The 144,179-nt window shown below is 45.7% G+C and overlaps 2 protein-coding genes across 2 annotated transcripts; both read left to right on the top strand.

The window, feature by feature from the left end:
- Nucleotides 1–82,976: 82,976 nt before the first annotated feature.
- Nucleotides 82,977–100,110, top strand: MEDAG (mesenteric estrogen dependent adipogenesis). Its single transcript, XM_046665014.1, has 5 exons — nucleotides 82,977–83,503; nucleotides 93,402–93,511; nucleotides 96,328–96,440; nucleotides 96,880–97,165; nucleotides 98,910–100,110. The coding sequence occupies exons 1-5, from the start codon at nucleotides 83,226–83,228 to the stop codon at nucleotides 99,032–99,034; spliced, it is 912 nt and encodes a 303-aa protein (XP_046520970.1). The 5' UTR covers nucleotides 82,977–83,225; the 3' UTR covers nucleotides 99,035–100,110.
- A 5,551-nt stretch (nucleotides 100,111–105,661) lies between these two features.
- TEX26 (testis expressed 26) lies at nucleotides 105,662–135,603 on the top strand. Its single transcript, XM_046665195.1, has 7 exons — nucleotides 105,662–105,766; nucleotides 110,998–111,082; nucleotides 116,592–116,757; nucleotides 120,053–120,209; nucleotides 127,667–127,843; nucleotides 129,545–129,706; nucleotides 135,064–135,603. Exons 1-7 carry the CDS (start codon nucleotides 105,706–105,708, stop codon nucleotides 135,135–135,137), a joined length of 882 nt encoding a protein of 293 aa, XP_046521151.1. The 5' UTR covers nucleotides 105,662–105,705; the 3' UTR covers nucleotides 135,138–135,603.
- The last annotated feature ends 8,576 nt before the right edge of the window (nucleotides 135,604–144,179 follow it).

The following is a 144,179-nucleotide window of genomic DNA, read 5'->3' as shown; positions in this document are numbered from 1 at the left end:
TTAGCCTATCTGTAAAGGGGATGAGAATAAGGAGCAAAATCTAATGCAGTGACCGCTGACTCAGTCATTCATTTATGCAGTGAACATTTAGTGAGCACGTGCTACATCCAGGCTCTGTCCCAGGGGCTGGGTGTACCACGGGAAGTAACTCAGACAGGACCTGTCCTGAAGGAAATGATGAGCTAGCTGTGGGAGATAGAGACAAAAATGAATATGAAAAATGATAAGTGAGACAACTGCAAGTTGTATCAGGGGCTAGGAAGAAGTCAAAAATAGGACTGAGACAGAACAGTCTGAGGGAGTAGAGGTGGGGGAGCTCTCCCCCAGGGCCTAAGGGAAGAGGAGGGGTGGCCTACAGGCAGAGCAAAGTGGAGGTCAGGACTGGGAGAGAGCAGAGGGTGGAGAAGGGGAGCATGAAGCATTCCAGGCAGAGGGGACAACATGTGCAAAGGCCCTGAGGCTATAAGACATATTTGGGCTCCTGAATAAAGACCAACGTGAGGTAATGTATGGAGAGAAGGAAAGTGGCACAAAACGAGGTAGAGAGAAAGGCAGAGGCTGGATCACATGGGGCCTGGGTCATGAATTTTGGGTTTTATTCTCATTTTAGTCTCTCACTGCTTCCTGGACTGTTTGTTTAAATGAGCCCACCTCCACCTTCACCCAAGCACTCTGGAATTTTTACAGACAGGCTTGTCCTGAGTAGGTGGCTGTCTGCTCGAGGGCGAGTGCAGCCCAGTGGGGCTACAATTCCTGCCCGAGGGAGGCCAGCACCAGACTGAGCACATGGCTTCCTGACACACTGAAAGCAGGCGATGGGCTTGTTGGGTAACTGGACTCTTCATCACTGCTGGAGTTCTCCATCCTCATTCTCCAAGGAGCCCAGACAGTAAGTAGCTGCGGGGAACCTCCACACCCCATGCTTTTGGCATCAGGGAGACACGCGCACACACCAGGCCATCCTCCCAGAGCCGCCTTGAAGCCAGCATCAGTGGGGAGTAAGCTACTGAGAAAAACCATCTAAGTGATTCCCTGGGCGCACCGGGGTCCAGTATGAAACCTCCTGCCTAGGGCGTGGTGCCAGGCCAGCAGGCCCTGCCAGAGGGGTGGCAGAGGCCACACAAGGCATGACCAGGGCCTGCCTGACATTCTCTCTGACACCAGCTGGATGCTGCCAAGTTCTGCCCTGAGCACTCATACAGCAGTCCAAACCATAAGCTGTCACACAAGGCACACTGCTGGTGATAGGCGGCTGCAGCAGAGTGAGCGCCAGCTACAGGCAGGTGTGGAGGGCTCCATCCGGAGGCTCTTGTCTGAAGGCATGCCATTTCTGCCATTTCTCTTCCCGTCCCAATTAACTTCCAGAAACCTCCCCCAAAGGGCCAGATTTGTCATGAGAACTGACAACACAGGATTTGTGGAGCGGCTGCCGCAGAGCGGAGCCAAGGCCGGAATCCGAGGCACTGTTTCCTGGCGGGTCGTTTGCACCGTTTGCCTGACTTCAGCAGAAACGCCGGCAGACAGCCCAGAGCAGGGCAGGCACCTGCGGCGGGAGAATTCCGAATCACAAGTAATGGGTCTAAATTGGCGGCTTTCGTGAAAGTCCCACCAATCTTCCAGTGCACAGCTGCCACGGGTCACAAAAGTGTACGTAGCTTTAATATACAGTTTCGTTTGCTTGAGTATCAGCCTGGTGCAGATAATCAAAGAATGGCTCCCGGTGGAGAATTTAATATGAGAATCCAGCCTGGGCTGCCAAGCCATATATGTGCTAATGTTGCAATTTCAACCCCGGACTTAGGGTCAAGATTAATTTAGTGAAAAATATCATTTCACAATGGAATAGGCACCTTGTGAATTGGATAACAGGAGGGACCCAGGAGGACAGATGAGGCATGGGGTGTGTTTTGCCAAATGGCAAAAGTGGGGAGCTCTTTGAGAAGCGGTTCAGTGGAGAGCATTATTTTTCCTTGCCTCGACTACTCAACTCTGCGTCTCTAGCAGAACAGCAGCTGGAGACAGCGCGGGAATGAGCATCGCCATGTTCTTGGGGAACTTTGTCTGTGGACGCTAACAGTTGAATTTCGTATAGTTTTCACATATTATGAAATAGTCTTCTTTTTATTTTTTTCTACCATTGAAAAATGTAAAGATCGTTCTTTGCTCATTAGCAGTGCAAAAATAGGTGGCAGGCTGCTTTGGGCCACAGGCCCTTGTTTTCTCACCCCTGAAATAGTACAAGGATTCCTGAGACCTGTCACCCAGTTTCAAAACAAGTCAACTCGTGGTCGATCTTGCTTCATCTACTCCTCTATCCCTTTTCCCGCCTCCTGCTTCTTGGAGGCAAACTCTAGCCAACAAATTATTTCATCCATATTCATATTTCAGTATTTATCTCCAAAAGAGGACTCTAATTTTAAACATAAAACTACAATACCATTATCATGTCTAAAAATATTAATAATTCTTAATATCATAAAATACCCGAGTATTCCATTTTTCCAACTATCTCACAAATGTTTATTATTACAGGTTTTGGATTCTTTTTTCCTCCTAAAGTTTGTTTCCTTGAATTGAGAGCTAAGTAAGATCCATATATTGCAAATGCTTGATAGCCTTCCTCAATCTCCTTGAATCCATGATTTCCCTTTCTATCTCTATTTTGTTTTGCTTTACAAATTATTTGTTGAAGAAACTGTGTTTTGCTCAGTAGGGTTTCCTGGAGTCTGCATTTTGCTGATTGCACCCCGGTGCTGTTGTAGGACGTGTTGCTTTGTTCTCTGTATTTTCTGCAATACAAGGAGATTTGCTGCCAATTGGAAGTTAGAGCTGAAGGCTTGATGAGGTGCATGTTTTCTTTTGTTTTTGGTTTGTTTTTTGGTAAGATTACTCTATGGATGGTATTGCCATCAGGAGGCACATAACGTGGAGTTGTTTCTCTTTTTATATGCTAGCAGCCATTGGTGATTACTGCCTCGATCAATTCCCTCTTTAAAAATAAGCAGACTTTATTTTTTTTAGATCAGTTTTAGATTTACAGAAAAACTGAGCACATAGTACACAGAGTTCCCATAACCCCCTCACTGGCCCCCCAAATTTTCCCCTATTGTTAACATCTTGGGTTAGTGTGGCACATTTGTTACAACTGATGAGCCAACGTTGATACATTATTATTTAGTCCATAGGTTACATTAAAGTCACTCTTTGTTTTGTACAATTCTATGGTTTTGACAAATGTTTAATGATATGTGTCCACCATTACAGGATCAAGCAGAATAGCTTCTCAGCACCCTAAAAATCCTCTGTGCTCCACCTATCCACCCACCCCAGCACCTCTGAACCGCTGACAACCGCTGATCTTTTCACTGTCTCCACAGTTTTGCCTTTTCCAGAATGTCATAGAGCTAGAATCATACAGTATGTAGCCTTCTCAGGTTGGCTTCTTTCACTTAGCAATATGCGTTTAAGGTTCCTCTGTGTCTTTTGGTGGCCTGATAGTTCATTTCTTTTTACTGCTGAATAATACTCCATTGTCTGGACACACCACAATTTTTTTATACAGTTATCTACTAAAGGACATCTTGGTTGGTTCCAGTTTCTGGCAATTATGAATAAAATTGCTATAAATGTTTGTGTGCAGGTTTTTGTAAAGATGTAACTTTTCAACTCATTGGGTAAATACCAAGGAGCATGATTGCTGGTTCATGGTAAGAATATATTTAGCTTTTGAGAAACTGCCCAACTGTCTTCCAAAGTGGTTGTAGCATTTTGCATTCCCGTCAGCAGTGAATGAGAGTTTCTGTTGTCCCACATCCTTGTCAGCTTTTGATTTTGTCAGTTTTCTGGATTTTGGCCATTCTAATGGGTGTGTAGTAGAATCTCATTGTTGTTTCAGTTTGCAGTTCTCCATTGACATGATGTTGAGCATCTTTGCGTATCCTTATTTGACATCTGTCTATATTCTTTGGTGAAGTGTCTGTTCAGATCTTTTGCCCATTTTTGTTATTTTATTTTATTTTGCTGAGGAAGATTCTCCCTGAGCTAACATCTGTTGCCAATCTTCCTCTTTTTGTACATGAGCTGCCACCACAGCATGGCCACTGACAGGGGAGTGGTGTAGGTCTGCACCCAGGAACCAAACCTCAGCCGCTGAAGCAGACAATGCCGAACTTAACCACTAGGCCCCTGGGGCTGGCCTTTGCCCACTTTTAAATTGGGCTCTTTGTTTCCTTATTGTTGAGTTTTAAGAGTTCTTTATGTATTTTACATACTAGTCCTTTATCAGATACATGTTTTACAAATATTTCCTCCAAGTGTGTGGCTTGTCTTTCCATTCTCTTAACATTGTCTTTCACAGAGCGGAAGTTTTTAATTTAATAAAGCCCAGCTTATTGATTTTTTTCTTTCCTGGATCATGCTTTTAGCATTGTATTTAAAAACTCATTACCAAACCCAAGGTCATTCAGATTTTCTCCTCCATCATCTCCCAGGAGTCTTATAATTTTGCATTTTGCCCTTAAGTCTGTGATTCATTTTGAGTTAGTTTGTGTGAAAGGTGTAAGGTCTGTGTCTAGATTCATTCTTTTACATGTGGACGTCCAATTGTTTGAGTATCATTTGTTGAAAAGATAATCCTTTCTTTGTTCAATTGCCTATGCTCTTTTGTCAAAGATCTGACTGTATTTGTGTGGGTCTGTTTCTGGGCTCTCTGTCCTGTTCAGTTGATCTACTTGTCTGTTCTCTCACCAGTACCACACTGTCTTGATTACCGTAGCTCTGTGGTGAGGACCAAAGTCAGGCAGTATTAGTCTTCTCTCTTTGTTCCTCTCCAATTTTGTTGGCTGTTCTGGGTCTTTTGCCTTTCTATAAAAACTTAAGAATCAGTTTGTCAATATCCACAAAATAACTTGCTGGGATTTTGATTGGGGTTGCACCGAATTTATAGATCAGTTTGGGAAGAATTGACTTAGTAATATTGTCTTCTTATCCGTGAACATGAATATCTTTCCATTTATTCAGATTTCCTTTGATTTCTTTCATCAGAGTTTGTAGTTTTCCTCATATAGATCCTGTGCATATTATGTTAGATTTATACCTATTACATTTTTTTTGGTGTTAATGTAAGTGGTATTGTGTTTTTAACTTTAGATGCCAATTATTCATGCTAGTGCAGAGCCATTCATTTTTTAGAATGGTGATATTCTACTTTTCCTTTTTCATTTATTAGCTGACATGCTTCTATATAAAAAAATTCCCGAGCCAGCCCTGATTGCCCAGTGGTTAAAGTTCAGCGCGCTCTGCTTCGGCAGCCTGGGTTTGGTTCCTGGGTGTGGAATTATACCACTCGTCTGTCAGTAGCCATGCTGTGGCAGCAGCTCACATAGAAGAACCAGAAGAACTTACAGCTGTACACAACTGTGCACTGCGGCTTTGGGGGCTGGTGGTGGGGGAGAAGATTGGCAAAAGATACTAGCATAGGGCAAGTCTTCTCCCTCACCTCTTTGGTTATTCAGAGGTGTGGGTCATTTAGGAAAGAAAGGATAAATGCTTGATTCTTTCACCTGATTTACCAACTTTTCAAAAGTATTGGATTGGTTCCCTAACACCTCCAATGTTGACCAATGAGTTTTTCAAAGTATTAGTATGAAAAATATTTTACGTGTTTCAATCTATTGCATTTAGTATCCTTACCGGTTCTCAAACTGTCCCCTTAGTAACTGGGCCCTTTTCAATTGACAGGTGACGTGACCTCACGGCCTTTGATAATTTCCTTATCTCCTTATGTGACAAGATAGTCCAGGCTCATCTTGTACGTGTCTGTCTTCCAACGCGTTACCAGCCATTTCTCCAAGGAGCCCAGGTTTCTTTTAGTAGGAAATGGTGTTTAGAAGCCACTAAGATATACATTTCTGTCTTTTCAGTAGTCAGAGCTGGGAATTATGCATTTTATTTGTTGAGGATAAAATATATCATGAGTTTATACTGAGACATTCAATTTAGCACTATGAGGTTTTTACTTATTTCCATTGCTTTTGTAAATGTTTTTCCTTTCTTTAGTGCTGAAATTGCTTTATTCCACAATACACAACGGTCTCAGAATAACAACGCCAATGTTACCACCAACACTTTGTGTATTGAGAACAGCTCTGTTGTTTTTGTCTTTTCCAGTCCTTGCCCTTAGGGCATATCCCATCAGAGACAGATAGCAAAATAAGGCTGTTTCACGGTTTCCTGGTGTAGTCCCTGTTTGTGTGTCTCTGCCACCAAGAGGATATGGAGTTAAGTTTGTTTGTTTCAATTTGGTTTTGTTTTTTAAAAATTTAGGCATTTAAAAATAGTCACATGCATTTGTCTTTCATATTTCTTTCCATATTTTTGCTGCTTTATCTTTGGAAGGAATTTTTAGAGGTGGGATTTCTGCTTCAAAGGGCAAATACATATGTAATTTTCTAGATACTGTAAAATTCCCCTCTGCAGGGGCTGGACCATTTTATATTTTATTGGCAAAAAGAGCCTGATTCACTACATGGAAAGGTACATCTCTTATGTTGGTAAAGCGTGTTAGGGTGTGTTAAGTGTTTTCTTATATTTTGTTTTATCTTGGCAATAACTCTGGCAGTGAGTTGTTATTCTCACCCTGACTTTACAGATGGGGAGACTGAGGCTCACAAGAGCTGAAATGTCCTGCCCACAATAGGAAAGGAACTGATGTAGCCCCAGTTCCATGCTTAGCCACAAAGGACCCTTGGGCCAGACACGACGTCCTGCCTCTCGTGCTGCATAGCTCTCTGCTTGCCTGCCTCGAGTTTTCTTTGAAGTCGCCGACATTTGCCAGGTGTCTTTCAGTGCAGTTCAGAAGTGTAGGATACTTAACGTGCCCTGGGGCGTCCTTCAACCAGTGGGAACAGGGCCCTCCATCCTTCAGAGGCACATTTCTGAGACCCATCTACATTATTTCTCAGGGGGCCTCCACTGAGAGGAGCCAATATCACAGCAGGAACCTGCTCCATCCCTCACCTTTTAGTGGCTTTCCCTTCCTTTCTGTCTCCCTCTCCTGGCTCCCTCCCTTCTTCCTGGATCTCCTTCCAATTAAGGGAACTGAACCCACACCCTGATGGAGGCTTTGTTTCTGGGGAAACCCAAACTAGGCTAACAGTAACAGCATCTGTCTGGCTCTGAGCCATGCTGAGCTATGCTTCTGGCATCTTCCCTGGGATGCAGCACCCCCACTCCTGTGGGGCCACCCCATAGCCAATCCCTGGCTCTCTCCCCTGTAACCACGTCACCACACTCTTGGAAGAGATGTGGCAGGAAGTTCGGTGCTACAGAGGCCCTCGCTGCAGTGTTCGCTCTGGAGGTTCTCCACCCTTCCCCCCACCCCCACCTGCCCCAAACCACTGCTTCATATGAGCTGAAAGGCCCCGTCTGAAGTTGGACCCACTGTAGGCTCTTCGTCACTGGTGTAGAGAGGGTAGGTATAGGGCCATGACTGGGGGCTGGCCTCAGTGCTCCTTGGTTAAGAAGGCACTTGCTCATGATGCTGTGGTCTTTCCTTGGTGTCTGGAAGGGTCTTCCAGATGCAAAGCCTGGGGAAGGGGAGGAAGACCCCAATGCCTGCTGGCAATGCCAATGCAGTTCCCAGGTGACTTTGATTGTCCAGACGCCTTCTGCAGAGCTCTGTGACCCAGGAGGTAGGCACTTGGAATCGTCCAGCTTAACTCAAAGAGGGACCACTTCTCAGAGGTACGGTCACATTCTCATCTTACCTGGCCTAGCTTGGTTGGTTCCCTTTGGGGCCACATACTTAGGACCCTTCATGCTTATGGGACAACCCCTCACCTGGGCCTCATGGAACATTTTTCCATCCTCCCACCCCCTCCCCATGTAAACCATTAATGCAAAGACCAAAGTGCCCTCTGGAGGGTTCCAAACTCAGTCCCCTCTACAACTTTAGCAAGAAAAGGAGAGAAATGGGTTAGATGAGGTGCAGGATTTGCACTCAATAAACAGCTCTGGGTGTTTCTTTGTTTTGTTTTCAGCCGGGTTCTCCTCTCCCACACAGAGTCTGAGGGTGAGGGCATGGCCCCGGCAGGGTCCCTTGGCTACTTCATTCATTCATTCATTCATTTAACAAATGGCCCTAAGCAAGAAATATATGACACTGAAGACAATGCTCACGCAGGTGTGTGGGCTGACCCGGAGCTTTCTGCCTAGAGGGGGACACGCTTAAAGAAGTTGACATTTACCATGGAGTGTGTTAGGATGAGGGAGGGGAGGGCGCTATGGAAACAATGTGGGAGGAGCTTTCAAGAATCAGAGAGAGCAGGAGAGGTTTCCTGGAAAAAGTGACAGCTGAGCTGAGGCCTGAAGGGTAGGTAAGATTTAGACACACCGAGAGGAAGGACAGGGGAAAAGAGGACCCTGGACTGAAAAATCTAGAGGCAAGAGAGGGAACATGGGCCACTGAAGACATTGAAAGTCTTTCTGAAGGACAGTAAATTTTAGGCTGTGAGAGTATAGTTAACGCGATTGTCGTTGGGTTCCTTAGAAGGCCCACAGCAGTCCCTGGGCTCCTAGGTTTTGGAAATCCAATCTGTGATGTGCTCGTGGACATCTGAGGTCCTGCCACCTTCTGTGTGTGGCGTTAGCTGCCGGAACACTCCAACATAAAGCAGAAGTATGTGTCTCCCCAGGGACTTGTCTTCACGCCTTTTCCTCTCCCAGCCTGGCATGCGCCACTATGGCCCAAATTTTGCTAGTGACCGGTGTACTAGGCAATTCTGAATGCTAGCCTACCGGTTAAAAGCAACATAAAAATATGCAGATTAAACATGTTTAAATCAGAACATGATTTGATTATAGAAAACCGTATCTGGGAAGAGAGAGGAAGGAAGAAATGTTTTTCAAGACTGTTCAAAAATCTGAATTTGCATTTATTTACTAGAACAGAAAGTTTGCTGGTGAGTTAATGGACTGATAATTACACTGTACCTCAGCCAACATGTTCTCAGGGGGCTGATAAAGAAAAATAAAGATCTTTGCCCCAAGATTAAGTATAGCCTGGACCTGCTTGATAGAGGTTAATAAAATTAGTGAGCAAGATAAATGAGCAGAGAGACTGGAGCAAGCTTCTTTGATTTTGTATGAGAGAGCCATGAAAATAAAACTTCTCGGGCCCATTCCATCTTCATCACAGCAGACACTGAGCCTGCCTCCCACTTTGCTGCGTCAGCCTATCTCTCCAAATGGTCCAGGGCACATGTAAGCATATTTGACTGAAACTTTGTGATAAATAACTTTTTGAAAATTGGAGTTCTGTGTTTTGGTAATCTGCCCTAAGCCTTTTTCCTAAGGTTTCTCCTATGTAGAAATAACAATGACCCTTTAATTCAGCTATGACAGTCACAGATGGGTTGCATGGAACAATGAATCAGCGTGGATATGAAATTTAGGAAGCTTGATTTGAAGTTACATGACTCACATCATCTCCACATTTCAGAATCATTTTCTAGAAACCCGAGGTTCATTCTGTTCTGTCTCTTGTTCATTCATGCTCATGACATCATGACCACCTAGATAACGGTCTGTTTGTATCTCTGGCCTACGTCTCTTGTCCACGTGTCTCAACATGGCTGCTCGTCATCACCACTTGGATGTGTCACTCCCGCCCCAGCGTGCAAATGTGGTCCACTTCTGGTGAACAACGCCACATTCATCAAGATAGGAAGGTCAAAAGTGTGGGAGTCCTTATTCCCAGAAATCTGTTTCTTCCCAATGCCTGTTTCTTTTACCTTGTATATAACTCTTGCATTGAACCCCTTATTCCCAACTGCCCTCCACCCATTTTCCAAGTCTCAGTACCAACTGCTCATGGCTGAGCTCGCTTCCTAACTCGTCCCTCTGCCTTCCTCTGGTTTTGCACGCCTCCAATCTGTCCTCCACATTGCCACCTAAATGTCTTTTCCCTGTGTGAATCTGATTACGGCACCCCTTCTTAAAACCTGTGATGGGTTCCGGTCGCCTTTAGGCTGAAGACCGGGTTCTTGAAGGGAGCTCCCAGGGCTCCATCACATTGGGTCCCCATCTGCACCTCTCCTGGCTCTGCCTGCTCAGACCACGCCTGTCTCCTTTGCACAGCTCTTCACAGGCCGTATCCCTACCCCGCCAGCTCTTTGCACATGCCACTCCTGTGGGCTTCCTGACCTCGCTCATCCCTCAGTCTCAGGTCATGCACATCCCTCTCTTGGCAGCACCTTCCCTGACCCTTGGCCTAAGCCAAGTGTCTTGCCAGCTGCTCTCAGAGAGCCCAGCTTGTGATTATACATTTGTTTGTGTCATTACTCGATCCCCCTGTGTCTCCCTCGCTAGCCGAGGGCTTCATGAGATGAGAAACTGGTCTGTTTTTACCACTGTACCCTCAGCCACTTGCACGGTGTCTGGCACAATGTGACTGCCTGATACATGCTCATCGAGTGAATACAGAGACTGAATCACCTCCAGAGAGCCTTTGATGTCTGTGCCAACTCATCAGAATAACCTAAAATAGGCAGCTGTGGAAAAAAAGTATATATTTGATGCCGAAAAGAAGAATTCTGACAGAAAAGAATGCTCTGCACCCTCTAAGGCAGGTCTACTGGGGAGCTGGGATGAATAGCTCGCCAGTTTAGAGGTGAGTTTGATGGTCCCTATCCTGGAGGATTCTGACTAAGGTAACGTGACTGTGGATAGAATTAGCCCTGGTGTTCGTGCCTTACCTTTTGCACTTAGTTTTCGTGGAAGTAAATCCTGAATCCTAAACTATCGTTGAAGTGGATGCTGAAACTCCAATGACGTCACAGCAATAACTATGTGAGAGATTTACGGCCGAGCTTTTCAGTATATGCGCTTGTACTGCTTCCCCTGTTCGGTGTTACTATAACCGAACGATAATTATTGGCCTGGTTATTTGTTAAAACAATATAGACACAAATTCCAGCAGAGAGTTAGATGCCATCGCATGATTACCTGCTCTAAGCAGAGAATGATGAATATGTTGAGATTCGCTCTCAGTGATTCAGAGCTAATCCTGAACGAATAATAAACTAGGTCATACGGTAAGGTCTGTAGAGAATAAGTGCATCCTGTGAGCCATTAAGACCTCTGAAACCGGTACTGCTTCCGAATGGGAGAAACTGGTTAATTTCTACATACTGTGATGACCTCAGGGGAAGCTCAGTCAGATTTTAGAAATGTCACAAATAAATTGAATGCTGGCGTCCTGGATTGAGCAAAGGTCAAGAACATGGTGGGAAGGGGAGGAGCGTGTGTGGTGTGCCTATACGTGTGTGGGCCAAGAAAGAATTTACAGGTATACTTTAAGCCTTCAATTTGAGCACACAACTCCTGTTGACAGGAATAGAAACTGAACGCCTGGACAAACAGAGAAAAATGAAGGCTTGTCCTCAGTGCACAGTAGAAATTACGTAAAAGAAAATGGAACCAGGGGCCGGCCCGGTGGTCCAGAGGTTAAGTGCGCACGTTCCACTTCTCAGCAGCCCGGGGTTCACTGGTTCGGATCCCGGGTGCGGACATGGCACGGCTTGGCACGCCATGCTGTGGTAGGCATCCCACATATAAGGTAGAGGAAGATGGACACGGATGTTAGCTCAGGGCCAGGCTTCCTCAAAAAAAAAAGAGAAAGAAAGAAAAGAAAATGGAACCAGAGATTTGCTAGGTGAGTCTAAGAGGAGGAAAATATCTTAAACATTAATAAGCATCATCTGTTAAAAACAGGAGAGACTGAGAAATGGAACATAGTACTCAGGGGTCCAAAACCATCCTCTCAACCCTCTTAAAGCTGATGGATGTGGCATTATTATTCCCCAAGCGGTGTGTGTGACCAAAGAAATATGCTGTTCTTGAGTTTTATGCTTGGAACATCTTATATACAGATGGACATTTTTCTGGAATTAGAGACACAAACTGACATAGCTAAATAAGGAAAGTTAGGACGTGAATCTCGTTTAGCTCCACTTCACTAACAGCTTCATCTTGCTAATATTTTAAATAAAAATAAATCTCATTTTCATTCCTCAGGCTGTACCTATGCCATAAAGGCAAAATTTAATTCATTTTGGCTGAATTTCCACCGTTTAGACTCATTTAGGAGGTCAAGGAGTTACAACGTGTTAGATTGATTTCTCTCCCCTGTGGGTTCTCCAGGTGGCCCATCACAGGGGTCTGTAGGCAGGAGTCAGACCTGCTTCAGTGGCTATTGTATGCCTTTCCTTTCGTCCTAATCTCAGAAAGGACTGTCTTTGGAATAAATCTAAGAGAGTAGTTCCCAAACCAAGCTGATTAATAGCATCACCTGGGGAGCTTTCAAAGCATACAGAATGCTGGACCCCATCCCAGATCCACTGAATCAGCAACTCTGGTGGTAGATCCAGGAAAAAAGTTAACCACAAGATTCTGGTGCTGTGTGCCTGGGCCAGCCACTGGAAGGAGCTTCAGCTTCTCTCGCAAGAGTGTTGCCTGAAGGAGATAACCTCAGGGTTACATTCCAGCATTTTAGAGGAAGGAAAATTCATCTTTGTGGCGGCAACTGGACATTATCTCCAAGTCCACTTCAAACTCTTCTAAGTCCTCAGAGCTTTTTCAGGTTCTTTACTTGGGAGCAGGTCTGGTCCAGTGTATCTCTGGGCACTCAAGGCTGTGGTTGTCCTTGGATGGCTCTGAGTAGCTACCTCCTGAAAGGAACGTTCTGCTGTAGCCGCTCTCTCTGCGGTCCCAAATCCAGAGCATCCTTCAAGGCCCAGCCAAAGATCCACCTCTTCCAGGGAAGCAGCAATGATGACATTAGCTGCTTCTCCCTCTGAGAATCCCCTGGGCGAATCGGAGGCATATAATTTAACACTTAATTGTTTTCTAATTGCTTCTGATCTGTTCTGTTCCCTCACCCTATTATAAGCAGCTCAAGGGTGGGAACCATGGTTCTCTCACAGAGTCTTGAACGAGGCTGGTTGCCCGCCTGGCTCACCATTGTGGCCCCAGAGCCCCAGACTGGCACGAAGGTGGCTCTCCATGAATATTTGTTGAATTACTGAATTTAGTGACAATGATTGTTGGAACATTTAGTCAGAAAACCATGGCCTCAAAAACAAATTACCCTGTAACACACTCCATTCTATTTCACTGAACCAACTTTTAGTATATAGGTACCAAATGCCTGTGTGTGCCAGGCACTGTCCCAGATGCTGGGGCTCAGCAATGAATGTCCTCTATCATGCACTAGTGCTAACTCTTAAAGGAGGGTAAATTAAAAGCTTTTGAGGATCAAATTGCTCTTCCAGGTCCTGGAAACTGAAAAACAGGGCAGAGATCCATTCAATAATAAACGTAACTCAGAGGAACATAGGTGACAATCTGGTGCCTGTAATTGGGTTTTACCATATTATAGTTCAAAGTAGCCCAATGTGCTACATGGAGCCACAGCGAGGACTGGTTTTCTTTCCTTTCAGAGCCTTCCACACCACCTTTTCAGAGTGATACAGGCTTCTACAAAGTAGGCATTGTTACTCATTTTAAGTTTGATATAGTTTATGTTAAAAATTTAACCCTTTGGCTGCCTGAGCCAGACAAGGCCAAGTCCTACCCATTGGTCATTGGTGTCCTCTGATATCTTCTCCTTGTGTGACAGAATTCTAGAGCCAAGATGTCAAGACCTCATTCTAGTGAAGCTGATCTAAACCCACCCAACACTTGGCAATTTGGTCTAAAGGAATAAAAATACTACTTTTGCAGAAACTAATTTGCTTTTTCTGTTCAAAGTGACTTTGGTTTTTAAAATGTGGGTAATCTGTCAGTCTTTCCCGCTCCGTATTTCAGCTGTAAGTGTTATCTTTCTGCGCACACACTGAAGTCAGCCGCAGGCCTTTCAGCCTGACCCAATGCCACCCTTTTTTTTTTTTTTTAGCACGTGGCTTCAGCTGCTCTGGCTTGTGGTAATTACTGAATGAACTGACTGTGGGAGAAGCAGCCCACAGAGATTTCTACTGCCAAGTAATTAGGCCCAGAGAAGTTCCACAGACCATTAGTGTCACTTTGGGAACAGGGTTTTACAAACAGTGTGGCAGGCACTTGATTTGAAGTCCCATGTCTTTTCAAATAGGAATGAATATCAGAAAAATTGAGAAAGGGAGGGAGACATGAATGAGAAAACAGAGGGAGAGAAATTAATCCAAATAAAGGAGGAAAGGTAGAAACAGAGACGACCTGAGGTTTGAGTAATTTTCCAAGCATCAAAGACGACAACCAATGTGTGCATTTAAAGGATCAATCAGTTGTTTTGACTCTGTAGCTGTCCCTGAATGAAAGGGTGGTTGTCACACAGGAAGATGAGTTTTGCTAGGTAAATTACTATCCAAATGGCACCACCAGTGTGTCTCACATCGGCTTTTCTGTATTGGGAGCCATTTGCTCTAATGCTGATCCTGGAGTCCCTGGCATGGGACTTCAGATACTGGAGTCCCCTGGTGCTTCATCTGAGACACCTTCCTCAGGGTCCAAGTCATTCTTCCCAGCAAAGGTATCTTGGTGAAGTTTTGGTAATTATTTTGAGCCGTTAGTAAAATGGATTCAGTTTCAACAAATAGTCCTACCTATGATGGAGGGGTGATATAAGGCTGGGAGAGGCTGGGAAATGACTTGTTTTCCACTATCAGGCTCAAAATATATTAGAATATGTCGATTTTCTGGCGTGGATTTCTGATCACCTGTGCACCTGGAATTTCCTGATTTGATTCAATATTGATTCAATATTTCTAGTAAGAGCAATTATTATACGGAAAATAACCAAGACTTCATTTTTATTTCTTTGTAAAACCTGATGATAAAGTGAATCAGAAAAATAAAATGATGGCAATCTGTGCTGAGACTTTTGTTTTAAAAACTGGGTCACTCCAAGAGACCCCCAAAATCTTGGGCTTTGTACCCTCAGCTGGGCTAGCTGACTAGCTAACTTTCTTTTGTTCATTTCTTTTCTTTTTCTTTCTTTCTTTCTTTCTCTTTCTCTCTTTCTTTTTCTGTCTTTCTCTCTCATTCTTTCATCTCTCTATTAATCTAATCTATGCGAATTGGTATCTATCTGTCTCTGATCTATTTATCTATCATCTGTCTATATCTGATCTATCAACGATCAATCACGTATCTCTAATCTATCTATATCTACTCTATCGATTCTAATTTATCATCTGTATCTATCTCTAATCTATTTATCTATGGTGTATCTATCTCTAATCCTGCTGTCAATCATCTATCTCTCTATCTATTCTAATTTATCATTACCCCTCTATCTCCTGTGTGTCTGTTTATCTACCTTTGTAGCATTTGTTTCCTCCCAGCAAGCTGTCTCCCTGGGTTCTGGGAGATTCTGCATAATGTCCTCATATCACATCTCAAGAGTCCAGCCTCAGCCTGTGATCCTTACCATTATTCCTCCGGACCGTGGGCTTGTTCCTCAGTGTTCAGGCCTCCTGACAATGCTGAAAGCTGAGGCCCAGCTGATCAACACCTCAGTGGGGCTGCCTTAGAACTGGTAGACATAACTTGTCTCGGGAACAACCTGTTAGTTCCCCAGCTTGAAAATGTTTCCACTTGCAAAGTTCCTGCCAATACGCTCTTCTCTCACACAATGCCCACAGCAACCAGCAAATGACCTCCGGGGGCCAGAGGCGGCTCTGTAGGATGAGGCCAGGCCCTGGGACCACAAGCATCGGAGCAGGGGCCAGGCCCTGCGCATGCTAATGGGTCACACTCTGAGTTCACCTGGCCGGTGCCTGTGTCTTCAGAGCTCCCGTCTCCCACCGCCTTTTCTGAAAGCTCTCCAACTGCCTGAGGCACAGGTCTCTCCCTGGCGCCCCCTTGACGCTTTGTACTTGGGTCTCCAATTGTACTTGCTGAGCGGCCACGTGTTTACAGCCCTGTCACCTCACTAGACTGTGGGCTCCCGCATGACGGAGGCTGTGTTGATTCATCCTTGTTTTTTAAAGACTAGAACAACACTCAGGTCAGGCTGCATGGCTTATTTCGTGTTTGTTGCATGAACAAATGGAGGCAGGACTGAATGAGAGGATGGGGGACGGTGGCATGGGCCCCTCCTTGACAGTCCGCACAGCTGATTCTCGTTTTCCTCTTTCTCTCCCTGTCTCTGACCAGCCCCCACCGAGTGCATATGGACTCCATTCTTACCTTTTATGTCTCTCCTATTCCTTCTCAGTCCCTGAGAGAATGTGACAGGGGCCAGGTGAGAGGACAAATGGCACACTCCTTGTCAGTGAGGATAGACCAGATTATGCTGTGATATCAAATAACTCCCCAATCTCAGTGTTGAAAACAGCAAGGTTTTTTTTAATTACTCATGTTAAATGCTTTTCACCCATCGGCTGGGCCTATGCTCCATGTAGCCCTCTCTCTGGGACCTGAGTGATGGAGAAGCTTCCATCTGGGATGTTACCCACCAGTGGACAGGGGTGAAAATCCTGTAGTAGATTGCTCCCTGGCTCTTGAAATTTTCTCACAGAAGTGACACTGTCACTGTGCACATTTCACTATTCAACAAGTCACAGTCACACATGATTTCAAGAGGGTTAGGAAATGCAGGTCTGCCACGTGTCTAGGAGGAGAACCAAAAGTATTTGGTAGAGGGTATTACTGACGACCACAGCTCAAAAACGGGGTGTGTGTGTGTGTATACACAGTGAGAGAGAATGAGACTTACTGCCACACCTTCTATTTTGCTGTATTCCATCTTACCAGGCCGGGGGCTCCTTCTCTTCAGCTTTACTACCCCCCTTTAACACCTCCTGCTCCAAAAGGAACCCCAGAGAGAAGGCAACACCTGGGATACTGCATGTACTCTGACCAAATGCTCAGACAGACCCTGAGAACCATCTTCTGTGAGGGACTATCCCCAACCTTACTTTATCAATTATATTTGTCAACCCCGCCCCCAGGTCCAGTGAGTGGTGGAGGCAGGGAGCAGGAGGTGCTCATAGCCTGTGGCTGTGGGAAGGCGAGCAGGCTGCGCTGAGGCCCGTCAGTGGAGGAGCTGGGCCGGTGCTTTAAGACTCAGGCCCTTCTTGCAAACGGTCTGCTGCTCCCTCCCGTCCTGTGAGCTGAAGCCTCAGCCCTCCCCTGTATCTCTGTCTCCCTGTGGCTTCAGCCACTCCGTGTGGGTCTCCTGTGTTCTGGATCCAGCCAGTTCTCTTTTGGCTTACCTCTCAGTTTCCGACCCCAGACGGATCCCCTGCCCCATTCCAGGTACAGCTCCCAGAGGTGGCTTAACCTCCGTCTCCTCCATCAACTCTATCCTTCACCACCAAACCTCCCCAAATAAAATACAATCTAAATAAGCACAGTGCACCTGCTGAGAAGTCAAGACTTCAAGGCAGGCTTCTAGACCCCCATTCCCAAGTTCTCGTTTCTAAGCCCCTCCTATAAGTAAATTGCACGGCTGCATCTGCTCCAGGATTCAGTTACATCACACTTTGGTTTGATGATCCGACAGAGCTGTGACCTGACCCCAACCAACCCGGCAAGGATAGGTCTGCAATAGTCCGGGTCCTACAGCTGTGACGGGTCCGTGGGAGCCTCTTGTCTTATTGGAGAGGGCCAGGTCCAGAGAAGTGCAAATCACAGGATGACTCTTTCTTGGTAAGTGGGAGTGAGGTGGGAGGAGAGTGTATCTCTTAAAGCAAAGGTTCTCAAAGTGTGGTCCCTGGACCAGCGGCTCATCACCAGCTGTGAAATTGTTGGACATGCAAATTCTTGGACCTGCCCCAGACCTACTGAAAACGCTGTGGGGAGAAGGGGGCAGCGATCTGTGCTTTAACAAGCCCTCTGGGAGGTCCTGATGCACCCTGACCTCTGAGAACCACTGGCTTCAGCGGAGGCGGGTCTGCAGCCCTGCTGTGTGTGAAGCCTGTTAAAACTCACACGTTGAGGTCACCCCCAGACCTGCCAGATCTGAGTTGCTGAGATCCTCCCGAGAATTTGCATTTTAATAAATGCCCCTGAGGATTCCGTGGTCATTCAAGTGTGCAGAAAACACTGGTAAAAAGGCCGAGGGCGTCCGGGCCTGGAAGGGTGGGCATTCTGGGTTTGAGAGGCTTAGGAAAGTCAGAGTTGTTCTGACGGCAGGAAACCAGGACAAAAAGAACTGGGAAGTCTTGAGCAGCCAAGGAGAACTAATGTGGACAATTTTTTATTATGCAGTGGGAGGATTTATGGGCCCTCTTACTCCTGTGTGTTCCCATTTAACCTCAGTTATGACATCACAAGTCTTTCTGGCTGGACGCTGGCACCTCTCCCGACATGCCCCTCACCTCCTTCTCCTGAGAGCTGCCGCGCTTCCTCTGTGCACTGGGGAGGGGTCTCAGGGCCTCCGCTCTGTTTTCCCATCCTGTCGCCACGCTGCCACCTGCTTCTGAGGCCACTTATGGGCCTACAGTTCCATGGCACAGCTGTTCTACTCTGACCACAGATTGGGGAGGGGACACTGCCCTCCTGGATGTAGCACAGGTCTTCGCAGAGCAGAGACCAGACTGGAATTGTAAAGAAGGCTCTAGAAGGTTCAGAGATAGATGGAGGGGAAGCACCCCACAGAGAATACGATCGTTGTCTTACTGACCTAGACCCACCCTGACACTCTTTCCTGGCCAGGCCTCCTGCTTTCTTCCAAACTTGGCTCCAAGAAGCCATTGTAAATGTCCCCAAATCTCTGGGCCTCAGAATCAGGGCCAACGTCGGCCTCCAGCTTCGAAGTGAGGAGGACATTTCCTTCACCACAGCCTCCTTTCCTGGCTCGGGGTTGGCTGCTTCCCAGCATGGCTGACCGTGGGGATGTTAATTCCTTTCAACGGAAGGTCTGCTTCCACCCTTGATCAGTTCAGGTCTTCCGAGAAGCAGATACCAGGACAGGATGAGAGGTGCTTCATTCTCTGATGCATATCCAGTAAAACAAAAGACTGTCAGGATCTAAGACCCGATGTCTGCCCCCTCAGAGATCAGATGGATGCCCCCACCCAGAGACCAAATGCCTCCCCAACCTGGAGACCAGCCCCGTATACAACTGGTCTGTAGTCTTTGTTCTGTAAGATGGTTCTTTTGGACACTAGTTGGCCATCTTCCCCGTTGCTAGTAAGCTGTAATAAAAAGTCCTTTCTCTTCTACCACCTTGCTTCTTGACTATTGGCATGTCTTGAGGCAGACAGATGACATCCCCTTGGGCAGTAACAGGAGGGCAAGGCCTTCAGACAGGGAGGCAGATCTGATACCTCTGGAAGGAGAAGGAAGGTGGATTGGATGGGAAGAACCTGTGACTGCTGCGCAGTTTTGAGAATCTCTGGGGAGACCTCAAGCAAAGGATGCCTGTGGGAAGAGTCCTAGGATGAGCAGCAATGGCCTGGCCCTCGTATCCACTGTGCTTAATCATTGGCTGGAAGCATCTCTGGGGAAATGAAGGTCCTGGGGAATCCAAAGATCCAGCAGCTGGCAGCTGGCAGTCAGCCATGCTCCCTGTGGCAAGGAGCTGAACAGTGCACTCCACAGCTGCCACGGTCCAGCCCTTGTGTCAGACCAATTTACTTCTCCAAGCAGGTTTGGGGAATGTAGTTCCTGTGGGTCTTTCTTCCTAAGGAGACATTTAGGAGGGGGAGGTTATTGGGAAGAAATACCTCCTCTATCAGGCAGTGGGTCTTGCAACACTGTAACTGGTATTCACTGGTTTTTTTCTTTGCTCTTCATTCTAACGTCCCCTCTCCCTCAGCTGTCACCTCGACAGATCTTGGAGGCTCTCCTGGTGGTGTGGCCCATACCCTCATTCCTGAGGTTCTGAGCTCTTGGTGACCATCCCCTTCTCAGGCCAGAAAGGATGCTGCCTGTGTCCATCCACAGTTGCCATTGGGCAAGGGTGCACTAAGAGACACCCTAGGGGATCCCCTGGGCTCCACACATATTCCTGCTGCCGCTGTTGAAGAAAGGCAGCCCATCGCCTCTTGCTGATCGGAAGCAATAGTCCCTGCCAAGATGTAACTCGTACTTCAAAGGGACCGTCCTTCGTGGTGTCCCCTTGTAAGAGTGCATCCCCTTTGGGGACCAGGATCTCTAACATTGCAGAGCCCAGAGTTGTAAGGACAGGAAGCACAAAGTTCCCCCTATGGCCTGAATGTGTTCCCTCAAAATTCACATGTTGAAATATGCTAGGGAAAAACGTACTCCTGTGCGTCTGCTCTGCTCTCAACACTCCACTGCAGCGCTGCTTCCCTTTCGACACCGACGTGGGGGCTTCCCACACAGCGAGCAATTCTGTGACACCAGCTGAGCGTCCTATGATTTAACTCAGTTCTGACCCTGTTTACCTGGAGATAGCATCAGGTACCATAGATTACGGGCTCAGTCCTACAAGAGACTGCACCCGGCCCCCTCCCCACCCCCCCCCCCCCCCCCCGCCCCCGAGTTCAGAGGCCAATTGCAAGTCCGGGTTGTCCCTGGGCTTCCGACCAACCAGCTATAAATCGGAGGTTTCCAGGAATCTCTCCCTGGGTTTGACTGATTTGCTAGAGTGGCTCACAGATCACAGAAAAACAGTTTACTTACAAGATTACTGATTTATTACAAAGAATATTAGAGGATACCAATGAACAGCCAGATGAAGAGATACCTGGGGTGAGGTCCAGAAGGGTCCTGAGCACAGGAGCTTCTGTCCCTGTGGAGTTTGGGGGTGCCACCCTCCTGGCATGTGAATGCATTCTCTTTGACCAATCTAGAAGCTCTCTGAACCCCTTCTCTTGTTTTTTTATGGAGGCTTCGTTACACAGGCTCGATTGATTAAGGCATTGGCCATTGCTGATTGAACTCAAGCTCCAGCCTGTTTCCCCTCCCTGGAGGTGGAGTCAGCGGGGAGGTGCTGAAAGTTTCAACCCTCTAATCATGTGGTTGGTTCCCCTGGCAACCACCCCCCTCCTCAGGGGCTTTCCAAAGTTACTTCATTAAGATAAACTCGGGTGGTTGACAGGGGCTTGTTATGAATCACATAAGGCCCCTATTTCACCTTTATCACGCTAGAGCTGGTTGGGGAGCTGGGAACAAAAGATGCCCCTATAGCTCTTATCACTTAGCAAATTACAAAGGTTTTAGGAGCAATGTGCCAGGAACCAGGGAAGAAGACCAAATACCTATTTTTTATTATAATATCACAAAATCCTAATGCCCAAGGTTGCTGTTAGCAGGTGGGGCCTTGGAGAGGTGATGAGGTCAAGACTGTGGAGCCCTCATGAATGAGATTAGTGCCGTTATGACAGAGGCTCTAGAGAGATCCTCACTCCCTTCCCCACGTGAAGATTCAACAAGAAGCCTGTGATCTGGAAGAGGGCCCTCCCCTGACCGTGCTGGCGCCCTTCTCTTGGGCTTCCAGCCTCCAGAACTGTGAGAAAAACGTTTCTGCTTATAAGCCACCCAGTTTCTAGTATTTTCTTATAGCAGCTAAACAGACTGTCAGTCCCCAGGTGGGTCACTGAGAGTAATGGTGAGTGGGTTTTCTATTTTCTGTGACAAATTACTAAAAACTTCGTGGCTTAAAACAACACAAATTTATTATCTTTCAGTTCTGTAAATTAGAAGTCTGGTCTAGGTCTTGCTGGGCTAAGGTCGAGATATTGGCAAGGCGACAACCCTTTCTGGAGGCACGAGGGGAGAATCTGTTTTCTTGCCTTTTTCAAAGTTGAGAGGTCACCCACATTCCCTGGCTCATGGCCGCTTCCTCCATCTTCAAAGCCAGCAATGTTGCGTCCCCCAGACCATTCTTTCACAGGCACACCTCCCTCTGATCATAGACGGGAATGGTTGTCTGATTTTAAGGACCCATGTGACGATGCTATGACAGTGGGCCCACCTGGATAATTTAGGATGAGTCCCCCACCTCAAGGCCCTTCACCTAATCACAGCTGCAAAGTCCCCTTGTCATTTAAGGTAACATATTCACTGGTTCTGGAGACTGGGACCCAGACAACTTGGAGGGGCCTTTTCTCCACCTACCACAGTGGGGGGCAGGAGAGGCCCCTGCAATATCTTGCCGCATGAAGGAAGTGCGAGTTCTTACTATGGAGCGGGGAGCCACCTCTGCAGGCTCTGAGCATTCAGGGGGTCTGCAGAGCCAGAATCCTAGAGGACATCCACTCAGATGTCTCCATCCCAACTTTCAAGATCCCAGATTTTTCCAAGCATGGCCCTGAAATTAGCATAACAGATTGCCTTGGCTGCGCATTTAAGTGTCTGGAGCTCTGTGACTCTCGTATCAAATTCTGAGTTGGCTCCTCGACTGAGAAGTCTCCTTTTCCCATACAGGGGATAAGGATCTCTTTGTAAGCCACAAAAGAGGCCCCCTGATTCTCACACTTGGTCTTGAATTGTTTGTCCACTGCCCTCAGTAGCTCAGCCTCCCTCTGCAGAGTGTCCCCTCAATCGGGTGACAACAGGTCCACCCCCCTGGCCCCAGAGGCATTATTTCGCCATGCATTTCCCCTCGGCCCAGGACAGTTTCACAGGGCGCAGCCTATGAAACCTTCAGCACTTGGGCAGCCACTTTGTGCCAGGGACTCTCCCGGCCCCACACTGCACTCCAGATGGGGCCTGACTTTTCAGTTGGGCAGTAAGTGAGCCAGTCTCCAGTCACATCTTATGATCTCTTTCCATACTCACTCCCGGTTCCACCTGGTCAGTTCGGGTTCTCTGAGAAGCTAGGCCAAGGGAGATTAGGCAAACAGATTTATTTGGGGAAATGCCTGTGAAAAATAAAGAAGGGGAGCAGGGTGAGGTAGGGAGGGCCCCCAGAGACTGAGGCAGGTCTGACACCTGAGAAGGGAGAGAGGGAAGAAGGATGGAAGAATTGAGTAGGAGGAGCCTCAGATTGCAGCACAGTTCTGAGAAAGTCTCGGCCAGGCCAGTTGAGTGACCCAAGCAAAGGGTGTCCCTTGGCAGAGTCCCATGCTGGGCAGCAACAGCCCGGCTCTGGAACCTCTGCTCTGCTCATCTTTGGCTGGGAGCAGCCCAGGTGAAACGTGGGTCACTGTGAAGGCCATAGGGATCCAGAGGCTGTCAGTCAACCACACTCCCACAGACCACAGAATTTTGGTCCACAACCTCACGGCCCAAGAAGACATTTACACTGTCCTGCCCCCTCCGTCACTTTCCCGGTGCTGGGTCACTGAGTCTTCAGTGGCCTCACTGTGGCACAGGCAGCAGCAGCAGGCCGAGGGGGCTGGGCTCAGTAAGGTCAGGGCGGCTCCTTTAGCCTCTCCTCCTCCAGGGCTCCAAAATGCTCAGGACCTGCTCTCACTCAGACACAACTCGTTTTCTGATAAGGAGCTGAACTGAAAAAGGAGTGGGAATCGGTTGGCATTTTTTAAAGCTAAATGCAACATCAGGGAATTGTGTTTTGGTCCTCTGCCTCCCTGTCCATCAGTCGTGGCCCCTACAGGAAACAAAAGGCTCCCTCATATCAGAGCAGTTTGTTGAGGGTTCACTCACAAAGGAGTGGGCAGGACGCAGGAAAGCCGCAGTGGGTAGGGCCGCGGCCTGGGTTAGTAACAGCGAAGGTCTCACCATCTCTCGGTGCTGGCAGGATGGAGGGACAAGGGGAGGGAGTGGTTTCCAGAACCTGGGAAGACACAGTCACGGAGAGGAGACCATCTGGAGAAGAGCAGTGACCTCTGGATACAGGACACAGAGAGTCTGAGGCAACCACCCAGGGAGTGAGCACGGAGGTTAGGACCTGCCCCACTCTCTGTCCTCCTCGGACCTGCTTCGCTCCCCTTGGCCACACCCAACCAGAGACCACGGGGTGAGGGAGCCCCTGATGTGGCAGACAGGTGAGCTTCCCAGGGCAGAGAGTGGGGTGCTGAGTGGACTGGCGTGGGGGACAACAGCCAGCACAGCCCCTAAGTGTGCAAGGGAAGTGCAGCCCAAGGTCGCACATGGCTGAATAAAAAAGATAAGCATCAATTCACTCTTTATTCATCAACTAAGCAAATATTTTTTTGGAGTTAGCACAATGCTAGGTGCTGGAGATCCAAAGACGAGCAAGTAGTAACTTTGTTCCTCTTGGCATTGTGAGGAGTGAAAGCCATTGACTGAAATGGGGTTTGGGGTCTGCCACAGGTTTATTTGCCTGTGTTGTCCTGGCCTTCAATTGCTGACAGATGGCTGACCGATAATTGAGATGGAAGACATAGTTGCTATCTGGAGTAAGACCCTGTCTACGTGTAACAAATGAGAAATGCTGGGGGTGGGGGTGGGGGCTCTACTGACCCACTGAGGCCTGAATTCCATAATGCGAGTTCAGAATTGGGTCTTAAGGGACTGTTGCTTTTAAGCGTCCACTATGAATATGGAACCCTTGTCGTCGCTCTGGCCCCATCGCCGTAATTCCTTCAGTCTTGGGCTCTCAACCCCGGCTGCTCTTGGGAATCCCCAGGAGAGCCTTTAAGAACACAGACACCCAGGCCACTCCCGAGATCCTGTTTCTTTGGCCCGTGGGGCCCAGGTGGCTGTGCATTTAGCTTCTCCGGTACAGCGGGGGCTGAGAGCTACGAGTGCTCCTGCCTGAAACCTTCACTGGTGAGTCTGCTCACAGCCAGCCAGCCCTGAGCAGGACTGGTGCAGGGGTGGATGCAGACGTTAGGACTGAGAGGGGAGACTGGGAGGCCAAAGGTAGCCACAGTTTTGTCCAGTGCTGGCCACGCTGGGGTGGAGAAGGTTCGGAACCCGCTGCAGGTCTTGTTGTAATCCAACTGGCGTGGGAGGCAGGCTCAGGGAATCCTTGTCTGTTGGGATGAGGATGGTTTGGAGGATGCATCCCAAGGGTGCGCTTGCCCCACCCGGGAGGGAGCCGCCCCCCTGGGCAGGGCTAGTCTAGGGAAGGGTGAGGGAGGGCTCACCCCCAGGTTGCACAAATGTAGGCTGGATTCTGTCTCTATTTACAGTTTTGATATTTTGTTCATCATGGATGTTTTGCATTAATTTCAATTTTGTTTTTGTTTTTTTGAGGAAGATCAGACCTGAGCTAACATCTGCTGCCAATCCTCCTCTTTTTTGCTGAGGAAGACTGGCCCTGAGCTAACATCTGTCCCATCTTCCTCTACTTTGTATATTGGACGCCTCATGGCCTCAGGAGCAGTGCATATGTCCACACCTGGGATCCGAACTGGTGAACCCCAGGGCCACTGAAGAAGAACTGGGAACTTAACCGCTGCGCCACTGGGCCAGCTCTAATTTCAATTTTTAAAAATACTGCATTGAAATATTATTTACCACAACTGATGAATTTTTTGGTGCTCCATTCAATTTTGCATCAGAAGCTCGTGAGACTCGCCTCCCTCTCCTCCTGGCCCTGCTCCCAGAAGGGAAGGGGTGTTTATTGCAGCCCTGTGGGTGCAGCTTCTGGTTATGGGAACAGGCTTTGGGATGGCACAGACTTGGATCTGAATCTCAGTCTCAGCTGTGTGACCCCGGACAGGGCGCTAACCTCTCTGAGCCTCGGGTTTCAGATAATAAATCCCTGTTGGTAGGGTTTGCTGTGAGGGCGAAATTAACCAGCATGATGTAAATACAGTGGGGAACTCAGCGCCTCCTACAGGATGAGTGTTCAGTAAAGGGCTGCTGTTTCATGACGCCCCCTCCGGGCACAGTGCCAGGCACATTTGCAAAGGGCATCAGGCTCAGAGCAGACAGGCAGGGCTGCCCCGCCAGGGCCCCACCCCGGGCCTTTTGTTCCCTGCGGGTTTGGTTCTGCTTCTCTTTCCAGGTGTGAATGGTCCCTGGCAGCCAAGGACTGCTCCAGTTTCCCCTTCCAGCCGCTGTGCGGGCCGGCTGGGGCGGGGAAGCCGCCTCCCGGCTGTGCTGCCCCGGCTCCCCGGCACCGCTGCCTGGCCCCCATGGCATTCCTGTCCCCACGGCGCACAGAAGGCCCCTTTGTCTCGGGCCGCACTTGACTCGGCACAGCGGGGGTGGCGACCGCGCCGCTGGCGCGCGGCCAGGGCACTTTCCGCAATAACAGCGTTAGTCACGCCGCTGCCAGAAATCGCCTTGTAAACCGTTCCTGGGTCTGCGTGGCCCTGGGCGGGTGTTTTTCATTTCCTTTCCATGTTGATATTTAAATGCAGGCTGCTTTTTGGTGCGAAACAGAGACTCTGGGTCAGTCTTGCGCCTGCTCCCTGATGCTCTGGCGCAAGGGGACGGTCATCTCGTTGGCCCCCTGCAGAGCTGAGCACTGAGCTGCCGGCCGCCAGCCCAGGGGCTGAAGGCTCCAGCAAGGACGCACGCCTCGGGGTCTCCCCTTGCCACTTAGGAGAATCACGCTGAAGCCGACCCTTCTGTTCCCAGAGCGGGGTGCTGCCCATCAGCGGCGCCGGCGTCTCTCTCCAGGGGCGAGGCTGCTCAGTGCTGTTGGTTTGCTGCATCATGCGCGGCTCCCATCAGCAGGGAGACAGGGGCGGGGTTGCATTTGGAACAGGCACAAGGGAGTAATACCGCCTGACCGGCACGTCAGGATGTGCCAGCCGTGAACTAGACGGCGTGCTTCTCCAGAAACTCTGGGGCACGGCACTGGGGGGTCCTGGCACTGGGGGCTCCTGGCATTGAGGGTGTCCTGGCATTGGGAGTTCTCTGGTATCGGGAGTCCTGGCACTGCGGGACCCCTGGCACTGGGGAGCCCCGGCACTAGATTTGAAGCCAGATCGTTGGAGCAGCTGACAATCAGAGCGTGTTCTTCAGGATTGCTCACAGAAATTTGTGTTTCTCTCTCCTCCCAGGTATGTGGTAGGATGGCATTTTCTTGTCTTGAACTCAGGCATTTGTGTGGAAATGACTGTGCCACTTCTGAGTGTCAGTTTTAAAAGCCTATGCCTTGCTTTGCAACATCCTTTCTCTTTACCATGGTAACTGGCAATGGCCTAGAGAGTGGCCTCTCCCTCCTGCTCTCCCCCCATCAGCCTGGGTCCTGGAGCGAGGGCAGGATGGCTGATGCTGGGGTCGTTTGCTCCCTCAGCGTGACCCAGCCCATCAGGACTGCTGCACTGACACACCCCTCCCAGCTCCTTGTAGGCCACAGTGGCAGGAAGGAGAAATAAAATTTCCTGTCCCTTTATAAACCTGCAGGTTTCTCTTTGTGAGTGAGCAGAGGCGCATCCTCTGCTCTCCCTGTGCCCACGTGCCACCCAGCTTTAAGAGAAAATAGAGTAAATAGGTTTAGCACATAAAAACCCAGGACACACAGTTAAATTTGCATTTCAGATAAACAGTGCTAAACAATGCATAATTGTTTAGTATAAGTATATCCCAAGCAATATTTGTGACATACTTACACTTGAAAATTATGCATTGCTATCTGAAATGCAAATTAAACTGGGCATCATGCATTTTATCTGGCAACCCTATCTATAAACATTTCTTTCCTCTAAACTACATGGCATTTAGCGCATTTATCACTTTCTACCTGGTTTTGTAGTAATCATGGCCCCATTTCATCTGTCCTATTGGACTTGGCGATTCTTGAGGGCACTTCCCTATCTGATGTACCTCTGTATCTCCCACAGCACCCAACCCAGACTCCCCACACAGCACAAGTACTAATTCAATGAAGAAGTTGGTTTTGATGTGGCAAAAGGCTTTGGAGGTATTCAAAGAAAAAAAATCAAAAGTATAAGGAGTTAGTCATTTGTGTCCTTTTCCGTTTTCCTGCTTCCTTCCAAATGTGAGCAGGCTCAAGCATTTGACGTCCTGCCGTGACCGTGCAGTGAAAAGCCTAACTTTTTTAGGCTGTGGTTGTCATTTCCCAGCAGACCCTGTGCAGGAAACAGGCTAGTTCCTCCAGGGCCGGGGCTGGGCGGCACACTGTCTGGGAGAGCGAGCATTTCATAGAGTCAAACGCCCTGGGGCCTTCCTGAGCCTCCAGCAGGCATGCTGACCCCCCAAGGCACCTCTGCTGATGCGGGTTCGTCTCCAGAACTTGGGAATGAAGCTGTGGATGACCGCAATGGGAGGCTGCTGGGCTGAGGTTCCTGCAGGGCTCCTTCGGAACAGCAGTGCCTTTAGGGGGGCACACTACCCCCCTTTCAACCTTGCAAACCCTGCTGGAGTCATGAAGGTTCCTGCAGGTTGGACTTCTACCAGCATCTGCCTTTTAGCCCTTCGAGAAGTGTCAACAGCCCGAGACCAGATGTCCCCCGCTCTCCCTGCCAAGACAGGCTGAATGTTTCTCTCTCTCTCCCTCTCTCCCTCTCTCTCTCTCTCTCTCTCTCTCTCTCTCTCTCTCTCTCTCTCTCGCCTCCCGGGATGAGGAAGTGCTTGCCTCTCCCAAGCCGCATCTGACTATCCTCCAGTCCCAGAGGCTTTAACCAGTCCTGAGCCTCTCCCTGCCCTTGCCCTGCTAGCCAGGCCTCCCCACGGTTCCCAGGATGTGGTGGGGATGGGGGAAACAAACCCGATTTTCAGAATCTTATGAAACTTTAGACTCCTACTCCTGCCGGTAGTGGCCAGTAGACCTCAAACCCAACTCAGAGGAGGAAACTTTCACAAAAGTTTATGCAGCCAATGAATTTCTCTGCATTGCAATATTTCCCCCAGATTCATTCCATTTCAACACTTCTCCATCTCCATAACAACCTATATCCCAGAATAATCAGAGAGAGCCATGGTCAACAGAACTGGAAGGAGCGTGTTCTTGTATTTCTTCGTGGGTTTTTTTTTTCTCTTCTTCTTATAGGCCCTTGAGGTATGGCACTTACATTGAGCCAAAAATGAGCCTAAATGGATCTAGGGGCCTGCAAGATTCTTGGCACTTAGGTCCATATGAATGTTCCCCAACAGCCAATGTCCGCATGTCATGAACCCACGAGGCAGACAGGAGAATACCCAGCCCTACAAACAGAGCATGGAGGGAGGGGAACTTAGTTCTGATTATCCACTTACGCATTAGTTTCTTCTCTCTCTCTCTCACCGCCCCATCCCCCACATTCATAAAAGGTAAAAAGCAGTGACAACATCACGTTATCTAGTAGAATTAGCATAGTCACTTCCCAAAGGAACCGAAGGGACTATTCAAATGGGCCTCAGGTAGCTTCCTCCTGTGGTGTAGCCAACAGCCCCTCTGCACAAAGACCCAGGGGAAGGGGCTCAGGGAGCTCTGCCCCTCACAGCAGGGAGAAGTGGGAAGCAGAGACCCTCCCCAAGGCAAGGTGCGCATGGCACCGAGGAGGGCCGTGCCGCTTTGGGGTGCCTAGATCTCCGCTGACTCTGGTTCCCAGTTTCTTCTGAACTTCCATTTTCCTCTCTGCATCTTACAACTGTCCCTCGGTCTCTGCCCCAGGGTCAGCGCGAGCATGGGACGGAGCCATCCCTCTTGATTTCCCTGCAGCACCCACCCCTCCCCCAGCCCCATTATCAGATACACAAAGAATTTCTACTGGAAATTGAAGGGTAGAGGCAAAAAATCCCACATTATAGCACCACACATCAGATAATTGAAACACAAATATTAAGCTTTCTGTGCTTAAAAAGTCTCTTGGCCATTTCTACCAACTCCTGCTCTGACTTTCACCATGTTGCTCTATCTCCCTGCTCCTGTGTCCTCTCCTTCAATTTCTCCCACCCCAAACTCTTGCTCACATGAGTTGTGACCAGGAGGAGAGCATGAGGGGAGGGATCCTGAGATGCTGACCATGTTCTATGTCTTGGCTTCGGTGATGACTATTTGCTTTATAATTGTCTTTTAAAGTGAACACATATGACTCTCTCACTCTTCCATGTGTAAAATATATCTTACATTTAAAAAAGAAGAAAAAAATTCCTGTTCATTTCTTATGTGGTGTGGTTCAGCTATCTCTTGTTTATTTCCTTCTAACCATGTCTTAGAGCCTTATCTTCTATTCCAAAGCAGTTTATCTAGGTATTTTGCTAAGCATAGGCAGTTCTCCCCTGAAGAGGAATGTCTTAACATAAGATAAGATAAAATTTATTAGCAGGATGGGCACCACGTGGTTTTGAAAACTGGCAGGGTCCAGTATGGTTAGAATGTTGGGTATGGAGGGCAAGAGGCAAGAGAGAAAGATGGAAAGGTCAGCTGGGCCCAGCTGAAGGGCCCTATAGGCCAGGCTATGGCGTGCGCATCTCATCTTGGAGGCAGAGGAGCCATGGATCTAAGCGGAGGTATGTGCAGTCAGGAGGGATCAGAGGTTACGATGGGGTGAGCGCAGGGCCCGAGAGCCCCGTTAGGAGGGCATGCAATGAGTTCAGGTGAGAGTAGGCATGAGCTGGGGCGATGGGGGTGGAGAGAAAGGGATGGAGAGGAGATGTGCTTTGGGGATAGAGAGCACAGGACTTAATGACAGATTGCATGTGGCATGAAAGGGGGAGAGAAGTCCGAGATACTGTCAGGTTTCCAGACTGAGCGTTGTGTGGATGGTCCTGTCACTCTCTGAGACGGAGAAGGTGGAGGGAAGCAGGCTACCGGTGGGTTGTGCCCGTGTGGGCGCCCACATGCAGAATGAAGAGAAAACTGAGAGAGGAGATGTCTTCAGGGTCCCTGCTCAGAAAACAGTGAAAACAGACTTCTAGCTGTTTTCTTTTTTCACCCATCCAGGGATCAAGAATTTACTTCTTGGTTCATTAAAATGGCAAGTAGGCTATGCCAACCCCTGGTCTCTATGGCCAGGGTGAGCAAACTCCTTGGGTGTGAGCATCACCATGCTAGGCAGGGATAAAAGTTGATAAAAGATGAGGAAGAGAAGAGGGGAAAGAAAGGATGGAGAGAGCAAAGGCAGAGGAAGGAGAGAGAATGATCAAAGAGAAGGAGGGAGAGAGGGGAGGATGGACGTGGGGTGGTGGAATGGATGCCAACCGCTTTGGCTGCCATAGGTAGTAACCTTTTCTTCAGAGTATTCCTTTATTCATTCATTCAAGAAGTATTGTTTGAGTGCCTACTCTGTGCAGTCTCTGTGCACAGGCTCAGTGGAGGGTCCCTGATAAACGAATCAGACATAGTTCCTGCCCAGGTGGAGTTGACAATCTGGTGGGTGAGGCAAATAATGAACAAACAGGTGAAAATTAAATATACAGTTACAAATTTTGATAAGGGCTATGAAGGAAGAGTAAAGACGGCTGTGAGAGGCTACCAAGGGGGACTGCAGTTAGGGGGTGTGTGTGCGTGTGTGTGTGTGTCTGATTCTGAAAGGCAGAATCGGGAAAGGCTGCTTTATGGGAGGATGAAAATCTCCCAGCCAGGCTGTGGTAGTCAGTGGGTAGAAACAACCAACCCACAAATCTCTTATGGCTTAACATCAAAATTTTACCTTTCCCTCACATTCAATCTGCTGAGGGTCTGGGCAATTCCTCAGGGCAGCTGCCTTCCACATGTGGCTCAGCGGCCCGGGAGGCTTTGATCTGACGGCACCTCCACGTTAGCTCGTCTCCCAGAGCACTGCGGTGGGGAGCAGAACGTGGAGGAATGCATTCCAGCTCCTAATGTTTCTGCTGGGAAGTGACACACATCACCTCCACTGAACTTTCGCTGGCCAGAGCAAATCTCATGGCCGTGCCTAGTTTCAAGGGGACCTGAGCCCAGACGGAGAGAGAACCAGAAATCTTGGTGAGTGTTAATAATGTCTACCAGACAGGCCAAGAATGGGGAGAAGGGCCTTCCAGGTGGGCAAAGAGCTCAGGAGACGTAGGGTGGACGGAGTGCAGCGAGCAAAGGTGAAGAGGCGAGAGCTCGCTGAAGAGGTGGTCGTGGCTCGGATTCACACACGAAGCGTTACGTATTCTACTCTAAGTACAACGGAAGGTGTTAAATAAGGCAGGGGAGTCGGGGTTTGTGATTTACTGTTTAAAAAGGTGTTGGGGTTGTTGTACGGAGAAATGGATGGAGAGGCTACTGAAATAGCCTGGGCTAGAAATGATAGTGGCTTGGAGTAAGGTGGTAGAGATGGAGAGAAATGGTACAACTGAGAGAAACCTTGGCAGTAGAACCGATGGGGTTTAGGGGGTAGATAGGAATGGAGGGGGAAGGGGCGAGGATGATAGCAGATTTTTTGGCTTAAATGACTTAACGGATGGAGATGCCATGTATGGAGGGAGGAGAGTTAGAGGGGGAATAGACTGTGTGTGTGTGTGTGTGCGTGCGCGCGCTCTGGGGTTCAGTGTTGTACAGTGCACGTAGAGATACCTGTGGAACACCCCCGTGCAGTGGGGATGTCAGACAGGCAGCTGAATACAGTGCTTGACTCTCTGGGGTATCAATATGAGATGAGCGAAGGCCCCACTGCTGCACTTGCAGAGAAGCGGGGGACTCTAACCTCATAATGCTGGATCCTCTCTCCTCTCACCCAAAGGCCTTTCCCCAAGTGCAAATGTTACTGCCTGTTTTAAAATATAGTGTATTAATAGGAAATTTGAGGCACAGGAAGGCCAACAGGTCAGGAGATGACTGCCATTGAAAAGAAAATTTGTGACTCACAGTTCCCAGAAAGAGGGGGCGTGCCCGCCATGCCCTGCAGGGTCACATGGGGAAGCACCAGGGCTGGTCAGGAGGCAGAGGGTAGAGGGAGAACTTGGGGGCAAGTGGCTTTTTCGTAGTTTCCATGGAAAGGGATGATGAGGCAGGGCAGGCAGGTTTAGGATCAGCTTGTCTGAGTCATTTCAGAGGGCTCTAGGGCATAGGGCTGTCCCTAGTTGTCTGGGACCTGGCCCTGGGGTGATTAGGGCAGGTGGGTAGTGGCCCAGAGTGTGAGAGCCAATAGTGGAGGTGGTGGGAGTATGGGCTCTGGATTAGTTGGTTCACATTCAAAAGGCATGCTCCTGGGCTGCTTACTAGACCTTCCAGAGTCAGCAAAGCCATGCAGGTCAAAGCATCAGAATATAGAAAATAAAAGACATGGTTAATGAACTGCTACCTTGTGTAACAAATTCCCACACTGTGCACCTCAAGATGACCGACCGTCCAACCACGCTGAGAGGAGAAATGTATAATGACATTTTAAAAAGCATTTGTGAGCTGTGTTGCTGAGACATATTCTAGCACACTTACTACCCAACACATTTGTTAGTCATTTGCTCTAAGAGCTACTGTAACAATAGGGTATATAACACCCCCCCCCCGCCACAACACACACACAGACACACACACTGCCACGAAATAAATACCTTTCTTGGCCTCAGTGACTCTGTAAATGAAGTTGGCATAGGCTAAACACACAAGAATGATGGAAAAGCTTTGGTTTTATATTTAATTCTAATTTGCTCTTCTGAGAAGTGTTATGTTTTCCTGAGAGAGGTGGGTTGCCTGGGAGATATGGTTCTCAGGCCAGAATTTCAGTTGTTTGCAAAGTAACATGGGTATTATTTAAAAAGTTATCATTCAATGGAATGATTGGAGAAGAGACTGCTGGAATTGATGATGGTGTTGGAGAGGCAGTCACAGGGCGTGAGCAACCCCCCACGTTCTTGTGGTACATGCCAGACTGCAGGGTTTGTCCATCCCTTGATGCTGAACAGTTTCTGAGTGAGTCACACGGACACTTAAGTAGGTCGAGGTGCCCACAGCGTGACTACCGTATAATTGCTCACTCCCCAGGAGGAGGGGATACAGCTTGTTAGATGTTTGCTACAATGTTTGCTGCTCACTCAAAAAGTGCAGGCTCTTGACCCTGGGTTCCTCAGCTGCTGTGCAACCCATTGAGTGCACAGCACCCACCTGGGCCCATCGTGTCGTTCTGTGGACTTGGGGCAGGAGAACCAGTGCAAATATGTTGACACTTTGTGAAGTGAGACTGCTGTGAAGAACAAGGTTTTTCATCTCTGATCCAGGAGTCTTGTGTCTTCTGTCAGTGTCCGTGAACCTTCTTGGCTTGCCGATGAGGTAAAATCTCAGACTCTCCTTATGGCTTGACATAAGATTGCAGCTATTGTTTTCAAGTATAACTAGTGTGTGTTACAAAGCAGCCTTCAGGCCACTGAACAAGGGAACTTGTGCTCAGGTGAGAAAGACACCTGGTGATGAACACGGATGGCTATTTTAACAAAGGAGGCCAGCTTCCATTTAACTTGGATCTTAGGCTGTTGGGCATAAGATGACATTAATTTAAAAGAAAGAATCAAAAGAACACTCCTCCTTTTAGCATTTCTTACGATTAAAATATTCCCAGCAAATTAATGATGCTTTGTTTTAAAAATAAAAACTCCTATGGCAAGAGAGGGAAGTCACTGGAAAAAGGAAGAGCTTAAGCTTAGTAGTGACCTTGGGGTGATTTTCCTGAGATGAAAGCACATTTTGACAGGTGGCTGTCTTCGTGGTGAGCTCCATTTGAACCTGAGGAGGACAGCTCCTCACAGTCAGTCCCCATGGAAGGGCCTGTCCCTCACTCATCTGGGCAGGATGTTGGAAGGGGCAATGGTAATGGGTGGATGGTAGGCTCACCCAGAGCTGCTCTGCACCCTTCCTGTCTGAAGTGGCTGTCGGTTAACAGTGATGTTGTCCCTCCAGTACCAGGGAGTATAGACAAGTCCCTGTTAACTATAATGAGCAGGACATGCACGACTCCTCATCTCCTTATGTCTCTTTCCAGCACATCTCCATTGCACCTGTGTTCAATTTTAGCCTTAACATCTGTCCTTAGCCACAAGTTCCTCACGTCTCTGTGGGAGTTTAGTGATTATGAAAGGAAGATAAGCCCATGCAAAGGGATGATTCCCACCCTTTCCCTTGAGAATCTTAGTCTTAAACCTGCCAGTGAGTGAGTCTTGACATGCCTAGTCTTTCCCAAGCGCAGAGTGGGGGTGGCCAGGTAGACGTCAGTCCATTTGGGCTGCCACGACAAAGTACCATGGACTGGGTGGCTTATAAACAACAGAAATTTATTTCTCACGGTTCTGGAGTCTGGATGTCTGAAATCAGGGTACCAACAAAGTCAGATGAGGACTTCCAGGTTGCAGACTCCTGGTTGTATTCTCACGTGGTTACAACAGCTAGGGAGCTAGGGAGCTCTCTGGAACCTCCTTTATAAGGGCACTAATCCCATTCCAGAAGGCTCCACCCTCATGACTTAAGCACCTCCCAAAGACCTCGCTCCCTAATGCCATCACCTTTGGGGGTTAGGACTTCAGCATGTGAATTTTAGGGGCACACAAACCTTCAGACCACAGCAGTAGGAGACTGAATATTTGTCAGATGCAGTCATTTAAATATCTTTGCTAGGAAAACAAAAAGAACAACAAAAAAGCCCCAAACCCCTGTGCCGTGTACTGCAGCCCTTCTTGACCTAATTGTTAGGGAGACCAGAGCTGCAAAATGCAAAGAAGACAAGTATTGCAGCTCTAGTAGGACTTCCAAGGCATGACAAAGCCATGCACCATGGGAAAGGCCTTGTTAGGTAGGACTGGAATGGGAAGCGTGTCTCCCTGGCAGAAGGCCCCCTCGACGTGGTCTGTCTGGCCGCTGCATCATCCTTCTTCTATCTCCCTGGGGTTTGTGTCCCCATCCTGGGTCATCCACCGGCTCTGTTGCTCAGGGCATGTTTTCTCTGATTCTTTCTTAGTCACAGCTCCAATTTCTATGGCTCCATTTCCGTCCTTTTGGTCTTTCTATCTCTTTTTATGATCTGGTTTGAGTTCTTTCTGCACCCTTGTATAGGTGTGAAACATAAGTTAAAAAACTTTTTAATACAATGCAGTGGGCAAAACCCCCAAAGTAGCTTAAAGACAGACAACTAGCCTCTGCCCATGGCTTCAGATTCAGTATCTTCCCCAATCCTGCAGTAATCTTATAGAGTGTTAATACACCCGTTTTACAGATGAGGAACTGAGGCTCACAGAGGTGAGCACATTGCCCAGGGTCCACAGGTCGAGGGCTGTGGAGCTGTGGCTAGCTCCCATGCTCACATTCTCCATCCCTTTAGAGTGACGCCTGGCTGAGGGTGGTGGAAGGGATGTGACCAGTGAGCAGCGGGAAGAGCGTGGACTTTGGGGCTAGAACACTCTGTGTGTGTCTGGACCCCTCACGTACTAGGTCGGTGACTTATCCTGTCTGGGATTAACAATCGTGGATCCCAGAGCTGCATTGCAAGGATTAAATGAGATAGTGGAGATAAAGCTACCACCGCTGGCACCCAGTGTCTGCTCAGTAAATGCAGCTCGGCCCGAAACCTTGGGGTCATCCTTAAGTCTGCTCTTTCTCACACACCCCACATCCAATCCATCAGTGAGTCCTGTCAGCTCTACCTTCAAATCCATCCAAATCTGATCACTTATAAAAAATTATTGTGGTAAGAACACAGGACACGAGATCTACCCTCCTAACAAATTTTTAAGTGCACAATATAGTATTGTTAACTATAGGCACAATGTGCACAGCACATCTCTACAACGTCATCATCTTTTCCCCACCGAACAGCACCTCCACATTTCCCTCTCCCCCAGCCCCTGGAAACCACTGTTCTACGCTCTATTTCTATGAATCAGACTATTTTAATCACCGTATTTAAGTGGAATCATGCAGTATTTGTTCTTCTGTGAGTGGCTTATTCCACTTAGCATAATGTCTTCTATGTCCACCCATGTTGTTGCATGTGCCAGGATTTTCTTCTTTTTTAAGGCTGAAAGTATTCCATTGTATGTCCATGCAACATTTTCTTTGTTCGTTCATCTGTCAGTGGTCATTTAGGCTGTTTTCAAGTCTTGGCTATTGTGAGTAATGCTCAATGAACATGCGAGTGCAGATAGCTCTTTGAGATCCTGATTTCGATTCTTTGGACGTATACCCAGAAGGAAGATAGCTGGATCATATGGTAGTTCTATGTTTAATGTTTTGGGGAAACTCCATGCTTTCCAGAGCAGCTGTACCATTTTACATTCTCACTAACAGTGCATGGGGACTCCACTTCCTCCACATCCTCACCAGTACTTATCTCACTATTATTATTTTTAATAATAACCATCCTAACAAGTGTGCAGTGATATCCCACTGTGGTTTGGATTTGCATTCCCTGACGGTTAGAGATGTTGAGTACTTTTTCATGTACCTGTTGGCCATTTTTATGTTGATTTGTAGAAATGTCCAATTAAACCCTTTGCCCATGTTTTAATCAGTTATTTTTGTTTTTGCTATTGAGTTGCAGGAGTGAATCTGATCCCTTCTTACCACCTCTCTAAATCTCGGTCATCATCATCTTTTGCCTGGTGACTAAGACTTCCAACTGGTCTCCTGGTTCCCATTCTTGTCCCCTTCAATTTATTCTCTTCACACCCAGGGTGATCCTGCTAAAATGTAAGTCAGATGATGTTCCACCGATGTTTGGGACCCTCCAATGGTATCTGACTTACTGCTCAAAGTAAATAACACATGCCTAACAGTGGGCCTCCCAGACTCTACCTCAGTACTTCTCAACTTTAATGTGCACACAAGCCACTGAGGAGCTGGTGGCTTGGTGGGTCTCAGGTAGGGCCCAAGTTCTGCATTTCTATCAAGATTGCGGATGCTGCTGATGCTGCTGGTCCAAGATCCCGGTATTGAATAGCCTGCCCAACATGATCTGCACCCTGCCTCCACCTTATCTCCTCTGTTCTCCCTCTTGCTAAGCCCACCTACCTTTGTCGGCCTCCTTGTGCCTTAATACAGCAAGTGAGCTCTACCTGGGGGCCTTTGCCTGTCCTGTTTCTCTATCTGGGACCTTCTTTCCTAGATACACAACTGGCTCACTCTCTCGCTTCCTTTGAGTCCTTACTCAAATATCACCCTCTTGGCAAAGGGTTCCCTGACCTCTGTTCCTAAAATTGCCGGCCCCCCCGTAGCTGCACTCTCAGTCTCCATCCTCTGCTTTATTTGGTCCATAGGATATACGACTGTCTAACTTCATACATATTATGCTTATTTTGTTTTTCATCAATCTTTCTCAGCTAGCAAGTAAACTTTATGAGGTCACACAATTTTGTCTTTTTGTCTTCAGCTCTTAGATCATCATAGACACTCTAAATATTTGTGAAGTAAATTAGTATCATTGTTATTATTCTTCTTGCTGTCTGGGTTATGCTGGATCAAGACCCCTCAAAACCAGAAACATCTCTTCGGGGGTTGGCAGGTCCTCAGCCATCTCACAGGGGTTCAGCAACTTCTTTGTAATCGGAATTTCAGTAATTTCATGCATTCACTTTCTTCTCTCTGAGATATTTCTGTGGTGTGTGGTGGGTCAATTGTTTAGCATCCTAGAGCTATTCTGAAGCAGAAGCTGGAAATCTGGAGTGCAGACTGTGAATTAGAAGGCAAATTACAAGGTACTGCTGGATTGCCTGCCTCGGCTGCCTTGGTCTGGCACACGCAACATGTTTTAACGCTGTCTCTGGTTTCTCTCCTTTGTTCTACCCTTGAGTTCATGCCTCAGCCCACGGCTGAGCCCCTGATTACTTAGCTTGGCTGCTCAGGAGGAAGCTTAGACCTGACTGTTTTCTCTGGGTCTCTGTCCTGAGTTTGGACCAGATTGTTCTCAGGGCAGCTTTGACCTCCTGAGAAATAACATTCTCTGGTCTTCCACTCATAGGCATATCCCCAAATTAAGGCCTTTCCTAGATTCTTTCTAGCCGTTTGGTGACGACTTTGGATTGCAAGCATGTCTAACCACCTGTTCTAAATATTTCTAATTAACGACGTGGTTTCCCTATTGCCAATCAGATCGTCTTCATTTTTGAGTTTCACTTTGGTGAACCAGCGTCCTCGTTTCCTTTTATTTGTGTCCCATATGAAGTACATATATATATTGGGACAGCATTTTGGCATAGAACTCCCCTAGATAACGTGCGTAGGATTCTTCCTACCTTCACTTCTTTTGGGAGGTATCTCCCCTCCTACAATGTTCTAACCATATGGTCCAACCACAGGGCTGTCTTTCCGTGACTGCGGTAGATGGGCTTTCTGTTCTCCCACAGGCGCCACCCCTCCGGCAGAAGGATTGTGCATTTTCTCTCTTTTGCTCTCAGGCTTGGCCATGAAACTTGGAAGCAAGAGTGACAGGTGCCACGTTTTTGAGCAGCAGCTTTAAGCAGTATTGAGTGTCCACTGCTCTCCCTTTTCTCTTTGCTCTGGCGATGACAGACTGCTCCCTTAGCCTGGGTTGGGGGGTGAAGACGGAGTGGCACAGGGCCACAGCCGAAAGATGGTGAGCATGTAGCATGAAAGAGAGAAAAAGCCTGTATTTTGATCATTGAGAACAACCTCCAGAGAAAGGCAGAGATGAAGGAGGGCGAGAACATCCTGGGGGCCCTCAACATCCAACTTCTAGTCTTCCCTGAGGTTCCTGGGGTTGCGCTGGCTCGTGCCTTCCTAAAGCCTAATTCCTTGATTCTATAAAGTAACCTATTGTTTTTCTAATAAATTTTCTGTTTTCTTTAAGTTTGCTTGAATTGGATTCTACCTTTTTGAGAAGAGTAATAAAAATAAGAACACCAAAATTGAATTAAACTAAACGTCCACTATGTGTCAGCTACTTCCTATTCAGATAACTCTTATTCCTGCAGTAACCCACTCTACAGATGAAGAGACTGAGGCACAAAGAGAGACGTTAAGTAATTTGCCCAAGTCACTCAGCCAGGATTTGAACTTGAATTCTGACCGCAGGTCTGCACCTTTAACCATAAGGATGTAGGGCCTCTCTCCAAAAGGATCATGATGTTCCTCTTGTGAGCAGCCTGTCAGTGTCCCTCATTTAGCACAGACTTTCTCGGCTCTATAATTTGTATTTGGCTTATATTTGGTCTGATCTTAACCACACAGGAAACATACAGAACAGGGCAGACATCATTTGTTCCCAAAGAATATCTTTGGGTTCTAGATCAAAACATGGGAAAAAAGAGAAGAAATTCCATGAAAAGGACTTGTAGCCACCATTATTTTGCTTATTTTTTCAGATGCCTACATTTTTTGGGTGATATGATGTGGTCTCCCTCCAAGTTCTATGACAGGCAAATCCTTAAGCAAAATAACTAACTGTATTCCGGTTTCATGTACATCTGCTTCTCCCGTCCTCACCCCTCCTCCACCAGCCAAAAGTCTTTGTAGCATTGAAAATAGAAGGAGAAAAGGAATTTCGCTAGACAGGAAGAAATGAGATTCAGCTGTCCTTTAAAGTATTGGAGAATTACGTCCAGTGAGAATGCTAATAAAGGTCTTGGTTAAAAATAAAAGCATTAATATTGGTTTCGTTATACAGAGAGACGTGGGCCTGGGCTCACCTGAGTCCGAATGAAGATAAGAAATCTCGGGCAGCAGCTCCAGAGGACTGTGTTGGCAGCTTTTGGTGGCAGCAAAATGCGTGATGAAGAGACGCCCTCTGGCCAGCACAGAGACAGGCTTTCAGAGAAACAAGTGGTCAGGGGCTGGCTCAGGGGGGACCAGGGTATTGAGACCCCAAGATCAAACTAGGTGGTGTTTGGGTGTGCTGTTAATCTCTCTCGCAACCAGCGAGGAATTAGATGTATTTTTCTCGGTCATAGCAGGGGCCCCAATATTTTTGAATAAATTAAAAATAAGAACCACTTCAATATATTGAGCACTGTCTGTGGCCAGGCCTGGGCTGAGTGTTACCCTTATATGCCTCATTTTAATCCTTCTGTGATGGTTAGTTTTATGTGTCAACTTGGCTAGGCTACCGTACCCAGTTATTTAATTAAAGACGAGTCTAGGTCTTGCTGTGAAGGTATTTCACAGATGTGGCTGACATCTGCCATCAGTTGATTTTTAAGTAAAGGAGATTCCCCTCCACAGTATGGGTGGGCTTCATCTAATCAGTTGAAAGGCCTTATGAGCAAAAACTAAGGATTCCTGGAGAAGAAGAAATTCTGCGCCAAGACTGCAATGTCATCTCCTGCCTGAGTTTCCAGCCAGCTCTGTGGTTTCCGACTTGCTAGCCCTGCAAATCATGTAAGCAAATTCCCTAAAATAAATCTCTTACTGTTTGTGAAGAAGATAGAGATATGTTGATAGACGGATAGGTAGGTAGGTAGGTAGATAGATAGACAGAGAGACAAATAGACAGATAAATTCTGTTCTGGAGAACTCTGACTGGTACACCTTCTAACAACCCTGTGATTATCTCTGTTTTGCAGCTGAGGAATTTGAGTGTCAGAGACGTCGATATTAGTGAACTTGCTCAAAGTCACACAGCTAGTAAGAGGCAAGGCTGGGTCTGTCTGTTTCCAAAACGCTTACTTTTAAATGCCACACTCCATGGCCTCCCCAGGGTGGCTGAGAGAAAAACAGCCCAGCCAGGGAGTTCTGGAGCGATGAATGCTGAAGTATGTGTCAGCTCTGTAGTCGTTCGCCAAAGGCCTTCCAGGAGTCTGGGTTGAAGAACGGCTCTTGATTCTCAGAGAACCAGCTTCTTCCCAGCCTTAACACTGCTAACAAGCCAAGTTCTGGTCCCTGTGATGGCACCCTCAGCTTTTCCCCACAAAGCTGACCTGTGTGTGTTCTCACCAGGCTGGGCCCCCTGCCCCTCTGCAAGTAGCTGGCTGCCTGCTTCCTCGACACGGCTGCTTGACACTCTGTCATAACTGCTGACTTGTCTGTCTTCCCCCCATTCTGTCTTGCGGGCAGGACGTGTGTTAATCTTTCTCACCAGTGAACTCCAGGCGTGCAACTCAGTGCCCAGCACATAGTTCTACTAAGTGGGTACGTGTGGAAGGAAGTCAGGAAAGGCTGCCGTGAATGTTTCCGCTTTGCTGGGTGATCTGAACTTGTCTCCATCTCCATCTTTTGGAGAGTGCTGGAGAGGGGCCAAGAGCCCGTGACCTGAAGTCGTTGTAGACAGAGACCTCAGATCTCAGTGTTGGATTAGCTGCCCCTTACAGTGAAGGCCTTGCCCCTGCCTTCACTGCCCAGGAAGGCACAGCCAGAGAACATCACTCCTGCTCCTGGGTGGTCTTCACACAGGAAATCCGTGCTCGCTGCGTGTTCCCGGGGCATGCAGTCAGAATCAATAAGCCAGGGATGGGTTTGCAAAGCTCTTTCATTGAATATATAATGAGAACAAACCTTTAGAAAACGAGCATTCCATCAGTATGCTGACTCAGTAAACATCTGCAGGACAGGCAGAAACTGGTACTCAGGATGGAGTGAGTGGGGCCAGGAAGGGGTGAGGAGAGCTGGGTGTTTGTCATGTGACTGTCGGGCTGTCCCCCAGAGTTGGCGGGGGATTTTCAGAGCTCTGTGTAGCATGTGAAATCGTGATATGTTGAAAAGGGCACTAGCTTGGGAATTCTGTGATCTCCTTGAACCCTCCAGGCTTTAATTTCATCATTGGGGTAAGTGGTCACCAGGGGCTGCCCTGGATTTTAGGATAGGATTGCCCCAAACCTCCATGTGGACAGCTTGAAAGTCCAACGTCCTTGCTGAGCTTGTGCAAAGCCCTGGGACCTCCGCTCTCAGTTCTCTCCCTCTCTCCCTTCCTGTGGGGGCTGCCTCCCTTTCGCCAGGCACCAGCCTGGACCCCAAGCTTAGCTCTTTGGTTGTCTCCCTGAGTACTGCACTCTTGCAAAAATCTCAGACCGTGAGGTGGTGAGCATGTGGGATTCACAGCTGTGTCCCTTTTCTCCCTGTCCGGTTGTTGGAACTATGGAGGCCTCCAGGCATGGCCGCAGCGTCCGTGAGGGCAGGAGCCTCACAGTGATGCCATCTCCGCCTCCACCCATAGCCAGCCCCGCACCTAAGATCCTGCAACGCCCCACGTGCCAAAGCTGCCTGGTGCTCTCCCTTGTGTATTACACCCTGGATGGGGTACAGGGGCCCCCAAGCATCTTCCAGAGTGTTTGACTAAACAGTCAGTCCTCCGATATGTTGGCCTAGGAGACAAATCTGGTGTCCACTGCCACGTGCAGGGCCACACTTCCCTCTGACCACACAGCTGTGGGGCCCGTCTGGCTCCTTCTTCTCCCACAGTGGATTCTTTGATGCCTCGGTGAAAATGGTTGTGTTTATGATCGTGTTCTCCCAGCATGTTGGATGGTCCTGAGGTGGATGCAGCTCAAGGTCAAGCTGGGTCTCCACTGCAAAGAACAGGTAACTATCTGCTTGGGTGTCAGGAAACCTGATTCCAATGCAAGTTCCAGAACAGACCAGCTGTGTGACATTAGGCAAGTCTCTGACTTCTCTGAGCCTCGGTTGCCACTTCAAATGATAATAAAGTCATGTTTTCCATTTCTTCCACAGGTTGTATGAGGCTCAAATGAGCTAACATATGTGAAAGAACACACTTTATAAAACACACAATTTTGATATAAGATGTTAGAAAAACACAAAACATACAGAGGGAGCTTTTCTCTAAATTTTCAGATTTAGGGGTCTCCCCCCTCTCTGCCTGGAGTGGAGACGTGTTGGAGATGAGCTCAAATTTGCCATTTCTATTGAGGGGAAACTTAGAATAAAGTTTCAAAATTGCTCACATAAGGGGGAAGCTAAAAGTATTTCTCAAGATAGTTAATAATCAGATTCCCATCTTAAAAAGTGTTTAAAGAGTGCGACCGAGTTTTAGGTGGTTTTTTTTGAGATGTTCAAATGATGTGCACCTGGTATCAAGCTTCTGTGGTTTTTATCACAGTGGCAATGGTGTTCTTCCTACTCAGCTCAGGCTGCTGCATGGCCACCGGACAGTGGCCATGTAGACAGCCTCAAATTTAACCACTTCAACCAATCCTTGTGACTTAGCTGGATAATCAGCTGGAGGATTGACTGAGTTTTCCCCTGGGCCCCTGCCTTGTCTTCTGACTCACACACATGCTGCTTCCCTCGGGGAGATTTCTCCGACAGGTCAGTTGCCTGCACCCTCGTGTTTCCCTCAACACTGTCCACAGGACGGCGGCTCTACCCATGTCTGTGTTTCTTTACCTTTGGCATGATGTTCTGTTCTCTCTCCTCTTAGGATAGGAAATTGAGAGTTGGTTTAACAGTGTTAAATGTGAGATGTCCTTTCAACATTCAAGTAGAGAAGGCAGTTAGATATTGTATTAGTTATCTATTGTTGTGTAACAAATCACCCCAAACTTGACGGCTTAAAGCAACAAACATTCAGTATCTCATGGTTTCCGTGGGTCAGGCGTCTGGGTGTGGCTTGGCTTGGTCCTCTGGCTCAGGGGCTGCAATCAAGGAGCTGTGGTCTTATCTGAAGATTCTGCTGGGGAGGACCTGTTTCTAAGCTCACTCATGTGGCTGTTGGCAGGATTTGGTTCTTCACAGGCTGTTGGACTGAGGGCCTCAGGTCCTCACCAGCTTTGGCCAGAGGCAGCTCTCAGTTCCTTGCCATGTGGGCTTCTCCAGAGGGCAGCTCAAAGCACGGCAGCTGGCCTCCTTCAGAATGACAAGGGAGACAGCAAGAGAGGGCCAGCAAGATGGAAGCCTAACCTCGGAAGCAACATCCCATGACCTTGGCCGCATCCTATTTGTAAGAAGCAAGTCACTAGGTCCAGCTACACTCAGGACGAGGCGTGAACACCACGCTGTGAGGCTCACTGGGGTCATCCTCGAGGCTGCCCACCACAGGGTGCAAGCCTGGTGTCTGGGGAGAGGGCTGGGCTCCACGTAGACACGTGGGAGCTGTTAGGCTGCTTCGAGATGAGGCATCAGGGAGTGAATGTCTAGACTAGAGAAGAGCTCTGAGGCCTGAGCCCTGGGCCTTCAGCCTCCAGGACTCAGAATCTGGGAAGGAACAAACAAAGGAGCAAGAGAAGGAGGACCAGTGAGGTCTGATAGGCAGTGTGGGCTGAAAGTGACTAGAAATGAACACTAAGAAATGGAAATGGAAGGGAAAGATCAAGAATTGATATCGACACACTGATGAAGAGGTGAGGAGGGAGGGGGGCAAGACACAATACCTACATTACTCTCCCAGTGTTTTGTTCTTAAAGAGGTGGTTACTAAGCAGAGGAGCACTTTCCCAATCCTCGAGCTCAGCAAACCTCTCCCCACACCCAACAGATGGGACAATGGAACACTGAGCTGCCGTCATGTCCTCGCAGGGCTCCTCCTAGCTCAGGCTGGCAGGGCAGTCCCGAGCCCCCGGGAGCTGGGGAAGAACTGAGAAGCAGAGGGCAGGCAGTACAAACCAGACCGCATCTGCATAGAGAGAAAGGTTAGCCCTTCCCCGGGACTGTGATCAGTGTTCAGGCCTCCGCAGGCAGGGCTGGCTGAGTCAGCACCAGCAAGCTGCGGGAGCAAACAGTTTGACTTTGCTCCAAGTCCCCCTAGAGCTGAATTCCCAGCCAGGCAGTCAAATGAGAAAAGGTGCAATTAAGCAAATAGAAACAAAGAAGGGGAAGAACGACAAGTAGGCAGTGAATTAGCTGTAGTGTGTCGAAGACTGCTTCCTGCCTTCCAGGGCATTCCCCGAGCTTAGTATACTAGGCGTCCATTCATTCATTCATTCGTTCATTCAGCAAATATTTATTGAGCACCTTCTATGCCTCAAGTCCAGTGCAGGTACTGGGATACAGAAGCTGACAATGGCCTTGACCTCAAGGAGCTTACAGTGTAGAAGAGGAGACAGATATGAATGACATGGCCACACAGATCTGTAAAAACTAGAGTGGTGGTAACTGACAAAAACTCTCTCCGTGACCCAAATTTAGCCAGGCTCCTCTGAGTCCTCTTCTCGACTAGGCCTCGACTGTAGCCCCTGTCCTTTCCTTGCTGGGCCTGCATCATCCAGTCTTAGCAAGAATCCTGCTAAGACAGTTTAGCAAGAATCCCCTCTACCCTCGATATCTGATCGAATTCCTTGTCCTCTACCCTTGATACCTGATCACCCTGGCCAGCCTGCAGCAAGAATCCTGTCTAGTCGATTGAGCAAGAATCCTCCTGCCCTTGATGTCTTGTCTTAATAACTGTCCATCCACTGCGCCCCTCACTCTGCTCACTGGCTGTCAATCCGCATTCATCCTTGTATTGGGAGTTGAGTCTGACCTCTCCTCCCTATCACAATGGTCTTGACATCCAGTGCAGTTGCCCTGAATGAGGTCTTCCTCACTGTTTTAACAAGCGTCAGAGTATTTTTTCTTCAACCTAGCTGGTGTGAAGGTGAAATACTCGATGCCATGGAAGCAAATGAGTAGGGGGATGTGACCTTGTTAGGGAAGTCAAGGAAGGCTCGTCTGTGGAAATGATGCTTGAGCTGAGATCTAAGGTCTTAAGGCAAGATGGAAGGTGGGTGTGTAAAATTGTCCACAACTTGGAAATAGAGCAAGAGGACGACTGCGTGACCTGTCAGTGCTGAACTGGAACATTGTTGATAAGGCCCGTGCAAGAACCATCTAGTTCTCTAGAGGAATATACCTAGTTTGACCTACCATTAATAGGATTAGGGCCCAAGCTGTGTGAAGTTAGAAGTTAACTTGCAGACAATTGCTAAGTTGCAGATGAGTTTTTTGTCTAGTAGAGATGCAAGCATTTCTGTCCAGTTGAAGAGATAACCTAAAAGATTACAGTTGTATTTCCCTGTGGGACGTTAACTTGTTTTGTATCTGGCTCAGCAAACTTGTTTCAACATTCCTTTCCTGAGAGAGCGCATCAATGTCTGTCCCACTAACACTCTTTGAACCAGTTTTACCATCCTGCTGGTCTCCTAATTGGTGAATAAAAAACCTCTTCATCAGGTGCTCAGTATATATTTGTATGACAGTAATGCTTTTAATGATTTTTAATCATTAAAAAATCACTTGGACAGGGGTGGGTGGAGGAAATGAGAGCAGTGTGGTTGGTAATTATTTACTAGGGACCCAGAACCTAGACTTTGAGGGCTCTGAGAAAACTGAGAGGAATCTAGGAATGCGTTAGATGTGTTCACGGAGTTACTAGGCTCATGAATGAAAAAGTAAGTTACTAATTTGTCTACTCAGCAAGGTGTCTCTTGCTCAGACCACACTGCCTCTTACTTAGCAACAGTTGGGGGCTTTCAGCGCCCATCACCTGGCAAAGTTTATGCATCTCAACGAGTTCCCCTCATATCTGTTCCCTTTTCGTACTGTGTTGTTCTTGTCAGCGAGGCATTTTCTCTCCACCCTCCAGGTTCAAAGCCTCAGTGTTGTCCTTGGGGCGTCCTTCTCTCTCTAGTTCCTTGGCTGGGCAGTTACTAAGTTCCATCAGGGCTTCCTTCAGCCCATCTCTGGGAACTGCTCCTCTCTCTGTCCCCATGGTCTCTACCCACTCCAGGTGCCTGGACCGATGAGGACCTATTATAGGATCCTCATGATTCCTCCAGTTTCTAGGCTCTTCCCTCTCCAATCCATTCCCATATGTTTTTGCTAGATTACTCTTCCTTATAAAAATGCTACTTTCTCTTGTTACCACCCAGTTTAAAATTCTTGGGCTCATCTACAGTTGTAACTCAGATTCATTTCTGGCCTTTCAGAGCTTCATAGAGGAAAAGCCAAGTGAGGTGCAGGCTGGTTGTATTTTCTCCTTCTGGGAATCCTCAGGGTGTCTCTCCGCACCCTCCAGATCTCTCCAGCCAGTTGGCTCTAAGCATAACTTGCCAAGCCATGAGACCCACTAATAAATTTGTTAGCCCGTGAATGGGCACTTGTTCATGGGCAACCTACATGGGTGGCCTGGCATAAAGATCTGTCCAACAGGAACAGCTGGTGCTGGATGGAGGCCACTGGGCTGATCCAATCCTCTTCTGGGAGTCTAACTCCAGACAGGGCGGTAGAGGAGAAGCAACAAGGGGCTGAGGATGAGTCATCCCATCTGGAGCACTGGAGTGGCAGCCATAGGGACAGCAAGATGGCAGCACTGCCACAGCCAAACTGTGTCCTGAATGGTCTCTTGGTGTATTAACTGTGCCTGTCTTTTATTTTCTGTGTTCTGCTGCTTTCACATCTGCGGCCTTGCGGGCCCTGCAGGGACTGACCGCCTGCAGGGTTAGCCAAGCCCTACAGCTAGTAAACAACTCACCCAGGAACCTGCCTTTCAAATGGAAGCCAGCTGATGCAGCTTCCACATCCCACCACCTCCTCTGTTGGTTCTCATAGTCAGGGCCACGATTCCCCTTGCAAAGCCACCCCAGGGCCAGGAACCAGAGAAGTAGGGACAGCCCTTATGCCCCAGAGCCCACTGAAATTATTCAAGCAAGCCAATTCTAAACCTGCTTACCTGCCTCGCCCGTTCCTTTCTGCACACACCACAGTAAAGCTCCTGCCTGCAGGTGCCCCCTCCTCCCTCACCTCCTGACCAGCCCTGGTGCTGCCCCATGTGGCCCTGTGAGGCATGGCATGCCCCCTTCTCTTGGGAATTGTGAGTGACAAATTATCTTTTCAATGGCAATTATCTTCTGATCTGTTGGCTTTACTATGCCTCACATTTTCTATTAATACACTATATTTTCAAACACTCAGTTCCCACATCACATTCCTGTTTCTATGGAGCGTGGCAGTGTGGCTGTCCTTGCCTTTCTCAGAGGCAGGGCCCTCTGCTCTTCCTTCCTTACTCCTCATGTCTGAGCTCCAGCACCCTTCACTTAAGGTAAATTGAGTGGCTCTATTTCTTGCAACCCAAACAAGCCAAGCACAGGGATTCCATTTCTACCTGCACCTACTTTTCCCTCCCTTTCTCCTGCTGCGCTTCTCAGACCCTTCAGCTTTAAGCACACGGGTATTTTTATTCCTGAATGTTCCTGTTTCCCACACCTTGTTATTCCAAGGTCTCCTTCAGGAATGCCCTCCCTCCTTCCCTCTGTTGGCTAAATCTACTCTTCCTTCAAGGCCCAACTGGAGTCTCACCTCTCCTTTGAGGTTTCCATGGCTTTGCCATCACAGCGACTGCCTGGGACATTTAGAGGGCAGCCTAGGCCCCCTTACATTATCAGTATTCATCTCTCAATGTCAGGAGCTATCTCCCCCAAAGGATTTACATTCTCTTGGTTCAGGGGCCAAATGTTTGATTTTGTGTAATGACAGGAAGCATTTGGTCCAAATACATCCTCAACATCTTCCTTCTCATTGAGTTGGGGTATAAAATCCCAGATGTGGCAACAGTTATTGCCTTATCGAACCAGGGTCTTGCCAGGTGGGAAAGCCAGGGGCCTGCCCATCTCTCTGTCTAGGCTTAACCCATCCGGAAGGTGAGGTCTGCCTGCTTCCAGCTTTCCTGAATGGAGATCCTGCATTTGTTTCCGATACTCAGGAAGATTCCACTTTCTTTAGTTCCCTGTCAGGCCTGGGAGGGAAGGCGTAGTGCAACTGAAAGAAATGAGAGAGGAGCCTGGCTACTGGGTGGACATTGAGAGGACTATTTCCTGTGTGGAGGCTGGCGCTGGGGTGGGACGCTTGGAAATCAAACGGGTGCTTCATAGCTTGGTGTTGGGCTGACTTGTTTGTAATAAAAACATTTGGTTTGACTTCCACAGAGCCCAACTCATGATGTAAATGCTGAAGCGTTTCGGGCCGCATTCCTTTTAGTCCCCAGAGAAGTTCTTTTCAGAAAGTATGAGGGGTGGAAACAAGTAGTTCCTGGGATGGTCTCCAGTCCGAGAGCTTGCATTTAGAGATTGAGCCATGCAAATAATTCAGATACTAAAATTCAAGCCCTAAATATACCTTTTAAATGACAAATGAATTATTTGTGTCCAAGTAGACAGACAGTGTCTCTTTAAATGTTCTTTCCATTCCTTATGCATGTTGTAATCAGCAGATGGCCCTACCTTCCTCTGCCGCCCCCCTTCACACAGACCCTTCTAATAGCTAATATCCTGCAGTGACCAGAGCCGTTAAAGGGATTAGGCCATTACCATCCCGTCCAGCAAACACACAATGCTCACGAGGATTGCCTTTTTTCCCTTTGGTTGTTGTTTTTATGGATGAACCAGGGCCCAATGACTGGTTGAGAAATCCAAACGGGGAGGGCACAGGGTTATGGTCATTCTTTTCAAGGACACCTCCCAAACAGCCTTAGGATTTGAGATTCCTTTGTGAGAATGATGGCAGATGTCAGCTTTGTGGCTAGAGCAAGCTCTGAAAGTGCACAGACGGTCCGCAGACCTCTGTCCCTCCTTGCCATATATCTAATACTCGATTTCCGGAGCGCCACAGCCAGTCTCCCTGTGCTCAGCCTGTTCACACAGCCCTGTTTGTGCTCCAAGAGAAACCACCAGCCCAGCCCAAAGCCACGTTGCAGGGCTCAGGAATGCTCTGAAACACTGCCACCCAGTGGCCATTCTGAGGCATGACAGTACACAGCCGGGGAGCTCCCTGGGCACAGGGAGCAGGTAGTCCAGAATCATGCAGCTGAGCTGCAGAAAAGCACGCTTCACAGTACAAAAAGGCAGGTAGCTAGTTCGGAGCTGGCTAAATAGGGCAGGTGACAAACGTGGAGAAAGGCGGCTGGAATATAAAGCAAAGAATAAAGAGGTAATGACACGGTACATCTGAGCAGTCTTTTCCTAATGAAAGAAATACACACTGCCTCTAAGTGAGAGCTGGGGAAAGGCGACGGGAGGATGAGTCAGTGAACTCTTTGCAGAGTCGCCTCAATTTGGATGACTCAGTCTCTCACATGTCTGGGTTCTTAAGGATCCTTGGGCTCTAGTGGTTTGGGGGAACCGAAGGGGCTGAACTAGACCTCTAAATCTCCTTTCAGCCCTAACATGTGTGGCTTTGTTATCTGAGACACCGAGCGAACAAGCACTGCACAAATCCAGGCGATGTAAGCCGTGGGCAGTCCTTAAATCATCTGTGTTTGACTCCTAGATGCTGCGCGGGAGAACATAAAAGATGCCTCCGTTTTCACCTCTGTGCTTCAGTGCTGAGACAGCGCTTGGAAGGTAGCCCCACAGGATGTGGGTGATTCTCTGAAAGAACCCGCTGCCTCACCTCCCAGCATCAGCAGAGGAGGGCCAGATCCCTGAGATCCAGAACCTTCCAGCACTTTCTAAGCCTATGGGGGAGGGGTTGAGAGGGAATCAGCACCCAAGGGAGGCTGAGCTAAACCAGCAGCTAATGGGTTAGTAATTTAATAGGCCATCCTTTTCAGTAGTATTTTCATTTTTTTTTAACAGGAGAAAATCAAACTAATAACATGTGTACATGGGAGAAACCCAGGAAAACTGGATAGCTCGCCAAAATGGCTGAAGTCACCACCTTAAATATTTTCATTTTTAAAAGAAAACTTCAGTTAGAGGGCAAGTTATTCCAAAGCAGTTAGATTCTGCTGGTCGAAAGGTAATGATCCAGGCAGGTGGGAGGGAAATGCGTTCCTGGGCCCCTTCAGTCTTATCTGATAGGTCCCATCCTGCCTCAGCCATCAGCATTTCTTGGGAAAAAGCATATGGGATCACGACTTTAAAGACCGTTAGAATCACTTTCCTAGCCAAGGTCTGAAGGAAGATTTGGGTTCCGGCTCCATTTGAAGAAACGCAGGTCGGACTTCCCCTGGCGTTTGTGGGGAGCCCGTTTCTGCTTATCTAACGTGCTCACATTGCAAATACGAGCAGTAGAGCTGGGGATTTAAATTCTGTCTTGATGGGAATTTGAACTGAAATACTCTGCCCACTGCCACTTTATAAGCCAGGAATCATCAAGCTCACGACAAATACCTCGAGGGGTCCTTGCAGTTGCTCAACATAAATCAGCAAAATGACAGGCGATTGACTTTGAAGACAGCTCTCACATGCCTGAGTGGCTGGAACTGCTGGAAGCAGACGAGGGCATTTTCCTGTAAACATGATTGTGATTAGCACCCGAGTAAACAGCTGATCGGGCTCTATCTGTCGGGCTCCAGCCGGCTCTGGAGTTTTCATTAGGTAGAAATCCACATATGACTCAAAGCTGCAAAGTTGGTCATTCTGAGAAATAAGTTTGTACTCCAACAGCTGGTGAATACTTCTGATTTCCCCACAAGGTGAGCAAGAAAAGAACTTGATTTGACCATGTTTTCATGGAGAAATAAAATAGGAGTGTGGGAATGAGACCCTTCAGCGCAAAAGCCATTGGGCTTGTAGTCCATGCTCCAATGCTGTCTAACAAAGTCTGGTCCATCTCAGGTTTTGGCTACATGGAAAGGTGCACGTTTGAAAGGCTTACCTTACTAGTGTCATCTGAGGTCACCAACTCACATGCCCCAAGAGGCCAGGAAGGTAACATCAGTAGCTAAGCTGGCTGGAGGGGCTGAGGCCAACTGGTGTGTAAGGCCATGTCTAAGGAGCCAGGCTGACCCTGCTCCAGCGGGGTTGTTGCCAACTGGGACGGAGAGCCCGGGGCTGTCATATCAACTGACTTTGTGAAAGAAGCCAGAAATCAGGATTTTCATGAAACACTGTGTGCACCAAATCAAATGCATCTCCAGGCCAAAAGCCACCTCTGCTGTGGAGTGGAGGATTCCAGCAAACTCGTTCCAGCTATGCCAGGTCTTGGAGCCACCTAAGGAGTTCCAGACAGGGAGAGAGGGAGCAAAAGCCTGCGTAGACTCCTTCAGCAAGAGAGTGCGAAATCTACCGGCTCTCCAGATCTGGAAGGGTTTTTAAAAATTTCGAACTTAGATCTTTCATGGTGCAACTTAAGCCACTTCTGTTTATTCTCAATCAATAGACATTCAGAACAGCTGCCCCTCATTGCTGGAGTAATCCTAACTCACACGAGAATTTTAAACTCAATCGGCGTTTAACAGAAGGAAGCGCGATTGAATGGTCTGGAGCCCCATTGCCTCAGACGCAGCGTGTGCCGTGGAGGAACGGGAAGAGTGGTAGTTTCCGTGGGCCTATGGCAGGTCACCAATTGCCTCGAACCCCAGTTTTTTCCTTTACACCATCACCTCTGTCGCCCACGGGGTCCTCTGGTGTGAAGAGCAGGCGATGGCCGGTGCGGGAAGATGTGTGCCTGCCCTCTGCGTTCAGCCCCTCTGAGTGATCTCAGCGCCGCCACTTATACTTGTGTGTTCTGGGGCAAGTTTCTTAACCTTTCTAAATCTTGGTGTCTTCCTCTTTAAGACGGGGGTTAAGATAATGCTCACTACACAGTATGTGGTGAGGAGTAAATGAAATGCTCTGGGTGCTCAGCTCAGGTCCTGGCCTGTGGTGAGATTAGAAGGGACAACTTAGGTGGCGGGCCAGGCACAGTGGTGACGACGGGGAGGGAGCACTCCAGGGAGGTTCCAGGTTCCGGGTGACTGGGTGGAGAGTGGAGCAGTTAATCAAGACAGGCGATACTGGGGAAAGAACAGGTTAGGAGACAGGTGATTGGTTTAATTCACAACACGCTGAGTTTCTGTCTCCTCAGAACTTTGAGGTAGAGAGGTCCAGCCAGAAGTCGAGACGTGGGTTTGGATTCCTGGCTGGAGACAGGCTCAGCTTGGAAGCAGCACTGGGTGAGGTTGCCAGAGAGAGTGGAGCTTCAGGGGAGAAGGGCCCCCAAGAGGACTGAGACCCCAAAGCAGAGGTGTTGAACCAGGGATGAAATAGTAAGATGATCCAGGGAAGGAAACTGGGATGGTGCATTCAGAGAGGGGGAAGGAAGAACCCTCAACCAGGAGTTTCATTCTAGAAAGGAGACGATGCTATTAGGTACCCCTTGGGTTGTGGGGAAGGATGCTCTATGAGGTCATGTAGGGGAGGCCCTTTGGGAACAGGGAAACAGTGGCAGCAGAGGTCTGGGGAATCCACATGGCTTAGGAGCCCCCACTGGAGTGAGCTGGTGGGCTCTGCGGGGCTCTGCGGGCCGGAGTCGGGGGCTTGCCTTTGTCCCTGGCAAGTGCGCCCCAGGATGGCATCCGCTGGCTCACTGCTGAGCGTTCTGGGGCCAGCAGTGGGAAGCAAAGGCTCCAGGCTGCTGTCTCCCGGGGAGGCAACGGCCTCTCTCTGCCTGCTTAGTGCTGACAGCATATGCTACAGAGAGTGGAGAAGGCGGGAGGAGGTGCTCAAGCACTGGGAGGAGAGCCGGCCTTTGCCATCACTGCCTGGTGCTCCTTGAATGTGAGGGGACCAGAGAAAGGGGCTGTGAGGCAGAGGGGTGGTGGATGCTAAGGGAGCCTGGCATATGGATGGAGGAATGCAGAGAGGGATGGAAAATCCCAGAAAATGACAAGAGAGTGATGTTTCAGAGGGAAAACATCACTGTGTCATAGGAGGCTGAGAGGGAAAGGAACCCACTAGATAGTACCAGAGGCTGCAGATGGGTCCCTGAGGGCCGTGAGCATGTGCCTGCAGCCCCCAGACTGCCCCGCCTGTGCCCTTCCCTCTGGGGGAGGCGGGGGGGCCGGGGGGGGGGGGCAGGACCAGCCCTGCCTCCCTCGGGAAGCAGCCAGAGGGCACCACGCTGTCCAGAAGATCCAGGTGCTTATTTGTGGGCTTGGCCCTGAGCATGGGGATGGGGACGTGCAACAACATGGAACAGAGCCACACAGCAGGAACCTGACCGTGCCAGGGGCAGCCCGGCCCAGGGAGGCCTCCGCTAGGCATGCTTCAGAACCGGCGTCTGTTCCTCCCTCCCTGTGGCTCCCTTTGAACTCAACCCTGCAAAGCTGAGCAACAGTGAGACGGTGGAGGAAACAGGGGCTGCTGCAAAGGGTGGGGGAGAGGCCACGGCTCTCCCGGGCACCTGAACCTCGGAGCTGCCGCCTTTGTTTCTGCGCCTTCCATCTCCCTTTTCCCATAAAACTGCTCAGGGCCCACGTCAGCTCCAAGTTCCAGCATGGAAAATATAGCAGCACACAATATGTTGTTTTGGCAGAAAGCTATGAATTTTAGTATGGAATGTCTGTCACGGGGGCCCATCCAATTAACTCACTTGTCGAGAAATCAGAATAAATAGTTGAGGGGAGGCGACTGCGGCTTTCGCTCAGACTCTATTTCTTGCTTGTTTTCCTGGTTAAGCTGGTCTGTAGTCAGCAGGATGCAGATTTAGGGTGGAGGAGGAAAGAATATACCTCTCTCCCTTGGTTCTCCCCTTTGATGGAAGAGGAGGTTTCCAGGCATTTTGGTCTCTGGAATCCTGGTGAACTTCTGTTCTGGAAAGTGTTGTGGAGGTGAACCTGGCAAATTCCCTTATTGTTTTTGTTCAGTCTGAGACAAGGCCTGGGCCTGATCTGAGAATTTTCTCTCCCTCCTGAGGTTTCCACTGTGGCTGGTGGACTTGGCTGCGCCCACGGAGTGGGTGGACAGCCCAGCTGGACACCTCTGCCCGTGGGAGCGTGAGGCCTGGAACAGGCGCCGTGATGGAAGGGCGCAGGTACTGGCGTGGCCCCAAGGGTACACCTTGTGCCCAGGATCCAGAGGACCCTGCTACATTGGTGAGGCGCTTGAGAAAGCAGCACCCTGGATATGTGGCAAGGGGGCTTCCTTAAGAAGGCACTGGTCATGCTGGTGTTTCTTTGCGTGGATTCCCAGGGGCAGGTGCACATCGCAGCCCTGGGCCGGGTGCTTTTCTCAGCACCACTCATTGCCCCTGATGATTTTAGAGGCATTCAGCAGATAAAACTCCGGGCGGAGAAGACTGCTTACTTCGAGCTTCTTCCTGTGGCTCTCTGTGTTTACAGCCTTGCTAAGCTGGATGTGAAACCCAAGGCCGCTTTACCGGGGAGCTGCATTCCTAAGATCTGAAGGAAGCTAACCTGAGCAAGTTTCTTGAAGCCAGAGGGGCAGCCAGGACAACAAGTCTCAATTGCCCAAGAGAAGTCTTGGCCCACGGCTCCCACACACCTTTTCCCAGCTCAGTGCTTCTGAAAACCACCCTTGCTGGCATCTGGGGGCCCCCCACCAGGCTCCCCAGCCTCTGGGTATCGGGTACCACAGCCTCCCTTTTCAATCGTTCCCACTCTCGGGTCTTACATCAATATTTCTCCAGTAGTGGTGGAAAAGTTCCATCCAAGGCAAAAGCGTTTTCTGACCTTTGCTCTTGCGAGCAAGTGCCCTAAACAGCAAGGGCCTGGAAGAAGGAAAGGGGTTCCCCGCAGCGCGCAGCCCAACTTGCACATCCCCGCGGGTCAGGAGTCAAGGTTCCTGCTTCAAGGGCTGCAAGCGAAGTTGGTCTTTGTGCTGTGGCGCTGCTTCCATTTCAAAGGCCTCGCCAGCGAATCGCGTGAGTCATTCCGGGAACCTTCAGGAGTCTCCATGGTGACGGCGGAGGGGCCTCGAGCCAGCCTGCACTCCTCTCCCGACAAGTTCCTCTTTTCTGATTTTTTCTCTTTTTCAATAGAGACTAGGGCTGAGGCTTTAGCTTTTTTGTTTTTTTTCAACAAATCACAAAATAGGAGCTCCCTAAGCTCCTTTTCCATTTTACCAAAAAAAATTCTCTCTCTCTCTATTCTAGTCTTTACCTGCCTCTGTTGAGACTGTAAAAAACAACTATGCATTTGCCTTTTTTTTTTTTTTTGCGAGTATTTTAAGAAATGATCTGATTTTCTTGTTTACTTCGGTGAAAAGGCTCTGGGTAAACTGTTGTGGTCTGGAGCAGAGACGCCAGCGGCAACAGCTCCAGAGGGTAGGCGGCCCTGCTCGCCTGCCATCGCCCACGGCCCCGTCTGCCAGGGGTCTGAAACACCGTCCCATCAGGCTGGCAGCACCGTGTGTGTTCTCATGTCCCCCGTGCTCCCCACGTGCACAGAGCCCTCCGCCACCCCGACGCTCGGGGAAAGCCCGGCCCTCAGAGCACGTGAGGGAGCGAGCCTTGTTCTCCTTACCGTTTTGGTCGCAAGAATCTGAGCAGGAATCCAGGGAATTTTCTCAAATGGGACTAAGTACTAAAATTTGTCACCAGGGTGAGGAGAATTGATTGATAGACGTAAATGTATTTATATAGTGTTTTAGGGGTGGAAATCCTGTGTCATACCGGATGTTCCTGGGTCCATGGGTGGAAATGAGTTAGGGAAGCATTGCAACCTGAGTTCTGCTGACCCCGTTGTCCCCTCCAGGCTGTGGCAGGAATTCAGCCTCCTGAAGCTCCACTCCAGATTCCTGGGTGTCTCCAGGGCTGCCATGTGGGCTGTGCCCTGGGGGTGCAGCCATTCTTCATGCGGGGCTCCTGAAGACGCTGGGTGGGCCGAGGGGTGGAGAACGGCCTTCTGTGCTGTGTCAGTCCCGCTGGGGCCTCCATGTCCCAGCCTTTCCGTGTTGCTCATGGTCTTCCCCTTTTCCCTCAGACTAGTCTCGTCCCGGGCTCCAGGAGCCCCCTCGAGGAAAGGCCGCATCTCTGTATCCAGAATGCCTGCTTTTTCTGACACTTGAGGCTTCCCTAATGGATTGTGCTCACTGAGTCTTCCTCTGGATTCTTAGGACACGGTTTCTTAACTTTTCGGGGTGGGGGTGGGGTCACAGAGCCTTCGGAAAAGGCAATAAAAGCCCTGAAGCCTCGCTCAGAAAAGCACATGCGCACAGGCAGCGTTTCACAGACACACTCCGCAGTTTATGGGCCTTGGAAGCTGATGCTGGGCCTCCGGGTAAGACTCCTGCTTAGGGAGGAATTTTCTCCAAGAACTTTCTTAGCACTGCTTCCATCTTCAGCCCCGTCCAGTTCACCTGTGTGCCGGACACACCGGGTATGGCTGAACCCGCCCCGGGTGTAGCCGAGGCCCAATGGAGGCTAGTACAGCACGCACATTAGCATTCAGGTCCCTTCTTCCACACGAGCTGTGTACAAAGAAGCTGTGAAAGGAAGGCGCCCCTACTCAAGCCTGCTTGTCAGGGCTTCTGGTGAAGACAAGTCCAGCTCCGTTGGGAAAGTCAGGGTGCCGAGGCTGTGTGCCAAACCCCAGACAGCCGGGACTCCCGCGCTTGGGGTTGGCGGCTCCAAGGATGCTCGTGGGAGTCCTCATCTAACCTGAATTTTTTAAAAATCACACATACATTAAATTTCTCTAATTTTCTGCTTATTGTTTTCTGTGTTGTGGAGAAGTTCCTTATAAGGTAAATTTTGTCTGATTTGCCCTGCCCTGCATATTGTCCTTAAGCTCCTGGATGTTGGGGTGGTATCTGTGTTAGGTTCCTAGGGCTGCTGGAACAAGTTACCAGACTCTTGGTGGCTTAAAACAACAGAATTTGTTCTCTCACGGTTCTAGAGCCAGATGTCTGAAGTGAAGGTGTGGCAGGGCCACGCTCTAGGGGAAAATCCTTTCTGGTTTCTTCCAACTTCTGGTGGCTCCAGATGTTCCTTGACTTGTGGCTGCCTCATTCCAACCTCTGCCTCCATCTTTACATGGCTTTCTCCTTCTCCCTGTGTGCCTCTCTTCCGTGTGCCTCTTATAAAGACACTTGTCAGTGGATTTAGGGACCACCTGGCTAACCCAGGATGATCTCATTTAAAGATCCTTGACTTAGTTACATCTGCAAAGACCCCTTTTCCAGATGAGGTCACACTCACAGTTTGCACATTAGGGTGTGGATGTATCTTTTTGGGCACGACCGCTCAACCTTCTAGAGCATTGCTCATTTATATCCCCAGCATCTCTACGTGCCTGGCACACGGTCAGAGTTCAGTGGGCGTTTATGTATTTTGTTTGATAGTTTGGAATTGAACCTTGCACGCAGGTGCTCTATCTGCTGGCTTCTGAATAAACGTGGTATGTGTTTGGAATAAGCTCACGTCTTCAGCATTCCTAGATGGTGAAAATAGCTACCAGACTAATTAGAGTAAATAGTTTCTTGCTTTCCCTTAGGGATTTCTGTTCGAGTATTTTATGCCATTGTTTCAATTTACCACATTTTAACTGTGCAGGAATTATCTAGGAAGAAAGCACACATGTTTGAAGATCTTTTTTCTCCCCTAAAGTGAGGTCCCCTCAGCATCTGAAAATGTTAGATTTTATTTATGAGATCATCTTTTGTGTATACATTTCATAATATTTATTAGGATAATAAGATACTCACTTATAAGAGTGCAGCTCCATATTTTCATGTAAATGATCTTATTTCTGTCATGTGGCATTTATTTTGTTGACGCCTCAGATCGACTTCCAAGTGTTCATTTAGCTGATACACGTAGAAAGGAAGTGACGTGCTTTTCTTTCTTTAAAAATATAGCTGAGTGTGATGCCCCTGACAGAGTAAATGAACATAATAAGATTTTACCTACTCTGGAGTGCAAATTTTAAGCTTTCATATTGAAATGTACCGTGAAGTCTCTCCAGCCTCTCTATCTGGAATGGTTTTCTTTGACAGGGTTAAAAGTGGCAGTGAGAAATGTGGCTTGGCCAGCAGGAACTTTTTAAAACAACCTCTCCCTGTGTGCGTAATTCACACTGCACGTCCCTTGCAATTGCATGCAGCTAGTCATATTTTAGTTATGAAACATTTGGAATCTGGAATCTAAAATTAGGGAAGGTCCTAATTCTTTGTTGCCTACTCATAGTGTAAATTAGTTCAAGGTTATTAATAATAAACGGGAGAGCTCGTTAATAATTTTTATCATCGTTTATCCATTTTCCAATAAGCAAGCAGCAGAAGCATCACAAGAGAGCCAGAGAAAATGTGGGTTCCCCATTTGCAATGCTCAGAGGAGACCATGTGCATTGGGTAATGGGAGAAACGAACACACACGTGAGACTTCCAATCAAGTAACACGCACTGCTCAGCACAGTCAGATTCAAGTGGGAGTGCACATGGCGAGTCTTGAAGTTTAAGATGCGTTAACATCAGGCCTTTCAACTTCACATTGTACTAAAACCCAGCAGCAACACAGCATCAATCAACTAAGTAAGACTTCACTGGAAGACAGAGCCTGCACATGGCCCCAGAGGGAGCCCCGCAGACAGATTCCACGTCCAAGTTGAAAGGCGGGTTAGAACTGCCTCCTCCTTTTCGTGCTCTCTGTTGTGCCAACACTTTGCAATTTTCTTTCTTTCCTGAGAGTATGTTAGCCCATATACAAATAGGCTGGCTCTTCTGCAAAAACTAGCTGACTTGTCTGCCACAGAGTTAGTAAGCTTATTGTTTCAAAGTACTTTGTATTTGACTTTTAAACTCTGTGACAACTCTGTGTTTTTAATTAACTTCTTTGAATTCAGCCGTTTTGAACTCAAAGTGTTCCTGGATAAAAACCAGCTTTATCAGTTTGTGTCAGTGTGTGTTTTGAACCCGTGTTGCTTTTTCCTTGCCATCCACTGGCTGCAGATACACACGGGACTATTTAGTTATCAAAGGGCTGGCTTTTCCTGCACATCTTTGCGATAATATTGGCTGGGGTTACTTTTTATAAAATTGGGCCCAGACCAAATAGCGGGGCCGGGGAAGAACAACTGACTCTGACTTTCAAACTTTTCAAACAACTGACTGTGGTTGCAATTGGGCGCTTATGTCAGACTCCATCTCCTGTATAACACTTGGCTAGCATTGGGATACAGGCTTTTAAAAGCACGACTTCTTAAGCACCTTCAGTACCTAAGTGTTGGGCCCTACCTGTTGGTTCTTTCAATTTGCCAGAAACACACAAGGCAGCCGTGAAGTTTACTGTCCATGCAAGGACCCACTTGAGAGCGGATGGCCGTGCCAACCAGATGGAACGCCCGGACAGCAGGTGTAAACCAGGACATCCTGGCAAACAGGTCGGTTGGGTCCCCCAAGACAGATGGAACTCTTCTGTGCCCAAGGCCACTACCAAGGGCTTTTGAAGGCCCCATGTGTGCTGGAAATATTACTAAATCTCACAAAAACCCAGGGTGATTTCTTCCTGAAATCATCCATTACTTCCTCCTTGGTCCATCTGTTCTCAGTAACTTACTATTTCTGGACCCCAGGACACTTCCACCACGAAGTCTTTTCTCTACTTACAATGCTCCTGTCCGTCTTTCCCGTCTCCATCCATGGAGATCCCAGTGATTCTTCGAGACCTAACTCAGCAGTGCCTCTTGTGTGAAGAAAGGGTGGGTTGGGGACCTTTTTGTTACCTAAGCTCCTGCAGAGCCGCATCTGTATCCTTTTGGGTCATTTGCCTCCTTCCATTTTGTTACGTTTCTGGGTGGAATCATGTCCACTGCTGAGCTGAGAGGAGGGACCAAGCCCAAAGCCTGGAGTCCCCAGAACCCCGGGGCCACCGAAGCCGGACGTGCGCACTTAACTGCTGAGCCAACGGGCCGGCCCCGCCACTACTTCTGATGCTAATGGTCACTCTTGTATCCGTATCAACCTGATCATTCTTGCAGGTGTTGCTGCTGGCCTTCCTGCACTGGATGCTCACAGAGAGAGGAGAGGTGTTTCTAACAAAAAGAGGGTGCCCTGTATTCTCAGTTTGTTGTCAAATTTCCCCCGATGGAGCTCACCACAAGTTTCTGCACAGTTGAAAGAAATACGAGGGCACCTTCCCTAGGACACCCAACATACTTCTCTGGACAGCAAATGCCCCGTGTTCCAGCAAAGGTGCTATGAACACAACAAATCTATGCCTTTTTATATGTACTTTTTATACACTAGACACTATGCTAAATGCTCTATATATGTTGTCTCATTTGATCTTACTTTATCGAGTTAGGTACTACCATTGTTCCTATTCCACAGATGAGGACACAGATGTGCAGAGACCCAGCACCTCGACCCTCTGATCTCAAGGTGAGAGGGTGGAGGCAGCTCACTCTGCTCTTCAGATTTAACAGGACTTTTCACTACATTGCAGTCACCAACCCTGACTGTTGTCCTCCAGTCTCGTCAAGTGCCCACTGGGTCATCCAGGCAATCATTCTCCAGCAGAAATCACTCCTGTGCCTGATGTGTAGGTGGACATTAGGCCTCACTGAATCACATGGGCTGATGGCGCTCAGTTTTCTTTTAGTTACAATGCAATTCAAAATGTGAATAAAGGCTCAAGAAATAGGAAATGCGCTCTGAACAATAACGAAAGCTAAGATATTGAGTAATATCGCCATGCTCTGTTCTGTGAGGACTCGGTCCTCATAACAACCCCAAGAGGTAGGGACTATTATTATTCGCATTTTATAGGCGCAGACAGGTTAAGTAACTTGCACAAGATTGCACAGCTCATAAGTGGAGAAGCCAGCATTTGAATCCAGCAATAGGGTAGGTCTGTTTCTCGCAAATGCCAAATACAGCAAGACTTTCAATCTTCTTGTATGCTTCTTTCTTATCGCACTTTAGAAAAGAATTCACCAAAAATACCAGAATTGAAATCAGGCACGAGCAGTAGTTCAAATGAGAGGTTCACATCCAATGAGTTCTACTCGCAGGCAGAGGGGAAAGGAAAAACTAAAAAGACTGAAAATATAAACAAGAGAAAGGAAAGTGCTGGGGCCGGCCCCACGGTGCAGTGTTAAGTATGCACGTTCCGCTTCGGCAGCCCGGGGTTTGGCGGTTTGGATCCCGGGTGTGGACATGGCACTGCTTGGCATGCTGGGTTGTGGTAGACGTCCCACATATAAAGTAGAGGAAGATGGGCATGGATGTTAGCTCAGGGCCAGTCTTCCTCAGCAAAAAGAGGAGGATTGGCAGCAGTTAGCTCAGGGCTAATCTTCCTCAAAAAAAACAAAAGAAGTAGTGGCAAATTAAGCCCATTAAGTCACAGGCTGTGAAGACACAAGGAATCTTTATTAATCACCAGCAGAGGACATGACCTAGGAGACTCTGCCAGGAGAAAGGCAGTCAGAGCACCCACGGTTCTCCGGGTGGGGGCTCGGAGCCAGTGGGTTTGCACTAGCGTGGTTACTGCATCCTGCACTCCTAGAATGACTCACACAGACCATGGCGCCCTCGAGAACTAGGGGTTACAGACAGTACAGAATCACAGTCCCGGGGAAAGGAGTTTGTCCATTTCCACACACATCTGCACCTGACCCATACGTCTATCTCGTCCAAGGATCCCCAAGGGAGGGCATCCCACCAACTTTCCTTGCCATTCTATGCCAACAATCACCATTTTTTTCTTTATGTTTGTCCTTATTAGTGTCCATTCCTTCTTCGGCTCTGTTTGTGGAGAGATAGCTAAGGTGGTTTGCATTTTCCTGCGGCAAGCACATCTCAGAAAGTCCAAACGGCACAGTTTCCCTCCGTTAATTTTCACTTAGATCTTAACCTTCTCAGTTTATTTCACTTGGACTCTGGATAGCCAAGGAGAAATAATGCTTGGCGGCCTTTGGGCAGGACACCGGCTGCTTCTCCACCCCTTCTCCTGTGGTTTAGTGAACCACACAGTCCGGTTCTGCAATATCCTTGTTTCTGGACTTCTAACCTCCTTCCCAGCAGGGAGATGATTCATGCTAAAAGCCACGTCTTACACCAAGGCTTACTGGGCACACCAAATACTCATTCAAATGGCAACATCTGTCCTTGGAACCCAAGGTTAAATTTAGTTAAAGACGTCCCAACTCTGCCCCCAGCCCTCTTCAGTTCCATCCGCTTTACTTCCCTGAAGATGTGACGAGAAAGATTTCAGAAGTGAGCACGACGGTGCGTTCCAGTTCTCTGGGCAGAGCTGCACCCGGCGCTGGGACTCTATGATGCTCTGAAGGAGGCATGACCGTGCAGTGGGCTTACAACAAACTCACCGTTGGCAGAAGCTTCCATGTCACCACTTTGGCCCTGGTAAAAGCAGATTTCACGGCAGCACAGGGACGGGCTACAGTGGGAGGTGAGGAGGCAGTAAGGAGAACTTTCTTTAATGTTCTCCAGATCTGTCAAACCAAGCTTTGCTCTGTGCTGCCACGCCACCCAGACGTCTGGGTGGTAACTCAGACTTTGAAGTTGTCACTACTCCTAGCTTGATGGCTTGGAGGAGGCCCAGGAACTACAGGAACTTAAGGCTCATACAATCACTTGTGCGGGACCTGCGTTCTCAGCCTCCGCCCACTCAGCCTGCCAGCCGCCCAGGTCACAGCCAGGTCCGATTGCTGCCCATGCCTCCTGGAAAAAGCAAGAAACCCGCTGGGCAGACACTTGTGGAGCTGCAGTGGTTGAAACTGGCGGGAGCTGAGTGCAGGGAGAGGGTGAGAAAAGAGGCGGGGGCTGGGCGTTTGCACAAGTTTAGGGTGGAGCCGTGGAGTGAGGTACTGTGGCGTGGGCTGGAAAGGTACAGAGGACACTTCCGTAGAGCATGTTGTGGACTGTGTCTACGGATCCCCTTTGATTTGGGGGGACATGAATAAAACATTGGCGTTCTTTTGAAATTCCCTTTGTTTGTAGGACTGTTTATTTGGCTGCTCCACGAGGGGCCAGGCTGTATAGAGACCACACATGTGAGTGGAGGACAGGCCCACTCACATCAACAGGGCAAGTCCGGGGAAGGTTTCTACCCGCTGGGCACTGGAGCGCAATAGCAGGCAGGGATGAAAAGCAAGAGGCTGAGGGAGACACTGGGCTTTGGGGTGGATTGCATGGGCGATGGTGGGAGTGGAGGGTGTGGTGGTGGTAGTGGGGGTGGCGTTGGTTTACGTGGAAACATATTTGCTATCAACTTTATATTCTGCCAGGGACGCTGGAGTCCAGGCTGCCTGGCTGCCGGGCTGTGGGGTGGGTGAGGGGACAATGAAGAGAATACTAAAGTTTAACGTCCTTTTTATGACCGACTTTTGCTGCTGGCACCTTTCTCTTGGAAAAAGACATTGATTCATGACTGAACAGTCCCTACACACAGAGTAAAAGACATCCTCGGAGGCTCTGAGTTGCTTTCCGTTTAAAGGAATGGATGGCGTCCAAAGGCTATTCGGAAAGTGACTGAGAGAAATCAGAGCAAAAGAGTTAATGTTTTTATTTCTGTCTCCTGCTCCCCCAGATGCGTTTGAAATTCTTGCTTCGGGCCATATGGAGTGGGTATGTACTGCTCTCTGTTTCTACTCAACTGCCTTTCACTGTGTCAAGTGGACCCTTTGAAGCAGCCTTCTCTTACCTCAGATTCTGACATGAAAAATTGTTTAATTGCCTTTCAGTCTACACAAGATAAGGGACCATGTCTCCAAATGGTATAATTCTCTTAACCAAACAATAGCAGAACCACCCAGAGCAGTTTTCAAAGCAAGAAAAGAATTCCGTACATATGTTAAGCATTTTGTTCCTTTCAAAGTGCTTTGCTCTGTAGTATTTTTTTAGATTGGATAAATGCACACGAAGCACGGCGAAAATTGTATCACATAACAAAAAAGTAAGATTTTAGAATTTTATAACAATTATTGATTTGATTTTCTCTATAGGAAACTGAGGCACGAGGCGGGAAGTTATGGCCTGACTCCCAGCAGCTGAGCTGAACCCGGACAGCGGTCTGCTTCCTTGCTCTGCTGTGCTCCCCTCTGCACCAGGTGGCCTCGCCCAACACAGGACAACGACCAGCTTGGACCCCCCAGAGGCTTCCCAGAGTGGGTGGGGCCTGGAGTGGGGCCCACAGGTGTGTTCCCTGACTCGGGGGGCCTGCGCAGACCCCACTGTCTGCCCTCCCAGGCTTTGGCAGAGAGACTTGCCCTTTTATCTTGTTCAGTTGCTGCCAATCACTCTTCATCAGAGCCCTTTCCTTCAGGCTGCGGCCGAGGAATTGTTACATTTCCTAGATTTTAAAAAATGTAGGCTGCTTTTTCTTAAAAAAAAAATTGTCTCTGAAATAAGCTCACAAGCCCTTTCCATATTTTTACAAAGCTGTTAGCAAATCCTCAAGGAAGGATGTTGTCGTCAGCTTCAGGTAGGTGCGTTAGGAGACAGCCTGGGGAAGCACTGCGGCTCGGTGTGGGGAGGAGGGCAGGCTGAAATCCAAGGGAGCTGGAACACCCACCATTCCCCACCACTGCCAAGATGGAGCCCACCCGGGGAGGCAGCAGGATACAGGGCCAAGGAAACCCCCAACACCAGCTAACCCCATGGGGGGTGCAGGGGAGCCTGAGAGAAGGGCTGGATGCCAGTGGGAAGTCTTAAGGAAAGGGTTTCATGTGCCTCAAAGGACCCAATCAACAGAATGAAAAGGCAACCCACGGAGGGAGAGAAAATATTTGCAAATCATCTATCTGGTAAGGGACTAACATTCAGAATATATAAAGAACACTTACAACTCAACAACAAAAAAACAAGCAACTTGAATAAAAAATGGGCAAAGGACTCCAATAGACATTTCTCCAAATGACATACAAATGCCAACATGCACAAGAAAAAGTGTTTAATTCACTAATAACCAGGGAAATGCAAATCAAAACCACAATGCGCTGTCACTTCACACCCATTAGAGTAGCTATTATAAAAAACAAAAAAAAAAAAAAAGAAAAACCTTCAATAAACCAGAAAATAACAAGTGTGGGAAAATAACTTCCTGGCAGGAATGGAAGATGGCGCAGCCACTGTGGGAAACAGTATAGCAGTTTCTCAAAATATTAAACATAGAATGACCATGTGATCCTGCAATTCCACTTCTGGGCATATACATGAAATAATTGAAAGGAGGAACTCAAACAAATATCTGTACACCCATGTTCATAGCAGCATTGTCCACAATAGCCAAAAGGTGGAAACAACCTAAATGTCCATTGATGATAAATGGATAAACAAAATGTGGTATATCCATACAATGAAATATCATCCAGCCTTAAAAAGGAAGGAAATTCTGACACATGCTACAACATAGATGAGCCTTGAAAACATACATTAATTGAAATAAGCCAGATGCAGAAAGTGGAATACTGTATGATTCCACTTAGGTGAGGTACCTAGACTAGTCAAATTCATGGAGACAGAAAGTAAAATGGTGGTTGCCAGGGCCTGGGGGAGGAGGGGGAAATGGGGGTTACTGTTTAATGGGCACAGAGTTTCAGTCTGGGATGGTGACAAAGTTCTGGAGATGCACAGTGATGATGGTTGCACAACAATGTGAATACACTTAATACCCCTGACTGTACACTTAAAAATGGGTAAGATGGCAAATTTTATGTTATGTGTATTTTACCACAATTTAAAAATTCAAAAATTTTAAATGGTTAAAATGGAAATTTTATGTTATGTTTATTTTACTGGAATTTAAAAGAGTTTAAGGGGAGCTGGAGAGAGAGAAGACTCCAAGGGAGAAGGAGAGAATGGGGAGGAGAGTGAGGCAATGAGGTACTTTCCAGGGAGGATGCCCAAGCCCCTTCTTCCCCTGTGCATGTGTGAGGCCCCATAAAGGACCCGTTCCCAGTGAGTGCTTGGCCTGGGGAGGCTGAAGGAGGAGGTATCTGGCCCCTTCCCTGTGGTCGTCTATCTGACAGGTCATCTCTCCTGTCCCATCTCAGATGGCAGACAGGACAGACGATGCCCGTCAGGGAGGGTGAGGGCAACTCCCCTGAATCACCTGGCCCCTCAAAGGGTAAGTGAAGACACACCCTGTGGCCGCCATCTTGAAAATGAAGCCTTCAAATAAAACCTTACACAGAAGTTCGAGATGTAACAGAGATAGCGTGAAGCACTTTGGCTGAAGCGGCCGTGGAGACTCCAGAGGTCTACTCCCCTTCTCTCTCACAGTGGCCTGTGAGGAGGCTGCAAGGAACACCCAAGGCTCTCCAGAGCGCAGTGTGGAAACCACTCACCAGTGTTAGTGTGGTGGCTTAGCGTCAGCAGCACAGTAGCCTTGATAGTTGGCACCATAATCCCAATAGCCTGTTCCCTCCAGTAGTGGCAGAGTGCTATTTTTCCGTTTAGAAACTTAGGACCCCTTTTGGACCCTCCTTGAAATGTCCGTTTTGGGTCCTAAGAGACAGGATCTCAGTTCATTTGCAGGGAACTGACATTCTCCGAGCTCAATAAATTATGATGCCATTGCCAGCTCTGTTTATTAAGCCCATCTACGTCTTCATGTTCTCTCTGATGACCTAGTAAGGTGGGTCCCCTTACCCTAAACCAAAATACTCTAAGTGTGTGGTGAATATAATGGCTATAAGTCTCACCTGTGGAACAGGTTCTTTATAATTCCTTTCTGCGGAACTCTCCTGGCTGTGGATATGGCCCTGATACCAGAAGCACACGAGGTGGGGAACCCCGTTTGTCTCATGACCATGTGGGGCTGAGGGATGGTTGAGTACAAAGGATTGTTGGAAGTTTTTCTGTGTGTTGCTCTGTGAGGTCTTCCTTAGCACCTTTGAGACACCTTCAGTGCAGATTTACATCTCTTCAAAACTTCTAAGGATTGGGACTTTCTCTTCCTTTGGGTGTATCACTGTATGAGACTGGCCTAGGGGTGGCCCAGCCTTATTCAGATAGATTAGTCAAAGGTGAGAGCCTTTTATCCCTGTAAAAAATGAGAGATAATCATATCTGACTAATTAGTGATTTGAAGAAGAGGTTTACATAGGAAAATTAAAAAAGAAATCATTGAAATTATCTATCATCAGAAAGGCAGACTATTTTTTTCCTAATAATTTTCTAAATGTCAAAAATTCATTTAAACTCTATGGCCACTATTTGGAGTAAAATAGTGTATTATGTCAATGATTCTGTCAATTATCTTATGTTTCAGAGCACTATGTATATAACTATAGCTTTTATATACATTTATAAAGTATATGTCTATTCATGCCTCTAATTTTTCCAAATATTGAGTTTTTTATTTCAGTTCACCTGGGGCCATAAAATGGGTTTTGGGCTGTATTATTGGCTGACGCTTGCCTCAAATCAGCTAATCTGACAGTTTGTTGGTTGCATATTCATCATCCTCTCCACTCCATCCTCAGTCTCTACACAGCAGCCAACCACTTTCTACCGGGGGATCCATGAGATTACAGGGAAGCCGATCTCACCTCCATCTTCAGGGGTGGGGTGTGTGGTCTAGGCTAAGCCAATCACTGCCTTTCATTCCTCTGGACACAGACATTGGTGCAGAGGGGGCATGTGACCTAAAGTGCCCAATCAGAATGAATCTTCAGATCTCCCTTGGAAAGCCTGGGCAGGGTTGCTCATTCTTCTCTTCTGGACTGGAATGAGGGAGTACCAGGCCCGAGAGCTACCGGAAGCCATCGGGGACCCTAAGGGGAGTAAGTCTTAGAATTTGACACCAAAAAGGCCAAGGTGAAGAGCTGGAAAGAAATTGAATTCTTGGTGACATTGTTGAGCTACTGGATCAAGGCTTATCTGAAGGCAGTGTACCTCTAGCATTTTCAGTTACTTGAGCTAACAAATTACCTTAATGGTTTAAGCCATTTTGAGTGAAGATTTCTGTTACCAGCATTCTAACTGACAGTATATCAATGATATATTAGTATACAACTTAACAGTTTACAAGTCATATTTTCCCACTTCATTTTCACAACATCTCCACAGAGATATTCAGAAAGGCTGTTATTCCTCTCATTTTATGTGAAGAAAGGGAGCATGAAGGCACTGCCCTAGGTTAAACAGATGGTTACATAGCAAAGCTATGTGAGGACAGGAAGCATGTACATGTTTTAAAGTTGTGTTCTTGGCTTCTTTTACAGCACTTATCAACTGGATATAATAAATGTTTGTTGAGTGAATACTAAACCAAAGAACAGAGCTGGATTAGTAAAAGAATAAGATTTGTTTTAATTATTCATTATTTTTTCCAACAAATATTTACCAAATGCCTACTGTGTAGCACGCATGAGACTAAGTGTTCAAATTAAATACACTTTGTGCCAGTACCTCCAGTACAAAAAAAAAAAAGACAAAGAAAATTATTGACGTCTTTAATATTCTTATGCTCTTTTAAAAGTTTCCAACTATTAAGAGATTATTTATATTAAAGTCCTGCAATGATTTGCTAGAGAGGATCCTTGTGTCTTAGCGTCTTCTCTTTTCTGTTGCATGTATCCATAGTTCCTGCCTCTTTTACCTTGAAAATGGATACTTCTTGGGTAGAAAGATGTGTCAGTGGTTGTATGTGGTAAGTGCTCCGTGCAGGCTGAACACCTCACGGATATTGCATTACGGTCTTCTCGATGTCTAAGTCTCTCTCTGACAGTGTGTCAGGATGTCCACTCATCGGAATCTCTGGGGGACCATTAAGACTGAATTTTACTATTTTAGTTTATACCTCAGTGGATCAAAAATCCATACTTAATGGGAGAAGGCACTACGTAGATTTGAGAGTCTGTCGGGTTTCAGAGTAACAAGAAAGTAGAAGGAAGATCACTGTGGGAGTGAGGCACTAACCAAGCAGTCAGGAAAACAGCCTGAATGGTACCTCCCCAGGGCTGGAACGTAGTGCTGGAAGAAGACGCAACCATGAAATTTAACAGAAACCTCACAGAATTACATTAAATTCACAGAATCAATGGATGAAAGTTGTTTCAAAATTTAAGAACTCAGCAAGGTTCTGTTTCCTCTTTTCCTGTCCTGCATGAGACCCGAGAAAAGAGAGAAATGCATGTGGGATGCATTCTGGAGGTCAAGTTTGGGAAGGTCAGCCCTGAGTGTGGGAAGAGGAAAAGCTCTGGAGTGAGACTGAGCAGGGTTCAAATCCTACCTCCGACATTAGGCAAGTTACTTAATCCTGCTGAGATCCACGTCCTCACCTGGAAAATAGTAATAGTGCTTACCTTACCAGGGTGTTGTTGCAATTAGATACATGTCTATACACTGCCGGGCATATACCAGGCACACAGGAAATGACAGCTGTTATTCTGTACTTTTTTTAAACATAGAACAAACTTGGACTCATTAAAAAAGTGTTGTCACAGTTATTTCTTGCTTTTCTTAACTGAAAAGCAGATATATCTCCAGAAAGTGTCCAACAGCACAGAAAGGAAAGCAAATGACGAACACATGGTACTTTCCAGAGACTTACAATTTCTTACTCAAAATTCAATCCTGGCTGCATAATGAGGGTGGAACACTGCCCTCTGGTAGCTCTTATTGCTAAATTTACTAGCATTCAGCTGAGAGATGGAGGGTGGCTTTAGTTCACAGCCGTGGATACCAATCGAAGTGTGTCATGTTTCTGATAATGTCCTGCAAGACCCTGAGCAAACGAACAATAAAAGAGATGGATGACTGTGGATTATTCAGCAGGTTCTCGGCATCTTTTCAGAAACTTTAAGAACAGTTTCTTAACTGTTGACTCATAAACTTGGTGCTGTTTCCCCTTGGGTAACGTCTCTCATCTTTGAAGCTGAGTCCGTGTTAGCTGTCAAAGGCACAGTTTATTCATGGTAAGGACCAAAGGAAGAAGCAGAATGATGGGCGGCTGTTGGCTCTCACCATTGCGCCCTCTGGTGATGGACTCAGAGCACAGTGAATCCTGGTGCAGGGCTAGGCTGGGGTGGGGGCAGCTCTGAGCAGAGCCCAGAACATTGAGGTGGAGTGGGGTGACCTGGCTGAACACTTCTGACCTATTTCTTATCTGTATTATTCTGATTAGAGAAAATAACAAGGTGAAAGTTTGCAAACGTTGTGCAATAGAAGTGGCAGTCTTGCTTAATACTAATAGATTTGCCATGAGGTTTATGGAGAATCGAAGGAACTTAGGAGATGCAATCTTTTCAGCTGAAACACCTGATGATTAACCACTTATTTTTTAAGTTATAGAACTTGACTTTTGCTCTTTTTTGGACAGTCTATAAAGTCAATTCTGTGATATTCTGAAGGTGTAAATTGACCTTGACGTGTTTAAACCGTGGTTTTATCCTATACAATCCCAAATGCCTCTCTGTACCTGATTTAGGAAACTGGAGAGCTAATCAGCCATGCAGAATCAGGACATTTACAGTTTAAGATTCTTGCTTCTCCTCAAGGTCTTGGAAGAAATTCTCAAACTTTGCACTTCTGTGTCTCGCTCCCTTCACACCCTGAAGGTGAATTTGGGAATAATTGTGTACCCTGCCATGTCACTTAATACTTCTCAAAATGTGTTTATTCACAGGGGCTGACCCCATGGCCGAGTGGTTAAGTTCGCGTGCTCCGCTGCAGGCGGCCCAGTGTTTCGTTGGTTCGAATCCTGGGCGCGGACATGGCACTACTCATCAAACCATGCTGAAGCAGCATCCCACATGCCACAACAGAAGGACCCACAATGAAGAATATACAACTATGTACCAGGGGGCTTTGGGGAGAAAAAGGAAAAAATAAAATCTTCAAAAAAAAAATTAAAATGTGTTTATTCACAACATAATAAGCAGAAGAGATTTTATTATTTTCACTTTTTGGAGAAGAACATTGATGTTCAAAGAAATTGACAAATTTCTTTATATATTTGTATGTATTTATATGTCCATCACCAACTTGGATAATGATCAGTTTAAAAGAATCACTGAGTCTAGATGAGAAACCTTACATATTAGATTCAAGTTGCAAAATAAATTTGAGATAAATTAAATTTTAAAAGTAAAAATGAAACTAAATATTTTGGAAGAAAATAAAAAGGAATATATTTATAATGCAAGGGGTGATGGTAGCAAAGAACTTTATAACTATGACTCCCAGGACAAAAATCATAATGGAAAATATTGCTAGGTTCGGGGACTCAAAAGGCACACACACGTGCAAAATTTCTGAATGGTGAAAAATATGCTCTGTTATACTTTAGTATTTAACAAAGCCAAAAGGCAAATGAGAAACTTAGAAAAGAAGGTTGGGGCTGGCCCGGTGATGCAGAGGTTAAGTGCACATGTTCTGCTTCTCGGAGGCCCAGGGTTCGTCGGTTTGGATCCTGGTTGTGGACATGGCACCACTTGGCATGCCACGCTGTGGTAGGCATCCCACATATAAAGTAGAGGAAGATGGGGATTGATGTTAGCTCAGGGCCAGTCTTCCTCAGCAAAAAGAGGAGGATTGGCAGCAGTTAGCTCAGGGCTAATCTTCCTCAAAAAAAAAAAAAGAAAAAGAAGGTTAACATCTTTAATATATAAAGAATTCTTACAAACCAATAAGGAAAAGATGAATCATACATTAACAATGGACATTCACAGCAAATTTGCAGTGGAAAAAATAAAAATGGCCAAAAACAAACAAAAATGTTTAACTTTCTTTGTAACAAAATAAATAGACATTAAAACAGTAAAAGTCTCCAATCTGATGGGAAAAAAAAAATGGAACGGAAAGAAAATATGCAGTGTTGGCAAAGATTTGGGGAGATAGGGACTTTCATGCCATGCTGTTGGGAATTTAAAGTGGTGCAACCTTTTGGAGAGCGATTTGGCATTCTGTATCAAAATCCTTAAAAGAGAGCATAACAGCTGATCCAGCTTCTAGGGATGAATTCTAAGTAAATAATTGGACAAGTTGCCAAAGATCCAAGCACAAAAATGTAAATGGCAGCATTTTTTTAAATAATAGAAATGAGAAACAACTTAAAATACTGACATTATTGGGTCATACATATATTAATTAACACATAAAAAGAAAGGCTATCAAATACCATAAATAGTTTGATGTAATTTTATTAAAGAAAAATGCACATATATTAGTGAATACACACACACACACACACACACAGTGCCAGTATCTGTTCTCAGTGCTGCACATATAAGAATTCAGTTAATCCTCACTACTGCCCTCTGAAGTGGGTAAGCACTGGCCTAAAGTGACGCAGCTGGCCAGGGCAGAGCAGGATTCAAACCCAGCTTCTGTGGCTCCAAAGTGCTTGGTCTTCGTGCTCACCCTGCCCCCTGGGGTTGAAAGGTATGCTTCGTGCCCTCACTGTGCGTGGAGGGGGAAACGCTTGGGGATGCTCACTGACTGGCCTTCAGTGCTTGCCTCGGGGTGGGGGTGTGGGGCGGAGATTAGAAGGGGAATGGGGTTCTGTTTATTAAGTTAAAAAATTAAATCAATATATTCTGATTTTTCTGCATTTACATATCACTTAGTGGTAAAGAAATACAAGTTTTTTTAAATTGCAAAGTTGTCACAAATGATGAGGAAATATTCACCCCCTCTTTGTTCCGTGGGTTTGGTGATTTATAGGACAAGATAGGATTAAGGAAGGGCTGGCTCATCTTCTTAAGCCTTGTCTCTGTTAAGCCCTTGACTGTAAAGGCTCACAAAGACGCAAAACGTGTTGTTGTTTTTAAAAGAACATTTCATTTCTTTCTGAACATTCTGTGCCTGTCGTTTTTTTCTTCTAGAAGGATTGCTGTGCTGGGCCAGCATTCCAAAGACCTGACGTTCGGACCAGGAGTTCGGCCCCTCTTCCCATTGCTGTCAGCCGGGAATTGCCAAGACCCTTGTTACTTCTGCTCTGTGTTTTCTCGCAATCCCAGAGGATCTTGGCGAGAGGAAAATTCTCATTTTTTCTTCTGACTCAAATCATTTTGGCTCTTGAGATTGTAACAAATACCAAGTGGCCTAGAAATAGTACAGAGTTTCCTGGTATTAAGTTTTTAAAAAAGAGGAAACACACTGGAGCTTGCTCTTTCTAAATCTGCGTCAACTTGATCAACTCTGAGCTGGGTCTGATGAGATTCTTCAGCAACAACAGTGATGCTGACGGTGATGCTGAGGGCTGATACAGTGATGCTGATGGTGATGCTGAGGGCTGATACAGTGATACTGATGGTGATGCTGAGGGCTGATACAGTGATACTGATGGTGATGCTGAGGGCCGATCCAGGTCTCTGTGGGTTGGTGCTGTGCCCGCCCTGTGCAAAGTGCTTTGCCCATACTATTTTATTGACTGCTTCAAACAGAAAAGGGGGGGTAAGAGCATCCCCACTTCTTGTAGGGTTCAGTGATTCAGTGGCTGTGGGCAGTCAAAACTCAGAAATGGAGGAATGGGGGTCTTAAGCCAGGTCTGTCCAAGTTCACTCTGTGCCTGACCACTCAGGTCAGGGGCCAAGACCAGAGGTGACTGTTGACTATGTAGAGATGGAAGGTCCACTTTCCACTCCCTCACCCACCCTAGAAAGCACCAGGGACAAGGGGCCCAGCCAAGGAATGAATGAATGAATGAATGAATGAACAGAGCCACTACCAACTGGTCAAAGAATGAGAAAAATGGCCATTAAGTAAAGTTACTTTTTTTGAGAGAGGGACTTGGGGCATTGAGGGTCTGGGTTTTGGGGGTGACTTTTGTTCTCTTGTGCTCAGGAGTCTCTTAAATAGAAGGGTACTTTAAGCTCTGGAGAAATTGAGGAGCAGACTGTTGCCTAGAGAAGAGAGAACACTGGAGACGATCAACTGACTCTACACTCCAGTCTGGACTTGAGAGCAGGGACTGGCACATTTTCTCTGTAAAGGGCCAGGCAGTGACTATTTCTGGCTTTGAGAGCCAGCTGTGCTCAACCCTGTTGTGGCACAAAAGCGGCCATATGTCAACAAACGAGTGGGGCTGTGTTTCGATAAAACTTTATTCATGGACGCTGAAATTTGAACTTCACATAATTCTTACACGTCATGAAATATTACTCTTGCTTCTATTTCTGTAGTTTGCCCACCCCTCTCCGGAGTCAAGGCCAATGGGAGGAGCAAATTTTTCCATCTAGGATGTCAGCTCAGCTGCCTGGGGTGGGAAGAGGTACCACCAGCGTAACCTTGGGCAGGTGACTGGAGCTCTGTGTGCCTCTATTTCTCCTTCCATAAAATGGGAATATGAACAGTCCCTAGCTTGGAGGATTAAATGAGATAATCCATTGAAGGCACTTAGAACAGCCTCTGGCACAGAGAAGTCCTTCCTAAACATTAGCCATCATCATTATGGTGATTGTCGTGGCTGATGCTGTGTCTGGAATGCAGAAGGATATGAATCCCAGCAAGTGTTGGGCACATTTGTTTTTTCTGGGGCGGCAGTGATTTTGAGGAGACAAGGGGGTTCCCTGGGTCCCTCGTTGGGGCCTCCTAATCTGCTCATTTTAGCATAGAGAGTGTTTAGAGTTGAAGAGCTCTCAGAGGCCTTCTAGTATGACCTCCCGTTCAAGGTGGGAATCTTGCCTGCAGCCTCCGTTACAGAGTCACCCCTCAAATGAGGTTTCAACTGCACCCACCCCCATTAAAGGTTCTGGAGGCGCCCTTAGTTGCCTCCTGTAGCTAATCAACACTTCCGTTCCTGGGCTTCAAGACCCTCCAGCCTGACACTCCCCCACATACTGGCTGCTCTCATGTCCCCCTTCTTCCTACTCTATGTCCTCCTCCTCTGACAGCTATTGAACGCTTGTAACTGGCTGGATTTGAGGTCCCTGGAGGTGGGGAACAGGTCTTCAGCATCTTTGTGTCCCAAGCACCCAGCCCATGCAAGCGTCCAGTGAGCGTTTGTAGAGTTGAATTGTACCTTTGTTCCCACACTTGGTTCTCATCAACAGACTGGCTCTTCTCCAGACATTTGCCCTTCCTCCAGACTCTCTCCATGTGCCAGGTGCTTCTGGCTGAGGCAGCATTCTACCCCACATTTGCCTAAATGCCCAGCACTCGGTGCCCCACCAGCAATTAAAGAGGGTTCATCAAAGTGCCAGAGAACATACGCAGACCAGCCTGCGTGGGCTTCCATGCCACCCCTGCAACCTAGAGGGAGTGTTTACTTGGGAAGACAGGAAGCAGTGAACTCACAGGATGACACAGCCAGAGCCCAGTGAGGTAAGCACAGAAGGGAGGAAGCAAAATTTTCCATTCCACTTTAGCCAAGACTAAAGTTGTCTGGAATCAGTGCAACAGCTACGAATCTGAGCTGCTTTGCATGGGTAAGTCTCTTTGCAAATCTGGGCTTTTATTTTCCCATATGTTCCTACTTTAGCTTTTATAAAACTTCAACAGATACAATCACAGAAAAAATGATCCGAAGCATATTCAGTGTATTTTTGTTCATTTATTTGACACTCAAGAGTACATATTATGTGTCAGGTATCATTGTAAGAACTTTATATATAACCATGACACGATGCTGTCTTTCATTCATTTATTCATTCATTTATTCAATAAAAATAAATTGGATATATTCTGTGAAACCATGTTGTACTAGGAATAAACAGGCATAAGATACAGGGTTTTTTTTTTCCTCTCATGGGTTTAGTGGGAGAGACAGACAAGTAACTCAATAACATGGCACCTGTAATAAGGGCGTCCACAGCAAATATCACTTGTCCTGCGGGCTTGGGAGGAAGAGCATCTAACTCAGCCCCCAGTAGGTGATGCTTAAACTGTGTCTTGAAAGGTGAGTGAGAGTCTGCAAAGTGAAGAGGGGCAGGGGCAGGAGCCGCCTGTGCTCAGCGGTGAGAGAAAGTCAGCCGGAACCTTCAGGGAGCTGCAAGCCGTGTTCCACAGCCCCGAGCAGAGGGTGTGGCTCTGAGGATGAGGCGGGGTCTCAGTCTGCTTGGGCTGTCCGAACAAAACACCACAGACAGGGGGGCCTAAACACCAGAAATTTATCTTTCACAGCTCCGGAGCCTGGACATCCAAGATCAAGGTGTCGGCAGTTTAGGTCTCCTGAGCCCTCTCTCCTTGGCTTTCAGATCGCTGCCTTGCCGCCGTGTCCTCACGTGGTCGTCCTTCTGCGCAAGCACGGCTGCTGTCTCTTCTTATAGGGATACCAGTCATACTGGATTAGGAACCCACCCATATGACCTCATTTTAACTTAATTACCTCTTTAAAGGCCCTACCTATCTCCAAATACAGTCACATTCTGTGGAACTGGGGCTTAAGACTTCAACATATGACTTCAGGGGTGGGGGCACAATTCAGCCATAAGCCGCATCGAGGAGGGAGTGAGGGCGATGAGGCTAGTATGGCAGTTACTGGGACAGTCCAGGGGAAAAGCTGTGGGAGGCTGAGTGAATCAACAGCAGTGGGGGTGGGAAGGAAGCAAAAGATTCCTAAGATCTGCAGAAGGCAGAATCTGCAGGTGGAGGACTAGGGTGGGGGCACAGCCAGAGGAGGGCGTGGGTGGAGGGAGTAAGTGGGAGGGTGCAGTCTAGAACGACTTCGAAGTTCTGGACAGAAGGGCGATGATGCCTGGCTAGAAGGACGAGCACAGGAGAAGGAGCACATCTGGAGGTGGGAGGATGATGATGAGTTGGAGGTGCCAGTGGAGAGTCACAGGGTGAGTTCAGCAGGGAGTTGGTTACTGGTCTGAGAATCTGAAAAGAGGTCTGGCCTGGAGCTAGAGATGCGGGAATCATCAGCTTACACGGGGTCGTGGTCACCAAGGATTTGGGCAAAGTCACCCAGGGAAAGAGAAGTGGCCAAGGACAGAACTCTGGTTCTCAGAAAAGGGAGTGGTCTGAGAAGTGGGAGGAAGACATAGAGAAGACAGGGGGCTGGCACTGACTAAATGAGGGCCTACTGTGTGCCAGACACTGTGCTAGATGCTGTGCTAGCATCTCACTGAACTCGTACAGAAGTCCCCTGATCTGTGCTCGCATCTCATTGCACCCTCACAGAAGTCCCCTGATGTACGCATAGAGCAAACACTTAAACAGCACTTACTGTGTGCCAGGCACCGCTCAGAGTACTTTGCAGCAGCTCATTACATCCTCGTGAAGCCCCACTATTTATATCTGAGACTGGAGCACGCAGACTTGATGTGCTCGAGATCACAGAGCTAGGCTTGAATTCGAACCCAGGTGGATAAGGCACCAAAGTCTGAGCTCTTAATTGCTATTCTGCCTCACTCTGTATTGCACTAATTTACAGCTGAGAAAGTTAAGGATCAGAAAGGTTAAGAAATTTGCTTAAGATGACATGGCTAGCAAGTGTCAGAGTTAGGTTTTAAACTAAAGCCTTTGCCCTTTCCACCCTATTATGCCACTTCTTCACAAGCTAGGGGGGAGACAATTGCAGGGGAAAGTGTTGTCTATGAGATTAGAACAGTTATGGCCACATGGAGGCCACTGGGGACTCAGTAAGGTTAGTTTCAGCGGCGTGATGGGGCAGAAGCCAGGTAGCAAAGTATTGAAGAGTGAATGGCAGGCAAGGAATTTACATGATTCTTTCAGGGAGTTTGACTACAGAGAGAAGAAGAGAGATGGGAAAGTAGCTAAAAAGAGAAGTGGGATGTCTAAAAAATTATTTTTGTTGAGGAGAGAGAAACCCATAGATATTTGTGTGCTGACAGGAAATCCAAGAACGGGGGGAGTGGTGCTGGACTGATTTTGCATCTGCTGTGAGTTTGATTAATTTGAATTGAGGTCTCTGAATCTGACTAACTTGGAACCTCCAAAACTTAGAAATGGAGTCGATAAGCTGGTGATGTCACCAAAGCACAGTCACCCCAAAGGGAGTATATAGGGATGGCAAAATCTTTATCATGTTTTGCTTTAACTGCGAACATAACCACAGACTCAACAATGGGTCATGCGCTGCTACAAACAGTCTCTAAATCTGAATGGTAACATCACAGCCAAACTGTTAGTCTCATCTGTAACCTAAGAAACACAAATGTAAATAGCTATGAGGTCCATACCCCTAGTACTGAAGATTTAAAACCATGGGAATTCTCGGCTGATGAGAAGACAATTTGGTACAATTCTTTGGTACCTGTTTCAAGAGCCTTACATACTGTCATACCCCTTGTCTCAATAATTCGATTTCTGAGAGTTTGGATACAGAAAGTAATTAAAGTGCCAAGATGTTCATTGCAGCATTGTTTATAATAAGGAAAAACTGAGAACAATTTAAGAGATCAAGAGTAAAGAAATGTCTAGATAAATAATAGTACATCCTCTTGATGGAAAATAATAGAGAGTTTAAAATACTACTTACAAGGACAATTTTTGAAAGATGATACGCATATAGTGTTAAATGAGAAAAAGTAGAATGAAAATTCTACGATATGAACACAATTGTGTAAACAAACCTGAAACATAAAAAAGACTGAAAATATGGTCAGTAGCCTTGATTATGTTTGCCTGGTTGGTACCTTGATGGTGAACTAAACATGAGCAGCTCTCTGTAGCTCTCCACTAATTAGCAGTGGCTGGCGTTACAATGAATGCTGTTTTTTCTGTCCACTCTTTCATATCCTCCTCTGGCATTTTGGTAGTGCATAAGCTACCGATAAAGAAATGCGGGTGTTTACTGAAAATGCATCAAATGAAATCTCTAGATAACACACCAGGAAAGCATTTTTAAAATGTTTTTATTATGCTCGACATCATCCTTCTGTACAAAACAATGCACACTCATTTGGAAAATGCAGAAAAATTGTAAAATCAGAGAACTATGGAGAAGCAAAGAAAAATCTCATTTAATCCTTCTATTCAGATAATAAATGTTGATATTTTACTACAAAGGAAACAGATTTTGATGGGAGGGACTGCTATGCTCATCTTAACCAAGTGCATGTAACTTTGATATTAAACTCTGATGATACATTTTACCCTTCAACAAAGCTGAATCGTCCATAGACAGTGCAGGTTTAAGGGCGATCAACAGTTGTTGTGCTCCATCCATGTGGCGCTGGGTGCGGCTCTGCAATGGACCTGCCCCCGTTGACCTTACTAATTGGGAAGCAACTTTTGGAGCTGTTTTTGAGAGTGCGCTCCATCAGCAGATCAGAGACATGCCAGAAGCAAAATATAACTAGACTTCAGCAAAGCCTCTGGAGATGGTGCAAGAAGATCATCTGTGCTGACCCCTGCTTTCCTCTCTGTTACCTGAGGACAGGACCATTCTGTTTATTTGCCTCTGAATCTCCAGTAAAGCACTGGCCCTGGAACATGGCAGGTGCCCAATAAATGTATGTGGAAGGAAACTAAAGACTGGAGTTCAAATTCCTACCCTGTCACTTAGTAGCTAGATGCTCCCATGCAGTTAGCTCTTGCCTTTGAGCGGATGACTTTCAAATTTCAATCCTTAACCCTATCTTCTCTCCCAAACTTCAAACCCAGCTAACTAGCTGCCTCCTGGACTTTTCCTCTTGGATGTTCTGTAAGTAGCTCAAAATCTATACCATCTGTCTAGGGACCTAAGTGAGAGACCGAATAGTTCTCTTTTGTCTCACTCTTCCCTCTTCCTTTTATTTGCTCATGAAATCCTCCTCACCTTGTTTCAAAGATGTCCCAAATTCTTCCCATCAGCTCCTCTCCCACAGCTGCTGTGTGCACCAGATCAGACCTTCATTATAGCCTCCCCAGATTGTTACATCAATCTCCTAACTAGTCACTCTGCCTCCAATCTTCCTGTTTCAAAACATGTTCTATGTGGCCATAACCAAAGTTGTCCATCTAAACTCAGGCATTATTCTACCACTTCCTTTCTTCAAAACATTCAAAGTCTCCCTATTGCCTTAAGAATCCAAATTCTTAGGCAACTCAGAAGGCGTGTTGCAATCCGGCTCCAACTTCGCTTTCTCGTCTCATCTCTTACAAAACTCACCTCTCTCACCCCAAATAGACATGGTTTGTTTTAGCCGTACAAAATTTCCCACTCTTCCCCAAATAGACCATACTTTCTCTTTTTACATAGACTGGTCCAGAATCTTCTCTCCCAACTTCTTATTGACGGTACTGCTTCACCTGAGAGCTCCTAGCCTGTATTCAGAGTCTAGTCCATTTGTCACCTCCTCCAAGAACCCTTCCTGGGGCCTCCCAGGTAGAAGCAACCAGTCTCTTGACCTTGCACTCGTGGTACTTAGTCAATGCGTCTAATCTAGCATTCTTCTTGATTGGAGTTTTTTTTGGTACTTTCAGAGCTTAAGATGGTGCCTGTTGCATAGTGGTGACCACATCAATGTTTGGGGCCGGAATGAACACCCAGAGTGTGATGGGTCCAGCTCCTCGCACCACATCCCTTGCAGTGAGCAGAGCCCCAGCCTCTGGGTCCTGCCTGGAGTCTCGTCACCCACCATGCCCATCCTCTGGGCAATGATCCTCAGGCTTCACTTTGTGAAAGAATCCCCTTAGGTGCTTGTTTCACAGACAGATTCCCTTTCCTCTCTGCAAAAGATTGATGCAGTGGTGATCCATGCATTCTGGGGGAAGTAGATTTGTTCAGAGAAACCCAGCGACAGGGATTGATCCTGGGGCAAAGGGACCCATGTCTGGAGAAAGGATGTGTGAATGGAGCTCATTGACATTCTGGGATTTAAATGAGACATGACAGAAGGACTCTTCCATTAAACCTATGCATGGGTTCACACTAGGTACACACAAACACAAATTAAAGGTATTCTCTAAGTTCTACTCAACTTTTAGGACCTAGCTTAGAGTTCTGAATTACAGGACTTCAGGAAGCCTCCCCAGCGCCTCAAAACCCAGCTGGATTCTCCTCCCGAAGTCCAGGGTTATCCTGCGGCAACTTTTCATTCACACACTGCAGTTGCTGAAAACTTGTCTACCCTCCATCAGACCGCAAATCAGGCAAGGGCAGGGCTGTATCTGTTCGTTCTAGTCTTGTCAGAATTTAGCTTGCTGTCTTTCTCCTAGTAGATGTTTCAGAATTAGTGAATTAAATTGAAGGAAAATAGTCCTCCTTTAATACCGCAGGAGACGGAGCACATTCAGTATGTCCACAGAAGGAGCACCTAGCGAGCTCTCCAATGACTGACAATAAATGAACGTATTCCGGGACTCAAGGAGCTCAGCCTACTGCGGAGGCAGGAGAGGACTGCGCGGTCCCTTCTGTCCGTGCTACCCGGCATGTCATGGCCTGAGGCCCACCGTGTGGGAGAAGCAAGGAGAGCCACGGGGGACTCAGGAAGGCTTTCCGGGAAGTGACACGATGATAAGCGGAATTTCTACATGGAAGGGAATCCAGGGGAAGGAATCATGCGGGGAAAGACTGAGAGGAGAGAAAATGCAGGGTATGATCTGGAGGGGGGAAAAAAGTAGAAAACAGGCTGGGAGGCAGGGGTTGGCAACTGGCTCCAGCTTGGGGCGGGGCATAGGGGTGGGCATCTGAGCCCTACCTCGACGGCCCCGGGCCCCAAGTGGAGAGAGTGGGGCGACGGACGTTTGCGTCCCTCCAATCAGTACGCGTGTGATCGGTGTGGTGTCTCGCTCATGGGTGGGAGCAATGCGCCCTCCCCTCCCACCACGGGCCAGACTCGGCACCCCAGGGCGGCCTCTCCCCACCCCGCCCCCAGCAGTGCGGGCCAGGCCGGGGCGGGCCCAGCCCCGGGTGTGGAGCAACGGACCCGAGGGGGATGAGTAACCCTTGGCTGCGGGCAGGCGCGGCCAGGCGAGAGCGTGCCAAATTCTGAGCCGACGATAACTCGGCCCCAGCGTCTGGGGTCGTGCCCGAGGGCCGGGAGGGGCGCGGCGACCGCGCTCGGGGCGGATAAAAGGGCCGCGCGGGGCCGGAGCCACTTTCTGCGCGCGGGGCCAGCGGCGCTCCTTGCCGGCGGGCGGCGCGCACCTGGGGCCACCGCACCGGGACCGGGCCGGCGGGGCGCACCGAGGCGGAGCGGGGCGCACCGAGGCAAACGCGCCGAGGGTCGGGGCATGGAGGCGGCCTCGTGCGCGCCGGCGGCCAGGCCGAGCCTGACCTCCATCTCGTCGGGGGAGCTGCGCAGCCTGTGGACGTGCGACTGCGAGCTGGCCCTGCTGCCGCTGGCGCAGCTGCTGCGCCTGCAGCCCGGCGCCTTCCAGCTGCGCGGCGACCAGCTCGTGGTGCCCGGGCCGGGGGAGCCGGCGGCCGAGCGCGGGGGCTTCAACGTCTTCGGCGACGGCCTCGTGCGCCTCGACGGGCAGCTCTACCGCCTCAGCAGCTACATCAAGAGGTGGGTGGCCTCGCCGCGCGCCCCGGCCCGCCGCCTGGTCCCTGCAGAGGCCTCCGCCTCGCTGCCGTCCCCGGGAGCCCTGGCTGGCCTCGCTTCCCGAGACCCGACCTGGACATCCCCTCCCATCCTTACGTGCCACTTCTAGATTTTTCTCATTGCTAACGTCACCCAGAGGTGCCTAGCTATCCCCTCCCTGGCTTTTCTGCCCTTTGCACTGACATTTTGCAGCCGCCGCTCGAAGCCGCCCAGGAGAGCATCAGGGCAGGCGCGTGGGGAGGGCAGGGCGGGGAGCGCATAACTGACGGATGATTTTCCCTTTCTGGCTCCTTAACTGAGTCAGATGAACTCAAACTGGGGGCACACCCTTCCAGGTTTGTTTACAGAGGAGAGACACACTCCGGCTTTAGATTGTGGTAGGGGCAGGACGAAGATGCTCAATTCTGTGCACTACCAGCTTTATCCAGTGAGCTGATCCAGTGGAGAAGCCTGCAAAAATTCAAAGTTTCCCCTGTTTGGCCTCCCTTAGTTTTCAAAAAATAAATTAATTATCCATGGCTGAGAAGGGAACAAAGTCTGGTGAGGTCCAATCCAGGGCCATGTGGGCTGTCGTGTGGGCAGATAAGTTCTGGGAAAATAAGTGCAATGAATGTAGCTTCCAGGATCCTGGGGCAGAGCTTGGGCCAAGCCTAATTTGATGGAGGGTGCCCAGGATGTTTAACTGCTGTGGCCAAAGTGTCTGAAGCACTTCTTAGCAGACTTGGAGCCAACGGGATGGAGTCCATCTGTGAAGCAGGCTTTGATGCCACGGGGTAAAGGAGGCGGGAGCTCCACGCCTGATTCTACATGGCCTCCTGCCTCCAGAGGTCACCCTGTGCGTGAGAGTGAGCGTGTGCATGGGGCCGGGGGCCGGGGGCTCTTATATTCGTGCTGCAGAACTGAGTGCCCGGAAGCAGACAGTACAGTCTGGAGTTTGATTCAGAGATGAGTAAGCCGGCCAGCTATTAAGATGTAAAGCTTTGCTGCTTGGAAGGGCAGCGGCGCCGTGGCACCCTGTGGGTGGGATGGAGCCAGGAAGGGCAAGTAAACAAAATGAGATGGTTAAAATGCCTTCTTCAAAGCTGCTGGGAAAAACCTTGCTTTTCCACACAAGATAGTGAGGGCTTTGAGAGTCTGAAAAACCATTCCCCAGCAAGAATGTCTCTCTTTCTTAGTGAATTGAAAATTCCAACCCATAAGCAGGGGACTGTGGGAGGAATTGAGTTAGAATTCTGATTTGCAAAAATTTAAAAAGATGACTATTGTGTTTGAGAAAAGAATATGAAAATAAAAATGTCCAGAATTAATTGAAGTTGTAGGTTAGGCTTTTGAGAGCCAGCTCCTCCAATCTTAGCAGACAGTGCTGCAAAATTTAAATGATTTTGAAGTCTGGTTGTTAAACTCTTGCTTTGAACACCTCCAACACAAAAGAAAGTTAAACAGCAGTGGTCCTCTGGCAGGTCAGAGTCCAGAATAGACAATGACCAGGTGATGCAGACCAGGATGCAAATGGGAATACACAAATACAATGTTCTTGTTGTCTAAGCAATTTCGTGAAAATAGCAAGGAGCAGCTGAGAATAATTTGGGTGATGGTAGGAACAATCTGTCTTCCTCTCAGGGGACGTGCTAAGGCAGGGGAAGTAGGCTTTTATAGCTGGGTGTGAAGTCCTGAAGGATGACTTGGGGGGCACCTGGCCTGAATGGAGAGAGCCTTCTAGAAGGAGGGAAGATGATTTCGGACAACAGTGAGAGGTTTTGCCCTCATGGATCAGGAGGGAGGGGCCCATAGTCGGAATTCAGACGTCTGCAGTTGCTGCTCCTCACATCTCCAAATTTACCCAGCTGTCTTTGGGGATAGCATACAACTTCCTCTCTTAAAATAGTGCTCCAAAGCGGCAATTCAGTAATTCCTTCCTTCCCTTCCCCGCTTCCTTCCTTCCTTCCCTGCATAGGCTCTGGCCAGTTTTACTAGAGAATAATTGGCCTGATTTACTTTTTACCAGTCTATTCTGGCACACTTCTAAAGGTCACAGAACCACCTGGACCAATGACAGCCAGCGTGTGTACTCTGTCGTCTTTCCTGCGTGCTGTGCCCGGTTCAATGTTATTGCCCTGTAGTGCTGGACATTGGTTTGGGATGACGTGGCATAGGACTCTATTTCAGATTTCCTCGCGGTCGGGCGGTTTTGGCAAGGATGACCAGTTTTGCTTTGCTTTGAGTATCATCTTCAGAGGTGGCTTGTACCAAGCATCGACTTTCCGCTGTTCATAATGAGTTGGGGCCTAGAGTTGATGGACTCTAGCAACTTTTGCCTCTTCTTTTTGGCCACTATATTCCTGCCTTAGGTGTGGGACAGCCCCCATCCAAGAGCAGCCGCTGAGATGGCTGGGGAGCAAGGAAGGCAAAGTGATGATTCGTAATCACTTGGGACCATTGAGCTTTTGAGAGTCATGTTAGACCTTGCCCCCAGAAATGTAGATATGCACCCAGTGTCGCTGGCTGTTCAAGTAGTTTATGAGGTGCTTGGATTGAGGGTAAGAATCTTTCTCTATTTTTTTTTCATTCAACAAACATTTTTGGTGTGGGATAAGCCCACAGTGTAAGCAGGATTTCTTTTCTTGGCGTCAGAAGTGTGTGCTGTGGCTTTGATGAGGTCCTTTCCCAAGGAACCCCAAGGGACTGAGAGCTACTCACCCTGACATTTATATGATTCACTCGCTCAGACAGCAAGAGGATGATTCGGTGGTTCTGCTTACTCCAGCTTTTCTTCTGATACCAGAACATTTTTCTAGATACATACCTGAATAACCCTAGGGAAACCTTGGGTTGTGGGAAGGTTTAGTGATGGCCACTAAGAGCTTTAAAGCTCCTGAGACCCTGCTTTAAAAATGTTTGTCCTATTTTGGGGGATTTATGGCAATATCTTTATTGTTTTTCTTTTCTTTCAAGCTCAGGATATCCATCCGTGTAACAAACACAGCCTGCTCAGGATAACACACACACACACACCCCTACCTTTTTTCCTATAATGCAGCCTCTTGTGGAGGTGTAATGGCAAACCTTTGGCAAGGAGGAGGTCGAATTCCTTCTTTTCAGTGGTCCCCTCACTTGCAAGAGGCTGCTTGGGTAATAAAAATAATCACGGCAATCATAATGGTGGCTGCTGATGTTGACTTGCGTCCCAGGAATGGTGTGAAGTATTTCACAGCTATTATCTCACGGAGGCTTAGAAGTCAGCACTCTGCTTGTTTCCCCTTTTTACAGATGAGAAAATTAGGACACAGAGAGATGAAGTAATTGACCTGAGTAAGAGGCTGCCGAGCGGGAGAGCCAGGCTTGTCCGTCGCTCTGTCTGACTACAAAGCCCGTGCTTTCAGCAGACTGCCGCAGACCTGAAATAATCCTGGCTCACTATGGACAGCAGCAGCTTCCTCGTAAATTTCCGGGGTCTACAGATAAATAACTGGAATTGCATTAGCCAGTGCGCATCTTATATAATCAGCCTAAAAGAGGAAGTAAATCCAGTGGTTTTAAGGAAACCGCTAAAACCAGAGACGTGACCTGCTCCTGCCCATGTCCCACCAGTGTTAGGGACAATCACACTCACTTCGAAGTCAGCCCCTGGGGCAGAGTGCAGGGGGGAGGGTAGGACGCTGACGGGGGTAGAGTGAGGCCTAGAGTGAGGCCTCGGAGGAAGGGCTGGAACATACTTTGATCTTCGCTGGGCGATGTCTCGCCTCCACCCGTGGTGGGAAGTGCCTGGACTCTGTCTGCCTGCCCAGTCCCAGGCCAGGCCCAAAGTGACCCTGACTATAGGCCGGAAGCTGGGGAAGCGGCCGCGGTTCCATAGGTAGCACGTGGCGTTGTCACCCATGCTGCCGCTGCACTCAGCGAGCTCCGTCCTGTCCTTGTGACTGCTCTTCTGCCTTGGTCCTCCTGTCTGAGTCTTGGATTTGGTGACCTGCCCAGGACAGCATCCCCTTAACAGGACACACAACGATAATGATGAAGTCATAATCATTCGTGTGTTGCGCTATGACTCTGATGAGATTCCTTGTAGACTAAGCGTGGACGAGTGTGGGGGCCAGGCTGGGGCTGCCTTGGTTTGAATCCTGGTTCTGCTGCTTGGTAGCTGAGTGACTTAGAAAAGTTACTTAATCTCTGTGACTCAGTCTCCTCAGCTGTGAAATGGGGAAAATAATACCAACAGCCTTATAGGGTTGTTGTTGAGAGTTGAAATCTATAAAGTCCTTCAAACAGTTATTGGCACATACTGATCACTTGACAATTGTTAGCTTATGTTATTAAGAAGCCCCATAAGCCAAGTGCTTCACACCCATTATGTAATCTTTCGGCCACCTCACTGGAGGCCTTTTGTTAGCCAGATTTTACAGGTGAGTAAATGAATCTCAGAGAGGTTAAAAAACTTACTGTGTTCACAGAGACAGAAATCAAACCCACATCTGGTGATTCAACAGCCACGAGCCATTGCTGCCTTCTCTCCTGCCTGCCTTTCTCGGGAGCCTTGCTTGGGGCTTCCAGCCACACTCTGGTCTACTTCCTGCTCTCAGTTCACCTGGTCCAAATGCCTGGATCTGGTCCCCCACAGTCCCCAAGGCTTGGCTAAGCCATGACTCCTCCTGGGGTCCCCATCTCCCCTTCTTTTGTCCAACCGTAGGCGGTGTGTTTGGATTGACACACGCTCGCTCTCCTAGTGCCTGTCTCAGCGCAGTGAATGGTTCTAAGGCCGGGCCCTTCCCCCTTTGCTCCTTCTTATTTAAATAAGTAGGACATGACTCCATGGAGCGGGGACACACGAGTGCAGAGACCTCTGCATCCCTCGGGCGTTTGTACCTCTGAATGATTAACTAGTTTGTAAGCCTCTGACTGGCAGGGTCCATGTCTTGAACCAGTGCTTCTCAACCTTTAAATAAGCTCACAAGTGTCCTGAGGAGCTGGATAAAATGCAGGTTTTAGATGGAATAAAACTGGGGAGGGGCCCGGATACTGCAGTTTCACAAGCTCCCAGGTGGTGCCAGTGCTGTTGGCCCAGTGATCACACTTAGGCAACAAGGTCTTAGACATCTGTGATTTCCTACTGAAATGGTGCATTTTCTTATCTGTCTCCCAATAGACTATATGCTTATTGAAAGCAAGACTGTTTTCTTTCTCATCTTTGTGTCCCCAGAGCCCAGCACGTGGCAGGTAATTAGCAGATATTTATTGCATGAGCGAATACGTGAGTGAATCATTCTTTGTCCCATCACAGTGTTTCACACGCACTGAGCATCAGTAATTGACAAATGAATAAATGACTGAACATGTGTATCCTTGGTTCAAGTCACAGACATTAGAGTGATAAATCTGAAAATTTTGATTGATTTCACCAGAAGAAGGAGGGAAGGAAGTGAAAGAGAAGGAAGTGTCTGAGAGCTTAGGGTGATGCTCTGCATAATGCTACCAAGTTCACAGTGGAAACACAGCAGGGCCATCCTGCTTGCTCCCAAGGGCAGAAGGTCCCTGCTCAGTGTCCCAGCAAAGCATTCTGGAAGCTGTGAGCGATTTCTGGCCTTCTACACGAGGACTATTGCAGTATGGGCTCCTCTTTTCTCTGCTCCACTCTATATTTCGTCAAGCGAACACACCCATGCACACCCCCTCAGATGGAAGCCATGGGTTTGAATTCTTATTTGTCGTTGATCATTAGATTGTCAGAGCCCAGGGAAATTTGGAGCAGCTTTTCGGATCATGCTAGAGATGATGTGAAATCTGAAGGAAGCTCTGGAGAAAGTTGGGTATTTTAGATGGTGGGCAATCTTTCAGCCACTCCTGATTTGCTAGAAGCAAAAATACAGAGTTCTTTCTTGGTCTCATCTTTCAGGTATTGCACTTGTTAAGCTGTTCCCTTTAGTCTTCCAAACGGAAAAGATGAGGAAAGAAATCGAAGCAAGGAAGGAGAAACTCTTGCTCCTTTATTTTTCAGATATTCCTGTTGTCCTCGTTACCTGTTAACTCAGATGAACACAGCCCTTATTGTGCGTCACAAGTTTACAAAACTCACCCTATGGTCAGCAAAGTTGGCCAGGATTAAAGACGCTAGTAACATTTGTTGAGCACCTACTGTGGGTCCAGGTACTTATGCCTATGTTACTTGTGCTGCATTCAGTCAACAAATAAAGGCAATGCTGTTATCCCTTTTACAGATGAGGGCAGAGGTCAGACGGGTCAAGTCACTCACTCAAGGTCATAGTGAATTGTGGCTCTGGGACTGAGTTCCCACAGCTGGTCAGTTAGGACACGAATTAGATCTTCTTATTTTGACTCACTATGCTTTCCACCACATGGTTCTGCCTTTCAATCTTTGGATTGAAGCCAGGCATAGAAAGTTTCAGCCTAGAAGCATTTTGGGGCCAGGGTGAAAGCATTGAAGAAGTGGGACTTTAAAGGAACTATCTTTAACTGCTTGCTTTTCATCCCTAACGATAACTTCAGCAAATATAATAAATATCCAGTACACAGAAGCACTATTTGCATTAGTAACTCAGAAATAGGCACATTTAAAGATGAAATAACTAGGGGGCTGGCCTTGTGGCCTAGTGCTTAAGTTCAGCGTGCTCCACTTTGGCAGCCCAGGTTCCGTCCCCAGGTGTGGACCTACTCCTCTTGTCAGCAGCCATGCTGTGGCAGCGGCTCACATACAAAACAGAGGAAGATTGGCACAGATGTTAGCTTAGGGTCAATCCGTGAGATTTAACAACTAGGTCCTAAACCTTTTTGTATTTTAGTGACTTACATATCCAAATTTTACAACAGTGAAGTCCAGAGGAATGCTCACATTTATTTATTTCACTGGAATTTTGAGGTGTTTAACCCTTGGACCATTACTGGGAGGCTGGGAATGGATGAATTATGGAGGTATTGCTTGTTTGTGACCTGGTTTGAAAAGAGAGTTTATTAAGTAGGGATCTCGCCACAGTCCCTTGTCTGTAAATGCTGTTATCAGAACCCTCATATAAGCAACACTTTCATACATCTGCGGCACAGTGATAGCTGACATGCTCTGTGATGGTGTTTACAGCCCTGTTAAGATCCTGAAAGTGCCTCTAAGTCCTCAAAGGAAGGTTAAATTATGTTGAGCACAGTCTTATTATTCAGGGCATCTTCTTAAATTCACACTCTAAAGGGGTGACTCATGAATAGGTTATGCATTAAACTCAATATGGGGCTATCCAGAAGCCCCCGCCCCACCCAGTCCCCGTTCTCTGATCACGCCAAGTCACAGCTACTTGAGCTCAATCCTGTTCACAAAAGTCTTCCACAGGATTCTGGGGAAAACGGGTTATTTTCCCAACTCATTTCTGAGTTGAGATTTTTGTCTTTTTCTTACTGATGATACCTCCAATCATATGTCAGTTGATTTTGTAGACAGAGTCAAGTTCTGCACTGTCATTTGTGTCATCAGACTAGTAATCAAAACTAGAGATTTTCTGGATGCACTGGACCCAAACGCCATTTGCACGCCCTGGAGAATGACAGTCAGACTGTGGATATTGAGAGAGCTGAGGAATCGCCTTGAGGAAAATATTAAACGCTTAAATGGCTCTAAATTAACTCCGTGATAAACAAGCGGGAGAATGTAAAGATCTGCCCTGGATGGATCAGGGTACCTGACGCCCACCGGCAGCACACGTCTATCTTTTTGATGTTTCCCCCCATCAGACTTCTTTTGCTACAAGAACTTTCTTCCCACTTCCTCCCTCTGCATCTCTCCTGCACCCCTGCAACCACAGAACTCATCCCCACCCCTGCCACTCTTGCCTGCCTGCACCAGGTCCTTGGCTGCTGAAGAGATGGATGGCAGAGTGAGTGGGAGAGCACAGGGGAAGCCCAGCGCCGCCGACCTTCTACTAACCCCCACCCCCTAGGTGCTGAGATCCTCAGATGTGAGAAGGCACATGTGGATGCCCACCTGGTGCCCGGCATATAATTGGCGCTTAAGGAACATTGTTGAATGAATGAATGAGATCGAATGAACCCAGCAAATGGTGGGTCCTTCTCCTTCCTTCACTGCTTCCTTTCTCCAGTAGTTTTTGGCCGTTGGTCAATTGGGACAATTGCTGATCAGGAACACAGTGCCACTCCCCCTCAGTTGCCCCACCTCACCCCATTCTCACTCCACACGGTTGTGCCCAGGTGAGGGGGAAGGCGGGGGTGGGGGAGGAGAGGAAGGAGGACCATACAAACCCCGTCTGCAGTAGCTTACCCAGCCCATCCCCCAGGTCCCGCACCCCTTCTCCATTCCAGCCTCCTCTCCTTGCTGCTGTCCTCCTCAGCCACACCCCTGAACATCACCTGCATCCCTTTCCATCTCTGGAAAGTGCCAGCCCTGTGTCCTCCCTCCCACCCCCGGACCAGCCTGCTAGCCACCCCCAGTGCCCAGGTTGGGAGGTGGAGACCACATTAAAAGCCTGGGGAAATGGAAGGCAGGAAGCATTTAGAGGCTCCATCAGGGGTCAGGTTTTAAAAGCTCTCAAAATCAGGTCTGACAATCCCAGAAAAAAGATAATGACACAGATTTCTAAGAAACCAAGGTGGGAGAAAGAGAGTAGAAGCTGTGTTTTTGTGACTCCAGGGTAGATACTCTCCCACATGCTCTTGACCCATGCCTGGGTCGTGGTCTTGTGTACTGGCCCCTCTAAGCACGTTGTGGCAAGTGGGCTCCAGGGAGGGAGGCTGAGAGGACTGTGTGGCCACAGCTCCCTGCAGTGGGGCTCTCTCCAAGGCTGTTATTTTCATGTCAGGCACTGGAAGAACAACAAGCCAGAAAGAAACACTCAAGCTGTCTCTGCCCATGACTAGATCTAAGAAGCAGACACTCTGCAGTGTAGCACAAGCAGCCGTGCTGGCAGCCAGGCCAGCCTGTTCACTCGTGCAGATGCTCACAGCTGTGCCCGTGGGTGGGGAACCAGGTCCGTGTCAAAGAGGGACTGTGGCAGGAGCACCAGCCTGCTGACTGCGTTCAGCCTGCCCATGGCCATGTGGCATCTGAGATTAGGTTTGGTTAGAAAATTAGCCACTTCTTGAAGGAAGCTAATTTGTTCATGGATCTGTCTTTTTATCGACCGTGTAAGCAGAGACAGAGAAGGACTGCTTGGAAAATTTGTAGAGTAGGAAGAGAAAGCTGATGTGCTGGATGACAGAGTCAAATGCAAAAGATCTTCCCAGGCTGGAATCATGAATGAAAACACAGGAAGATAAATTTAATAGGGCCCTGGGCAGAAGTCCAACATTAGTTTAGTTTTGTTTTTTTAATTGCACAAGCTCAGGATCAGAGAGATGAGAACTAGTTCATATGAATATTGATTGATTGTGTAATCCATGGAGGGGGCTGGGTTTATTTTGGGATTTGAGAAAGGAAGAGGGAAAGAGAAGGAAAGAAAAATTTCAGACCCACCAGTAAGGCAGGATGACTGCACTGGAGAAGACCCAGCTAATTCTACATACTGAGTGTAATTCATTCTCAGCCCGGAGAGACATAGAGCCCTCATAGCTTCAAATGAACTCATACAGCCCAACAGATAGATGTATTAGTCATCATCTGGTAAAAGTTGCCTCTGAGGGCCAGGCATTAGTGCCAGGCCACCCCAAGGACAATGACCTCCTTTAGGTTACATGCTCATCTATCAGCTGACCAGGGGAGGGGCACATGGTACAAAATATGGCTGCCTCTGTATGGACACATTTCAGGAGACTTCCGTCATAGGATCTGTGGACACAGCAGGGCCCTGTCCAGCACATCCCCTTCCTGACTTAGATGGGAAGGTACATTACTTTGCAATTATCTCTGCTTTTTTCATAGATACGTGGAACTGACCAACTACTGTGATTATAAAGACTACAGGGAAACTATATTGAGCAAACCAATGCTCTTCTTTATTAATGTACAGACCAAAAAAGACCCCTCAAAAGGTAGGTATATAAATATTTTTGGTTTGGTTCTGCCTTGCCGGGCTGTGGACTGTGGCCTGCTGATGAGGCCGAAGTGGGGCATGGAGAAAGCAGGGTGGAGGCCAGCTTGTGGCGAGGCTGTGAGGGAGAAGCCTGGTGTGTAAGCCGTCTGAAGCACAGCACAAGCCTGCAGCACAAGCCCCTAAATGAGCACAGGGCAGCAGCCATCTGTCTCTGGGCTTTGTTTTCTACTTCCTGTCTAGGCAGGAAGTGATTGGATGTTCTGAGCCTGCAGGTGTTGCAAAAATGGCTGGAGTCGTGCAGATGATGATATATAATACTATCTACCACATAGCAAACACTTGCCTATTCGAGGCTAGCTCTAACGTCATTAACTGGCACAACGACCCTGTAGGGCTCATCACCCCAAGGGGAACCCTTGTGAGCATGACTGTAGGTGCTGTTAACAGTTGTGCTGGGACAAAGGTGTGCTCTGGGACTGACTCAGCAAGCCAGGAGGCAGGGTCGTCCTACCTGTGACGGACTTACACTATCCTCATTTTATAGACGAGGAAACTAAGATAAAGAAAATAAACAGCAGTTGTAGGTGCTTTTCTATTTCATGCTGCGGCCTTTGAATTTCAGTTTTAGACACATCTCTCTATCGTTTCTTCCAAGAAATCCCATTAGCTGATAACAACTATGTTAGCTCAAATTCCAATGCGAAAAGACCTTAATTTCCCTTTCTTCCTCCTGCTCCGAGTAATATGTGGGGAAAGTCTTGGGCAGAGTGTTCTGTGATAGAGGTAGACTTTCTTAAACTTACTTCTAAATATTCTTGAAATGAGTCCAAGGTAATAAGAAATGATCTACAAATGCCAAATAGATTTCCTCAAACATTCGCTCTCATTCAGATTCGTGGAGCCGGTTCTCTGCTCCTTTCATTCAGAATCGTTCCGAGCCTCTGCTCACTTCATAATTCACAGTCACGATGCTCTCTCGGCAGGAGGAGCCGGGAGCAGAACGCAGGGTAACGAGTAATGCTCGTTAGAATGCCTGAGCCCTGCTGTTACCTGGCGTGTTGACGGCCAGAAAGCAGAGCATTCTCCAAGACTGTAATTCACAGATTACCAAGCACCCTTCCTGCGTCGTCCATCTCAGGAGGAATCTTAAGAAAGAGCAAGAGACCCCTCCATTTTACCATTTTAATGAAAGTGCAGGGAGTGGTACAAGGAGGTATTTGCAAGTGGCCTACAAAAGGTACACAGTTGTGTGACAACTGTTGTGGAAGGAGGGGTGGAAACCCAGTACTCGTTAAGTGTGAGGAAAGCCAGGAAATGAAGAGATTCTATGATACAGGAGCTTAAGATAGTCAAGTTGAAATTATGAAAATTGTGATTAAGGCAACGCGTCCAGCCCCGCTGCTATCCTGAACTGCACTTTTGTGCAAATTGGAAAAAGCCACCATTAACTCAAAACAATTTACTAACCCTTCCCAGAAGTTTGTCATGATAAATATACAAATAAACGATGTCTGTGAATGCGAAAGGCTTCCTCTAGAGTTGTGTAGTGCACAACCTGCCCAACCGTTACAACTGTGGAGTGTGGCAGCGCTGAGTGAGCCTAAAGGTCTTGGTTTCCTTTGTGTGAAAGTTAATTCAAGGTATCAAATAACTTGCTTGCCTTATTTATCTCTTATCTCAAAGAGGATATGGAGTGGTGTATATCTAAAGTGCCTAAAAAATCATTTGGGAGAAAGGAAAGCAGGGGTAGGAAAAATAAGATGAATAAGGTTAGTGCAAATGTTAGTTCAAAATGTATTCCTCAAGGATGCAGCGCTTGTTATTGGTGGACCACGGGTTTGACGCTCAAAGCCAATGCAAAATGTTCAGTTCTCAGAATCACACAATGGCTGGTCCATGGCCTTTAAACAGTGGGTGGCAATCTATGCTACGTGTCTCCCTGGAAGAAGTACTTGGTAATTAAGGCCACGGAGCTTCATTCCGGGGGCTGGAAAAGTCAAGAGGTTGTTGGTTAATAATATTTCAAATTTCTTAATGAGTAAACAGCCTTCTCTTTGCTTAGGTTATATAGAGTTGGACTTAAGGGATTACCAAAAAACCCCAAAACAAACAATAACAACAAAAACAACTGTCTGCCAGGACAGAGACATGGGATTATTGGAACAAGGGGAGCCACTTCCCCTCCCACCGGGGATTGTGTGGTGTGGGGCGTAGAGGAGAACCAATCCGAGTCACCTTGATCCTTGGGACCCTCAACTAGCCCTTTGGCAGAACGAATGCCAGGTCCCTGGGGAGGATGGGGAGAGATGGGAGGGACGGGAAAGGAATGGGGCCGCCTCCTTCCCTGGACTTTGCTGATTTTCTGCTTTGCAAATAAGGAAATGCTAGTGAGAGCCAAGTTGCAGTTAAATATCCAGCAAGGCAGTGACATGAAAACCAGCCATCTCAATTTTTTACTTTAGCTCTCCATGCTGGGTGCCCGCGGTGGAGGCTCAGTTCTCGTCTGTGATAATTATAGAATGGAACTTTCGGTTTCCGAGATGCAACTGAGTGACAAACTGCAGCCTTGGGGGAGCCAATTTTCTAACCTACTTTTACAACATCCCAGAGCTTCCTTCAAACCTGCAAAATTCTCAGAAACGTTTCTAGAAATCTGGCTAGGCTTTGTAGTGGGGGTGTCAGGGAGCGGCTAGGGAAGTTATAAGTGAATAAACTCTCCAAATAAGATGGGACTCGCTGCTTTATCAAATGTTAGGAAGCATGGTTATGTCACATGTGCACACTTCTTTTTGAATTCTGCTTCCTAATTTCTAGAAAGGACGTATGCGTTTCTTGTGAACACAAGGCACCCCAAGATAAGAAGACAGATAGAGCAAGGGATGGACATGGTCATTTCCTCAGTGATTGGAGAAAGCTACCGGCTTCAGGTAAGCTTCCGCCTGTCTGAATCCAGAGCTGCCAACCACACGGAAAGGGGTCTGTGCGTTTCATGCAAGGACCCAAACCCCGGAGCTTGTCTGTAACTTAATTGTACCCAGACATCTAAGTTCTCTATTACTCCAATATCACTACCAACAAAATGAAGTGTCTAGCAACTTCTTAGAAATGGGGTAAGAATCAGTGTGAATTTGACCAAGCAGTTGAAGGTCTTTGGATGGTATATGGTGCAAATGCAAAAGTCTGTTTAAGAAAAATAAAGGCAACTGTTAAAAAATATCTGTCAGAGTGAAAGAGAAGTAAGAGGTGTGATACTTTGGATATTTGGGCAGTTAATTCTATAATATAATCCTATAATAATATGTAATTCTAGAATATAACATTATAGTTCTATCCGTGAAATTAATTAAATGCTTCTCTCTCTTTCAGTTTGATTTTCAAGAGGCGGTAAAGAATTTTTTCCCTCCAGGAAATGAGGTGGTTAATGGAGAAAATCTGAGCTTTGCGTATGAATTCAAAGCAGATGCATTATTTGATTTCTTCTATTGGTTGGGGCTCAGCAATTCCACTGTAAACGTGCATGGAAAAGTTCTGAATTTGTCAAGTACAAGCCCAGAAAAGAAGGAAACAATTAAATTATTTCTGGAGAAAATGAGCGAACCTTTAATCCGAAGGAGCAGTTTCTCTGACCGAAAATTCAGCGTAACTTCCAGAGGTATGTTAACCGTTCTCCAGTACCTGAGGAAGGGGATTAAATAACAGTGTAGAATAAAGCCAGGGGAGGAGAGTGCATCAATTGAAAAGGCAAGGCCTCTTGATAAAGGGGAAATATCACATGATTCGGAAAGTAGGAAGTAGGAAATGTCTGCTACCAAAAAGAAATATAACACCTTTTCCTTTTAGGCTCCCAAAAGTTTTCTGGCATAGCAGTTATATTGTGCAGCACACCCAGAAAATAATTTTACAATGTATCGTTAATTACATATTAATACTCATTCAAATATTAATAATTTAAATATTCTGAAGGAATCATGGTTTCCTGATGTGCGTATTCTGGGCAGCAGAATGTTAATTAAAAGTTCAGTTCGGGGAGGAGTCTGCATGGTCAAGATGTCTACCTTTAACAATATTGGAAAGAGTTCCCCTGAGTTTGTAAGACCACAAAAGAATAACTCCTGAGAATGCTTCACTTAGCAAGCTGTGGATTATGTAGGGTGGGTTCTAGACTATAACAGCCAGCGCCGCCTCCCGAGGAGCTGGCGAGACATCTCAGTCCCGTGTGGCTTGATATCAGTGGAGTCTCGTCTGGATTTCTCTTCTGCTACCCGGTCTCTGTCCGTGCTGGGCTGGGCTGAGAAAGCAACTTCCTTGAACCAGGACTCTGGCTGCTAATTGCAAAAACAAAACTAAAAACAAACAAACACCAGTCGCTATGAACTTGCAGTTTTCAAAAAGTTCAGATGTAAAACAGAGTCTTCATTCTGTTTAATGACAGTTGTTGCTTTCTTCCAACGTTTATAGCAAAAATGCTTACTCCTAGCTATTTCTTATGGAAGTAGTCTGTCTGTCTGTGTCTCCCTCCTCCGCTCCCCCGTCTCCTTCCTACTCCCCCCGCCGCCCCCACTCTCTCTCCCTCCCTCCACATTGCCTTCTGTGTCTGGATGTTCCTTTCGCAGATGCCTTTGTGCTTTGCTCCGCTGCAGTCATGTGGGGGGATTATCTGCTGATCCTTTTAAGGGAAGATTAACTTGCCCAGTTGGGGCAAGGTTGCAGATGCCCAGTCCTTCCTGGGACACCCCTCCAGCCTCACCCACTGGCTGCAGCAGCCTGGGCAGGGTTTTACTGTTTCACATTGCTCACCCTCAGTCGTGAAGGCTGCCTGGGGTGTCTACCGCCATCCTGGGGACACAAGGAGCATGTGAAGTCGGGCAGTGCTTCCTTTCAGGTTTACCCTCAGCCAGCCCTGGGGCCACCTCCACTGTAGAGTGCTGGGGAAGGATTCTTCTAGGCTGACCTGAGCTGTCAGTCAGTGTGCACTGTAGATGGCGCAGCCGGCTTGCATCAGCTGCCTTGGCAGGCAGGCCGAGCCTGGCCTCCACAGCTCCGCCCTGGTGACACAGTTAGCCCAGCTCCACCTGATTCTCCAAAACTGACCTCTGTCCTAGGCATCTACTCCCTGGATCGGGGCCTTTGTTCATGAAATGAGAAAGAGTGTGTGCAGCTTCCTGTAAAGCCACTCCAGCCCATGGAACAGCCAACGACCACCCATGTCGTACTGGCAAACAGAAAGCAGCACATTTCTCTTTAGCTGTTTGAGTGTCTCTGAGGGAGCCAGGATTCTCTATTGATCATTGAATTGGTTACCGAGCATGTCGTGTGAGTTTTAAAGGCACTGTTGGGTTTTCGTTTTTGTTTTCTCAGGGATGCTAATAATGCATGCCTTGTTTACTTTTTTTCAGGTTCAATAGATGAAGTTTTTAACTGCAATCTGTCACCCAGATCATCTATGACAGAGCCTCTTTTGGCAGAATTACCATTTCCAAGTGTTCTGGAATCCGAGGAGACACCCAACCAATGTATCTGATTGGACTGAACATTTTGCGGTTACTCCTGCACTCCAGGCCTCCGCCAGAACTGAGGGTCGAGGGGACTAGCAGGGGTGGGAGGCGGGCACTTCCACGTGCCTGTTGATCCCTCTGCCCCTCCCTGGAGTCTTCCTTGGCTGTGGGTGATGCCCTGGCAGGCCCGCTGCAGCTGACTTCAGGATGGGGGGGCTTCGGCCTCATGGCCTGGGAGGTATCCTCTCCTTTTAACACCTCTCCAAAGAGGCAGAGGGGGCGGCAGAGTCCTGCTACCCTGAGTGCTTTGCTTAGTACCCTGGCATCCTGGGAGTTTTCCTGGCAGCTCTTACGGGAGCAATCTGACCTTCATAATCAGGGTTTGGCCCTCCGCTTGGGACATCCTTGTCTGAACTCAAACCCAGCAAGCATGGGATTAGCAGTGCTGATCTCTTGCACACCTGGCTGGGCGAAAAGCCAAGGATGTCTTTCACTGGAAGGCAAGCATGTTCCTCATCCTGCCCGTAGGATACCTTAGGAGAAACATTGGATGTAAGGGTTGTTGGAGGATTGGTCAGGTTGATAGGATGGTACCTCTGCCACCCACTGCCTGAAATTTCAACTCCCTTGGCCTCCCTCTTAACAAAGTGGCCTGTGTAGAAAGAGGCCAGGCGATGTGGTATCAAACAGTGACCGAGGAAGGATAATGTATACGGCAGTGTCCTCTTTATTGAAAGCACATTATGTCAGTTGGGTATTTTAAATAAGCTTTTAGCAATCCTAACACTAAAAGCAAAATAGAAGAAAGCTATAACATTACCATAATACATTGTTACATCAATACATTTTTCATCCCATAGCTACAATGGAATTCTTCAAAAAGAAAAAAAAATCATCCTATCTACATATAAGAACCTGCATGAATGAATTGCTACATATGCTTATAATGAGGAAGATTTATAGGTCCTAAGTATAATTTTTCTATTCTTTTTAAAAATGTTCCTGTATTATACATTTTGATAGCACTACTGATTGTCCTTTCATTTATATTTGAAACGTTATGTACTATCTTTGTGCAATTAAAACTTTTCTTCACATTCAACGTAGACTCGATTAGATTTGTGGCCTAATGCCTCGGTCCTACCTTGGACCCATCTGTCCACTGTGGTTTTCAGGTGGGATATTTGCCTTGTAACTTACTAAATCACAATAAGAATTGTGATTTTCACAGCTACTTTCTCAAGATGAACCTTTTGAAGAACAAGTCTATGAAGTGTTTGGAGAAAAGAAACAAAATTTGATACTGATCTTTCTGAAAAGGGGAATGCTCTTTAATAACAGAAGAGGATAATCATTTGTTATTTGACTCTGTGTGAAATGAAGAGTATTAACAATCAAACAAGTTTTACACCAGTGCAAAGAAACCTTAGGTGGATCTCAAATATTAAATGCTTCCCTAAGGAAATAGAAACTCTAGTCACAAAAATTGACAGAGAAGATTTTCTGAAAGTAATTGAGTGGAGAAAAACCATCAGTAATCATTTCAGGAATCGACTAAAGATCTGGAAGGTTTCTTTTATCTTTAAAAACTTTTCCAGTTGACTCTGACTGAATGCGTTCACTCATTCAATATTCGCTCGGCAAAGTCTTATCGACTGCCTATAAGGAAATATACACTGTGCTAACGTATTTTATTAGCAAATGTCACAAAGATGCGATATTGGGCAATCTTTAAAATTGGTGAAAAGTCTATTGGGGTGGATCTTCCTGGTAAAAGAGGCCTCAATCTGGGTCTAAATGTGGCCTAATTCAGATATTTTAACAGTTTAAGATCAATAGAAATCTATAGGGCAACAAAGACCTAAGCAATCTGTCCATGCATTCAGTTCATTCATTCATTCAACACATGGGATTAAGTGGCTACTGTGCGCAGTACACTGAGGTGGATACTGGTATATAAAGGTGCCTACAGCACAGCTCTTGCTTTCAAGGACCTTCCAGTCTTGTAAGGAAGGCAGACGTCCAAGTGAATAAAAACAACAGAATAAGTGCCACTAGAGAAGCTCAAAAAGAACAGCTAAGGACCGCATGATCCAGTTTAGAGATCAAATTAATGAAGTCTAACTGTGAAATTTAGTTTTAAAACAAATATGTAAGGATTGATTTATCCCAGCCACCAATTTATCAAAGCTCCCAGTGGAAGAGTCACCTTGGAGGCTGTTAATTTATTCCACTAGAATGCAAATCCAGAAATTATCTACAGCATGAGGGACGTTTTCTTTCTCATTACCTCATGGTTATAGTTTGATTTTTGGCTGAAGGATAACATTGCCCAACTTGATCGCCTACCTTAATTATCAGCTCGAATGTCTTTTTACTGTTTCAAATCCCCAATCTATCTTCAAAGAGCAAAGTTATGCCCCTATTTGAGAAATTCAAAAGAATGTGTATCAGTTTCTGAAGGGAGTTTCTAAAGAATTTCAAAAATGCTTTAAGCAATGGCAGTGTCATTAGAATAAATTATTACTTTGAAGAAAAGAGTGTTCATTTGGGTGGATAAATGCTGGTATAACAGATTTAAAATGAGTGTTCACACTTGATATTCACTCCTTGAATACACTTGAGAGAACTAACAATACAAGGCATTGGTAATTACCCAACGACTGACTCGGTCAGCTTACTTCTTAAGGGTTCAGAAAGAAGAAAAACCCAAGGATCAGAGACAACATGGATGGCCCAGGAGAGAGGTGACATTTATATGGGACTGATGAGGTTTTGATAGAATTAACAGTCTGAACTTGCTGTTTTGGCTTTATTTGGGTAAAATGTAAGTAAGTTCGGTGACTGGCAAGTTAGAGGTTAGAATTTACCCCATTAAACTGGACTCTCCTAAGATAATAGAGAATATTATAGGATTTTCTTTTCTGAACTTTTCAATAAATAGATAGCAATTCTTTTTGGACTGCTTAACCACAACCCCTCTTAGTGGCAGACATGAACTAGAGGACCTCAGGAAGATCTCCGTCTGTGCAGATATTTGGTCAAACATCGTTCTGGATGTTTCTATGAGGTTGTTTTTGGATGAGATTAATGTTTAAATTGCTGGACCTTGAGTAAAGCAAATTCCCGTCCACTATGTGAGTGGGTCTCTCCCATTAGTTGAAGGCCTGAGTAGAACAAAAGACTGCTCTTGCCTGAGCAAGAGGGAATTCCACACAGATGGCCTTTGGACTTGAACCTCAACACTGCCTTTGCTCTGGGCTTCCAACCTGCTAGCCCACCCTGCCATTTTGGACTTGCCAGACTCCACAATTGTGTGAGCCAATTCCTTACAATAAATCTCTCTCCCTCTCTCTATGCACACATCCTCTCTCTCTCTCTTTTTCTCTCTCCCTCTGTTGGTTCTGGTTCTCTAGAGAACCCTGAATAATAGAGTCCATCACAGAAATTGAGAAAATGTTTTATGAGTTAATCAGTCAGCTAAAATAAAGAAGAAAAAGCAATATTCTGGTTTTTTTACACAAAGACACTTGAATAAAAGCATTACATACTACAGAGTAAAAGAAAGTCCTTTGTCCAAATATAAAAACCAAGCCAGAGAAGCTTCACTCAGAATATTTGTATCCAAAATACTTGGGCATCGCTGTAGACTGAGACCTCTTCTGGGCTTTTGGAAGCAGCCACCTGCCAAGGCTTGTTACACGTCCTTCACTGGCTTGCTCTTTAATTCTCCCATCAACGCTTTCCCATTCTCCCTCTCCTTCAGGAGACAGCCTTGCCTCTCACACTACCTGGAGCAGGGCTTCTCAAACTCCAATGTGCCTAGGAACCTCTTGGATGCCTTGTTAAGCTATAGATTTTGATTCAGTAGGTCTGGGTAGAGCCTGAGCTTCTGTGTTTCTAGCAAGCTCCCTGGTGATGCTGAGACTGCTGGTCCTGGGACAAGGCTCTAGATCTGTCCATCTTAAACTTTACGAATCACCTGTGGATCTTGTTAGACATGCAGAAGCTCAGACCCTGCTGGAATCAGAATCCACGTTCTCGCAAGATGCCCAGGTGTCGGCAGTGCCGTCAGTCTGAGGAGCAGAGTGCTAGCGCCCCTGTCTTCTCCAGGCCTGGGCCCTACCTGCTCTCTCCTGTGGCATCAGCTCCCTCTCCCTGCTCCTTACCCTGGCCTGTGAACTAGGTTACTCTTCTCTCATTTTAAGTAATAATTCTCTATGTGACCCACGCCCTCTCCACTAGCTAGAGACTTTCTTCTCCTTCTCAGCCAAAATTTGAGTGTCCTGTGCTTGCTGTCTCCTCCCTCCACCACCCACCCACCCCTGTCTTTATACTTCACAGCCTGTTCCCTCTGTACGTATGTGTATGTGTGTGCAGAAAGAAATTTACTGTAATAATTTAAATTGGAAACAACCAATTAACATTTAACCCATTCAATACAACTACTCTCAATTGTTTTTGATCAATTAAAAACTCTGTGAAAGGCATATAGTAACCTAGACCTCTTAATTTCTGTATGGTTAACCTGTTCTGCAGGTGATACGGAAACTTGCTTCTCTTACTCCTGGAAAAAGAGGCCGGGATTTATAGACTTCCCATCTGAGTCCTTCACTCTGTTGTTGAACCCGCTCCAGCAAACTCTCCTTGTGCTCAAGTGAATTCCAAGCTCTCAGCATGGCTACAGGGCCTTCTGCTCCCACTGTCTCTCAGCCTCCCCCCACCCTTCACTACAGGGCAATACCATGTTCTCATGGGCTCTGGAGCACACGGGCTGTTCCATGCCTGCTGGGCCCGTGCTTGGCCTGTGGCCCCTCTGCCTCTTTACCTGGTTGCCTCCCAGGCATCCTTGAGAACTCAGCTCGGGCATTTCCTCTTCCAGCACCACCTCCCCAAGCTACCATAATTCCCAAGGCATTGCCCTTAATATGTTATCATCCAGCTCAGTGTTTGTGGAGGGACAGAAGAAAGGAAAAAAACTTCCACTTAATCATTGAAAGGGGTTGCCACCAGTGACTCAAATTCAGAGGCAAGAACCGTGCTGTACTGCTCACAATAACACGGATCCGCACCAAAAATCCACTTTGAAGCAGAAATGAAAGACTGTAAAAAGAATCAAGATCAGAATAGCAATGGGACGGAAGAGCAATATCCTAGGTTTGTGTGGCTTTACAACTTATAAATTATCGTTCAAACTATTAATCTTTACAGCACAGCGAGGTGGGTACTATATACTCATTTTACAGATAAGGAAACTATCGCTTTACCCCAAGGGCCCCCGGGTAGAAGGTACAAAGAGATCTGGCTCTCGATTCAGTGCGCACCCCACCAATTCACAGCTTGCCTAAGATGAGATGAATGTAAGACATTAATAAGAACTCACTTTTAAAATTCTATATACATACTCACTGCTTTACTTTAAAAATATATTTCTCTTAAATTAGGCTATGCTAATTAGCTCTACCATTTCCAGACAGTAATCTGTTATTGGGTGTTACTTTCCTTAATTTGGATGCCACTACTAAATCCTAATTTAGATTTATTCCTTTTAATAGCATTGACAGAAGTCTATGCTTTCTAACGCGTCCTACCATTCATTGCCTTACAATTTGGGAATCTAAAATGTGTTATGTTCATTCCCATTATGTGGGTAGGAAACTACGCTCAGAAAATTCTAGTTTGGCTCTTCATTTTAAAGAAATTCCACGCCCATGTACTTGGGATCCTTCCTCTGCTGCTTATTCTGTCTCCTCTGACAAACTCCCCTTTGTCATGCTCCATCAGTGGTTCACCTAAGGGCCTATGTTAGCAGAACTGCTCTAAAAGATAAGGAATGGTTGTAACTGCTTTCTAAGCATGTTGCCCACAGTCTCCACCCTATGCTTTCTGCATTCTCTTTGCACCCAAGTGGGTAACGGCTGTATCCTAACCTGGAGGCATTCAACATCATTAAGCACCTACTATATGTCAAGTTGCCAGGCAGGTGCCAGAACATGAAGATAAGAGACCCTCCATATCCTGTGAGAACTCTAACAGACATGTGGACAAGAGACACGGTTTAATCTGAATAATTAAATCAACAATCACAAAACACGATGGTTGGTGCCAGGAACATGGCCTGGTCAGGAGAAAGGAATCACAAACACCCCTGCCCACTCCTGATTCCAAGCATGCTTTTCACCCTGCTGCCCTCTCCTAATTCCTGTGTCCCGATGACCAGTCTGGTAGCATGAAACTCTCTCAGAAACTCTGGTTCTAGTTCTTACACAAAATGACTTGTGATTTTGTCCTCTTGCTTGGTTCCTAATTACTGCAAGATCCATGAAAACCTTGCCCACATTTGCTTAAGCTGCAAGTCATGAACAGCTGAAAATTTGCGGTTGAAAAATCTGACAATACGTTCTCTTCAATCTACTCCTCCTTTTGCTCCTCTCCTAAATACACAAAACAATGCTCAGGAAGGCTCATTGCAAGAACTATACAAATACATGAAAGTAAGTAGGAGACATCTCGCTCTCCGCGCGCAGTCCCCAGCCAGCCTGCGTGAGCGCCCTACGCCCGCAGACGTGGCCTGGGTTTGACTGCGGGGAAGTGACCCGCGTCTCCATGGCGAAGCGTCACAAAGCAGCCGCGCTGCCTGCAGCGGCGTCCTGTCCTGGTGGAGAAGGAGAACCAGCGACTGCCTCTTCGGGCAAGAATGGCACAGCCTGAGCTCGAGGCTCTGGGCCCCTCTCAAGACGGCCACAAGATCCGGCCCAGTAAGACTGCGGCGCTGCCAGCTGGCAGGGGGCGGGGGAGGGGTCTCTCCCGCAGATGGAGCACGCCAGAGCCAAGGCTGCTTCGATCCTCCAGGGTGTCTGCCTTCCTCTTATGGGCGGGACTCAATTTAAGGAGAGGCTGGGAGTCACGCAGAATGACGGGGTGTTCATGACCTTGTCCCTTTCCGGCCCTTTGCCATCCTTTCTGCCAAACCCCTCGCTAAAACGCTCAGGTGCTTTTAAACACCCATAAAATGCTTGGCTGGGAGAGGACAAGAAAAAGGAAGGAGCAGTGCCTTTCCAGGAGAACAAGGCCAGAGACAAGGAAGAGAGGTCGTGAAGCTCTGAAGAGAGCAGATCCAGCCGAGTGGGGAGGTGCAGAACACTGAGAAACGAGCCCCAAGCGCATCTACAGAGGCAGTGCGCCCCAGCCGCCTGTCGCAGAGGCTGGATCTGTGGCATTCAGCTGTCGTGTCTAACCTTTGCTGATTTTTCTTTCAAAGTGATTTTGTATTTAACAGATGTAGCGCGATTAATACTAATTTTGCATGCAAATGCAGCAGGTTTACCAACTCAGCTTTTTGTGTCAGTGCAGGGAGAGCCACTCTAGCTGTGATGCTGTGGCTGATTACTGTGCAGTCAGCTCCTTCTTGGCTTTTCTCATGGCACTAATAACCCACTGCAGCCGTCTAGCTGGGTTATTGTGGTTCCACGGTGGCTACAGAGCAGTGGGGATTGTTCAACTACAGATTCCCTAGAATTGTAGTCCCACAAGAATGAATGAAATGGGTATTTTCATTCCATTTACTTTGTAAATTAAGGATAGAAAATGAAAATACTTAATTAGTACAAAAAATATTGAAAACACCCAGTTTCTGTATGTTGGTAGGGCAAGGCGGAGAGTGAGGGGAGAGAGCCTCTGCCCCAGAATCCCTTTCTCCCACCTGTTGAGTCTCCTCCCCCTTTCTAGCCACCCTGTCTCTTCTAGTCTGGGACATGCTAGGGTCCTCCAAGATTCATCCTTCTCAGTTTACATCCTCTATGTAAGGGGCCGCCTCGTGCCACAGGGCTTTACGTCTATATAAAAGTGCCAACGGCTCTCTGATCTTTACTCTAACTCAGAGGTTCCTCCTAACCGTCGGACCAAAATATCCAACTGTCTACCAGATCCGTCTGGATGTCACAGAAGGACCTCAACCTCAGCATGGACATAATTACACTCCTTGTCCTCCTAGACTTTGGGGCAGTTAGGAGGGTCCCAGCCTCACAAAGTAGGAGGGAGGGCAGCTTCAGTGACACCAGGTCTCATTGATTCTGCCTCTGACACTCTCCTTCCCTGGTGAGTTGGCCTCTTCACATCCCATCTTGGTCTCTAATAGCCACTCTGTGCTACTCTATCCTCCACTGCTACCAGTGCCACCCTTCAAAAGGTGGGCCTGATGTGTCACTGCCCAGCTTTGGTCCAAAAGTAGGATGAGGTTGATGATGACTACTGTCAGCTAACTGCTATTGAACTCTTGCTGTAGCCTGGGGCGCTTAAGTGTTGTATTCGTTCCAAGGACTGCTGTAAATAACCGCAAAGCCACCTGGTGGCTGAAAACAACAGAAATTTGCTTCCTCGCATTCTGGAGGCCAGAAGCCCAACATCAAGGTGCTGGCATGGCTGCACTCCCTCTGGTGGCTCTGGGGGAGAGACCTCCTTGCGTCTTCCAGCTTCTGGTAGCTGATGGCATTCTTGACTGTGGCCTCATCACTCCAGTCTCCGTCTCCACGGTCATGTCACTTCTCCTCTTCTTTGTTCAATCTCCCTCCACCTCTAATCTCTTATAAGGACGTTAAAATTAAATTTAGGGCCCACTGGAGAATCCAGGGTGGTCTCCTCATCTCAAGATCCTCACCTGCATCTGCAAAGACCCTTTGTCCAAATAAGGTCCCATTCACAGCTTCTGGGATTAGGACATGGACATGTCTTTCGGGGTCCCACTCAGCCTACTATAAATGCTTTAAATTTATCCTTTCCTTTAATCCTCACGACAACAATGTGAAGTTAGAATTATTAGCTACTATTAATACCTGCCTTATCTGTCAGAGTACTTTGAGAATAAGATGAGATAACATATGTGGAAATACTTTGTAAAGTGTAATATAGTATACACGTTAGCTTCTATTTTATAATATTCTCAAAACTTTATAATGAGTTTTCACAATTGTGAATGCCTCCGGGGGTCACCAAGGTTAGCAGAATAAAGCTCAAGCTTGTAGCACAGGACACAGGCTTCACCGACCTGTGGTCAGCCGTTTCTCCCTCCCTTCCCTCACACTGGGCCGCTTGTCGCCTCTCAGACTTTCAAATCCCACACTGCGTCCTCAGCAAAGTGCTTCCCTCCATGTCGTCCTGCGCTTCCCCGTAAAGTCCTACTAAATTAAGTCCCAGCTCAGATACCAGCTATTCTATGAAGTTCCTCCTGGACCCCACCTTGCTGGCCCTCCTCTCATCTAAGCAGTGAGAATCACACCTCCTCGGTCTTGCTATGACACACAGGACATCAGCCCATCTGTAAACTTGTGCTCATTGGATATTTGATATATTGGACAGGGTCTCTATGTCCCACTGCCTAGCACGGGGCTTGGCCCACGGAGGGGTGGAATTCAGGGTTTACTGTTAAGTGAACAGAGAATGAGAAAAGGAAAAACAGTCAGGAAGACAGAATCACAGGAGAGATTATCAGGCAGTTACAGAGAAAGACCCTGAGATACTTACATACCAAGAATAAAGGCAAAAGAAAGCAGCGACACACACTGGAAGCAGATCTTTAGAATATTAAGATTATAAATTTTAAAATTAATATTTATGTTAATGAAGAGGATTAATTCTAACAGCATGTTATTTTTGGAAGCTTTGTCAATGGAAGTAAAAAGCATATAAATACAGTTCTGACAAAAAGAATTCTAGGAAAAACCATTAAACACTAAATTCAAGAGAGATGTGCTGGAAATGGAGTGTGCATCATTTTAGCCATCCCAGTGCGTTAGACTTAGGGAGAGGGGGTACGCTTGGTCTCAGGCCCTAGAAGCAACCGGGCATGCCGCTCCTGCACCTGCCACCTTCTGGAATAGGCTCTTCGCAACAGAAGGCTGCCAGCCCCAGCCTGTCCTCAGACGGGGAAAGACCACAGACAGGGACACCCAGAGGTGCATCTTGCTCTCTGCCATGGGAGATGCTGCCTGGAGTGCTGTTTTGCCAGGGTTTTGGAGACATGTCTGCACCTAACAGGAAAGTGAGCCAGCCTAGGTCAGTGCTGTTTTTCTTAGGAAAAAGAGAGGGAAGTGATGTGCAGTCTCTGTGCAGTGGATCCTTCCTGATTCTTCCAAGAGTCAAACACAGGTTAAATCAGGTTAAATGAAGGCTTCTTTTAAGAGCAGCACTGCCTCACAACTTCTTCCCACTTACTTGTCACTGCTTGAAATTCTCTTTAGAAAGGACATTTATTTCTGCTATTGGGATAAAAAGCTTTAAAGCTTAAAGTGATTCCCACTAAGCAGGGGTATCAAGGATAATGTCATTTCTCATAGAGTGGGATCAGAGCGTAGACACCAGGAGTCTGCGTAAGTAGAGCACAGAGAGCAACGTGCAGGGGCTGAGGCTTTGGTTAGACTGGAGATGGCTTGAGGTGGAGGTGAAACACAACCAGTGGGAGGCAGCCGGTAAACAGCCACAGACGAGCAGATCCAACTGCATGGCTGGGTCCAAGGTTCTCTTAAATTAAAAACAAGACCTAGTTGGGAGAGACAGGGAGATGAACAGCAGGAAGTACACAGATGGCAAAAACGAAATGTTGGGTCAGGCTCTATATACTGAGCAGTGGCCTAGAGATCTTAAGACTCTTTGGAAATTCAAGATGCATTTGAGAAAGATACTTCACAGCACTTGTATTCAGGATGCCTGAGCAGGAACAAACTCAGGCAATGAGGTGGCTGCAGTGTTCTAGAGGGGAGGCGATGGACCCCATCCAGCAGTTTATTCAAACATTAAAGGGATCATTTCAACCCAGATTCTAGTGAAATGTGAAAAGCCACAGGTAACTGCCCAGATATGAAAAATGAGAGAATGATTGAATTAAATTTAAAATATATCCCCAAGAAGTTTGGTGGCACTTTGTTGACAATGGCATGTTGGGGCGGATAAAGTCTGTTGTTGTGTCTGCCCAATGGCTGATTCTCAGTGTTCATCCTCCGGGACCCCCAGCAGCGTTGCCATAGGTGGCCCCTCCCTCCTCCTGAAAGCATCTCCTCCCTTTGGCTTTCAGGACACACATGCTCCTGGTTTCCTCTCACCTCATTGACTGCTCTCCTCAGCCTCCTTCCCTGGTCCTCCGCATCGCCTCTTGGTATTGGGGTGCCCCAGGCTTCAGCCTTCGGACTTCGCCTCCGCTAACTATGCTCCCTTCCTTGTTGATCTCACCTGCTCTCATAGCTTGAAGTAACATCTACACTACAGAATCGTGCAGTCGTTACAAACAATGAATTAGAGCTGCACCAGATGAGTCCGAGGGGTTTCCCAGACAACTCTAAGTGACAGGAAAAAGGACACTTTGTATAATATGAGCCCATTTTTGTTAAACAAAATGGAAGGAACTAAAACCCAATATGTCAATGTATTTATATCTGTATAGATAAACCTGTATCCGATTATATCAGCAAGTATAAAGGTCTGGAAAAGAATAGGCACAATTGTTAACATAGGCTGCCTGGGAGGAGGGGTGGGGGGGAGGGTGATACAGGGCAGAGAGAGGAAGGAGCAAGGAGAAGGTGTCCAGGAGAAAACCTGACATGTAACTTAGGAGCCCTTTGTGAAATCATTTCATGTGTTTACAAGTCTATCTAATAATGATGCATGAAAAGTTGGTGTCTGAAACTGTAACAGCATCTTAAGATGATAGAATTTCAAATGAACTTTCTGCTTTATATCTTTATGTATTGCTGAACTCTTTAAAATAGCATTATGAATTCTCAAGAAAAACAATAGACCTATTTTTATTTGGGGGGGAAACTCAGATAATTAAATTGAGTTTCCCCTTTTAGTAGAGGCTACAAGTTGGCCTTTATTCCTTTAAACTCTAAATTGCTATCCAAAATGCTTTTCTGTTACACAATTATTTAATTATTTAAAGCAACATTCGATCAAGATATGCTGGTTTGACACATTTAAAACTGCTTTATTGTACTCCCAGCAGGCAACACCAGCTGGGACTCCTACGCGACCACGATGAAGACTGCGTTCACACCTAAGACAGGAGCAGCACCCGCTTTAATTCGGTACGTCCCTACTGGAGCCACACTGAGATACACACCTTAAGTTGTTCACTTGTCTACTGTTATTCAGAATTCAAAACAAATGGAAAGAGTAATCAGAGAAAGCTTATGAAAATGCACTCGGGTAGGAGCCGTTGCATGCACAGGTCTCCTCCAGGTGTCAGAGAGGGCTCCCTTCTTCAAACAGTGTCCAAACCTCCAGCAGGAAGACTAAGAAAACTGACACATGGATCCTTTACAAAGTCACTGTGTGTCGTGGTTTACAATAGAGCCAATACATAGGTTCATAGAATTGTGCTACCTAAACACTAAGTATGAACTGAATCCATTACCTGATCTCCAGTAGGGAATGACAATTGAATGAATGGATGAACGAAGAATTGTGGGCACTTCCATCATCAACACCAGTCTTGTAAGCTGAGGAAGCCACAGTCCCTGACCTTACCTCCACTCCTCCAGTTATTGCTTCCTAAAGCAATGTTGGCTTGCACCTTCTCCTCCAACTCCACCTGACCTGAGGGTGGTGGGCATTTCTATCCCTCACCTGCCTCTCTAGGCTCATGGTGGGTAGTTGAGAGTGGCGTTAGGAAAGCCCTGTCATCTTTCATTGCATCAATGGTAGGGGGAGAAGTCAGCATGGAGAACCTTCCCATGACTGTCTTTACTCTGTAAATTGTTTCCAGTAGAGAGGATCCTTTCACCTTAAAAGTTCAAATTGTTGAGAAGTCAAATGGAGTATTGGCAAGACTGTGGCTGTGGAGTCAGGCAGAAATGGGTTCTAACCCAGCTCCTGCTCTAATCCTTATTGTCTCTGCCAGGCAAGTGACAAGCCATCTGTGGCTCAGTCTTATGGTTGGTGGTTGTTCTGAGGACAGAATGAAAGATGAGTACAGTGACTAGCACCAAGAAATTACTCAAAAAATTTTCATTCATTTCCCCCCAGCATTATATATGACATACTTCCAAAAAGTGCAGGGCTGCAAGACTCCTGATTTCCGAGTTATTGGCTGTCCCACTGAGTCACGTTATGTCCTTAACTTGGAGATTTATCATCTGACAGCAATGATTATGCCAGCTTCCCAGACTGTAACAGTTGTCTGGAGAAGAAACATTTGGGATGAAAGCCAAAAACAAATGGATACTAACAGAGTGTAGGTCAGTGGCCTTCAAATTCACATAATTTTTAAGTTTACAGAAAACTTTCCATCATAAATTTACATAGTTGCAAAAAATAAAACTTCCAGCCCATCCTAAATATTGACATTTTAAAATAAAACTGTTGTCATGCCTTTGAATATATTCAATGGGTAATCTAAACATCTTAGCAAATTCACACACCCTGTCATCTTTTAAAAAATACACACACAAGCTCTTTAATAGACGATTGATTTCATCCCTTTTCCTTTTTGAACTCTTATTTCTACCCCACTTCCTCCATAGAATTTTACCCTGCTGTAATATATTTTGTGTTTGAAAGCAGTTTATTGATCACTGCATTATACTTCTTTGCAACAACTTTAGTATATTAATTGAAATTAATTTTTAAACATTAGGCCCTAAGTATTGAGTTATGACAATTGTTTTTAGTATGCAATTGCTCAAAGCAATAAACACATTACAAATGTTAATAATTACTAAATATGAAAAGTATTTTTTGGAACTGCATCTTAATGAGATAAATGGGGAGGTTTTGTTTTCAATTAGTTTATGTATCTAGTTTTGAGTGTTGTCTTTTTGAAATAAGACTGCATTCAGCATCAATTTTTTTCTGCTTTTTTTTTCCAATTTATAGATGTAGTGTTGAGAAACTTAGTTCACATAATAAGCAGACGTGAATGAAAGCAGTCTTAGTGTAGCATTGCCATTCAGTTCTCTGAACTCTGTCTGAGTTACATGCCAAAAATCACACGATGACTTTTAATGATTGATTGACTAACAACTTGGTTGTGTACTCCTTCAATTTTATTGAAAGAAAATAATTAGATGATTTGTCATCCAGTTATTGAGTTATTCACTCTCATTTTCTGAGAAGTATACTGAAAAGGCATGTCTTAACAAATGACTATTAAATTACATCTGTTACTCTTTCACTTAGAGGAAATTTGTTTAATATTATATACTCAAAAAGAACTTAGCAAGTAGGAACATTAATTTCAATAAGTGTTTTCCAATGCAATCTTTTTTTAAAATAAAAGGTTTTTATCATCACATAATTTAAATATATTTTTATCAAAATCGTGGAGCTGAAAATTTAACTCATACAATTTACACCATGTTTACCTAGTTGGTAAAATCAGTCCTTGTCAAGCCAAAAAGCAAAATTAGGTTACTTCTTGTCAAAATAAAATCTGACTGCACTTCTAGTTCAAATAAATGTTAACATATGTTTTAAGGCATATTACAAAAACTTGATAAATTACAGAATGCATATTTTAGAGAAGATTATTAAAAGTAGACAGGGAAATATAAAAAGATTCAGGTCTAATATATCAATTATATCCAAGTAATAAAAATAATGCAATGAAGCATTGTTCACAATAGTCAAGATGTGGAAGCAACTTAAGTTCCCACTGACTGATGACTGGATAAAGAAGATGTGGCATGTATATACGATGGAATACTACTCAGCCATAAAAAAAGGATAACATTGTCTCATTCGCAGCAAAATGGATGGACCTTGAGGGTATTATGTTAAGCGAAATAAGCCAGATAGAGAAAGACAAACCCTGTATGACTTCACTCATATGTGGAAGATAAACAAACACATGGACAATGAGAAAAGATTAGTGGTTACCAGGGGAAAGTGGGGTGGGGAGTGGGCACACACGGTGAAGGGGTGTACCTGTAATATGACTGACAAATAATAATGTACAACTGAAATTTCACAAAGTTGTAAACTGTCATAACCTCAACTTAAAAAAAATGCAATGAAATGTGTAGCTAAACGTGTAAGTTATCTGTGAAGTGAGGAGTAGGATAAAAAAATATGATGTTCCTTGGTTAAATATGTTCTCATGTATGTAGAACTCTGGTGCTTGACTTTTGCAAATAATTAAATAATAATTAAGTATAAAAATCAGAAACAGTTTCATTGACTTCTTTAGACACCAGATCAAGCATTTGCTATGAATTTACTGAAAGAGAAAGTTACATATGGTAGGAATTAATTGGTCTGGCAAGCCAGTATATACCTCCATGTATTGTTAATATTTTACAACATAAAATAAAATGAGGACCAGCTGTATTGGAGTAAATATTTCACAATATGATATGGTTAAAAAATAAGATTTAAATACCTTATTAAATGATGAATACAAAATCTGAAAAAAAAAATCGCAACATTTTTATGTACCAGTTTTATCCAGTGAATCTTTAAAAATTTGGTAGTTTCTGAAAGGATCCCAGTTATATTGAGAAGAATCAGCATCTCCACTCTGTACTGCTTCATCTACTCAGAGATGCTTTTCTTTGCAGTTAATGACATCTCTTAGGGATTAAAAAAAGCTGAAAAAATGCTTACCTCTAAATGTGGGCAAAAGAGCCAATTGAAGCCTTCTCTAGTCTCTGTGCTCCTCTCAAGAGGCTTCTCTCTAAAGAGGGGTGAACATTTTATGATTGTTAGCGGATGAAAAACTGGACGTTACTCTCAGCCATGCCACTCTACAATGTAGCTAAATTCAGAACATCGCCACGCAGGCCGAAACGCCCTGGTTACGGCACCTCCTTCCCTCTGTCAGGAGCGTGCATGAGACGCCCGGCAAGTGTATGGAGGTTGGATTACAAGTCGGCTTCCCCTGCATCACTATAACAAGGTTTCCCTCCGCTGGGCACCGCCTCACGGTCGGAGGCTTACACCCCGAGGTGTGCTGCACCTTAGTAAGATCTTGTGGTGAAGTGGGGAGGGGAGGAAGGGCCGTGGGAGGAAAGGATGAGCAGATGGCTTGTTCTCAGGCAGGCACATGATAGGAAAGTGTACTGAGGAACGGAGACACGAAAGTCAATTCCTTTAAAGCTCTCTGTGCTGTGGTCCCTTTGGAAAATCTTCATGTACCTTTGATTCTTTAGTTTGATTTAGGACCTCAGTCCCACTTGACCCTGAATGGCAAGTAAAATAGTCCATCAGTCAGATGGATCCCACTTTCCAGATGGTTGGTAGACTCTTACATACATAACCTGCATCTAACCCAGCCCTCTTTTTTAAAAAAGCCAATATGAAATATTTTAGGTATACACAAAGGAATATACAGTGAATCTCCAGGTATCACTCAGCTTCGATAATCAACACTTTTAGGCACTTGTTTGCCGTAGGCTGCACCAGCCTTCCCATTGGACGATGTTGAAGCAAATTCCAGGCATTATGCATTATTTCAATTCTAACTGCTTTTTCCTTATCTTTAAGTGATAAAGACTCTTTAAAAATACGTAACGATGATGGGGTTGGCCCCGTGGCCGAGTGGTTAAGTTAGCGCGCTCCGCTGCAAGCGGCCCAGTGTTTCATTGGTTCGAATCCTGGGCGTGGACATGGCGCTGCTCGTCAGACCACGCTGAGGCAGCGTCCCACATGCCACAACTAGAAGGACCCACAACGAAGAATATACAACTATGTACCGGGGGGCTTTGGGGAGAAAAAGGAAAAAATAAAATCCTTAAAAAAAAAAAAAAAAAACGTAACGATGCCATGATCTCACCTAAAAAAATTCCTTAATATCAAATACTGCCAATCAGCAATGAAGAAGTCTTCCCGATTGTCTTATAACTAAAAACCCACCAACTGGTGCGAAATTGGATCCAAACAATGTCTACCCACTGCATTTGGTTATTTTATCTCTTACTTCATTTAAACTACAGGTTCCCCTCTTTTTTTTTTTTTCCTGAGAATTTCTTTGTTGAAGAAACAGATCATGTTCTGATTTCATCCCCATCATGTCATTTAAAATATTTCTCTTTTCATGTATTTCCCGTAATCTGACATTCCAAAGACTTCATCTGATTCATCTTGGGTATTTTGGCAAAAATATTTAATAGGTGGTGCTGTGTATGTCCATCCTGAGCACATGATATCTGGTGGTCCCACTTCGAGCTGTGAGTGGGAACTGTTGATCATTACCTTGATGCATTCTTTCTTTAGGGACTTGCAAACCAATGCTATCCTAATTCTTTCTTTACTTCTGTAGAGAGAAACTTTTCTTCACCGACTGTGTGGTTACACTGAAGTACTGTTTATACAGGACAGTGCTCAGCTCTTTAAAAAATTAATTAAACAAATTAATGAATTTCAGATTGTTATTCTTTTAAGTTTCATTTTAAGTCTCCCATACTTTTGCTAAGAGCCATCCTAAGATACAGGATTGTTTCTTTTCAGGGGAATCTGGAAATTACATGATTTCTGGCATCAAGTCTTAAGCCAGCCAATCTTTAGAAGAATGTAATGAGTAAAATTATTTGACATACGTACAACTGTGAGATTTGGTATTTAACCTCTTACTCTAATTTCCAATATCTTTTCTTGTAGTCAGAAAAGTATCAGAAGATTAGGATATACGTATTCACTTAGTGATCCTATTCCCAACCAGACACAGTACAATGATGAGTATGTCTGGAAAGCATATTCCAGAGAAGATTTGATGAGAACTGGCACTTCAAGAGGAATTGGGAGCCACAAATATTACCCCACTCAAGTAAGATGACATCTACATATCTGTTGAATTTAATACTGTATCAATAATCCATAAGAACTAGAGTTTGAATATATCCAGAAGATCCTTCATCATCTACAGTTAATGGTCCTTCTTAGACTGTTTTTTTGCTCACCTCACTTTTATTTCTAACTACCTCTCCCTTATCCCCTAAATTCGTTTAAAATTTTTAAAACTCAAAGTGAAATTCACATAGCATAAAATTAACCACTTTAACGTGAACAATTCACTGGCAATTAGTACATTCATCATGTTTTGCAGCCACCACCTCCATCTCATTCCAAAATATTTCCATCATCCCAAAAGGAAGCCCTATAGCTATTAAGAAATTACTTCCTGTTTCCCTCTTCCTTAGCCTTTGGCAACTACCAGTCTGCTTTCTATCTCTATGGATGACCTATTCTGAACATTTTATATGTGGAATCATACAATATGTGACCTTTTGTGTCTGGCTTCTTTCCCTTAGCATAATGTTTTTGATGTTCACTCACATTGTAGCATCTATCAGTACTTCATTCCTTTTTATTGTTGAATAATATTCTATTGTAAGTATATACCACAATTTGTTTATCCATTGATGGACATTTGGTTGGTTTTCACCTTTTGGCTATTAAGAATAATGCTGCTATGAACAGGCATCTGCAAGTATTTGTGTTTGATATTATGCATTCTCAAGCCAACAGACCTTTTATCATTTTGTGGACTTTATCTGGTATGCCCTTCTCCTGTGCACCGAGAAAACTCATGGATTCTTCAAAGCTCGGCTTAAAGAGATACATCACTAATTTCCTTCTCCTCTGGATGGATGTAACTGACCCTCCCTCTGTTTTCTTGACAATGGATACCCTTCTCCCATCACAAAAGGCAATGCCTAATTGTAGTAAAGGCTTTCATTTACTTGAATGCCACCTGAAATGGTGCCACCTGGAATGGAGCCACCTGGATGACTTCAATAGAAAATAAGGCAGTAGAATGGACAGGATTTGATGACTGAAAGGATGTAAAAGACAGGAAAGAAGAAAGAATGAAGGACGGTGTTCCTGTTTTTGACTTGGATGGCTAGATGTTTGCTGATGCTGTTTACTGAGCTGGAACATGGAAAAGGACCAGGTTTGGTGAGGAAGGGCATAGGGGAAAATGTGAGTTCAGTTGAAAACATGTTGGTTGAGGATATGTTCAACAGGCAGTTGACTATACAGACCTGGAGCTCGTGTGGAAGAGGTGAGCTGTAGACCCAGACTTTGGGGTCATTAGAACAAACACTCATACCCCATTTAATTTGGTTCCTCACGGCACCCATTCATTATAATCTATTTACCTCTTAAATATTTTCTTTAAGATTTTAAAGTTAATGTAAAATAGTCAGTTACAATATTATATTGTATATGTGTACATATACATACACATACATACACACAGCATTTATTTTCCCTTTGTTATTGAAGGCTCTCAGCCAATGAGAGCCAGTGTAGTAAGGTGTTCTGTGCTCTCTCAGCCAATGAGAGCTGGAGTGGCTGACTGCCCTGTGCACTCTCAGCCAATGAGTGCTCCCATGCCAGACTGCAGACCCTCCCAGCACACAAGTGACCTTCCTGTCAGCCTGAGTTGAGGGTGTGCTGCCTTGTTTGCTCTCCTGAGGCCGTTATTTCTGCCATTTATTTTGTTTTCTGTTAAACAGTTTTGAGGGTGGCTCAGGGCCTGGACTAGGATGACACTAGCATGGTGCTCCCACTCTGCTAACAGGGAGGATCTGCCACTAAGGAACAGAGGAGGAGTATCGCCCTGGGAGTTCAAATGCGGACTGGTGGTTTGGGGCTCCTGCAGAGAAAGAGCAGTGGAAAACGAGGGCTGATGTCTGCAGCAACTGTAACACGTCAAGGTGTGGGCAGTTTGGTGGAAACGGGCTGGAGGCAGGTCAGGACTTGACCAGTGCTCGTGAGCCCCTGCAGCTGATTCGGTTGGATGGCTGATGAGTGGAGTCTACACCTGGGATCTGAACCCACGTACCCAGGCCACCAAAGTGGAGTACATGGATCTAACCACACAGGCACGAGGCTGGCCCCAAGAACTATGACTTTTATGACTTTTACTATAAAAGAAATGAGGAGCCATTGCGGGCTTTTGAGAAGAGGAATCACATGATGATGTTTTAAGAGGATTGGCCCAGCTGAGAGTAGACTGTAAGAGAGTAAAGATGGCAGCAGAGATACTAGACGGGAGCCTATCGCAATGATCTAGGAGATAAATGATGACGGCTTTAGTGTTAGACTAGGGTGTTAGCAGTAGGAAGAATAAGTGGTCAGACTCTGGATATATTTTGTAGGTAAATAAGGTTTCCTGATGTCTAGAATGTGGGATGTGAAGCAAAGAGATGGACTAAGGAACACTCCAGGGATTTAGGTCTAAACAGTTAGAAGGAGAGTGGCCATTAACTGAAATGTGGAATACTCTAGACTTAGTAGGACTCTCAAGAATTCAGCTCTGTGGGCATGTGACGTTGGAGGTGTCTTCAGTAAACTTTCAATAGGAGATCTTAGGAAGCCAGTTGCATATATGGATCTAAGTTGAGAGGAGAAGTCTAAGCTGAAGATAAATTTGGGAGTCATCTGATGTGGTTGGAATAAAATGAGCCTGGATGAGATCATCAAGCTAGAAAATAGAAGAGCTTTGAGGATCAAACCTTGGGGCACTTCACCATTAAGAGATCAAGGATGCTTCAAAGAAGCAATCTTCTCAGGGAAATAGGAAGCAAGGTCCTGAGGGAGAGGGAAGATGGAAAGAGGTGGTGGAGGGTTCAAGTTTGATAATCATAACATCTCCTTGGAGGTGAAGAGGAGAGAAGGCCCACCCTCCCCACCCTACAGGACGCTGCTGAGGCCTCTGCGTGTGACCCAGGGTGTCTCTCAGGGCCCGGGGCTCTGAGGGGAAGCACAGCTCTCTCTGTTCTCGGGCGTGTGTAGCCGGAGCTAGAACTCACATGGGTCTTCTCCTCTTCTCGTCTTGTCTGGAGATTTCTGATGGGAGGCACAGCTCTTTGGATTTCACAAACACATTCTCTTGTCGTCTACATGAAAAGTCAAAGAAATGACCAAGTACCCTGGTTCCAGCTGGGTAAACTGATGGCTCCTGTGGACAGGCTCCTGCATACACTGCAACTGCAGAGTGGTCCCTGGGTGTAAAGGACTCAAAAAGAAAATGTTCACACAAACACGTGTATTCTTCACTCTGTTAGGGGAACCCATGTGAATTTTCTTGAAACTTGTGTTTGTATTGATAGGGGTTCTTTCCCTGGACTCTTCCTCAAGGTCCATCAAGGCCATCAGTGAAGAGCTACTTCCCTTGGAAAATGGCTGCTTCAGTGGACGAGGTTAGGAAGGCAATATCAAATCAGTTTATTTCCCAGACGAGAAGAGTCTTTGTGGACAGAAAGGAAGGTAAACGTATTTATTTTTCTCCTTTCCCTGGTAATGTGTTAGGCACTGAAGTCGCAGTGGCGAGCAGCGCAGATGCAGTCCCTTCCCACAGGGAACTCACAGTATGGACATGGAAAAAAGCAATTTAGCAAACAGAGTCAAATATAACAAGGTGCACGCCGTGGAAAATGCAGGGTGCTGTGGCTGCACACAGTAGGACATCTAGCCTAATGTGGGGAGGGTGGTCAGGAAAGGCTTCTTGGGCCTGAAGGACAAGGACAAATGAGCCAGGTGAAGATGAAGAGATTGAATTAAACATACTGTTTCCAATTCTTCACTACTTGTCTACCATTTTTAAAAGTCAAAACTTACTTTTATTAAACAAATGCATGCATATACTTAAATCAAATTGATACCTAAAAGCTTATAAGGAAATAACAGTACTTCTTGACCCACCCCTCTCCTCTCCCAATCCTACTCCTCTGTGGCAATTTCAGTCCTTTCAACTGTTTCGTCCTACGTGATCCTCTGTATTTTAAAATAATATGCTTATACTGCTAGTTTGGATTCAGCAATTTTAGACATCATTGACTTCCTGTCCTGGTGGTTGAGGATTTGGCTCTCCTATAACTTCCTCACTCCCCCTCCATCCATCCTCTCGATATAATTATATTACAAAATTTTGGTTAATTCAATTGCTACTGTTTATATTGTGATTACAATGATATGATGTAATATGATTATATAAACATTTACTGCTGAGCCAGGTGTCATTTTATGATTATGTTTCCTTTGGCTTTTTTTTTTTTTACAGGAGTTAATAATTGACTTTGTTTCATATGCTTCGTTTTCTATGTGCATGTCATTAAGTTTTTCCAAATATTTGTCACACACTTACCAAGGTTTTTCCCAAACACAGTTTCAAACATTCTTTCAGTTTGCGTGTTTTCCTGGATATCTTCTTTCCGACACCCTCCCTCATTCTCCTTTAATCTGAACTGGTTGCTCTGTATAGCTTTGCTATCCATTGTGCCCTGAGACTTCCTTTTTCATCATTCTGGGCATTTCTTTGGCCTCTGCCTGCATTGGATCTCATTTCCTGAGTACACACCCTCCTCTTTCTTGTTCCTTCTCCCTCATTTTGCTGAAGCACATCTTCTAGTAGCTTTCTAAGAAAGGGTACATGGGAGGAACTTTTTTGGGAGTGTCCCAAACCAGAAGTGTCCTGTATTCTTCCTTACACTTGTTTGATAGTTTGGCTGGATATAGAATTCTAGGATGATGATCATTTTCCCTCAGAATGCATTCCTCCAAACGACTTCTAGCATCCAGGATTTCTTTGTAGAAGACTGATGCCCTTTTGATTCCTGACTCTTTTGTATTTTTTTTTTCCTGGAAACTCTCAAGTTCTTCTCTTTATTCCTAACATTGTGAAATTTCACAGTTGTGTGCATTAGTGAAAATCTTTTGTCATTAATTGTATTGGACAATCAGGGTCCCTTTCAATCTAGAGACTCATGTCCTTCAATTCTGGGAATTGTTTCCCGCACAGTCCTCACCTGTTTTTCTTCCATCTCTTTCTCTGTTCTCTTCTGGGACTGCTGTTACTTGTGTTGATCCTCCGATTTTCTTAACTTTTCTCTCCTGGTATCTTTCTCTTTGTATTTTTGGTCTGTTTATTTGAAAAACTCTTTGCTTTTTGATCCAACTCTTCTATTGAATTTTAATTTTAGCTCTCATATTTTTAATCTCCAAACTCTCTTCATTCTTCTCTCTGATTATTTTTTTTAAAATAGCATTCTGTTCTTGTTTTATAGATGCAGTAATTCTCTTATAAATTTTAGGATATTTATGATATACTTAGTTTTCAGTGTTTTTATCTTTTCCCCGAGTGACTTAACGGTCTAATGAAAATTTGGCTTTCTGTTCACATTTACAAGGAAGTGGAGGCAGATTTACTATGAAGCCAATAAAACTTGTCTCTGTGGGCTCTTCTCTTTCTTAAAGTGGGTGTGCCCAAAATATTAAGCTCTAGGGCCCACAAAACCTGCAAGAAAGGTACTCAAATCTGACTAGAAACTACCTACAGAGATGGGGCTTGTTAGCTGGTGCTTGACTTGGATGATTAAGTGATGAGCTCTCTTTTTGTTTGGAAACTCCCAAATGCCAGTATTTATAGGTCAGTTTCTCTAGAGAGGTGAACACTGGCTGTTGGCATTCAGAGAGCAGGATTGGGGAAGGGACTGAGATCTTCCTGCTGGCACTGCAGTCTCTCACTGAACCCCTGTTTTTCCTCATTCAGCATCTTACTATACCCACTTTCTACTATTCCTGGTGTCCCAGAATCCAGAGCTTTTTGGTTCACTTTTGCTCTGAAGAAACCTCTGGTCAGGAAGGGATGGTCACATGAGTGTGTGAGGTTATGCAGGTGATCCAGGAAACTCCAACCACTCTGTACCCAAGCTTTCACCCAGGCCTCTTGTTTTCAGGCCTGAGCCTCACTACCAGCCTTCCACTGTACCTGACATCTCCAAGTTTGAGGCTGTTAGAGTTCCACAGTGTGTATTAACTCACTTCTTTGCTATGCCCTCTGCCGTCACTTAGTTTCAACTTCCTCTATGGACTTTGCTAATTCACTTGCTGTATCTCCATTCGGTTTCCATCTTCTAAAAATGTGTTACTCTCTCTCATCTACTATCCTTCTGACAAAGTTTGGGGAGGAAGGAGTCATAAATGGGTGGATGCAATCCATTGGGTTTCATAGGAAGCTAACCTTTTCACTTTTCAACCCCTTCCCATCTGATCTCTGCCCCCGTCATGTCATTGAAACTGCGGTTGTCAAGGTCCCCAATGACCTTCAGTGGATATTTTTCCATCTGCATCTTACTCAACCTTCTAGCAGCAGTAAATGTTGTTGGCTGCTTGCTCTTTCTTGAAACTCTCTTCTCTTTGAGCTTCTGTGACACCCCGCTTTCTTTTTCCCTACTTCTTTGGCTCCTTTTTTCTATTTGACCTCTAACTATTAGAGTTCATTAGAGTTTCCAATTCCTTTAAAAAGCAAGTATCCTGAGGACTTCCACATTTGTATCTCTTCCCCAAACCTCTCCTCAGACCCCTAGTTTCATGTATTTGGGGACTGAGTAGACATCTCATGGGACTTCTAAGTCATCACCTTCTCCTTCCCCTGGTAGCTGATCTTCCTAAATCGCCTATAATTCCCTCCCATCCCATTGCTACACGGCAGCTAGATGATCTCTTACACATCTAAACTGGGTCGTATTTTTCTATTAGTTCTTTTCACTGGCTTTCCACTACATTTTGAATAAAATCCGAATTCCAGTTCCTTCTCTTGGTTCATAAGGCCCTGCAAAGTTGACCCGGCCCTTCCTTAGCTCCTCACCATTCCCCCTCACTTCATCCCCCTCATTCCCCAGGCTCAGCCACCTGGGCCTCTTTTCAATTCCTCTAAGCTGCTGACTTCTTTCCCACCCTCAACCAGTGTGCAGGCTGTCATCTTTGCCTGAAATGCTCTTCCCCCAGCTCTTTCTTTGGTTTCACTTTGTCCTTCTGTAGACTCCAGCTTAAATGTCACATTGCCTGTGACCTTCCTATTTTGTCTGAAGAGGTGTGCCACCACCCCATTTGTTTCCTTCTGGCACTTTGCGTTATGCAGTCATTTGTTTACTGATTCTTGCTTTTTGTTGTTTTTGTTTTATTCTTTCCTCCACTATTCGGTAAGCCCCCCAAAGGCCTTTATTCACTTAGTATCTAGTGTAATATATATAGTCTAGTCCTGGTATATAGGAGCACTCTGTAAATACTTGCTGAATGGTGGAAAGAAGTATACTTTTTGAAGCTAGATAGGTGTGGAATCAAAAGACCTCCGTACTTGCAGATAAACATTAAGGGTCACGGAAAAACATTTGAAATGTCAGCATTCTTAGAAGGTGTCTGTGAGCTTCCAATCAAAGTTGCCCTTTCAGCATGCGCAAATTACCGTTTCCCACTGTGCAGATAAATACCCGAGACCTGTCAAGACTCTCTCCTAAATCTCTAACTCCATCTGCTTCTCTCCCCCGCCACAGCCACTGCCTTCCTTCAGGCTACCAATGTCTCTCCCTTGGATGACCCCTAATCCAACTGCCTTTTCCAGTTTTGTCCCGTCTAATCCACTGTCAATGCTGCAGCCTCAGTGAGTTTCTGGATGTGCAAATAGATGTCACCTTCTAGCTTAAAACCCTTCAGTCACTGCCCATTGTCCTCAGGATAAAAGCTAAATGCCTTAACATGAGTCCTGTACCATAGGTCCTTGCCTACCATTCTAGCACTCTTTCTTGCCAGCCCCCGCACTGTGACACTGATCGCCTTCTCTCCTCCAGACTCACCATGCCCCCTGCAGGCTTGTGCCCTTTGCACATCTGCTTCCTCCCTGTGGAGCACCTCTCCCTTCTTTCTTTTAGCCTATGTCTGTGCAAAGTGAAGTCTAAATGTAAGCTTCATTTCTCTCCCTGGAGTCTTCTCTGATCCCCCAAGTTTAGATGGGTGAATTTAAATTTGAATTTAAAATGTAAAAATCCCATATGTTTTTATAGATCATTTTCTTACCTCTTTTGCGGCATTTATCACGTAATGTTGTAATTATCTTTTTTTGGATCTGTTTCTCTAACACTTTATGCTTCTGAAGCACAGGGACCGTGTCTTACCTTTGTATCCTCATCACTAAATTAAAGCAAACCAATGAGAAGCACTAAAAGGTGCTGGTTTTCACATTCCGGCTTGGAGAACTTGGTTCTGATGAATTAGAACAGCAGATAAAGACAGCAGAACTGGTTCTCACTTGGCTGTAGATTATGTGCCGATGGTCCCAGTGCTTTTGACTAGTCCTTGCTGTAGATTTGCATTTGGATTGGGCCTTTCTGCAGATGCCATACCTAATCTTCAGCAGGCCAGTTTCTGTCTTTGGGCTATAGCGACTCTAGGATAGTACCACCATTATCTGATGGAAGAGAAACCAGTGGGAGCTGAGCTCCTGAGGATCAGGAATGGTGCCCTGGGAGGGGTCCAGACTTTGCAGGTGTGGTTAGCATTGGGTCAGCTTCTCTCTGAGTCATGGTTATCTTGTCTGTCCATACTTCAATACCACAATGGGGACTTCAGGTGGTGGTTGGGTCCCTTTGTATCAGGAACTTCTCTGCTTAATAATGCTGAAGGAACTCATTAACATGAAATCTTACAAAAACAAGGAAGGCGATAGTTGAGAAGAACTAAGAGTTACTCTAAGCATAGATCATACAGGCAGTCACTAAAGTGTAGTTCAGAGTAATTGCTAATCCGTAACAATTATGTTTCTAATTTTTTTCTTTTGTTCACTCTTTAATTTAGTAAATATTTAATGAGGTCTATTACTGTGATAAGTACTAAGGATCAATGTAGAATAAGACAATCTTTATCTTCAAAGAAGCTCACAGTAAGTGTAGGCCCTGATTTTTGTCTTTTCTGGGGCTGCTTCTCCAATTACTCCACTTCTTGGCTGGTCCGTCCTGTTGCACGTGACCCAACCCCTCAAGACGCTTCACAGCCTGGTTCCTAAGTTGTTTCTCCTGCTTCCCCCTCAGTTACGCCTCCTGCCCTGCATGCCTCACACTCCTGCCAGCCAGACTATGTTTCATGAACACGCTGTGCATCTTTTGCTTCAGTGTTGACCCATCGTCAAAGCACACCCTTTGCTGTATCTGCCTTTTAATTCTTGTCTTCCTTCTCTTCCTCTAGCAGAGCTCATCACGCTCTCTCTGGGCTTCTGTAGTACCTTATTTAAAGCTCTGAGTCAGTGATTGTTAAGCCTATGGGAAGCTCGTTCACAATGTAAGTGCCTGAGTTCCATGTCTAGAGATTCTCAATGTCTAGGATGAGGTTCAGCAGGTGTATTTTGGAAAAACCACCCCAGGTAATTCTGATGTATTATCTCCATGTGAGAATCACAGTTCCAAGTGTTATAGTTGCAAGACATCACATTCCATGTATGTTTGTCCTGTGTATATGTTTCTAATCACATTAGTTGAGGTTGTCTTAAGGTAGACTGATGACTTAATGATCTTTAATGTTAGCACAGAACACACATGGGAACTGAAAAGAGTCACTTTTGAGTGGTAGCTCTAGGAGACAGGGATAGGCATATGCATCAAGTATTTCAACAGGAATTTGTTTTTTTCCTATAAGGTTTTGGTAGTTCACAAAAACCAAGTTATAGATGGTGCTTACTAGGAACAATACCAGATGAGTTTCCAAAATGTCTTGAGGGATGTCCTGATTTTAAGCCCTAGAGTTTCCTCGTCTCTAACCTTGTCTTCTCCTCGGGCCATTTATGAGGTCATCATGAAGGCCGTTGAGTACCCACGTCCTACCTTCCTGAGTCATCTAAATTAAGAGGCAGCATGTACTGAACCCTCTCCCACTGTGCCTGTCTAGACAGAGATCATTTTTTAAAATCAATATTAAAATGCTCTTGGGTGCCAGTAGATGATATCACATCTTGTTTGACATACAATGTACATTTGCATTTATTTTGAAAATACCTATTGAAAAACTAATTTAGAATAAGAATTGAGTTTAATGTCCATAAATGCACTGTTTGGATGTTGTTCGTGAAATCCACATTTTTAACATCTTTGTCCTGAATAAAGTTGGTGGTGTATGATTTTCTTCTGTGACTCTTCTCCATGATCTGGTAGTTCTTGTGGAACCTGGCATTTAGTGAGTGCTTCATTGATGTTAAAGATTATATATTTAATGAATATTTGTTAGCAGACTTATTTCAAAGAAATAATAGCGCTATTGTCCACTAATGACAATGTTACTTAACCCTCCGTCAGTAAGAGATAAGCTTTGAGTAGTTCTTTTCCAGGTAATGGAGATGACAGGCACTGCCCCATCTGTGGCTGTCAGATTTAGCAAATAAAAATGCAGGATGCCTAGTTAAATTTGAATAATGACTTACAGTGTATAGCAGGTAAATAATGAGTACTTATACATACTTACAATAAAAGTTATTCGTTGTTTATCTGAAGTTCAGATTTATCTTGTGTCTTATGTTTTATATGACAACCCTACCCCTATCTAAAATCTCTCACCCTGCCCCCCACTGCTGCCCCAGCAACTAGGCAGCCTGCTGGAGTGAGGGATGCCTTTGTGTCCCCTAGGCAGAACAAAAGAGCTCTCCTAACTCACATACAATATATTCATTAGAAACTACTTCTAATCACTTGAGCATATACTTCCTGTGCCTGATAAAGCAGAAAATTATTTCTTTCTTGAAATATCCATAAAAAGTACATTAACCATTCCTCTAATACAAGAAGAAAGGGTTTTAGGGTGATAAATTGGAAGCTATTGCCAGAAGCAAAATGGAATGAAGATAGGATGCTATTTAGAAATAGCTTGTGAGGAATAATTATTGCCTTCCATTTGTACACTGATCCCAGCTCAGAAGATTAAGCAAAGTTCTCCGATGTCTCTGGAATGGAAAAAGTTACTTCCGCAACCTGCAGACACTGAATTTCGGCGGAATTACCAAGTTCCAGCCAAAATTCCTGAGTTTCAGGATTTTAGTTTCAAATATGGATGCTACTCAAGCCTACCAATTGCTTCTCAGGGTCTAGGTAAGTACACCTGTAGCTTTTAAAACAACTTCATAGATCCTGTCCTTGCTCCAAGATTCCTCAGCACATAGGGTCCTGGCAGGCATTCTTGATAACAGTCATGGAAAATGCCAGTGACCCCTGCATGGAATTGAAACTCTGCCCCTGTGGTACTCAGCCTCAAACCCAGGGAATAGGCAAGTCTTAGAAGAGAACTGACTGCTCATGCCATGAATGAGGGCATTCTGTGCCTGGAAGGGGCAGTCCTTGGGACTGGGGGACACCTCCCCCTTACAAAATCAAAGGAAGGATTTAGTTACTGTAAGATGACCAAAAAAGAGGTTAAGTGGCAATCAAATTAGACTTGTTAGTTATCCACTGGAAGGTTATCCACAAGGCACAGTCTTCAAGCATCTTCAGGTTTAGCACCCATTCTATTTGAGTGTTCTTTTATAATCCTGATTCTATTATTTTCAACAGAAAAGTTTTTAAAAGTTGCATGACTGAGCCACTTCCAAGCTACTAGTTAAGAAGATAATTTGGAGTCAGTCTGAGATAGCGATTTGATCCTGGCATGGAGTTGGAATCAAGTAGTACTTTAGACAAAAATCACAGACTAGAAGCTTAGCATCTTGGGGTTAAAAGGTAGGCTAGAAGTTACCTAGTCTAGCCCCCCATGTTGTGTGTAAGACATGGAGTGTCTGTCTTATCCTGGCTGAGGGGTGATATCGTCCCTGCTCAAACCCCTCAGTGGAGTACCCCATCCCCCAAGGCAGCGCCTTCATTCTTAGGTACTTAAACTGTTGAAAGTTCTCAAGAGTTAGAATCTTCCTTGCGAAACTTCTAGTCATTGGTTCTACTTCTTCTCACAGTGGCTAAGTAGCATAAATCTATTATTCTATGGAAACCTTATTAAATGCCTTCTAAGTCTTCTTCACTAAAAGCATTTCCAGACCCTGCAAACACTCTTCTCGGGATGTAGCATCAAGTTCCCTCACCTCCATCTGGCCAATGGTCCCTGTAAAGGGGACACCTGGAGTTGAAAGAAGTATTTAAGATGACCTTGAGGTTTACAAAGATTGGGCAAGTTGTAGAAATTAGGTTCTCATGTCATGTCTTCATTGTTTTTTCACAATAAGTCCATGACTCTCAGAACCCACATTAAATGAATAGCATTCAGAGTCAAATGTAAGTGATTTTGGTTTTGCCTGCACCTCACGTCTCCATTAGTCTGAATGGACAATGAGTGCTGACTGTAGGTTTCATTGTTCTTCCAACTGCTCACACCTAAGGCCCTGAGGGAGGCTCTTAGTGTGTCAGTCCAAGTCTGCACAGAAGACTGCATGCAAGGGAAAGCAGCTTCTATGACAGCATTTGTTTATTAAGCAGGTGGTGAATGCTATCATCCTAACTTGCTGACCTGTAGAATGGTTGATCTCGGGGAGAAATTCTTTCCTGAAAATGATGGTCAAACTCAACCTTCTGGCTGCCATCGCCAATCACTCCCACTCCAACAGCAGCAGTCCTGAGTCCCTGCAGCTCCGCACAGCCCGAGTCAAGGGAGGAGTCAATCGTCCAGTCTCACTTTCCAGTACCATTTAAGATGCCGCCTAAGCTCCCTGCTGCGCTCAGGGCTGTCAGGGGCATGTTCGACAATGAAGGGCGGGAGTTCTGTGCTCAGGCGACAGCTTCTGTTCCTTTCTCTTCCTTGCGTTCCCCTAGTTCCTTCGGTGCTGAAGAGCCACATGAGGAATCAAGAGCGCACAAAGAAGCAGACCACGTACCAAAGTGACTATGGGAAAGACTACCTGAATTTCTTAACGATTTTAAACTCATTCACTCCGGCTCAAATCAGAGAATACCTTCAGAGTGTTTCCTATAAAGGTAAGATGAGGTCTTGAGTTACTATTTAATAAATTTACAGATTGTAATACATTGCTTTATGCCAAATAGAAATTGTTCTAACTTCTAGCCAGTGGAGTTAAATGTTCACAAAAAGAAAAATAGTGCCTCAAAAAAATCCCATAGGTTTTGGCAAACTTCAACCCATTGAAAATCAATTTTTCTTAACAGAGGCCCCAGTGATTATATCCCCACTTATTAAAAAGGAATCATGTAACTTTTCACTCGTTTCTGATCTCACTTTGCCTGTGGTTGAATTGGTCCAGGATGACTTCCTTCCTCTGATGGTTAATTGATGTCTCCAGTGGGTGTTTTACTCTTTCACGGTTTTGTTTTATTTGATGTATCTTTAGTTCCTGTTGGGTAGTACTTTTTGTGACAGGCTTGTTAGGGTGCGTGAGAATCTTCATGTGTCACATCCTCAGAAAGAGTCAATGCTTTTCTCAGGACAGTGCTGCTTCCCTCCACAGAGCAAAGCCTTATCCCAGACCGGGGCCGAGGGACTGGAATCCGTTGGGAGCCTCTTGGGGGCAACTGGTCAGTCTGAGTGTGTGTAAAATATCAACTCAGGGAATAAGAGTTGGAGGAGAAGAAACTAAACTCTTCCAACAGCTGCCCCTCAGCACCCAATGCTATAGATCACACGCTCCATTACCCCTCATTTCTGAGTACATGCCCCAATGCAGGTCCACATGTTTATACAAAGTATATTCATATACCACTAAACTAATGCATCATGTGCATTGTAAAGCTTACAAAATGTTAAAGGAGGAAGTAAAAAGCAAATATAGGAGAGGGTCTGGTATTTCTTCCTACATTCAGTGCATCATTCTCTGCACCCTGCTCTATGCTCGAGGCTCTTTGGGGATCACGGATTCGTTTTGTGCCCTGTGGTCAGGCTCAAGCTGAGGTCTTCCACCAGGTACTCAGTAACCCTCCAACTGTTCCCTGTCTCCTTCCTCTGTTGGGTCCCCAATTCTCTGTCTTCTGCCTGTCCCCAGCCACAATCAGAAGAGCTCGCTCCTCTGAAATCCTCCTTGACACCATTTTATTCTGTGATCTCTTGCCCCACACAGGACTGAAACCCCACTGTGGAAAAGACTGAAAGGGAGGTGTGCTTGTGTGTGTGTGTGTGTGTGTGTGTGTGTTGGGGGAAAAGACAATATTTTCTACCCTCACAGACTGAGGACTAGTGGCCCGAAGGCCCTTAAAAAAGCTTGGATGTTGGGTTTCAAGGAAGTACAAGGAGCAGCTGCTTTTCCTCACTCTCAGGCAGAAGCAGAAGTCTGTGTTTTCCACTGGGAGCTCATTCCTCTCAACAGATGCCTCTGGACCGGTTTCACACTTGAGAAGGAAACCAAGGGCTCCTGAGGGCTGCTGGTCGGATCCTCCCAGGAGGCACAGCAGAAGCCGTGCTTGGCCCTGCTTTCCGCTCCTTTCCCCAGCTTTGGTTCTTACATATCAAACCATCGTCTGCATTTTCTAAGGCGCTCTTTTCACCTTTAGAAGCCACATCTGTTTGACCCTATAGAATGAGTATTTCTGCCTTCCTGAAGCAGATGCTGCTATCTGTCCAGGGACTCTCAGTCCAGATGGAGCCGTCCCTTCTCTGCCCACAGGTAAACCACGGTGGCTGCTGGGCACCTGCCTCTTGTTGTCTGTGTGTCATTTGCCATCCGAGCCTTAACAGTGTCCTCTAAGGGTGAACTAAGGTCCCCTCAGATTGAGCAGTTGAGCAGCCTCTGCTCGACTCAGATCTGCTTTCTCCAGGATTCCTAGGGCAAGCTGACCTTTCTCGTGAACCTGTCCATCCAGCTGGACTTTTTCTACCCCCACAGGGGAGACACGATCTATTAACTAACAAAGTAGCTTTGGGGCCAGTCTCGGCTTTGGTTTCTTCTTAGGTCTCCTGCTTTCTTGGTTCCCTCAGGACAGCACTGGGGGCAGGTACCCAAAGGCTCACTCCCCAGAGCCTTGCCATTTTGCACTGACTTGGGCGTATGTAGAGCGGCTTTCTGTGGGCGTTAGTTTCTCTTTCCTGGCTTTGCTTTAGAATGGCCTGCTCATCCCTGCCAGCTATGCTAGGGGCTGACGAGCAAACAGGAGGCTCCCTTTGAATTCTTACGCCCAAACCTCTTGTCATTTTCCAGTGTTGGGGATGATGCTAATGCTTTTCAGCTGACAAATATCTCAGCAGGGCTCATTTGTGGTAGGGCTGAGTGAGTATGCAGAACAAAAAACCTGGCAGATGTATTGGGCTGAATTATTATCACCTCAGTTTAAATTGTTTTACTGGATTGTCCCTGTTAGACGGTAACTATGGGAGCCCAGAACAGGTACATTTTGAAAGAGAGAGGGGAAGGGCCAACATAATGGCCTAAGTCAGGGGCTGGGGAGACGGCAGGGTGAGGCCGGATAGAGAAAACCCCACAAGGTCACAATAGATCTGGGCAAGGAGAGAGGAGGAGCAGCTGAAGGCGAACCTTTGGTTTCCAATAACTGTGTGTGACTGTGTGGTATTGAGTTTCTGTTTTTATAACTTGAGGAAATTGAACTAGATGTCTTTAGTGGCCATTTTCTTTTGAAAATTGTTTTAATCTCTGTTATAATCTGAGTGATTCAGACTATCCAACAGCTTACCCTTTCAGCCTCTGTTATCTGCTGGTAAAGACTGTCATCTCTCCACTTATTCCCCCCTCGAAAGACAAAATGATCTGAAATCTGGTTTTCAGAGTTTTGCAGCTGTTTCTCCCTCTTCTTCTCTTCCTTCAATTAAAACTCCCATGAATACGGCTATCCAAAGGGTATTCTTTCTAGAGGGTGAGTCTATATTGTTAAGAATACATTTATTCACTCATTCAATGAATTCCATTGATTGAATGCCTATAATGCTCACTTGATACAAAGACAAATAAACAACAAATCCTTTTTCTCAGGGAATTCATTGTTGGGTGTGGGAGATGGACACACAGTCATAGTGTCATAAGCTCCGTAATCAAAGTAGTCTTTGGGTATATTAGAAGCCTGTAAGTGGTGCTCCCAAAGTGTGGGTTCCCAGGGGACTAGGAGAGGCCGCTCAGAAGAGGCCTCCTTTAAGTGTCAAGGATGAATCAGCATGACGAGGAGAAGCAGGACCACTCCTAAGAAGAGGAAACAGCATAAACTAAATCGCAGGGCATGAAGCTGCATCTGTGCATAATAGATATGGGGAGTATTTGACTTACAACTGGCAGCGTTTTGGAGCTAAGTTGACATTAAATTTGACACAATCTCATCTTTTTTTTATTAATTCATGCCAAGCTTGATTTATCTTATATGCTTATCTTTGGTATGAGAAAGGTTTTTCTGTTTTGCTTATTTAAAATTAACTCTTTGATAAAAGATTTAAAAGAGAGACATTTTAGGCTTAAAACGAAAGGACTGAAAATAGCAAATGTTGACAATATAGAGCAATACATTGGTGGTAGGAGTATCAAATGGTACAATCACTTTGAAAACAAATCTGACAGCTTCTCATAAAGTTAAACATATATCTACTCCATGGTCCAGAATTGCTGCTTCTGTGTATTTACCCAAGAGAAAAGAAAACATCTCCACAAAAGGACTTGTATAAGAATGTTTGTAATCGTTTTATTCTTAATAGTCCCAAACTGGATACGACCCAAATCTCCATCAACAGGAGAATGGATAAACAAACAAACTGTGATGCATTCACAAAATAGAATACCACTAGACAATAAAAAAGAATGAATTATTGATGTATTCAACAAAATGTATGAACCTCAAAAACGTTATACTGAGCAAAAGAAGCCTGACACAATATAATACATTTTTGTGTGATTTCTTTTATTTGAATGTCTACAACAGGTAAAACTTATCTCTGATGAAGGAAATCAGAGCAATATCTGTCTTGGGGTAGGAAGTATTAATTGGGAAGGAGAATGATGCGTCTTTCTGGGAGGTGAAAATGATCGATATCATTATATGGGTGTGAGTTACATGAATGCAAATGTCAACCCATTGAACTGTTCACAGAACATCAGTGCATTTCACTTTATGAAAAGTATACCTCAACTGAAAAATGCTGAGGTCAAAAAAGGTATGGAGTAGGGTGCAGATGGTTCAAAATTAAATGTGAGGTCACAAAAACAAATAAATGCAGACATCATTGGAGAGTAAATGAGGAACACACACACGTACATACACACACACACACACCTGATCTATAGGCCTCAGATGGCATGTGTAACACTGAGCGTGATAACGTGGACATTGAACATGATAACATGTTATCACTTGCATTTTTCCTCTCTTTTGGCTTTGGCTGTATAGATGACTATTGCTATTGCTAGGAGTGAGCAAAGTGTTACAGCTCTACTCTGTACTATCAAAAAATATGTAATTAGCATGATTTCACTCATATGTGGAAGATAACAAATACATGGAGAAAGATAACAGAGTAGTGGTTACCAGATGGGAAGAGGATTGAGGGGAGGGAAGGTGAAAGGGACAAAGGGACACATACGTGTGGTGATGGGTAAAAATTAGACTACTGGGGGTGAGCACGATGAAGTGTATTCAGGAATTGGTAAACAACAATGTACACCCAAAATTACACAATGTTATAAACCATTATGATCCCAATAAAATTACTTGAAAAAAATATGTAATTAGGATTAGAGAACTATAGATATTCAGAACTAGACAAGATTCCTTCATTTTCCAAATGAGAAAATGGAGACCAGAGAGTTGAAGGGCTTTCCCACGATCGGTCATCACTCAAAGCAAGGCATACCAACATTGGTGGGCAGAAAAACAGTCCTGGCTTCGAAGAAACTTTTATAACAATAGTCTCTATTTAAAACTGTGTACCCAGTAATAAGAGGGTCAGTGTAAGACACTATATATTGAGTGTCTTTTTATGGCATAGGCCCTGTCTAGGTGCTTCACACAAAGCATTCCTAATCCATTCCAACAACTGTGCAAGGTCAGCACTATACCTATATTCAAAGATGAGGAGATGAAGAAATGGAGAGGTCAAATGACTTGCTAATACTTACAGCACAGAGCTGAAACTTACTCTGTTTCATTCTAAAATCTGTTCTCTTTCCAGGAAGCCTTGCTGATCCTTTGAATATTAAATTTGCTCTTTTGAATTAACAATTACACAATTGTGTGTTTTTAGCTATTAGATATAATACTCTTAGATTATTTTAGTCTCATCAAATATTTCTACAGAGTACTAGTATCAGATATTCACCTCCTTACTAGAACTTCTCTATATAGCACTTTAATAGTTAACTGGAAATTTTCATCCTGTTTTTCTTTATAATTTTCAGACAGACAAATTCTTGATCGCTTTATTCGCTCTCACTGTGACATTGACAAAGGGATGAATGAAAAAGGAAAATAGTTCGGAAGCAGAAAATCTGAAAATCGAAGGAAGCGCTAGGGCCTACCAGGTCATTTTCTCAATAATCAAGGAAAAATAAGATCCAGATTTTCAAAATATGATATTCATGACTTTGTGTAATTTTGTTTTGTTTTATTTTCAAACAATAAAATCATTTAAGGCTATAAATTCACCCCCCCAACATACCTTTAACTGTATACAGCATGTTTTGATACAATATTTTTCCTATTCTCTTTTGGATACTTAATTTGTGGTTTCAATTTTGATTTCCTCTTGTGGAAGAGATTTCTTAATTTTCCAATCATTAGAGGATTTAAAAAATCTTTTTATGGTTGATTTCCTGTTAGAAAGTAAAAGAAAAAACCTCTGCTTTGGGAAATTTAGCAACATTTTCTTTTATGCTAAGTATATAATTAATTTGTGTATTATATGAATATAAGAAGAGAAAAAATGTGTAGGTTATTATATTTTTAAAATCCGTTATATCTTTTCCTTAATTGTGTACTTGAACTGTCAAATTCTGAAAGAATAGTATTTTTAAAATCTCGCAATAAACATGTTTTCATCAATGTCTCCTTGTATTTCTGGGATTTTATTTTTACATATATGTGTGTGTTATATATATGTATTTGTGTATTTTTTATATATATGGCTGCTATGTTGTTTATCAATGTTTATGACTTATACAGAACTTCTTCCTTGATTAACTTTGCCCCCACTACATGTTACTCCTCTTTGACCTCGTTAGTGATTAGGCCTGCAATTACATTTTAAGCGATGTCAATGTTGCCATTCATGGGGGATTTGTTTTTTCTTTGTATTTGCTTAGTAGATCTTTGCCTTCCCTTTATTTCTGTCTTTCTTTGTAACTTTGTTTCAATGCATTTCTAGAAAATACCTTATGTCTGAGTTTTACATTATAACTAATACGGGAGTCTTTGTCTTTTGAGAGGAGAATTTAGTCAGTACACAGTAATTTAATGCTTAACATACTTGGTTTTATGATTTCTGTATTATTTTTCTGTTTGCTATTCTTTGTTCCTTTTAGTTTTACTATTCCTAATTTTCTTCATTTCTTCCTTACACTATTAATTTATTAATTATACTATTTTTGTTTATTCCAGTAGGTTTTTTTTAAATCACACATGGTCATTACTAAATTTGGATTTCTCTACTAATATATAAAAATTACCTAATCTCTATGCTCCCACTTCCTTAGCCTTCACAGTTCCTCCCGTCTGCACTCACTGACAGGAGATTTTATTTTCCATTCCGTATTGTACTTCCCACCCCGTCCTCTGCACATGCCCATGCACATGGAAACACACACTCACACAGTTCATTGCTGAGATAGTTTGGAATTTTTGTTTCAAGCTTTTATTGGGGATTTCCTTATACTTTCCTTTTCTAGTTAAAGAAGGCTTAAAGGCATATAAATTTTCAGTCGCATCAGCAATGTTATCCATTTGTATTTAACTATCCCTGTTTCCTGCACTCTCTTGTTTCCCCAAATCATGAGATCCATGTTCTGATTTACTTGTTTTTGATTAGAATAGTTTCTGGGTATTTCCTCAGATGGGTTACAGGGATGGCAACACATTGAATCCTTACTTATCCCCAAATGTCATTTTTTTGCATTAAATGATATCTTGGCTGGGTATAGAATTCTTCAGTCTTACCCTTTTTTTCTCAGTAGTCCTCAGTCATTCTAACGTCTTTGGTTTAGAGTGTAATTTGTAAGTTAGCGCTAGTCTGATTCGATTACCATGTAAGTGATCTGGTTTTGTTCTGAAAGACAGTCTTTATAAGGTTGTCTCTTGGGCTTTGGAGTATTTCAGTAATTTTTTGAGGCTATGTTCAGTTTCCTTTGGAAACTTTCTTTAACTTCAGTAAATTTCTTTTATTTCATTTTTTCTTACTATGACTTTTTTTCTCTCTGTCACTCTCTGTGATATGTTTTCTTGTCCTGAATGTAATAATATTTGCATCAGAGGCTTCTTGGTTCTATCCTTAGAGTTTCCTGTCTTTTTGTTTGTAGTTTCCATTTTTTAATGTTTTTAATTTCTGTTGTATGATAGATCTTCCTTTTGCTCACTCAGAGCATGAGTTTGTCTTAGCAGTGATTATTCTGTTTACCACAATTTAAAATCCATGCATTTTATTTTAGGAAGTTGCCTTTTCCTCTATAATTGAATCTCCTCAAGAGTCATTTCTGTGTTGTTAAACTTATCCTTTACCTTTCCACTGACTCTGCCTTAACTGGAGCCACCTTTTCTAATTGCCAGGTCTGGTCTTCCCTCTCAACATACGGAGTGCTCATAAATGGGTAACATGGGTTGTCTATGCCCTCACATTAGGCCAGTCCACTGGGGCCTCTTGGGCCAAGGAAAGTGAGTCTTAGGGGAAGGCTGGTCAGTTTTTGTTTACTGGATGGGCAGTAAAGGGGCTGGGCTAACAAAGAAAGGGTTTACTTGCCCACTGAAGTGCAGCTGAGAGTCCCAGGCTCCCCCTGGCCTCCTCCACATAAGGGAGGACAACTCTTTCTCAGCTGCACAGACTCGGGAAAGTTTATCCCACTGTTGCAAACCCCTCCAGGCTTTGTATGATTAACAAGCTTGGGCAGCTCCTCTAAGAACCACAGCAACAAGTGGACAGGTGTGGCCCTTTTGAAGGAATCTTCCCAGATCTGCCCCTCTGGGGCCCAGAGAGCCTTGGAGTCTGAGATCTTTGCCATGGGCTCCAGCAGACAGCCTTCTATGGCTCTGAGCATCCTGCTCTCTCAAGGCACAAGGGTTCAAGGAGAAGAAAGCCTTGCAGCTACTCCAAACCTGTGAAGAATCTGTGGTTTTGCAAACACCCCAGACCCCTCTCATAAAGTTCAGTTTGGTGGTTGTGAAGGGTCTGGGGTGTCTGAAGCCATAGATTCTGTAGAGATCTGGAGATGCTCCAGCACAGCCTTCATGATTACGATGAGTGCCCTTGTAAACGAGTCCTCTCAGAGCTCCCTAGCTCCTTCTGCCACAAAATGGCACAGAGAAAAGATGGCCATCTCAACTAGGAAGCGCTTATCAGGCACCAAATCTCCTGACACCACAAAACCGGAATTTCCAGCCTCCAGAACTGTGAGAAATAAATGTTTGTTGTTTATAAACTACCCAGTTATGGTATTTTTTTATAGCTTCCCAAACGGACCAATACAGCTACCCCGCTGACCTGCCCTACTGACGTACCACCTGTGAGTGAGAAATAAATACTTGCTGGCCACTGAGATGAATGTGGCGATAGCGAACTGATGTAGGCACAGTATCTGTTTAGATAAGATATCTCTGGAATGGTCAAAATGAAATGAAAAACTTGATAGAATCAGTTCTCCCTCAAAAAATATCAAGTCTGATCACCACTAACAAATGAGTAGTGTTTAAAAAGTGAAATTGTCTTTTAAAAGAGGAGAATACAGTTGTGGTTCTTTTGTATTTTAAAACTTGCCAAATGGTGAAGGCATTTTAAACATTGAACACTTCAAAGGTTCTCACGCGGCCGGTAGCCACTGCTTATTTCAATATGCCAAAAGATGTAAATGATTGTTTTAATGTGGTTCCTTCTCAGGGCACATTGTCAAGACCAGATCAGTCACTGCACTCGACGTGAGTTAATTACGTAGTGCTTGTACTTCTATTTCAAAGAGAGCAGTGCTTCAACACACATGATTCTGAAATGTTTTCTCTCGTGGAATCCCCTGACGGCTCTTTGGATTCTCTTTCTACCCTCTCGCAAAACTCGCCTCCACACAACCCCAATCAAAAAAAGTACATATAGCACATTTCTATGCTTTCCAGAAACATCTGTTCTTTGTTTTTAACCTCTTGAGGAAACTGTTACAGAAATATATGTAAACCTGTTCTATTTTGTTAAAAATATTTTCACGAGTAGAAGAGTAGAAAAATAACATCACTTTAAACTGCAGACTGCGATAATTTGTAAAAAGAGAAAAACATCACAATAGGATGTATATAGCTGAGTTTTCATTATGAGCTAAAAATCTCTCTGTACAGGTGGTGAATGAGGCAGAGCAGAGCTTCTCATCCTTGGCTGCACAATAGAATGGCTCGGGGAGATTTTAAAAAACTCTGATGCGCAGGCCACTCCCTGGACCAATGACATCAGAAATTCGGGGGATGGAACCCAGCGGCAGTCTGCCCTAAAGTTCTCTAGGTGATTCCAATTCACAGCAAGAGGAAGACCCACTGACCTAGAGGGGTGACCTAATTAGCAAATTGCCCCTGCTAAGGTGAAGTTGACAGTTCAGTCGAGTCTAGGCAGGAAGCAGAATCCACCCCATTTGTTTCACACGATGGGGCTTAAATGAAGAGACTGCTTCTGAGGTGAGGCTTGCCAAGACGAGCAACGGAAGGAAACCGTTACCATCTCCAGGCCTGAATGGACAACATGGCTGGAGCCCAGTTAGAGTCAGAGCAGTGGAGGAGCTGCTGTCCCCTGGGGGTGTAGTCAGAGAGGACAGAGCCACGGCTAGAGACACGAAACAGGGAGAGGGGGGTAAGAAACACTCCACTCTCACCTTCTCCTTCCCTCTGATATAATCTGACCTTCTGTCAATGGCTCGCATTGACCAAGCCCAACGGATGCCCACCAGAAAGGTATCAAGAGAGATGAAGCCCGAAGGGTCAGCCTCCAGGGCATGGACCAGGCTAGAGAAGGGCCTTAAAGGGGATTCGGAGGCCAAGCAGTATAACCAACACAGCCAGTCAGCCTTTCTGAACCAAAAGCAAAAGCAGAGTGTGTGGCCAAGTACTGAATATGATTTCTGAACGTAATTTTATAAAACGCTTTACAAAATATAAAGTGAAATTATTTATTCATTTGTAGAATCATCTTAATAAAAAATAACCACCTTTCATGAAATTGGGATTGTTCCAGAAAAGATGTACCCAAGGTGTATGATAACGACAATTTAAACTTTATCCTTCATTCAATATTCATTTAAAAATATTTCTTTAAAGTCTTTCGTGGCAGACACTGTACTGTACTACATACAAAAGCCCAGGCTTCCAGATATATTTCTGTTATTGAATTCTAATTTAATCCTGCTATGGTCCAAGAACATACTTTGTATAGTTTCTATTCTTTTAAATTTGTTAAGGTTTGTTTGATGGCCCAAAATACACTCTATCTCAGTGAATGGCCCATGTGCCCTGGAAAACGAAAGTATATGTGCTTTTGGGTAGAGTATTCTATAAATGTCAGTTACACTAAGTTTGTTGATAGTGTGGTTCAAATCTTCTGTATCCTTATTGATTTTCTATTTGAGAGAGGAGTGTTCAAGTCTGCAACTGTAATTGTGGATTTATCTATCATTTAGGTCCTATCAATTTTTCCCCTCGTGTATTTTGAAGCTCTGTTGTTAGGTACAAACATATTGCTATGTCTTCCTGAATTGACCCCTTTTTCATTATGTGATGTCCCTCTTCATCCCCGATAATATTCCATATCTGAAGTCTACTTTGAGATTAATGTAGCTATTTCAACTTTCTTTTGGTTAGTTTCTGAGTGGTGTATCTTTTTCTATCCTTTTACTTTTAACCTACCTATGTCTTTTCATTTCAAGCAATTTTCTTGTAGATAGAAAATGGTTGAACTTACTCTTTTATCTAATCTGATAGTCTCTGTCTTTCAGTTGGTGTGTTTAGGCCATTCACACATAACGTAATTCTTGATATGTTTGGATTAAAATCTCCCCTCTTGATAGCTTGTTTTCTATTTGTTCCATTGGTTCTTTGTTTTTTTTTCTTGTTTCCTGTGTACTCTTGGATTAATTCAGCATTTTTTATTATTCCATCTTTGTCTCCACTATTTTATTTATGCTTCATTTCTATATTTTTTTAAGAAAAATCTTTAGTTTTTTTCCTAGTTTCTCCAATATACAACTTTAATTAATTGGAACCTACCACCAAATATTTTACCACTTCATATGTAGTTTAAGGACCTTATAAGTGTATATACTTAATTCCTCCCTTCTTTCTTTTGTGCTATTGTTGTCATACATTTTATTTTTCCCTATGCTATAAATATACGTTGCTGTTATTTCTTAGAGCATCAGTTTTCTTCTACAAAAATTAAATTTTCTATCACCTTCATTCATTGTATTTCCAGCACTCTTCATTTCTTTGTGTAGATCTCAGTTTCTGTCTGATGCCTTATTGCTTCTGCCAAAAGAATTTCCTTTAATGTTTCTAAAGCTTTTCCTTCTGGTAGACCTCTAGTGGGAGGGGTAGTAGTAATCTAGTCAAGAGCTGAGCTGAGTTTGAGGTTTGTTGTTGCTACGGTTACCGGTTACTCTCTGTGCACCACAGGCTTCAAATTCCTCTAACAATACCTTGTGTTTAGGGCAGTGGCTGGTTTTCCCATTTCCGCTCCATCGTCAGCTTTAGGTCTTTCCCTTACCATGCGCTTCAATGTGGCTGTCTCTGCACTTGTGCAGTTCTCCCAGCAGTGTTCTACTCTCACTCGTTACTGTTAGCCTTTTGGCAGGGCTACTCTCTGTTGTTCTGGTTAAGCCTTATTCTCAGGCAGATACTGGGTTCCTGGGTCTTGGGGTCTGGCCTTCTCAGGGCTCCTGCCTCTCCCCAGCGATAGTTCCTGGCCCAGGTCTTGTTCCCGTCCTTCCCCCTTGACTAGAGAGTATTTTCTCTTCCCCTCCACTAGCAGCAATAGATTTCACCTGTGCCCCAAGGGCAGTGGTCTTTCCTTTCCCCCTACAGGTTAGAGCTTTATTTCCTGGGGGAGATGCAGACAGGGGGCTGGCTAGGCCTTCCGGCCCTGCTGTGGTAGCTCTTATCCCTAACGCCCGTACCAGAAAGGATGTTTTCTCTGGAGGTTCACCAATCCGTGCTGTGAGCTCCTGGTGGGGTCCATGGAGAACTCTGCAGGGGGTGGGAACTCCCCCGTATCTGTGGCCTCATTGGGCTACAACCTCTCTTGCCAGCTGGTATTCAGTCTCTACCGAATCACTAACTATTCTTGCTGAATTCTCCTTTCTGGTGTCCAGCTGTTTCTGTCCCAGGTAAGCAAACAACAGTGCCCCATCTCTCCCCGCAGGTGCTGTTTCTCCTTAGATTTGGGGCTAGTTGCTTGCCCTGTGACTTCAACTCTCTGACAGGCACAAGAAAAGTTGTGAACTCACAGTTTTTTCAGCTTTCTGTTGTTGCTCTTATAAGGTGGGAATTGCACCTTTTCCAGCTCTCTAGATCCCTGAGCAGAAGCTGAAAGTAAAAAATATGGTTTTTATTTGAAATCTTCTGTCTCTTAACAGTTTCCAACTAATTCAAAATTTTAAAATGTGCAAGCCAAAACATATCTTAGATTTGGAGTGGCCTGTGGCTGTCCATTTGCAAGTTCTGCTCCTGGTAATGCTACATGCTCATTTGTGCCACTCAACGGGTCCAGGTGACTCTCCAAACCTGCTTAGCTAAATTGAAGGACAACTCAACAGCAAAAAGCAAATAATCCCATTTAAAAATGGGCAAAGGATTTGAACAGTCACTTTTCCAAAGAAGATGTTCAAATGGTCAACAGGTACATGAAAAGGGGCTCAATATCACTAACCATCAGGGAAAATCTAATCAAACCCACAATGAGATATCACCTCACACCTGTTAGAATGGCTATTATCAAAAAGATGAGATAACAAGTGTTGACAAGGATGTGGAGAAAAGGCAACCCTTGTGCACGGTGGGTGGGACTGTAAATTGGAGCAGCCACTAAGGAAAATGGTACGCAAGTTCCTCAAACAATTAAAAATAGAACTACCACATGATCCAGCAATTCCGCTTCCAGGTATTTATCTGAAGGAAACAAAATCACCACCCTGAAGAGACACTTGTATCCCCATGTTCACTGCAGCATTATTCACAATAGCTAAGACATAAGAAACAACCTAAGCATCCATCAGCAGATGAATGATAAAGAAAATCTGAAATATATATAGATATGTATGTATGGAATGGAATATTATTCAGCCATAAACAAGAAGGAAATCCTGCCATTTGTGGAAAAAATGGATGAAATTTGAGGGCATTATGCTAGGAGAAATGTCAGGCAGAGAAGGATAATTACTGGACAATCTCATTTATACGTGGACTCTAAAAAAACCAAACTCCTAGAAACAGAAGAGATTGGTGGTTGCCAGAGACAGAGGGTGGGAGGTGGGGAAGAATGGGTGAAGGTGGGCAAAAGATACAAACTTCCGATTATAAGATAAATAAGTTCTGGGGATGTAATGTACAGCGTGATGACTCTAATTAACAATGCAGTATTGTATATTTGAAAGTTGCTAAGAGAGTAGATCTTAAACATTCTCATCACAAGAAAAAATTTTGTAACTATGTGAGGGTGATAGATGTTAACTAATTGTGCTAATCGTTTTGAACATACACATATATCAGATCATTATGGTGTGTACCTTAAACTTGTACAATGTTATATGTCAATTTTTAGCTCAATAAAACTGGAAAAAATAAAAGGGTGAATTTTACAACACAATTATATCTCAAAAAGAAATCATAAAATATTTTTAAATAGAAATATTATTAACATTTAAAATTAATTGACCTATGTAATTAATCAGTAATCAGTTATTAACTAATTTTTATTAATTTTTCTTTTATTAGTTTAATTTGTAAAAAATTTTTATAATAACTATAAACCTCCATAAAATACCCTGGATAACGTTTAATTAGAAATATACAGGGGCTGGCCCCGTGGCCAAGTGGTTAAGTTCATGCACTCCGCTTCGGTGGCCCAGGGTTTCGACGGTTCGGATCCTGGGTGTGGACATGGCACTGCTCATCAGGCCATGTTGAGGCAGCGTCCCACATGCCACACCTAGAAGGACCCACAACTGAAATATACAGCTGTGTACTTGGGGGATTTGGGGAGAAAAAGCAAAAAAGAGAAATACACAGGACTCATATGAGGAAAACTCATAAAATACACTAAGGAACACAGGGTAAGTCTTGAGTAAATGAA

Source organism: Equus quagga, chromosome 6 (assembly GCF_021613505.1).
Source record: "Equus quagga isolate Etosha38 chromosome 6, UCLA_HA_Equagga_1.0, whole genome shotgun sequence".
Lineage (NCBI taxonomy): Eukaryota > Metazoa > Chordata > Mammalia > Perissodactyla > Equidae > Equus > Equus quagga.
Note: the sequence above shows the minus strand (reverse complement) of the source record. Positions and strands in the feature narration are given on the sequence as shown.

Coding starts and splice junctions, on each gene's coding strand:
- MEDAG (XM_046665014.1), top strand. CDS start 83,226: ATGGAGGCGGCCTCGTGCGCGCCGGCGGCCAGGCCGAGCCTGACCTCC. Junction 83,504..93,401: donor CTCAGCAGCTACATCAAGAG/GTGGGTGGCCTC, acceptor CTTTTTTCATAG/ATACGTGGAACTGACCAACT. Junction 93,512..96,327: donor CAAAAAAGACCCCTCAAAAG/GTAGGTATATAA, acceptor CCTAATTTCTAG/AAAGGACGTATGCGTTTCTT.
- TEX26 (XM_046665195.1), top strand. CDS start 105,706: ATGGCACAGCCTGAGCTCGAGGCTCTGGGCCCCTCTCAAGACGGCCAC. Junction 116,758..120,052: donor ACAAATATTACCCCACTCAA/GTAAGATGACAT, acceptor TTGTATTGATAG/GGGTTCTTTCCCTGGACTCT. Junction 129,707..135,063: donor TCAGAGTGTTTCCTATAAAG/GTAAGATGAGGT, acceptor TATAATTTTCAG/ACAGACAAATTCTTGATCGC.